This window comes from Euprymna scolopes, chromosome 46 (assembly GCF_053919585.1).
Source record: "Euprymna scolopes isolate OS-2025 chromosome 46, ASM5391958v1, whole genome shotgun sequence".
NCBI classification, from domain to species: domain Eukaryota; kingdom Metazoa; phylum Mollusca; class Cephalopoda; order Sepiida; family Sepiolidae; genus Euprymna; species Euprymna scolopes.
The window spans coordinates 147,134,556-147,278,734 of record NC_136527.1 but is presented as its reverse complement, the minus strand read 5'-3'; the positions used below and the strand labels follow the sequence as shown (position 1 = coordinate 147,278,734).

The 144,179-nt window shown below is 29.8% G+C and overlaps 3 protein-coding genes and 1 long non-coding RNA gene across 4 annotated transcripts in view; all 4 read left to right on the top strand.

Moving 5' to 3' along the window:
- Positions 1-37,095, top strand: part of LOC145271160 (uncharacterized) — a 40,804-nt gene extending 3,709 nt beyond the window's left edge. The window contains exons 2-4 of the long non-coding RNA XR_013865716.1: positions 14,046-14,129; positions 32,179-32,224; positions 36,984-37,095. This is a non-coding gene — a long non-coding RNA (uncharacterized LOC145271160). The remainder of the gene's footprint in view (positions 1-14,045; positions 14,130-32,178; positions 32,225-36,983) is intronic.
- Positions 37,096-40,619: 3,524 nt separating this feature from the next.
- LOC145271158 (transcription termination factor 2-like) lies at positions 40,620-69,499 on the top strand. The gene is made up of 3 exons (XM_080126694.1): positions 40,620-40,728; positions 66,440-66,590; positions 69,120-69,499. Exons 1-3 carry the CDS (start codon positions 40,647-40,649, stop codon positions 69,325-69,327), a joined length of 441 nt encoding a protein of 146 aa, XP_079982820.1. The 5' UTR covers positions 40,620-40,646; the 3' UTR covers positions 69,328-69,499.
- A 28,640-nt stretch (positions 69,500-98,139) lies between these two features.
- On the top strand, positions 98,140-105,699 carry LOC145271159 (transcription termination factor 2-like). The gene is made up of 3 exons (XM_080126695.1): positions 98,140-98,705; positions 102,610-102,668; positions 105,522-105,699. The coding sequence occupies exons 1-3, from the start codon at positions 98,578-98,580 to the stop codon at positions 105,599-105,601; spliced, it is 267 nt and encodes an 88-aa protein (XP_079982821.1). The 5' UTR covers positions 98,140-98,577; the 3' UTR covers positions 105,602-105,699.
- A 26,149-nt stretch (positions 105,700-131,848) lies between these two features.
- Positions 131,849-144,179, top strand: part of LOC145271157 (transcription termination factor 2-like) — a 120,512-nt gene continuing 108,181 nt past the window's right edge. Inside the window, exons 1-2 of the mRNA XM_080126693.1 lie at positions 131,849-132,472; positions 133,237-133,377. Of these exons, the coding sequence (XP_079982819.1) occupies positions 132,374-132,472; positions 133,237-133,377 (240 nt within the window). The 5' untranslated portion in view covers positions 131,849-132,373. The remainder of the gene's footprint in view (positions 132,473-133,236; positions 133,378-144,179) is intronic.

The window sequence follows — 144,179 nt, the reverse complement described above, 5'->3', positions numbered from 1 at the left end:
CATCGTATAGTTCCACAAAAAACATGTGCATTGTACAAGTCCACAAAAAAACATGTGCATTGTACAAGTCCACAGAAAGACATGTGCATTGTACAGGTCCACAAAAAGACATGTGCATTGTGCAGGTCCACAGAAAACATGTGCATTGTACAGGTCCACAAAAAACATGTGCATCGTATAGGTCCACAAAAAACATGTGCATCGTATAGGTCCACAAAAAACATGTGCATTGTACAGGTCCACAAAAAAACATGTGCATCGTATAGTTCCACAAAAAACATGTGCATTGTACAGGTCCACAAAAAAACATGTGCATCGTATAGTTCCACAAAAAACATGTGCATTGTACAGATCCACAAAAAAACATGGGCATTGTACAGGTCCACAAAAAAACATGTGCATCGTATAGGTCCACAAAAAACATGTGCATTGTACAGGTCCACAAAAAACATGTTCATCGTATAGGTCCACAAAAAAACATGTGCATTGTACAGGTCCACAAAAAGACTTGTGCATTGTACTGGTCCACAAAAAACATGTGCATTGTACAGGTCCACAAAAAAACATGTGCATTGTACAGGTCCACAAAAAACATGTGCATTGTACAGGTCCACAAAAACATGTGCATTGTACAGGTCCACAAAAAACATGTGCATTGTACAGGTCCACAAAAAACATGTTCATCGTATAGGTCCACAAAAAGACATGTGCATTGTACAGGTCCACAAAAAACATGTGCATTGTACAGGTCCACAAAAAACATGTGCATTGTTTAGGTCCACAAAAAACATGTGCATTGTACAGGTCCACAAAAAACATGTTCATCGTATAGGTCCACAAAAAACATGTGCATTGTACAGGTCCACAAAAAACATTTGCATTGTACAGGTCCACAAAAAAACATGTGCATTGTACAGGTCCACAAAAAACATGTGCATTGTATAGGTCCACAAAAAACATGTGCATTGTACAGGTCCACAAAAAACATGTGCATTGTACAGGTCCACAAAAAAACATGTGCATTGTACAGGTCCACAAAAAACATGTGCATTGTACAGGTCCACAAAAAAACATGTGCATTGTACAGGTCCACAAAAACATGTGCATTGTACAGGTCCACAAAAAACATGTGCATTGTACAGGTCCACAAAAAACATGTGCATTGTACAGGTCCACAAAAAACATGTGCATTGTACAGGTCCACAAAAAACATGTTCATCGTATAGGTCCACAAAAAGACATGTGCATTGTACAGGTCCACAAAAAACATGTGCATTGTACAGGTCCACAAAAAACATGTGCATTGTACAGGTCCACAAAAAAATGTTCATCGTATAGGTCCACAAAAAGACATGTGCATTGTACAGGTCCACAAAAAACATGTGCATTGTACAGGTCCACAAAAAGACATGTGCATTGTACAGGTCCACAAAAAACATGTGCATTGTACAGGTCCACAAAAAACATGTCCATTGTACAGGTCCACAAAAAACATGTGCATTGTACAGGTCCACAAAAAACATGTGCATCGTATAGGTCCACAAAAAAAACATGTGCATTGTACAGGTCCACAAAAACATGTGCATCGTATAGTTCCACAAAAAAACATTTGCATTGTACAGGTCCACAAAAAGACATGTGCATTGTACAGGTCCACAAAAACATGTGCATTGTACAAGTCCACAAAAAGACATGTGCATTGTACAGGTCCACAAAAAAAAACCCACAACAAACCCAAAACCTGTATCTTTTCATTTCGATAATAATTCGCTGAAAAAATGAGGGGAAAAAATAAGAAAGCTGTTTCGTTTGGTTTCATATTCCCGGTCCGATGTTTAACAAACTATTCTGTTGGATCAAATCATACCTATGGCAAAAAACATTATCAAATGTTTTTGTGAACTACCCGTGAAAACTTACTTATTAAATGAAGTTAAAACTATGTTTTTATTTTATGAAAAGTATTTCTTGTAATTTAAAATGTCCGCCATGCTGTGCACTGCATTTCACCAAGAAACCGCTACTGCACGCTCGTGCCTAGCGTAAACAAAGGCGGTGAATGGCGTAAAATAATCCCAGCGTCCAGGCGTTAATACTATGCAAACGGTAAAGTACCGATGGCTTAGAAAATCAAATTCGTTGTCAGGGACCCTGGTACAGGGTTGCCTGACTATAATAAATGTTCGAAGCCAAATTTCTCAGGAAAAAAGGCCCCAAAAAGCCAAAATCAAAAGAGAATTCACATTAGATAAAAAAAAAGCCCCCCCCCTAAAAAAAAGGCAAAAAAAGGCAAAAAAAAGGCCAAATTGAAAATTAAAGAAAAGTTGATTTTTAACAGTTTTTGTCTGTATTAGTTTTGTCGTGTTTTCTTGGCAAAAACGTGAAATTGAAACTGAAAAATATGCTTTGCCTCCCGCCTTCCAAACATATTTTTCGGTTTTGATTTAATAGGGAACGGTTTTATTTTTAATATTTAGGCAAATAATTTCATTACAATAGATTCTGCAGTTTATATATTTTCAGCATCATACAAGAAAACGTTACGAAATATTTAGTATTATTTTTAATATTAAATAATTTAAGGAAAAGTTGGTAAATTTGTAGATGAGAACTCTAAGGTGCTTCCGTCCCCCAAAAAGTCACAGATAGATCTACCTTTTTAGACAATTACATTTGAATATCTTGAAAAACTTGGGTAAAACACTTATTTTAGAATTTAGAGTGAGAGATCAGTCTCGCATATAAATTTAACATACGGTGATTACCCATTTCTAACAGGATAGCATTTTAAGAGCATATAATCAGAATTTCTTCTGCGAAAGAAGATAAATTGTGCTCTTTACAAGATTATTAACTTAAATTATTTAAATACTAGCAGGACCTGTTAATTGGTGTTGCCCAGTGGAATCATCCCTCCCCTTAAAAAAATTAAAGTATGGTTCTTGCTGCTGTTGTTGTTGTTGTTGGCCAAACCCAATCTCCTCAAGTTAAGAACGGCTTTCGGAATAGACACACCCAACCTCCTCATGTTAAGAACGGCTTTCGGAATAGACTCCCCTAACCTCCCAATGTTAAGAACGGCTTTCGGAATAGACTCCCCTAACCTCCCAATGTTAAGAACGGCTTTCGGAATAGACACTCCAACTTCCCCATGTTAAGAACGGCAATCAGTTGTTGTCAGAATAACCACCCGCAAATACTATAAACCAACAAAATATTGAGGGTGGCAGTGACGATCGGAGAAAATTAAATTTGTTTCTCGCGAGTGCATACAAATCTGGCGGCCACTGATTTAAAATGCATAATATAGGTCTTTATATCTCGAAAACTACTTGTAAACTACTTAAGATTTTCTTAATCAGCATAGTCAAAAACCTATCAAAGTCGACATTTTAAAGAAGGTAACATTTACCAAAAATATATTTTTTAAAAACTTGAAACTTTGCTTTGCGTACTGAAAACGCGTAAAACTTAAAAGGAATTTAAAAAAAAATATTTGTTGTGGTATTAGTGGTTAAATAATTGACAAGAAAGACACAGTAACAATTAAATAAATATCTTTAATATAAAGCTGAATATGTGTGTGTGTATGTGTGTGCGCCCGATCATGAATAGGCTCCTATATGGTTGACTATTTTAAAAATCTGATTACATATACTGATTGATGTATCGAGACACAGGAATGGGTATGTTTGATCTGGCAGAACGGTGGTTCATTAAAATTGTGGCGTCTGCGTTCGCGCCCGGTCCACAAAGTATGGAAATAAAAAATTTAAAAATTTAAAAAAAGTTTACAAGTGTTTTTGATATAGATGTACATAAGAATACTTTGATAAGTATGTTTTAACTTAAATAGAAATAGTATAATAAAATTGTGGGGTCCGCGTTCGCGCCTGGCCTCCATGAAATGGAAATAGACACAAACTTTAATAAAGACTTTTCATATCTATCTGCGTAAGTATACATTGATTCAGTTTGAACAAATATGGTATAATAAAATTATGGGGTGTTCGTTCGCACCTGACCTCCATAGAATGGAAATATGTCACAAAGTTTAACAAGGTCTTTTAATATAGATCCACAGAATATTGTGATAAGTGTTTCAGTGTGAACAGGTATGGTATAATAAATTATGGGGTTTATCTATTTTATTTTTACTTTCATCATATTTTGCTTTGGTTTTTATGCCCCCAAATTCGAAGCTATCTCTTTACAACCCTTCCTTTTCATAACCTATCATACTTTCATAAATCAGAGTCCATTTTCTGTAAGCGATTTTTGAAACCCAGTCAACGACGGGTACATTTGCTAGTATATTAATAAAATACATAAATAAATAAATAATAAAAATGAAATAAATATGTATTAGTAAGATACATAAATAAATAATAACAATTCAATAAATATGTATTAATAAAATACATAAAAATGGTAATCAAACAATATCTTTGCTCATAAGAGGACTAATTGTGAACGACCATCCGTTTCACGTGTTTGTGTCCCACTCTCTCCTAAACCGCTTTTCGTTACCCGAAAGTGACGTCATCGACGGAATGGCCGTCATGGAATACTTCATTGTTTCTGGTAATAGGGGCCCGAACCCAACACTCCCCTCCCAAGCTTTTTGTTCATAAAAGCTGTTAAAACTTCTTACGTTTAGGATCGATCATTAGTGAATCGATGATCTTTCTTTTCTGAACCGACCACCTTAATTCAGAAGATATTTGGGGAGGTTCGAGATCAAATGTATCGAAAATAGTGTTGATCGGTTCTTTCTCAAAACGGTGGTGTATCGCTGGTGTCATCTGCGCGAGATCTTCTTTATTGCTTTTTTGGTGACGTCGGGCATGACGTCACTTCGGGTAACGAGAAGTGGTTTAGGAGAGAGTCGGAGACAGACACGCTCCAATACCATATCTGCTTGTGTCACTTGCTGCTATTATGTTCAACTTTGGATCATAGTTTGTGAGGAAAATATGTTGAAATAACTTTGCTTCTTTTATGACTATCACACTCCTCTCTGATCTCATGATCACATAGAGTGCATTGCAGTGTTGTTCTTTTATCCCGCTCGCTTCATCATCACTTGTTCTGGTTCTGGGTCCGGTTCTAGTTTTGCATCGTCAGACGTCTCTGAGCAGGGTGTTTGCCATTCGCCAATCACTAGATCAGTAATCGCTTTCCTCTGAAGTTGTGTGATGTATCTCGGCAGCCAGGCGATGATCGCACACATCGCGTGGGGTTCCATCAACTAGGACCGACTGCTGGCTAATCATCCCATATATTTCTCTCAGATTTAACTTGGTGGTGCACCGGTTTCCTGGAGGGGGGTCTCGCCAAGACTGGATCCCTTATCCCATATCTGTTGTGTTTCCTCGTCGACTGACTGTGTAGTATCAATTCCTAGCATTGGCACGGGCTGTTTTAGGTGACTTCCCATCCTTTGGTGTAAAGTTATACCAATATGTGGCCTCCGTAATGGTGCATTGCTTCCTGACAGCAATTCTCTTAATACTGCGATGGCTGCTTTTAGTAATGCCATTTCCTGATGGCACATGAGCACGTCGCAATCGTAGTCATGCGCCCCATTCGTCTAACAACTGCCGGACTTGTTGGCTGCAAAAGGCGGCATCGTTGTCCGTCAAGACCTCTTCCGACGCACCTCGCTCAGAAAAGATGGATGATATCTGGCGAACAACATTTGCAGAGTTTTGCCTGGTCATTTGTCGCCAAACGACAAAAACGCATAGGTCCGAGATTAATAAGAGTTAAAAAAATCTCACCACTGTAATGGGTAATATCCATCGCACATGTCCACCCATAACCATATGTCCTTTACTGCCAATCGCCCTTCCAATCAACATTGCTCAGACCGGCATGCCTCACAGTGCTTGAAGATCTACCTTACATCTGCCCTTGTCACAGCTGGGTCCACGCGTTTCGCAAAATACCGGGTTCTTATGATACCTAGATGTCCGCTTTGTGCAGGAATATCCTTTATTTGCCACTAGGCTGGGTGCTCGGCGTTGCCCGGGTGTTTGGAGGTGTGTGTTGAGCAGAAAAAAAGTTGTAGTCGTCAGGCAGGCTTGAACCCGTGACGCGAAGGCGGAAAAAAAAGTGGAGTTGTGTGTAAGGATGTTCGTTGAGTAAAAGAAAAAAAAAAGGAAAATTGCGAGCGCAAAAAAGGAGAAGTAACGCGCGGACAAAATAACACCTTTTATACGACTTCGAAGGTTGAATATCTTGTAAAAAATCAGCGAAAAAAATGCCCATTTGTGGGTGAGAGAATGAAAGTTTTTGGTCAATTTTTCGTTATTTGTCATCCGAAGGATCAAGCTTCAAAATGATACTTATCTCATGGAAATCGGTCGCCTCTGACGAATGCTTTTGCGCGTCATACATACATGATGATTGCAACGTCTTGTCAGACGAGTGCCACTCCCTCAGACATTTAAAATTCATGAGCCCAAATGCCTGAGGGAGTATCTATACAAAGATGATGTTACAGAGTCTTAGCTTTGTACGACAGCTAAGTCTCTCTCTCGGTTCAAAATATTGAGATCCAGCAACAAGCAAGAGCAAGATAGCCAGCAACAAATTAAACTGCAGAGCAACTTAATGCGGGTAATGTTCTCCCGCTTTATGGTTTTTTAAATCAGAGATTTGCTTCTCATAGAAAGGTTGCCTTCACCATGGCTTACGGGAGCCCTCTCCTCCCCAATACACATAAAAAACATACATACATACATACATACATACATACATACATACATACATTCATGCATATATTTAAACAGACAGGTGAGATTTATATTATAGATGGCCTAATCGCGCCAATTCCAACTACACAGGATCGAAAAATGTGATCCACGCCCATTATCATGGCTTCATACCATTTGTGAGGCACACAAGTTATTTAGTCAGCATGATGACAGTGTGATGCTATCTGCATTACACTCACTAGCCCGTACTCAGAGACCAGACTCTTCAGTGTATCGAGTCTTCGCCAGGTCAACATTTTCATCCTGAAAGTGTGTAAGACACCCAGTGGTAGACACAGAGAGAATCTGTGTACATGTGCAATTTTTTCGACTGCTATTGCAGTGCCAGATTTATACCTTTTAAAACTGCCAGATTGGTGTGCTGAGCACCATTTCTGGGTCCAACATGCGTCCTCAAACACATTTCCTCTTTGCTCTAATGAAACTCCCGACGCCAGTGAACTAGCGTCGGCCCACATATTTACGTGGTCCCTCTCATTCACTCTCTCTCTAGAGGTTCCGTTATCATTAGATTAGGGAGGGCATCATCAGGTACATTGCCCCAAACTGTGCTCATCAAATTCGCTCTACGTTTAATAACACCCACAGCTGCATGGGCAAGCCACAGGCTGATAGGTGACCAACAAGTTTCCCACACAAGAAAAAAACGGTCCGCCGTGTAATAACGTCAGGGTTGCCTGGAATCCCACTGCCATACATGTACATCGTACAGATGTGTCGAACTTGGAATAAGAAGAACATCACAGATATCCAACCTCAATACGCATGCTTCTTTTTTCAGACATTCAGTATCGTTGGACTCTAGCCCGAACTAAGCTAATTTTTTTCTGACACGTGATGCAGACTGTACATCCTCATTGACGACCACATCGTCAATAAAGGCTGATGCTGTGTCCAGGGACAGCATTACATTCACAATAGTCTTCATGATCAGCGGTGCACCATTCATACCGAAACCACACTGTCTGGAACGGCCACAACGTTTCATCCACTCGCACCTGCAAATAGGCCTTCTGTAAATCTAATAATGACGCATTGGAGCTACTATCAGGAGCAGCAACTGCTGGGGCACTATGTTGGGATTTGGGCAGCAAGATGTCGATTCATGTTGCACTTGAACTTCTGCATGTCAGTACACTTAGGGAATCAGTCACCTGGAATGGAATTCCAGAGTCTAGTGATTCTGGGGAAGAAACTACTGGAGTAGAAAGATCTTTTACATCTAGGGATCTCTACACTGTGGGGGTGGGGTTTAGCTGCCTGTCGGGTTTGTCCAGGGTGTCTATGTCGTGGGGGCACAAATGTCTGCAGTTCGTCAGAGCATTCACCATTAAAATACTTGCAGAAAAGGCAGAGGGGTGCAACGTTTCGTCGATGGGACAGAGGCTGAAGCTTAGATGCCAGTTCAGGGCTTATCAGATTGGCGACTCTCTGATGAACCTTGTCTAGGAGCGAGAGACTAGCAGCAGATGCACCAGCCCAAATGTGACAACAATACCCCGTACATGGGCGAATGGTAGCCTTGTAGAGGTATAGGATACTTTCAGGTGTCAGCAGTTTTCTAGCACGGCAGAGAGAGCCTACCTTTTTCGCAGCGGCTCTGGAAATGTTTTCAATATAATTGTTCTAACTCATGTTTCCTGTGAACGTTAGGCCAAGCAGTTTGAAAGATGTACTCTCAGACAGGAAGTCACTGGCCATTGCTATTGGTGGCAGAGAAGGTTTCTTGTAATTATTGAAGGAAACCAGTTTAGTCTTGGCAGCATTGAATGTGACCATCCATTTATGTCCCCATTCCACTACAGATTGGAGGTCATCCTCTAGTGTTTTTTGCCATTTCTTTAGTTATGTGTTCATTTGTTTTCCTGTCATTCCTGTTATAGAGTGTGGTGTCATCAGCATATATACCCATCTCAGAGGCAGTTTTGTCGGAGAGGTCATTAATAAATATTAGGAACAATAGAGGTCCAAGGATATACCCCTGAGGCACTCCAACATTTATATCACACTGTTTAGATGTACGACCGTCGAGGACAACCTGGCTTTTTTCCTCTTATCTAAGAGGGATTTAATTATGTTAAGTATTCTACCAGTGATACCGTATGATTTAATTTTCCTGAGGAGGCCCTCATGCCATACCCTGCCCAAAGCCTTAGATATATCTAGAGCTATCGCTCTGCCCTCCCCCGCTTTGTCCAGTGAATGGTATATACGTTCAGAGATTACAGTGAGGATGTCTGCTGTGGAACGGGCTTGTCTAAATCCATATTGTTTGTTAGTCAGAAGTTTAGCTTTTGTAAAGTGCCGGACTAGAGCATGGTTAATTATGGTCTAAAATATTTTGGCGAAAAGTGGGAGGATGCTAATGGGCCGATAATTTGATAGGTCAGTTCTTTCGTCAGAATTCTTGAATACTGGTACCACAGAAGCAGTTTTCCAACAGCCCGCAAAGCATGATTCATTACGGCATTTGTTGTAGAGTTTGGAGAGAACTAGAGCTACTTCGGCTGAGCACTTTTTTAATAGCACAGCTGGGATGAGATCAGGTCCACATGCTTTTGAAGTGCTTTTGAATTTTTATGATAGCGAACAGGAGTGATTTTTAGATCGTTTAGCGTGGCGTCTGTCCGAAAAGGAAAGTCAGGCAGGGGGTGGTTGGAAGAGTCCTGTGTGGACTTAGAGGCAAATCGGCTGGCAAGCATATTAGCCTTGTCGGTTGCTGAGCAAACAACCTCGTGATTGTTGGTTAGTGGGGGAATTGTTGATTGCCCATTATTTACTACACTGTTGTAGATTTTCCAGAAGTCACGATTTCCTAATTTTTGTGCTTCGATGCGTTTTTTAGTGGTTCAGTAAATTCTCTCTTAGCTGTCGCTATTTCTTTCTTAACATTACTTCTAGCTTCTATATACTTCTGTTTGTTTGAACTGGACTTATGTCGGTTAAATCTGCGGTATGCATGCTGCCTTTGAGCAATGGCAGTTGCGCAAATCGAAGTAAACCATTGGGGAGAGTGGGGCTTGCTATAAAATTTCCGCATGGGAACATGTGCTTCAATTGCTGTTTTGAACCATTCAGTGGTCTCATTTGTGCATTGTTCAGCAGGAAGAGAAAAATATTTCCCCATGGGGTATTTCTGATAAGATCTCTGATGGCTACCCATTCAGCCCTTTTATAATATCTCGTTGTTTTGAGCACTGGCTCGTCAGTTTTGGGTCTAGAATTTAGGGCGATTTCTACCATTATCACTGCATGATCAGCGTTCCCGAGTGGGCTGTCAGCATTTGTTATACAATCATCGGGAACTGATGTCAGAAATAGATCTAGAAGTGATGCGTGTTGTTCTTGCTGGTCAGGGAAACGGATTGGAAACGTAACCATCTGTGTGAATAGAGACTCCAAGTCAGTTTTTATGGTGAACATTAAAGTCACCAAATACATATACTTGTGCACTAGTGTCGAGGCAGAGTGCTGTTTCTATGCTGTCAGAGACTTTGTTTATTATGGTGCAATCCTGGGTCGAGGGAGAGCGGTAGAGAAAATAAAAGTAGCTAATGTTATGTTCTATGTTTAGTCTAAAGCACATAAAGGCTTGATCGTCCGTTTCTAGGTTTGTTTCTCTAGTCAGGAGGAGGGTATTACGAATGTAGACTCCAAGTCCGTGCATATGTCTGTCAGAGTCCTTATGGCAGAGTGGGAGATAGCCAGGCATGTTAAAGTAGTTAGAGGGGATGAAGGAGTGTAGGTTAGTCTTGCATAGTGCTAAGATATCCTGGGTATTTGTTAGGAGAAATGCTTCAACATCAGCTAAATTAGTTCTAAGCCCACGGATGTTAGTGAATGCAAGCCTCAAGGGAGGAGGCAAATTGGATTTGTTTGTCCCTAGGCCTGGTTTAAGCATATTTTTTTTATTGTACTGTGATCATGTTTTTAAAGAGTTTCAGTTAGGTGAGGGGGAGCTGAACAAATGTTATGCAGGGTATCAGACATGCAACACAAGTAGACCATTAGCTGACATTTCTTCAACTAGGACTGTGACCTCAGGAAAGCCCATCGGGGATGAGTGCGGGGTTCTTTTCCATGTGCGACATGGCACTACAAAAATCCCGATATTATACAACTGTTGATGGAGCAGCCACTCTAAGTGCTACCAAAGAGTTAGGCCCCCTGTACTACCAGTCAGAAACAGCAGCCAAGAACTGTCAATCCGGTACCCTCACCCATCAGAAGAAGATCACACCAATCTAATTGCACAGGCATGTCCAGCACCGGTCTCACTTTCGACTTATTATATTGGACCACCACCATTAAGGGTATTAGAACATTCGGAGGTCCAAACTTGTCGTCATGGTAGGGGATCAGCCGTCCATCTCGTATCCACGCCTCAAGCTTTTGCTTGTATTCATTACGGGGTACTCTGCGACGCCATTCGTAAGTTCGATTGGCGCCCTTCCCTCAGTTTACTTCCATGGTTTTAGTCCACCTTGAAATCAGGCTGATAAATGTGGACTTGTTCATATCCTAGCAGTAAGTCGAACCCCAGCAAATCACCTTCCATCACCAACATATTGAATTCCGCGTTCACACCGGAGTCAGTATGGATCTCTACGGTTCCGGCTCCACAGCATGCTTGCGCCTCGCTACCTATTGTGGTGACTTTGATGTTCTTTTTATTCCAGGTTCGACACAGTCTGGCACTCCCTATGAGAAGCCTGATTCAAGGAGAGCTGAGTAGGACACTTGGTTTACATATACACTCATTGTTGGTTGCGCCTCAATTACATTTTGTCTGGGGGGCAGAGCATCGCTGACATCCTGCTCCCTAACGATTTTCCCCCACAGTTTTTGGCTAAGTGTCTAATACCGCCCCCCCCTGTCAGTGCAACTTTCCGCGAAATAACCATTGGTCATAGAGCTCAGACTAGGGTTCTCCCCTGTCCTATTCTGTGCTGTCTGTGCTGTCATCACAACTTGTTCCCCTAGGTCCTCCCCATCTCTGATGATGGCTCGAGCGTGTTCCACCAGGTGTTCCATGGGCGTTGCTGAAATGCTGGTGGAGGCTCTCAGCAGTTGCTTTACACGGGTTGGAAGGCCACAAACGCATACGCATATTTTCATTCTGATACTCCACCACCAAACAGGATTGCAGGGGTTTTTCAGCTCTTGTTAAAAGAAAGTCTGATTCAAGGAGAGCTGAGTAGGGTTAGGGTTAGGGTTAGGGCATTTTGTTTACACTCGTTGTTGGTTACGCCTCACTTACATCTTGTCTGGGGAGCAGAGCATCGCTGATATCCTGTCCCCTAACGATTTTCCCGCACAGTTTTTGGCTAAGTGTCTAATACCGCCCCCTGTCCGTGCAACTTTTCGCGGAATGACTTCGCCGGCCTCAGCGGAAACATTTGCCATTGGTCACAGAGCTCAGACTATACTATTCTGGGTTGTCTGAGCTGTCTGTGCTCTCAGTGGTGCCATCGCAACTTGTTCTCCTAGGTCCTCCCTATCTTTGATGATGGCTCGAGCGTGTTCCACCAGGTGTTCCATGGGCGTTGTTGAAATGCTGGTGGAGGCTCTCAGCAGTTGCTTTACACGGGTTGGAAGGCCGGCCACAAACGCATACGCATATGTTCGTTCCGACATTCCAACACCAAACAGGATTGCAGGGGTTTTTCAGCTCTTGTCAAAAAGCATCCACAGTTTCTCCTGGTTTGAGTTCCATCGAAGCAAATTTCTCATAAGCCGTACACGGATCCATGGCAAATGTCTTGTACAGTGCATCGGCAGCACTAAGTTGTTGATATACAGTCAAGGCACCTCCACCCAATCTCAAGGGAATCACCGTGTGTATTGTTTTTACTTCACAGAGGTTGCACGTCAACTAGACCCTTTCAACCCAGTCATCAACAGACGTGGACTCGTCAAATTTGTGTATCAGTTTCAAATAAAACTTCGATTCAGTTATTGTCTTTTATTTTTGTTTGTGTAAACAGGGAGGGGGGGGTGTTTCTAAAATTTACTGCAACACAAATGGCATTCTTGCCTGCTAGCCAAAAATCAATTTTCAACGTTTCAATAAAAATGGTCACTTCCAAGGACAATCAGGAAAAGCAAAGAAAAGTATTCCCAACTCGTGACAAAACAAGAAATGGAATAATTCAATTTTCCCAGTTCATAGGGATAAAATATTTTACAACGAAGTTTAGAATTTAAAAACAAAATCAGCAATTTAAATGGTTCAGAGATACTTAAAAATTACTGAAATAAGTTACTGCTTTTAATAATTATAGTTTCGTTTTTTTTTCTTAATAAAAAGCAACTTTTTTCTTTTCCACCTGAATGGCTCATTTGTATACGTGAACATTCAAATGTTGAATTTAGGTAAAATCTTTCTTGTCTTTAATAGCGTAACAAATCAAGTTATAACAACGTCGTGGGTTATCCTGACGCTCCGCACTTCTTTATTTACATTGGAAGTGACGTCACACAAATCTTATAATACAATTGTAAAAATAATTTGTTTTATTTTTCTTTCATTTTGAGCTCCTTTTTTTCTCCCGTTTGTTTTTGTTTTCTACAATTAATAAACCAGTTTACAAGTAAAAAATAATTTGTTTTAGCGATTTTAATTTTTTTCTCTCCCATGTTATATTGGTATTTGAGCGGAGAATCTAACATTTCTTTTCATTTTGAGAATTTGTTTTAGTTTTTAATTACTAACACAGCGGAGAATTTAACTTGTTTTTTCTCTCCCATTTCTTATTTTGAGCGGAGAATTTATTTTATTTTCATTTTGAGCTCTTTTTCCGATCCGGTGTTACCTTTTATAGGTACTCCTGCATTTTACGACCCGAGCTATTTTTAACGCTATTATTTAGAAACCTATTATTTAACATGCGGAAGGGAGGGTGTATTGTAACTATTCTGTACTTTCACCTAACAATTTTATTAAAAAAAGGTACATATGAAGAATTACTCCACCCTCAAATTCCTTTAAAATTACCACTCTTCACGGTGTTGTAGCCATCCGTATTATAAGATTTGTGTGACGTCACTTCCAATCTAAACAAAGAAGTGCGGAGCGTCAGGATAACCACGTCGTGTGTTTTTTTTACAAAGACAAAAATTACTTTTTTTTCAAGGAATAAAAAACACAGTTTATAATGACGTCGTTTTTTTTTTCTTTTTTCGGACGTGGGTACTTTCGAATTCATCTAAACGTTTTCGTATTTAACGACTTTTATTTTTATTTTTTCTTTCTTTCTGCAGTAACAGAGTTTTTCGTCACCAAAGTGGTTTTTAGGGTTTCCCGTGTAATTCGAATTCCTCGCAGCAGTTTTTGTGAACACTAAGGTATTTTAAAATTCGGTATTCTCTCATGAGTTTTCAAAATCTAGTCTCCAGTTTGTTTTGGTCTTATTGGTTGAAACAATTAAAATAACTATCTATTAAATAAAATACATAAATAAATCAATAAACAGCAACAATTAAAATAACTATCTATTAAACAAAATACATAAATACATCAATAAACAGAAACAATTAAAATAACTATCTATTAAATAAAATACATAAATAAATAAAAAAACAGCAACAATTAAAATAACTATCTATTTAATAAAAACATAAATAAATCAATAAACAGCAACAATTAAAATAACTATCTATTAAACAAAATACATAAATGCATCAATAAACAGCAACAATTAAAATAACTATCTATTAAACCAAATACATAAATACATCAATAAACAGCAACAATTAAAATAACTATCTATTCAACAAAATACATAAATAAATCAATAAACAGCAACAATTAAAATAACTATCTATTAAATAAAATACATAAATACATCAATAAACAGCAACAATTAAAATAACTATCTATTAAACAAAATACATAAATAAATCAATAAACAGAAACAATTAAAATAACTATCTATTAAACAAAATACATAAATACATCAATAAACAGCAACAATTAAAATAACTATCTATTAAACAAAATACATAAATAAATCAATAAACAGAAACAATTAAAATAACTATCTATTAAACAAAATACATAAATAAATCAATAAACAGAAACAATTAAAATAACTATCTATTAAATAAAATACATAAATTAATCAATAAACAGAAACAATTAAAATAACTATCTATTAAATAAAATACATAAATACATCAATAAACAGAAACAATTAAAATAACTATCTATTAAACAAAATACATAAATAAATCAATAAACAGAAACAATTAAAATAACTATCTATTAAATAAAATACATAAATTAATCAATAAACAGAAACAATTAAAATAACTATCTATTAAATAAAATACATAAATACATCAATAAACAGCAACAATTAAAATAACTATCTATTAAACAAAATACATAAATAAATCAATAAACAGAAACAATTAAAATAACTATCTATTAAATAAAATACATAAATACATCAATAAACAGAAACAATTAAAATAACTATCTATTAAACAAAATACATAAATAAATCAATAAACAGAAACAATTAAAATAACTATCTATTAAATAAAATACATAAATTAATCAATAAACAGAAACAATTAAAATAACTATCTATTAAATAAAATACATAAATTAATCAATAAACAGCAACAATTCAAATAACTATCTATCAAAAAAAAAAATAAATCAATAAACAGAAACAATTAAAATAACTATCTATTAAACAAAATACATAAATACATCAATAAACAGAAACAATTAAAATAACTATCTATTAAACAAAATACATAAATAAATCAATAAACAGAAACAATTAAAATAACTATCTATTAAACAAAATACATAAATACATCAATAAACAGAAACAATTAAAATAACTATCTATTAAACAAAATACATAAATAAATCAATAAACAGAAAAAATTAAAATAACTATCTATTAAATAAAATACATAAATTAATCAATAAACAGAAACAATTAAAATAACTATGTATTAAACAAAATACATAAATAAATCAATAAACAGCAACAATTAAAATAACTATCTATTAAATAAAATACATAAATAAATCAATAAACAGCAACAATTCAAATAACTATCTATCAAAAAAATAAATAAATAAATCAATAAACAGAAACAATTAAAATAACTATGTATTAAATAAAATACATAAAAAAATCAATAAACAGCAACAATTAAAATAACTATCTATTAAATAAAATACATAAATAAATCAATAAACAGAAACAATAAAAATAACTATCTATTATATAAAATACATAAAAAAATCAATAAACAGCAACAATTAAAATAACTATCTATTAAATAAAATACATAAATTAATCAATAAACAGCAACAATTAAATAACTATCTATTAAATAAAATACATAAATTAATCAATAAACAGAAACAATAAAAATAACTATCTATTATATAAAATACATAAAAAAATCAATAAACAGCAACAATTAAAATAACTATCTATTAAATAAAATACATAAATTAATCAATAAACAGCAACAATTAAATAACTATCTATTAAATAAAATACATAAATTAATCAATAAACAGAAACAATTAAAATAACTATGTATTAAACAAAATACATAAATAAATCAATAAACAGCAACAATTAAAATAACTATCTATTAAATAAAATACATAAATAAATCAATAAACAGCAACAATTCAAATAACTATCTATCAAAAAAATAAATAAATAAATCAATAAACAGAAACAATTAAAATAACTATGTATTAAATAAAATACATAAAAAAATCAATAAACAGCAACAATTAAAATAACTATCTATTAAATAAAATACATAAATAAATCAATAAACAGAAACAATAAAAATAACTATCTATTATATAAAATACATAAAAAAATCAATAAACAGCAACAATTAAAATAACTATCTATTAAATAAAATACATAAATTAATCAATAAACAGCAACAATTAAATAACTATCTATTAAATAAAATACATAAATTAATCAATAAACAGAAACAATAAAAATAACTATCTATTATATAAAATACATAAAAAAATCAATAAACAGCAACAATTAAAATAACTATCTATTAAATAAAATACATAAATTAATCAATAAACAGCAACAATTAAATAACTATCTATTAAATAAAATACATAAATTAATCAATAAACAGAAACAATTAAAATAACTATGTATTAAACAAAATACATAAATAAATCAATAAACAGCAACAATTAAAATAACTATCTATTAAATAAAATACATAAATAAATCAATAAACAGCAACAATTCAAATAACTATCTATCAAAAAAATAAATAAATAAATCAATAAACAGAAACAATTAAAATAACTATCTATTAAATAAAATACATAAAAAAATCAATAAACAGCAACAATTAAAATAACTATCTATTAAATAAAATACATAAATAAATCAATAAACAGAAACAATAAAAATAACTATCTATTATATAAAATACATAAAAAAATCAATAAACAGCAACAATTAAAATAACTATCTATTAAATAAAATACATAAATTAATCAATAAACAGCAACAATTAAATAACTATCTATTAAATAAAATACATAAATTAATCAATAAACAGAAACAATAAAAATAACTATCTATTATATAAAATACATAAAAAAATCAATAAACAGCAACAATTAAAATAACTATCTATTAAATAAAATACATAAATTAATCAATAAACAGCAACAATTAAATAACTATCTATCAAAAAAAAAAAAATAAATTAATCAATAAACAGAAACAATAAAAATAACTATCTATTATATAAAATACATAAAAAAATCAATAAACAGCAACAATTAAAATAACTATCTATTAAATAAAATACATAAATTAATCAATAAACAGCAACAATTAAATAACTATCTATTAAATAAAATACATAAATTAATCAATAAACAGCAACAATTAAAATAACTATCTATTAAATAAAATACATAAATTAATCAATAAACAGCAACAATTAAATAACTATCTATTAACATTGTGTATCTGTCAACAACATTCTCCTAAACCGTCTCTCGATTTAAAAATTTAAAAAAGAAAACATGAAAATAAAAAAGAAAAGCTTAATAAAAGGAAACCTAAAATAAAAAGAAAACAAAATAAAAATTAAAGAAAAGACAAAAAAATGAAAAAAGAAAACATCAAAATAAAAAAAGGAAAAGCTTAATAAAAGGAAACACAAAATAAAAAGAAAACAAAATAAAAATTAAATAAAAGACAAAAAAAATTAAAAAAGAAAACATCAAAATAAAAAAGAAAAAGCTTAATAAAAGAAAACCTAAACTAAAAAGAAAACAAAATAAAAATTAAATAAAAGACTCCAAAAAAATTAAAAAAGAAAACATCAAAATAAAAAAGGAAAAGCTTAATAAAAGGAAACACAAAATAAAAAGAAAACAAAATAAAAATTAAATAAAAGACAAAAAAAATTAAAAAAAGAAAACATCAAAATAAGAAAGGAAAAGCTTAATAAAAAGAAAACTTAAAATAAAAAGAAAACAAAATAAAAATTTAATAAAAGAAAAGAAAAAAAGAATAAACAAAGAAAACATCAAAGCAATAAAAATTTAAACAATAAAATAAAAAAATAAAAATCGATAAAAGAAAACATAAAAAAAAAGAAAAGTTTTATAAAAGGAAACACAAAATAAAAATTAAATAAAACATAAAAATAAAATTAAAAAAGAAAACATCAAAATAAAAAAGAAAAAACTTAATAAAAGGAAACCTAAAATAAAAGAAAACAAAATAAAAATTAAATAAAAGACAAAAAAAAATTGAAAAAGAAAACATCAAAATTAAAAAGGAAAAGCTTAATAAAAGGAAACCAACAATAAAAAGAAAACAAAATAAAACTTGAATAAAAGACAACAAAAATAAAAAAAACATTAAAATAAAAAAAGAAAAGATAATCTAAAGGAAACCTAAAATAAAAAGAAAACAACATAAAAATTAAATGAAGGACAAATAAAATAAAAAAAAAACATCAAAATAAAAAAAGAAAAGCTTAATAAAAGGAAACACAAAATAAAAAGAAAACAAAATAAAAATTAAATAAAAGACGAAACAAATAAAAAAAACATCAAAATAAAAAAGAAAAAGCTTAATAAAAGAAACCTAAAATAAAAAGAAAACAAAATAAAAATTAAAGAAAAGACAAAAAAAATTAAAAAAGACAACATCAAAATAAAAAAGGAAAAGATTAATAAAAGGAAACCTAAAATAAAAAGAAAACAAAATAAAAATTAAATAAAAGACAAAAAAATAAAAAAGAAAACATCAAAATAAAAAAGGAAAAGCTTAATAAAAGGAAACCTAAAATAAAAAGAAAACAAAATAAAAATTAAATAAAAGACAAAAAAAAAACATCAAAATAAAAAGGAAAAGATTAATAAAAGGAAACCTAAAATAAAAATAAAACAAAACAAAAATTAAATAAAAGACAAAAAAAACCAAAAAAAAACATCACAATAAAAAGGAACAGATTAATAAAAGGAAACCTAAAATAAAAATAAAACAAAATAAAAATTAAATAAAAGACAAAAAAATAAAAAAACATCAAAATAAAAAAGGAAAAGCTTAATAAAAGGAAACCTAAAATAAAAAGAAAACAAAATAAAAATTAAATAAAAGACAAAAAAATAAAAAAACATCAAAATAAAAAAGGAAAAGATTAATAAAAGGAAACCTAAAATAAAAAGAAAACAAAATAAAAATTAAATAAAAGACAACAAATAAAAAAGAAAAAATCAAAATAAAAAAGGAAAATCTTTATGAAAAGAAAACCTAAAATAAAAAGAAAACAAAATAAAAATTAAATAAAAGACAAAAAAAATAAAAAAACATCAAAATAAAAAGGAAAATATTAATAAAAGGAAACCTAAAATAAAAAGAAAACACAAATAACAATTAAATAAAAGACAAAAAAAATAAAAAAAAACATCAAAATAAAAGAGGAAAAGCTTAATAAAAGGAAACCTAAAATAAAAAGTAAACAAAATAAAAATTAAATAAAAGACAAATAAAATTAAAAAAACATCAAAATAAAAAGGAAAAGATTAATAAAAGGAAACCTAAAATAAAAAGAAAACAAAATAAAAATTAAATAAAAGACAAAAAAATAAAAAAACATCAAAATAAAAAAGGAAAAGATTAATAAAAGGAAACCTAAAATAAAAAGAAAACAAAATAAAAATTAAATAAAAGACAAAAAAAATTAAAAAAACATCAAAATAAAAAAGGAAAAGATTAATAAAAGGAAACCTAAAATAAAAAGAAAACAAAATAAAAATTAAATAAAAGACAAAAAAGAAAAAAAAACATCAAAATAAAAAAGGAAAAGATTAATAAAAGGAAACCTAAAATAAAAAGAAAACAAAATAAAAATTAAATAAAAGACAAAAAAATAAAAAAAAACATCAAAATAAAAAAGGAAAAGATTAATAAAAGGAAACCTAAAATAAAAAGAAAACAAAATAAAAATACAATAAAAGACAAAAAAATAAAAAAAAACATCAAAATAAAAAAGGAAAAGATTAATAAAAGGAAACCTAAAATAAAAAGAAAACAAAATAAAAATTAAATAAAAGACAAAAAAAAACAAAAAAAAAACATCAAAATAAAAAAGGAAAAGATTAATAAAAGGAAACCTAAAATAAAAAGAAAACAAAATAAAAATACAATAAAAGACAAAAAAATAAAAAAAAAACATCAAAATAAAAAAGGAAAAGATTAATAAAAGGAAACCTAAAATAAAAAGAAAACAAAATAAAAATTAAAGAAAAGACAAAAAAATAAAAAAAAACATCAAAATAAAAAAGGAAAAGATTAATAAAAGGAAACCTAAAATAAAAAGAAAACAAAATAAAAATACAATAAAAGACAAAAAAATTAAAAAAAACATCAAAATAAAAAAGGAAAAGATTAATAAAAGGAAACCTAAAATAAAAAGAAAACAAAATAAAAATTAAATAAAAGACAAAAAAATAAAAAAGAAAACATCAAAATAAAAAAGGAAAAGATTAATAAAAGGAAACCTAAAATAAAAAGAAAACAAAATAAAAATACAATAAAAGACAAAAAAATAAAAAAAAACATCAAAATAAAAAAGGAAAAGATTAATAAAAGGAAACCTAAAATAAAAAGAAAACAAAATAAAAATTAAATAAAAGACAAAAAAATAAAAAAAAACATCAAAACAAAAAAGGAAAAGATTAATAAAAGGAAACCTAAAATAAAAAGAAAACAAAATAAAAATACAATAAAAGACAAAAAAATAAAAAAAAGCATCAAAATAAAAAAGGAAAAGATTAATAAAAGGAAACCTAAAATAAAAAGAAAACACAAATAAAAATTAAATAAAAGACAAAAAAAATAAAAAAAACATCAAAACCAAAAAGGAAAAGATTAATAAAAGGAAACCTAAAATAAAAAGAAAACAAAATAAAAATTAAATAAAAGACAAAAAAAAAACAAAAAAAACATCACAATAAAAAGGAAAAGATTAATAAAAGGAAACCTAAAATAAAAAGAAAACAAAATAAAAATTAAATAAAAGACAAAAAAATAAAAAAAAACATCAAAATAAAAAAGGAAAAGATTAATAAAAGGAAACCTAAAATAAAAAGAAAATAAATTAAAAATTAAATAAAAGACAAAAAAGAAAAAAAAACATCAAAATAAAAAAGGAAAAGATTAATAAAAGGAAACCTAAAATAAAAAGAAAACAAAATAAAAATTAAATAAAAGACAAAAAAATAAAAAAGAAAACATCAAAATAAAAAAGGAAAAGATTAATAAAAGGAAACACAAAATAAAAAGAAAACAAAATAAAAATACAATAAAAGACAAAAAAATAAAAAAAACATCAAAATAAAAAAGGAAAAGATTAATAAAAGGAAACCTAAAATAAAAAGAAAACAAAATAAAAATTAAATAAAAGACAAAAAAATTGAAAAAGAAAACATCAAAAACTAAACGGAAATGATTAAAAAAAGGAAACCTAAAATAAAAAGAAAACAAAATAAAAATTAAATAAAAGACAAAAAATAAAAAAAAAACATAAAAATAAAAAAGGAAAAGATTAATAAAAGGAAACCTAAAATAAAAAGAAAACAAAATAAAAATTAAATAAAAGACAAAAAAATAAAAAAAATACATCAAAATAAAAAAGGAATAGATTAATAAAAGGAAACCTAAAATAAAAAGAAAACAAAATAAAAATTAAATAAAAGACAAAAAGAAAAAAAAACATCAAAATAAAAAAGGAAAAGATTAATAAAAGGAAACCTAAAATAAAAAGAAAACAAAATAAAAATACAATAAAAGACAAAAAAATAAAAAAAAACATCAAAACAAAAAAGGAAAAGATTAATAAAAGGAAACCTAAAATAAAAAGAAAACAAAATAAAAATACAATAAAAGACAAAAAAATAAAAAAAAACATCAAAACAAAAAAGGAAAAGATTAATAAAAGGAAACCTAAAATAAAAAGTAAACAAAATAAAAATTAAATAAAAGACAAAAAAATGAAAAAAAACATCAAAATAAAAAAGGAAAAGCTTAATAAAAGGAAACCTAAAATAAAAAGAAAACACAAATAAAAATTAAATAAAAGACAAAAAAAATAAAAAAAACATCAAAACAAAAAAGGAAAAGATTAATAAAAGGAAACCTAAAATAAAAAGAAAACAAAATAAAAATTAAATAAAAGACAAAAAAAACAAAAAAAAAACATCACAATAAAAAGGAACAGATTAATAAAAGGAAACCTAAAATAAAAAGAAAACAAAATAAAAATTAAATAAAAGACAAAAAAAACAAAAAAAAACATCACAATAAAAAGGAAAAGATTAATAAAAGGAAACCTAAAATAAAAAGAAAACAAAATAAAAATTAAATAAAAGACAAAAAAATAAAAAAAAACATCAAAATAAAAAAGGACAAGATTAATAAAAGGAAACCTAAAATAAAAAGAAAATAAATTAAAAATTAAATAAAAGACAAAAAAAAAAAACATCAACATAAAAAAGGAAAAGATTAATAAAAGGAAACCTAAAATAAAAAGAAAACAAAATAAAAATTAAATAAAAGACAAAAAAGAAAAAAAAACATCAAAATAAAAAAGGAATAGATTAATAAAAGGAAACCTAAAATAAAAAGAAAACAAAATAAAATTAAATAAAAGACAAAAAAAATTGAAAAAGAAAACATCAAAATAAAAAAGGAAAAGCTTAATAAAAGGAAACACAAAATGAAAAGAAAACAAAATAAACATTTAATAAAAGACGAAAGAAAATGTAAAAAGAAAACATCAAAATAAAAAAGGAAAAGCTTAATCAAAGGTAACCTTAAATAAAAAGAAAAACAAAATAAAAATTAAATAAAAGACAAAAAAAATAAAAAAAACATCAAAATAAAAAAGGAAAAGATTAATAAAAGGAAACACAAAATAAAAAGAAAACAAAATAAAAATTAAATAAAAGACAAAAAAAATTAAAAAAGAAAACATCAAAATAGAAAATGAAAAGCTTAATAAAAGGAAACCTAAAATAAAAAGAAAACGAAACAAAAATTAAATAAAAGACACAAAAAATTGAAAAAGAAAACATCAAAATAAAAAAGGAAAAGCTTAATAAAAGGAAACCTAAAATAAAAATAAAAAAAAATAAAAATTAAATAAAAGACAAAAAAAATTAAAAAAGAAAACATCAAAATAAAAAAGGAAAAGCTTAATAAAAGGAAACCTAAAATAAAAATAAAATAAAATAAAAATTAAATAAAAGACAAAAAAAATTGAAAAAGAAAACATCAAAAACTAAACGGAAATGATTAAAAAAAGGAAACCTAAAATAAAAAGAAAACAAAATAAAAATTAAATAAAAGACAAAAAATAAAAAAAAAACATAAAAATAAAAAAGGAAAAGATTAATAAAAGGAAACCTAAAATAAAAAGAAAACAAATAAAAATTAAATAAAAGACAAAAAAAATAAAATAACATCAAAATAAATAAGGAAAAGCTTCATAAAAGGAAACCTAAAATAAAAAGAAAACAAAAAAATTAAATAAAAAACAAAACAAAATTAAAAAGAAAACATCAAAATAAAAAAGGAAAAGCTTAATGAAAGGTAACATAAAATAAAAAAAAAATTAAATAAAAGAAAAAAAAAGAAAACATCCAAAAGAAAAGGAAACACAAAATAAAAAGAAAACCTAATATAAACAAAAAAAACTTATATAAAAAGAAAACAAAATAAAAATTAAATAAAAGACAAAAAAAAAGAACACATCAAAATAAAAACAAAAAGCGTAATAAAAGGAAACACGAAATAAAAAGAAAAACAAAATAAAAATTGAATAAAAGACAAAAAAAATTATAAAAGAGAACATCAAAATAAAAAAGGAAAAGCCATATAAAAGGAAACACAAAATAAAACGAAAAACAAAATTAAAAAAAAAGTTAAAAAGACAACATCAAAATAAAAAAGGAAAATCTTAATAAAAGGAAACACAAAATAAAAAGAAAAACAAAATAAAAAACAAAAAAAATTTAAAAAGACAACATCAAAAAAAAAAAAAAGGAAAAGCTTAATTAAAGGAAACACAAAATAAAAAGAAAACAAAATAAAAATTAAATAAAAGACAAAAAAAATTAAAAAAAAACAACATCAAAATAAAAAAGGAAAAGCTTAATAAAAGGAAACACAAAATAAAAAGAAAACAAAATAAAAATTAAATAAGAGACAAAAAAAATTAAAAAAGAAAACATCAAAATAAAAAAAGAAAAGCCATATAAAAGGAAACACAAAATAAAAAGAAAAACAAAATAAAAATTAAATAAAAGACAAAAAAAATTAAAAAAGGAAAACATCAAAATAAAAAAGGAAAAGCGTTATAAAAGGAAACACAAAATAAAAAGAAAACAAAATAAAAATTTAATAAAAGACAAAAGAAAATGTAAAAAGAAAACATCAAAATAAAAAAGGAAAAGCTTAATCAAAGGTAACCTTAAATAAAAAGAAAAACAAAATAAAAATTAAATAAAAGACAAAAAAAATTAAAAAAGAAAACATCAAAACAAAAAGGAAAAGCTTAATAAAAGGAAACACAAAATAAAAAGAAAATAAAATAAAAATTAAATAAAAGACAAAAAAATTAAAAAAGAAAACATCAAAATAAAAAAGGAAAAGCTTAATAAAAGGAAACCTAAAAAAAAAGAAAATAAAAATTAAATAAAAGACAAAAAATTAAAAAAGAAAACATCAAAATAAAAAAGGAAAAGCTTTAAAAAAGGTGACCTGAAATAAAAGAAAACAAAATAAAAATTAAATAAAAGACAAAAAATTAAAAAAGAAAACATCAAAATAAAAAAGGAAAAGCTTAATAAAAGGAAACCTAAAATAAAAAGAAAACAAAATAAAAATTAAATAAAAGACAAAAAAAATTAAAAAAGCAAACATTAAAATAAAAAAGGAAAAGCTTAATAAAATGTAACCTAAAATAAAAAGAAAACAAAATAAAAGACAAAAAAAAATTAGGAGGAAACACAAAATAAAAAATGAAAAAAAAAATTAAAAGGAAACACAAAATAAAAAGAAAACAAAATTAAAATTGAAAAAAGACAACAAAAAATGAAAAATGAAAACATCAAAATTAAAAAGGAAAAGCTTAATAAAAGGAAACACAAAATAAAAAGAAAACAACAGTAAAATTAAATAAAAGACAAAAAAATATTACCAAAAGAAAACATCAAAATAAAAAAGGAAAAGCTTAATAAAAGGAAACACAAAATAAAAAGAAAACAAAATAAAACTTAAATAAAAGACAAAAAAAATTAAAAGAGCAAACATCAAAATAAAAAGGAAAAGCTTAATAAAAGGAAACACAAAATAAAAAGAAAACAAAATAAAAATTAAAGAAAAGACAAAAAAATTAAAAAAGAAAACATCAAAATAAAAAAGGAAAAGCTTAATAAAAGGAAACCTAAAATAAAAAGAAAACAAAATAAAAATTAAATAAAAGACAAAAAAAAAATAAAAAAGCAAACATCAAAATAAAAAAAGGAAAAGCTTAATAAAAGGAAACCTAAAATAAAAAGAAAACAAAATAAAAATTAAATAAAAGACAAAAAAATTAAAATAGAAAACATCAAAATAAAAAAGGAAAAGCTTAATAAAAGGAAACTCAAAATAAAAAGAAAACAAAATAAAAATTAAATAAAAGACAAAAAAATGTAAAAAAAAACATCAAAATAAAAAAGGAAAAGCTTAATAAAAGGAAACACAAAATAAAAATAAAATAAAATAAAAATTAAATAAAAGACAAAAAAATTAAAAAAGAAAACATCAAAATAAAAAAGGAAAAGCTTAATAAAAGGAAACCTAAAAAAAAAAGAAAATAAAAATTAAATAAAAGACAAAAAATTAAAAAAGAACACAACAAAATAAAAAAGGAAAAGCTTTAAAAAAGGTAACCTGAAATAAAAGAAAACAAAATAAAAATTAAATAAAAGACAAAAAATTAAAAAAGAAAACATCAAAATAAAAAAAGGAAAAGCTTAATAAAAGGAAACCTAAAATAAAAAGAAAACAAAATAAAAATTAAATAAAAGACAAAAAAAAAATAAAAAAGCAAACATTAAAATAAAAAAGGAAAAGCTTAATAAAATGTAACCTAAAATAAAAAGAAAACAAAATAAAAATGAAAAAAAAAAAATTAGGAGGAAACACAAAATAAAAAATGAAAAAAAAATTAAAAGGAAACACAAAATAAAAAGAAAACAAAATTAAAATTGAAAAAAGACAACAAAAAATGAAAAATGAAAACATCAAAATTAAAAAGGAAAAGCTTAATAAAAGGAAACACAAAATAAAAAGAAAACAACAGTAAAATTAAATAAAAGACAAAAAAATATTACCAAAAGAAAACATCAAAATAAAAAAGGAAAAGCTTAATAAAAGGAAACACAAAATAAAAAGAAAACAAAATAAAACTTAAATAAAAGACAAAAAAAATTAAAAGAGCAAACATCAAAATAAAAAGTAAAAGCTTAATAAAAGGAAACCTAAAATAAAAAGAAAACAAAATAAAACTTAAATAAAAGACAAAATAAATTAAAAAGACAACATCAAAATAAAAAAGGAAAAGCGTAATAAAAGGAAACACAAAATGAAAAGAAATCAAAATAAAAATTAAATAAAAGACAAAAAAATTTAAAAAAGAAAACATCAAAATAAAAAAGGAAAAGCCATATAAAAGGAAACACAAAATAAAAATAAAAACAAAATAAAAAAAAAGACAACATTAAAATAAAAAAGGAAAAGCTTAATAAAAGGAAACACAAAATAAAAAGAAAAACAAAATAAAAATTTAATAAAAGACAAAAAAAATTAAAAAAAGAAAGCATCAAAATAAAAAGGAAAAGCTTAATAAAAGGAAACACAAAATAAAAAGAAAACAAAATAAAAATTAAGTAAAAAACAAAAAAATTAAAAAAGAAAACATCAAAATTAAAAAGGAAAAGCTTAATAAAAGGAAACCTAAAATAAAAAGAAAACAATATAAAAATTAAATAAAAGACAAAAGAAAATGTAAAAAGAAAACATCAAAATAAAAAAGGAAAAGCCTTATAAAAGGAACCACAAAATAAAAATAAAAACAAAATAAAAAAGAAAAAAAGAAAAAAAGAAAACATCTAAATAAAAAGGAAAAGCTTAATAAAAGGAAACACAAAATAAAAAGAAAAACAAAATAAAAATTTAATAAAAGACAAAAAAAATTAAAAAAGAAAACATCAAAATAAAAAAGGAAAAGCTTAATAAAAGGAAACACAAAATAAAAAGAAAACAAAATAAAAATTAAATAAAAGACAAAAGAAAATGTAAAAAGAAAACATCAAAATAAAAAAGGAAAAGCTTAATAAAAGGAACCACAAAATAAAAAGAAAATAAAAAACAAAAAAATTAAAACAGAAATTAAATAAAAGACAAAAAAATTTAAAAAAAACATCAAAATACAAAAGGAAAAGCTTAATAAAAGGAAACACAAAATAAAAAGAAAACAAAATAAAATTAAATAAAAGACAAAAAAAAACGTAAAAAGAAAACATCAAAATAAAAAAGGAAAAGCTTAATAAAAGGAACCACAAAATAAAAAGAAAAACAAAATAAAAAACAAAAAAAATAAAAAAGAAAACATCAAAACAAACAAGTAAAAGCTTAATAAAAGGAAACACAAAATAAAAAAAAAATAAAATAAAAATTAAATAAAAGACAAAAAATTTTAAAAAGACAACATCAAAATAAAATAGGAAAAGCTTATAAAAGGAAACACAAAATGAAAACGAAACACAAAATAAACAACAACAAATTAAAAAAAGAAAACATCCAAATAAAAAAGGGAAAGACAACAAAAATAAAAAAACATCAAAATAAAAAAGGAAAAGATAATTAAAAGGAAACCTAAAATAAAAAGAAAACAAAATAAAAATTAAATAAAAGACAAAAAAATAAAAAAAAACATCAAAATAAAAAAGGAAAAGATTAATAAAAGGAAACACAAAATAAAAAGAAAACAAAATAAAAATTAAATAAAAGACAAAAAAACCATCAAAATAAAAAAGGAAAAGCTTAATAAAAGGAAACCTAAAATAAAAAGAAAACAAAATAAAAATTAAATAAAAGACAAAAAAATTAAAATAGAAAACATCAAAATAAAAAAGGAAAAGCTTAATAAAAGGAAACTCAAAATAAAAAGAAAACAAAATAAAAATTAAATAAAAGATAAAAAAAATTAAAAAAGAAAGCATCAAAATAAAAAAGGAAAAGCTTAATAAAAGGAAACACAAAATAAAAAGAAAACAAAATAAAAATTAAATAAAAGATAAAAAAATAAAAAAGAAAACATCAAAACAAACAAGTAAAAGCTTAATAAAAGGAAACCTAAAATAAAAAGAAAACAAAATAAAAATTAAATAAAATACAAAAAAAATTAAAAAAGAAAACATCAAAATAAAAAAGGAAAAGCTTAATAAAAGGAAACTCAAAATAAAAAGAAAACGAAATAAAAATTAAATAAAAGACAAAAAAATTAAAATAGAAAACATCAAAATAAAAAAGGAAAAGCTAAATAAAAGGAAACCTAAAATAAAAAGAAAACAAAATAAAAATTAAATAAAAGACAAAAAAAAATAAAAAAGAAAACATCAAAATAAAAAAGGAAAAGCTTAATAAAAGGAAACACAAAATAAAAAGAAAACAAAATAAAAATTAAATAAAAAAACATCGATAAAAGAAAACATCAAAATAAATAAGGCAAATGTTACCTTTTATGAAGTTGTGTTCGTCATTTCAGAAGCTTGTAAAAAGGTTCCATACGTATCAATCTAGATGGGCTATCAGCATGGCTAATTTTTTTCGATGACAGGTACTCCAGTGTTAAATTATAATTCAGTAAAATTATACCTCATCTCAGCAGGCTATTAACAGTATATGCCGGTAAGCCTTTTTTGGATCCAAAAGTTTTAAGCGACGGCCTTTGGTCTGTTTGCAATGTAAATTTTCTGCCATGTAAGTATCTATGACAGTTTGTTACGGCGAATATAATACTTTGTGCCTACTTTTCTACCTGCGGGACAGCACCTGTTGGACTAAGGTACGCCGCCTGGGTAATACCTAGGAGGTCTACCCTCCCAGGACTTTCCACCGGGCTTTCCGGTGGGGCAAGTTTATTGCTTGCTGCATGAGGCGCTCCGACCGGGGAGTGCCGACGGGGTTACTCAGGCAATTTTTAAAAAATTGCAGGAGTGTCCTTTCTTTAGTGGAGCCTGCGGGGTTCCCACTTTCCGGCCTTGTGCCACATAATGCTGATGTGGGCAGCATTTAAATAATTACCCCTATTAGGACTCTGATGGGGAAGGTCTCATAGCGGCTTCAGCTGCAGGGAGACAGGGTAGTACACATCAAGGATCGTCACTTGACACTCAGCCCAACTGGTGAGGGGCTGGGAACCGGCCCAGCACCTGTTGGACTGAGGTACGCAACCTGGGTAATACCTAGGAGGTGTCCCCTCCCAGGCCTTGCCACCGGGCTTTCCGGTGGGGCAAGTTTATTGCTTGCTGCCTGAGGCGCCCCGACCGGGGAATGCCGAGGGGGTTACTTTTCTACCTGCGTCTGCTGATAGTAGGGATCTGGATGCATGGGCGATCGTTTTCTTTTTGGTACTGTCGAGCAGTATGAAGTACGCAAGCTCCAACACCATAGGAGCTTGCGTCGCTCGCTACTATAATTTTCAAGTTTGGATCATAGTGTATTATGAAGACTTAGTAGTAGTTAGCTAGTCCCAAAAAACCTTGGAGTGTGTGCGCATTATTGGGAGCAGGCGTGTTCTTGATTGCTTCTGCTTCTCCGGGTCAGGGTGTCTACCATTTTTATCAATTATGTGACCTAAGTATTTTATCTTGTTCATGAGAAAGTCACACTTTGCTTTTTCACTTTAAAACCGAAGCGTTGAATTCTTTTAAAAAACCTCGAGTATGTGTTTGCGATACTCAGCTGTGGATTTACTGGCAATGACGGTGTCATTCAAGGCCGCGCAGCATGGTGTCGATGACCTGTTGAAAAATCGCAGGTACTACCTTGATTCTGAAAGCTATTTATGTGCATTTACTGTAGATTATTTAAAAACTATTAATTTCTTGAGATTTTCGGTAGCATGTTCTGATTCCTGTCATAAAAATACATTGATGACAAATTTCATTGCTTAATCTTGTGTTTTAACAAAGATATAACATTTTTACTGAAAAAGTAGTATAAAAAATGTGACAAAACGTATATGGTCTTAAAGAGGGAAAAATATCCAAACATGTGAGGCACAAAAATAGTCATAACTTTCTTATTTTTAATTTTTAATCAGATCTTTAAAATTTAAAAAGATTTTTTCTTAGCTCATCAAGCTCTTTCTATATATGCCATTAATGAGATATTTTAAGCAATTTAAATTTTTTTCATGTGTCTTGCTAATTTAAGACATTTACTTTAGTTAAGTATATTATCATAGTGCAAATAACATGGTACAACAATAACAAATCAAAATTGGCTAGTGAGAACTGGAGATTGATATGTGAAGTTCCCTATACGTACTGATGCAGAGGATTTTAGAACATTACGGGGATCTGTAAGTACGCGTCACTTAAATCCACCTTAGAAAATATTTAGTTTGTTGAATACCTTCTCTGGTGAAGGTAGGGGATAGTGATACTCTTTAAGAGCAGCATTCAGACCCGTTGAAACATGCGCGCATACACGAATCTGATTTATCTTCTTGGTCACATATACTGTAGGAGCAGCCCAATCACTGTTGCTGGCTTTCGATAGTATTCCGGCCTTTTGTAGGTAACAAGGGTGGAGCGTTTTCCTTCAGTTCGAATCTGGCAATAGCCTAAGTACATCTTCCGAGACCCGTTGAGGAAACTTCTGGAAATTTTTCCTTGAACTCGCCATTTAGTCATTGTTCACCTGTAGATGAGTCTTCTACCTTATGGCAGAATTTGTTTATAGGTTGGTCCCACAATTCAAATCGTTTCACCCAATCTGTTCCGTAGAGGTTTCCGGATATCTTATGTACATAAACTTTTACTTTTTGGTAATGCCATTTAACGTCACAGGGAGTGTCAGTCCTCCCTAGAATTTTACTTTATCACCTCTAACTCCTTCCTCTTACGCATGGTTGGTTTCGTCAACCTTTTTCATGTCTCTAGGTTGATAATGGACAGGTCTGAACCAGAATTCAACTGTAACTCAACTATCTTATTGCGGATGTTGACAGTGATGTATTTCCGCCGGGTTTTCTCGACTTCCTGTCGAATCTTGTTTGTCGGACCCTGTGGTTTTTGTTCCTTTTACAATGCGTTGATTTGCGGCCTTTCCTGCCACACACATTGCATATTTAGTTTCTGTAAAAAACATCTATGGGAACAATGTTATCCGCCGCAACAGTTGCACGGCCTTGCATGCGAATTCGCTTTGGAGATTGGATGGACAACCTTTGGTTGTGCCTGTTCTTTTTCTTCGCGTTTGTTTGTTTATTTCTCATAAGAGTAATCCTTTGGTCTGAAACCCTTACCCTAACCCAAATAGTTGGAGAACTTTGTCCAACTGAATCCGATTAAATCAAATGAAATTCTTGCGAATTACATTTTGACAATTTGAATTAAGAGTTTTCGTTTATTCTTTTTAATGTTTTTGTTTCTTTGGTTATTTTATTTTTAAATTCGATTTACCTAAAATCATCATTTGCTTTTTATCGTCCACTTGAAACCATGTATTATTACGTCAAAAGACATATCAACGATTTTTCTTCTCCTTTGCAGACTATCACCAACAAGTTGTGTGAGAGGCCATGGAGTCATTGCGCAGGTAAGTTTAACAGATTTATAATTTCCACCTCTCAAACCTTGCCGCAGTTCACACAAACCATGAAAGACAACAAACTATTAGTCTCCAGCTTGAGTTTGACCCTCATTTGGGCTCATTAGTTGAACGCATCCGAGCTCAATATTCGAAACCCGAATCGCTTGCATGCGAGACATTACTGATGTTCAAATAATGCAAATAAGTTAAACAACAGAAATAATATTCAACAATGCATTCTAACATCGTTGCCATTTGTTAAAAGGAAGTCAGGTGTTGCCTCCATGGAGATCCACGCCAAACGGCTGATGTGCTGTTATCCTCGGCGAGGGTTTAGAAAGAAAAAGAAAAAAAAACACTGCAAAACAAATAGAAGCACCCATCGTAACAAGAAATACCAAAAGACGTTTACAGATATATTTCAAAACAATATCAAAACCAGTCAGCTATTGACCATTTAATTCCTTCATAAAAAAATACATTTAATTGCAATCATTTTTTAATTTCGAGAAGGCATTTGGTGCTACATGGCAATATGTCATAATGCTAGAACGTAATAAATTTGGAGTCAAAGGTAGACTACCAACAGACATAGAACATTTCATATCCATCTGTTTCTTTTTCAATCATATATGGAAGAACTCTTTCTAAAATATATTAACAGAAAATGGGAATACTACACAGAATTGTATTATCAACCACACTTTTCAATATCAAAATGAACTGCATTGTTAAATTCTGAATCCCATATGACTTTCTCATCTGTTACAAACCAAAACATATCTACACTATTAAACGACAAGTACAACAAGTTTAGCGAATGGAACAACGTAAACGGCTAAATACTCTTTCAGACAAAATCCAAATGTGTACATTTCTCTTAGCAAGAAAAATTACTCCTTGATCCTTCTTTGAAACTTAATAATAAAGAAATATCCAGAGTTAAAGAACATGAATTCCTATGCATAATCTTTGACAAAAAGTTAACATAGAAATCACGTATAAATTACCTCAAAACTAAATGTAATAATACAATTAATGAGAGTAATTACCAATACAGACCAAAAAGAAAAGCTTCCGATCTGCCAGAAAATCTTATGTAGAGAACTAGAAACAATTCACAACCAATGACTCAGAATGGTTCTAGAAGCTTATAGAACTTCAAGAAGCAGTCTGGGTTAGAGTTAGGGTTAGGGTCTGAAACCGTTGAATATTAGACAATCGCAACAACATACTAGAACAATAGCCAAACTAGACATATATATTTATATATATATATATATATATATATATATATATGTATATATATATATATATATATATATATATATATATATATATATATATATATGAAATAAAATGGAGGTGGAAGGACCTGGATACTCAACGTTTCGCCCGATTTATTCAGGCTTCTTCAAGAGGGATAGTCATTGACGAGAGAGTCGGAGGATTGGGGATATATATAATGATGGGGGAGAGCAACGTGTTTTCCTTATGTAAATTAGATATCATATATACATATATATATACATTTTATGAGAGAAAAAAATAAAAAAATAAATTAGAGTAAATTAGTGTAGTGGATTACGTCTAAAAGTTAAAATATCGTAGAGATTAAAAAAAAACTACACTAATTTATTCTAATTTATTTTTTATTTTTTATATACTTCAAAATTATATACTTCAAAATTATATACTTCAAAATTATATACTTAAAAATTGAATACTTCAAAATTGTATACTTCAAAATTATATACTTCAAAATTATATACTTCAAAATTATATACTTCAAAATTATATACTTAAAAATTGAATACTTCAAAATTGTATACTTCAAAATTATATACTTCAAAATTATATACTTCAAAATTATATACTTCAAAACACAAACACCCATTTTTCTGCTGGATTCCCAGCTACCTAGAACTGAAAGCGAATAAAAATTTTTACACAGCTGCTAAAAGATAACTAAAAATGAAAACTAGTAATATAAAAGTTCCCTATACTGAGTTCAGACCCCCGAATCCACAAATATATCATATATAAATGGCAAGATTCATGGAATTCCTGCAAAAACAACTCTATCAAATAAAGCCCCCCCCCCACAAAAAAGACAAGATCTTTAATAGGATGATGACTAGACTCATGCCTACTAAAGGACAAAAAATCCCCATCAAGTACCGACCGGAACCTCTTCCCAACTTCTTTCTCTTTCTCACAAACTGATCAAATTGGATTTGCTTGCATGCCGAAGTGTGTTCACTCGGCTGATCTGGGCCAATCTTTTCTTTAAGGTTGAGGATACCTGATTGACAGTTTGTATGGATGTTGTTTCCGACTGACAGTACAGGTCCTCTAACTCTTTGGTAGCACTTATAGCTGTTGTTCTATCATCAGTTGTATAATACCAGGATAGTTGTTGTACCATGTCGCGCATGGAAAGGGATCCCGCTGCTATTTCCGGTAGGCTTTAACGAGGCCACAACTTTCCTGGACAGACCCAGCTATGGACCTGTTGTGTGTGTATACTTGGCGCCCAAACTGGGCCACTTTGCCCAACCTGAAATTAAACCAAATCTCATGAAAGTCCAACAAATACCAGGATTGAAGCAGACAAACAAAACCAATTCACCTCCTCCGTTAAGGCTCGCTTTCACAAATATCTGCGGGTTTAGAGATAATATAGAAGATGTAAAGTCTTATCTTTTATCATTAAGTGAAACGCACTTACGCTCCTCAATCCCGTCTTAACTTCATCCCCATTCTCTGCCGTAAAGACTCGGATAGATATATGCACGGACTTGGAGTCTATATTTCGAAACACCCTCCCCTTAACTAGAGAGCAACGTCTGAAAATGGATGGACATCCAGGTTACCATTGATGGACGTTCATCCAAGCAGCATAATGCAGGAGTGCTTTAGGGGTCGATCCTTGGACCACTATTATTTCTGATATTCATCAATGACTTCCTCGATAATATTGAGTCCGAGATGGGCATATTTGCTAATGATACAACACTCTATAACATGCACGAGGAAGAATCGACGGACACAAATTTATGACGATGGCTAAATCCTGAGAAAATGACCTGCAGACCCTAGTGGAATGGTGACGTAAATGGAAGGTATCATTTAATGCTAGTAAGACTAAACTACAAGACTCGTCTCCAACTACTGATAACCCTGACAAATAACTCCCTACTCGAGAATTCTTTCGTCAAACGCGTCATATTAACATTCACGGGAACAAATACATTGAAGACATTGTGAATGCTACTTCATGGAATGTGGGCTCTCTCTACCGTGCTAGAAAACTACTCACACCTGAGAGTATCCTGTACCTCTACAAGGCCACCATTCGCCCATGCATGGAGTATTGTTGCCATATCTGGGCTCTTGCATAGAGTCTAGAAAAGAGTTTGTAATCTAATATCTCCCATTTTGTCAACTAGGTGCTAACCTCTGTCCCATCGCCGCAATGTTGCATTTCTGTCACTGTTTTGCAAGTACTTTAATGGAACGTGCTCTAATTAACTCATTGTACCCTGACAAACCCGCTTAGCAACAAAATCACACCCCTTCACTGTTGAGGTACCTTAATGTCAGAAAGTATTCTACTCAAACAGTTTCTTCCCTAGAACGACTTGACTTTGGAATTCCCTTCCTGCTACCTGCTTCCCAAACTGTACTGACATGCAGAAGTTTAAATGCAACGTAAACCAATATGTTAATCGTGGTTCCAATTAGTAGCCCTTTACGGCCAAGTGGCAATATGCCTTGTTTGAGATGAATGTAAGTAAAAAAAAAAAACGTTATACACATCTTTTTTTGAGGGGAGGAATGAAATTGTGATTACTGCGTTTTGTGAAAATGATATATTACTTCCCATGATTTAACTTTTATTTCTATAATTCTGTTTTCTCTTGTTGTTTCCATAAAAGTTGGGTTTGTTGTCGTTGTTCTAATAAGAGTTTTTGAAATCTTTTATTTAATGTCATTATTTTTGCTCTGGATTTGACTAATTCAACCATCTTTGTTGGGTTTTTGCTGTTGCATTTGATCTTTACACATTTATTTAGCCAAAATTAATTTTCAGTGTTTTGTTGTATCTTATTTTTCTTTTTAGAAGTGGAAAGAAAATAAATATGGTTTTGAGCATGTGAAATACAATTGTCCACTTTTTTTAATGATCAATACAATGTAGATCTTGAGACCAAATGAAAAACAACATTTCTCATTCATTTTACGTTCAAATTTTGTCAAAAGAAAGATTGTTGGTATTAACAGAATGGTAAGTTAAACAGTCTGTAGTCTTGCATAGGTTGCGATATTTTCACACAAGAGTATTAGCTTCCTGCTTTCTACCTTTAGAATTATATTTGATTAAATAATCCATAGATGATTGATATGCCATTAAACAAACCAAACCAATCATTTTTGCTTCTCTTTTTGATTATTCGGGCTGAAAACCTATTTAGGTTATAACTATATATAAACCTAGACCAGCTGTCAAACCTATGCCGTCAATGAAGGAAGCTCACCTCTTTTCTTTATTACAAATCCTCTTGTTTTAAATTGTTTTATTTTTTCTCTTGTTTGAAATTGTTTTATTTAATTGAAAGAAACATTAAATAATTCAAAAGTCCATAAGAAACAGGTAAGATCTAAACCAAAGGCAAACGATTGTTTTTCTTAAGCCACTATGTTTCTTAGTTAAACAAAAATGGTTGCGTTATAATAATTTTTGTCTCCTCTTTTTTGTTAGCCAACTTGATACCCGCCCAAAAGAAAGCGATGAATCACCTGAGCCGAAAGGGTTGAAAGTTCCTCTAGAGCAGCATCAAAAACAAGCATTGGCTTGGCTTATTTGGAGAGAGAACAATGTCTCTTCAGGTGGAATTTATGGTAAGTAGTAATAAATCTGTATAAGAAAATAAGGTCAGATGACGTTCACATTTAAGTCAGTTTTAAATCAGTTTTAATGTTCAATCCATAATTCATCCAATCCATAGTTAAAGTTTATTATTATGGTATCGTTTGGCTATTAAATAATATCCAAAATATACCATAATAATTGAATTTAACTTTTTCAAAATCCTAATAAAAAAATGAATATTATTTAATATTCTATATGCAAGTGTCTTATCTGTTTTCAATGGAACTTTTGTGTAATTCAGAATAGGTACAATCAAGACCGTCTTAAAAGACAAGATGGCCGGTGGGCAAAAATAATTTAATCTGCTGACGTCATCACGGATAGTCCCTTAGTTGCTTGACACCGGTAATCACCGGTAGTCACTCGTAACTCGTAACGTCTTGAAGTCAGTGTAATATTTCTTTTTTTTATTAAAGTGCCGAGGAAATTATCGTAAAGGACCAAAAAGTGACAGTATTTTCATTTCCGAAAGATAAAGAATTATAATGCAGTAATGCTGTTTTCAATGGAACTTTTGTGTAATTCAGAATAGGTACAATTCCACGTTTTATACGAGAAAAAAAACCAAATCGCTAGAGCTTTATTTCTCCCTCATTTATTTTCCTTCTTTCTCTCTCTCTCTCTCTCTCTCTCTTTCTCTCTTTCACTTTTCTATTTTTACTTGCTTCACCTCTTTACTCCCTCTCTGCAAAATTGATTTTTCCATATTTCGAATGAGTCATAGGAAGGAAAGATAGAAGAGTTTTGGGCAATCAGTGGACATCTTCCCGCCCCCTTTCAAACATATTAGTCAATTCTTGGCCTGAAGACTTTACTTGTAAACATTCTTTTTAGTAGAATTTTGAAAAAATAACAGACGGACTCATCTACATTGTTTCTCTCTTTTCCACAACTAATTTCTAAATTAAAAATCAAAAATGGGGTCCAGTGTAATCTAGAATCAAAAATATATGAAAAGAAAATTTTTTTTTATTAAAATTCTGTAATTTTTGGTGTAGATACTTCATTTTGCTTGATAGAGTCTTCCGGTTATTTTGAACGTTTATATTTCACTTTAAATCAGCACCTGTGTACCTCACCTCCAACCTCATATTAAAAATTAATCTCGATTTCAAATTATTGGTCACTTATGTCTATATAAAATGTCTTTTTTGTGATATTTTATTTTCAAGATTGAAATAATTATATGTACATTTGTTTTAAACATATTCTTTTCCAGGATTCGAGTTTTATTAATGATGATCGTGTGAAAATGCTGGCCAGTGTTAAAAATGCTAACTTAGGTGGGAGGTGCCAACGAAAACTAGATATTTTTAATGAAAGCATTGCCCCAAATTCAAGCAAACTCTTAAAAATTTCAAATCAAATCGTGTTCCTTCACTTTTTAAAATGTAATTTATAAGTAATTAAAGAACGCATTCTAATCTTTAAAATCTATAATACAACGAAATATTCAATTGCTTATAATATACTTAAACAAATAACTTGTGTTTTTTTTAATTATTTTTTATTATTAATATTAGATGAGTTTCAGTATAAATCATCGTGTTCTTTCTTTATTTCTTTATTTTAATCCAATTTTGAAGTTTTGTAACGCTGTCTGTAAAAATTACTGTTCATTATTGACAGTCTAAGAGTTCCACATATCTTGCTTGTTGGGACCTCGGCGATGACGTCATTTTTTTCAGCTGGCCGGCCATCTTTATAACGAAGGCCACGGTACAATTCCACTTTTTATACGAGAAAAAAAAACCCAAATCGCTAGAGCTTTATTTCTCCCTCATTTCTTTTCCTCCTTTGTCTCTCTCTCTTTCTCTTTTTCTCTCTCTCTCTCTTTCACTTTCCTTTTTTTACTTCACCTCTTCACTCCCTCTCTGCAAAATTGAGATAGAAAAGTTTTGGGCAATCAGTGGACATCTTCCCGCCCCCTTTCAAACATATTAGTCAATTCTTGGCCTGAAGACTTTACTTGTAAACATTCTTTTTAGTAGAATTTTGAAAAAATAACAGACGGACTCATCTACATTGTTTCTCTCTTTTCCACAACTAATTTTTAAATTAAAAATAAAAAATGGGGTCCAGTGTAACCTAGAATCAAAAATATATGAAAAAAATGATTTTTTTAATTAAAATTCTGTAATTTTTGGTGTATATACTTCATGTTGCTTGATAGAGTTTTCCGGTTATTTTAAAGGTTTATATTTCACTTCAAATCAGCACCTGTGTACCTCACCTCCAACCTCATATTAAAAATTAATCTCGATTTCAAATTATTGGTCACTTATGTCTATATAAAATGTCTTTTTTGTGATATTTTATTTTCAAGATTGAAATAATTATATGTACATTTGTTTTAAACATATTCTTTTTCAGAATTCGAGTTTTTATTAATGATGAACTAAATATTTGTGTGAAAATGCTGGCCAGTGTTAAAAATGCTAACTTAGGTGGGAGGTGCCAACGAAAACTAAATATTTTTAATGAAAGCATTGGCCCAAATTCAAGCAAACTCTTAAAAATTAAGAAAACAACTGTCATGAAAAATATTTTTGTTGTTAATTAGTTCAGATAAAAAAAATGCTAAAATCTCAGAACTTCTGCAGAATTCGGACTGTTCTTATCTGCATGTTCTGAAAGGTTAGGTGGAAAATGCCAACGAAAACCACGTCCCTTTTTGTGAAAACATTGGCCAATGTTTAAGACCCTAGCAAACGCTTACAGATTAAGAAAACATAATTATAGAAAACTGTTACTACAAATAAAATACAATGAAAAATTAAGTGAAAAATGCTAAGAAAATAAGTTCAAATTAAAAAATAATAACACTCATATGGTGTTTCATGAATGAATATTTTTGTTACAAGGACAATATAGTGTGACAACTAATATCAAACCATTTTTTATCTATTTCTCTTCAGCTGTATAATTGGTTGATGTTAGATTGTTTTACTCTTAGTCTTAGTATATTTGTTATTTTTACACCTTTTATGTATTTCGTTCGACAACTCATTATCTTCTATTTTTATAACCAAATTCAATAATTGTTTCCAACGAATAAAGTCTCCGTCACAATTTTATTAGATTTATGATGACTTTAATTTACAGAATTTTCTGCGATATTTTTATTTCACTTGCTAAGTATCAGCTACTGCAAATTCATTGACTATGTGTTTCCAGTAATCTGTCAGAATCTCTAAATGAAAATAGTATTGCGATCATAGAGTAAGCCTTTACTACTACTCTTAGATCTACTCTGGCACTACAATGGTAGTATCTTTCAGAGCATCATCTATTGATTGAATAGAAAGTACCATTAAAGACTGTTTATTCACAAAATGCCTGCTGGAAAAATGAATCGTATACAAACCATTTTGTATTCAAATTAACTGTTTATATAAAACCGAACATTCATTTTTTGGGCATTGGTTTTTATCTTTCATGAAAGATATCTTTTTTCCAGCTGATGACCGTGAATTCGAAAGGAACGTAACGATGATATCTTTAATTCTCACTCAAAAACATAAAGCACTTGTTGACTCTGAAGCCAGCAAACCTTCAACATCTTCGGAAATCAGTAAGTATCAACGTGTTGCCTATGACTTTACGATTACCCCATCATGAAACAAAAATTATTATGATTTCTTCAATACCTAGAAGCACTTAGAATCTCAAATCGTCATCATCAGTTTTATTGATAAGAATGCTCTTTGAAGTTGTGTTAGAAAAGATTAATTGAAAGAAATGGAAACCACAATCAGAAAATATAATTTGTGAATAACATATTTTATACTTGCCCATACAATATCTCAAGACTATTTGCTATATTGAACCAATTAATACATCATTCATCTTATCAAATGGAAATCTTCCTAAATTAATGGTTGCCAAATAATCTGCAGTAAACGCACATAAATCTTTTGCAGTTCCTTAAAAATGCCATAAAAAAAAGAAGAATTGTAATGTATTTTATGTGAAAGATACTATTATATCGCATATCCGTCCAGATTTATATAAACAAAGTACAACATCAGTCGGAACAGTGATAGTGACAACAATGGCGGCGTCAACACAAACCAAACGCACACGAAAGCGTCTAAGCTCATTTTATTTCTGGGGCAATAATTTGCAAATCGCCCAGCAAGATAACCACTAGAGGAAACCATTCATCAAAAATCAAATTGGAAATATGAACATCACAGCCGACGACACTCCTGCACTACATCGACACAAATAATTAACCCAGGGAACACTGTGAAAATATACTTCTTGCTCGAAGATATCTACGAGTTTATCAGCATCAATCTGAACATACCCATCCCCAACAGATTACTCCCTGCTGCACGAGATAAGGCTAGATCGTCGAGCAGTGAGGTTGTCCGTCGACGTTGTCATCTCAGCAGCAAACGAAGCCACAACAGCAGCAGCAGCGGCCAGCCACCGTCGACCTCACCTAAGACAACATCAGTAACAGCCTTAGCCACATCAGCAGCAGCAGACAGCCGTCACCGACCTCACTCCATACGACTCACAAGGACTTGCCAACCACCCGCTATGCTTACTCCAAGCAACTGATCGACATTCATCTCGCCGCCCCCACGATCAGGGCACATTCTGAGAATAACAACAGCATCCACTATGATCGTATTGACCTTCAATAAAAGCTAAAACTTCCATGCGCTCATTTTTGTAATACAACAATAACATAATGTAATTCTAAAGGTATTCAAGTAATTTCCATAAATTATAAACCCAGAAAAATGTTTGCACTTTCATAATTATTGGATGATTTTGAAAATGTTAAAGCTTAGATTTTGAACAGCAAATTACTTTTATGTGTGTGGGGTAAATGAGTGTCAGGACTACATTTATTCTTGTACTTTACTAAGATTGATTCTGTTATTAGATTTTCAGGGTTTGTATTACTGTACACATAGATTCGAAAAAGTTGTCAAAAACAAATATATAACAAATAAATGTTATCAAAGGCAAGATAAGTTACTTTTTTACCTAACTGGATATATTTTTCGTGTTTTTATTCAATGTAACATGTTTATTCAGCTCGAAAAGCATACAGTGTTTACTGATGTATTGGAAAATTCAAGATGGCGTCTGACTCTCTCGTTAACACTGTGAAAAATTTCCCCTACTCTATATCTGTGCCTAAATCAAAACGCGGATTCCATGAAAAAAGCTTCTTTCTTAGAACTGCACGCCTGTTGAACTCTGTTCCGTCTGCCTGCTTCCCACCGGACTACAACTTGGATGTCTTCAAGTCAAATGTTAACAAATTCCTAATGAACCGCCCCCTTAAGTAAACACTTCATCAAATCTCCACACTAACGTAATGTCCTTGCAATAACCCTTATCCCTGAGTGGTTTCCGGGCCTTGATAAGTGGTGATCAATATGTAAAAAAAAAAAAAGTTTCGGAAAAGGTGTTATAAATAAAAAAAATTGGATAAAATACTGTTAAAACTCGCTCAATAAATGTTACCGTGACATAGGTTGACATATATTCGGCGGTTTTTAACCGTATTTTGTCTAGTTTTTTTTATTTATTTATAACACCTTTTCCGAAACTTACCGTGTTAAAGAAGAGGGAGTCAGACGCTATCTTGAATTTTCCAATAAATCGGTAAACAGTATGGTTTTCGAGCTGAATAAACATGTTACATTGAATAAAAACATGAAAAATATATCCAGTTTGATAGAAAAGTAACTTATCTTGCCTTTGATAACATTTATTTGTTATATATTTGTTGGTTTGACAACTTTTTCGAATCTATGTGTACAGTAATACAAACCCGATTTTCATTTTTCTGTTCGCTCAATTCAATTAGTTCACTCAGTAACATGAATATAGAATTACAGACAATTTTCATCTATATTACTCCGAGACAATTAACTATAAAAATTAAATCCGAGACAATTAACTATAAAAGTTAAATCCGAGACAATTAACTATAAAAATTAAATCCGAGACAATTAACTATAAAAAACATATGTAATAATAGTTGTAAGTAGACAAAATATAAGAATATTTTTTTGTAAAACAGACATTAGACTGTGTAGAAAATATCACGAGAAAAATCAACTTAATTTTATATTCTTTGTGGGAAAAATCTCGGGTTCATTCAATAGAAAGCTTTTTCGTATTATAGATTAACACTTTCCTCTATCAATGTATGATTTTCTACATTTTTTGTGAACATCCTGAAGGAAGCCGGCGAAAAGGAGAAAAAAACTTATTTAGCAGATCAGTTAAAATAATCCTCAGCCATTTTAACATTTTAGGATAGTTAAAATTAATTGTTTTTGTGAGATAAATCCTGCTTTATTTTGTTTTTAAGGGGGTTGTTTGGGGGATAGTCACTAGTAGTGGAAGAATTATAGGTGTTTATTTGGGAAGTGTGACAATGGGCGCCTTATCCCTTGCATATAGCGTCAGTGATAGATAGGAAATTATAATTTTTATTTTATTAACTTTTCAGCAAACGTCTTCGCACCAAGCAAACTAGGGAGGGAGGTCCCCTTAGTCTTATCGACAACCTTCCTAGAACTATGGACTCGAACAAATTACTTGTTTTCAAACCTAAACTGCTTAAGGAGTAGATAGGGCCTGACCATTGCTCGGCTGTTATAATCCTTCTTTATCTATAAGCCAGGTATAGAAGTGCGATCACAGGGATTCAGGTGGTTATGTTTATTCTCAATTTAAAATTTATTCTGGAAGGAAAATTAACAAAAATCGTTTTGTTTGCAGTAATGCGACCGCTTGCTAAGACTATAACTATTAGCAAAAGAGTCACATTCAGTGAAATACACTGATTTGGATATGGTAATAAAAAATTACTACTACGAAAAAGTAAAACAATATGCAATAATAATTTTAATTGAGAAAAATGATAAAAGGATTGATTTACTCATTAGTTGGCTTGCAAGATATATTTACCTGAAAATAGTGAATACTCATCATATAGAAGTGCTTTCTGAAACATAACCAAAAATTATTGTTTGTATCCAAACCATAATTAAGAGATTCATATTTCCTAATTATTCTCCGGATGTTACGATAACATTTTTAAAGGAGTAGTAACAACCATTTGTCAACATGATTTGTTACCGATGTTAACATTTATGTTATTAATTTGATTAAAATTTTCAAACTCTCCATGTCAAGGTATATTCATTTTCGAACAAATTGTAGCATTGGATTTTAAAAATATTTAATTTGCTTAAAATTCTTACAACTATCCATGTCAACGTATATAAATTTTCGAACAAATTGTAGTATTGGATTTTAAAAATATTTAATTTGCTTAAAATTCTTACAACTATCCATGTCAACGTATATAAATTTTCGAACAAATTGTAGTATTGGATTTTAAAAATATTTAATTTGCTTAAAATTCTTACAACTATCCATGTCAACGTATATAAATTTTCGAACAAATTGTAGTATTGGATTTTAAAAATATTTAATTTGCTAAAAATTCTTACAACTATCCATGTCAACGTATATAAATTTTCGAACAAATTGTAGTATTGGATTTTAAAAATATTTAATTTGCTTAAAATTCTTACAACTATCCATGTCAACGTATATAAATTTTCGAACAAATTGTAGTATTGGATTTTAAAAATATTTCATTTGCTTAAAATTCTTACAACTATCCATGTCAACGTATATAAATTTTCGAACAAATTGTAGTATTGGATTTTAAAAATATTTAATTTGCTAAAAATTCTTACAACTATCCATGTCAACGTATATAAATTTTCGAACAAATTGTAGTATTGGATTTTAAAAATATTTAATTTGCTAAAAATTCTTACAACTATCCATGTCAACGTATATAAATTTTCGAACAAATTGTAGTATTGGATTTTAAAAATATTTAATTTGCTTAAAATTCTTACAACTATCCATGTCAACGTATATAAATTTTCGAACAAATTGTAGTATTGGATTTTAAAAATATTTAATTTGCTAAAAATTCTTACAACTATCCATGTCAACGTATATAAATTTTCGAACAAATTGTAGTATTGGATTTTAAAAATATTTAATTTGCTAAAAATTCTTACAACTATCCATGTCAACGTATATAAATTTTCGAACAAATTGTAGTATTGGATTTTAAAAATATTTAATTTGCTTATAATTCTTACAACTATCCATGTCAACGTATATAAATTTTCGAACAAATTGTAGTATTGGATTTTAAAAATATTTAATTTGCTTAAAATTCTTCAACGTATATAAATATTCGAACAAATTGTAGTATTGGATTTTAAAAATATTAAATTTGCTAAAAATTCTTCAAACGTAAAATTCTTACAACTATCCATGTCAACGTATATTAATTTTCGAACAAATTGTAGTATTAGGTTTCAAAAATATTTAATTTGCTTTAAATTTCTTCAAACTATCGATATCAACTTATATTAATTTTCGAACAAATTGTAGTATTGGGGTTTCAAAAATATTTTATTTGCTTACAATTCCTCAAACTGGTGCCTGGAAAACTCGCCTCGGGAAAACTCGTCTCGGGAAAACACTTCTCCGGAAAACTTGTTTCCGGAAAACTCGTCCCCTTTCGCTAGGTAGGAAAACTAGTCCCTTACTGAATAAATATCGATTGAAAACACATTTTATGATCATTCTTGAACGAGATATTACTTTTTAAAATAGACTATAGCCCCCCCCCAATATTTTTTTAAAATATTTTTACGTGTTTAATGTTTTTTTTTTTTTTTTAAATAAAATCGATTTTCTAAGTGTCCGTTTTCTACCTAACTGGTTAAGTTCTTAGTGGTTTCACTTCTTTTAAAGCGTTTATTATGTTCATACAAAGTTAATACAAATTTTTTTTTGTTCTTATTTTAACGATGTTGGGTTTGTATTACTGTACACATAGATTCGAAAAAGTTGTCAAAAAACAAATATATAACAAATAAATGTTATCAAAGGCAAGATAAATTCCGGCTTGTATTACTGTACACATAGATTCGAAAAAGTTGTCAAAAAACAAGTATATAACAATTAAATGTTATCAAAGGCAAGATAAATTACTTTTCTACCAAACTGGATATAATTTTCGTGTTTTTTATTCAATTTAACATGTTTATTTAGCTCAAAAAGCATGCAGTGTTTATCGATGTATTGGAAAATTCAAAATGGCCGCCGACTCTCTCTTTAACACGGTAAGTTCGGGAAAAGGTGTTATAAATAATAAATTAGACAAAATACTATTAAAAAAAAACACCGAATATATTTCAAGTTATGTCACGTTAACATATATTGAGCAAATTTCTAACAGTATTATGTCTAGTTTATTATTTATAACACCTTTTTCCGAACTTTCCGTGTTAAAGAGAGAGTCGGCCGCCATTTTAAATTTTCCAATACATCGGTAAACACTGTATGCTTTTCGAGCTGAATAAACATGTTAAATTGAATAAAAACACGAAAATTATATCTAGTTTGGTAGAAAAGTAATTTAGGGTTTGTATTACTGTACACATAGATTCGAAAAAGTTGCCAAAAAACAAATATATAACAAATAAATGTTATCAAAGGCAAGATAAATTACTTTTCTACCAAACTGGATATAATTCTCGTGTTTTTATTAAATTTAACATGTTTATTCAGCTCAAAAAGCATACAGTGTTTACCGTTGTATTGGAAAATTTAGAATGGCGGCCGACTCTCCCTTTAACACGGTAAGTTCGGAAAAAGGTGTAATAAATAATAAACTAGACATAGTACTGTTAGAGATTTGCTCAATATATGTTACCGTGACATAACTTAACATATATTCGGTGGTTTTTTAATAGTATTTTGTCTAATTTATTATTTATAACACCTTTTCCCGAACTTACCGTATTAAAGAGAGAGTCAGCCGCCATTTTGAATTTTTCAATACATCGATAAACACTGTATGCTTTTTGAGCTAAATAAACATGTTAAATTGAATAAAAAACACGAAAATTATATCCAGTTTGGTAGAAAAGTAATTTATCTTGCCTTTGATAACATTTATTTGTTATATATTTGTTTTTTGAAAACTTTTTCGAATCTATGTGTACAGTAATACAAACCCGAAAATTGATTAATAAATTTATTTAGTGATTACTTTTTCTCTTAATGATTGATTTTAGAATTTTGAAGTAAAAATTTAAAAAAATTAAAAATTAGTTAACGAGAGATTGTTAGCACCATGGCATCCCTCGCGCCAAAAAAATATTTCGTTTTTAATTTATTAGTTAATTTTTGCAAAATTTGACAGGACGACAATAAATGTTGATAATTGATAAAATTATTATTTTAAATAACGCATGAGTGCATTTGGTATGAGAGAAAACAAAAACATAACAACAAAAACTATCATAATTAAAAAACCAAAACAAAAAAGTAACGAAAAATCGAATAATCGCTCCCTGTTTTTTAATTTGTTGGTTTTGTTTTTAATTATTGTTTTTATGACTCCAAAAAACATCGTGGGTTTGTATTACTGTACACATAGATTCGAAAAAGTTGTCAAAAAACAAGTATATAACAAATAAATGTTATCAAAGGCAAGATAAATTACTTTTCTACCAAACTGGATATAATTTTCGTGTTTTTTATTCAATTTAACATGTTTATTTAGCTCAAAAAGCATACAGTGTTTATTGATGTATTGGAAAATTCAAAATGGCGGCCGACTCTCTCTTTAATACGGTAAGTTCGGGAAAAGGTGTTATAAATAATAAATTAGACAAAATACTATTAAAAAAACCACCGAATATATGTCAAGTTATGTCACGTTAACATATATTGAGCAAATTTCTAACAGTATTATGTCTAGTTTATTATTTAAAACACCTTTTTCCGAACTTACCGTGTTAAAGAGAGAGTCGGCCGCCATTTTAAATTTTCCAATACAACGGTAAACACTGTATGCTTTTCGAGCTGAATAAACATGTTAAATTGAATAAAAACACGAAAATTATATCCAGTTTGGTAGAAAAGTAATTTATCTTGCCTTTGATAACATTTATTTGTTATATATTTGTTTTTTGACAACTTTTTCGAATCTATGTGTACAGTAATACAAACCCATAAATTCTTTTTATATTAATATAAAAAAGCGGTCTCGTTTATGAACATAATAAACGCTTTAAAATACGTGAAACCACTAAGAACTTAACCAGTTAGGTAGAAAACGAACACTTAGAAAATCGATTTTATTAAAAAACAAAACAAAACATTAAACAAGTAAAAATATTTTTTTTAAAATATTATGGGGGCTATAGTCTATTTTAAAAAACAATATCTCCTTCAAGAACGATCATAAAATGTGTTTTCAATCGATATTTATTCAATAAGGGACCAGTTTTCCTACCTAGCGAAAGGGGACGAGTTTTCCCGAGACGAGTTTTCCCGGGACGAGTTTTCCCGGGACGAGTTTTCCCGGGACGAGTTTTCCCGGGACGAGTTTTCCTAAATTCTTTAAGAATATTTAATTTGCTTAAAATTCTTCAAACAATATCAACGTAAATTAATTTTCGAACAAATTGTAGTATTGGGTTTTAAAAATATTTAATTTGTTTAAATTCTTCAAACCATCCAAGTCAACGGATAAAAATTTCGAACAAATTGTAGCATTGGGTTTCAAATATATTTAATTTGCTTAAAATTCTGCAAACTATCCATGTCAACGTATGTTAATTTTCGAACACATTGTAATATATGATTTTAAAAATATTTAATTTGCTTAAAATTCTTTAAACTATATATGTCAACGTATATTAATTTTCGATCAAATTGTAGTATTGGGTTTTAAAAATATTTAATTTGCTTAAAATTTTCAAACTTTCCATGTCAACATATTTTAATTTTCGAACAAATTGTTGCATTGGGTTTCAAAAATATTTACTTTGCTTAAAATTCTTCAATATATATATGTCAACGTATATTAATTTTCGAAAAAATTGTAGTATTGAGTTTCAAAACAAAAATATTTAATGTGCTTAAATTTCCACAAACTATATATGTCTACGTATGTTAATTTTAACACAAATTGTAGTATTGGGTTTAAAAACTATTTAATTTGCGCAAAATTCTTCGAACTATCAATGTCAACGTATATTAATTTTCGAACAAATTGTAGCAGTGGGTTTCAAACATATGTAATTTGCTTGAAATTCTTCAAACTATATATGTCAACCTTTATTAATTTTTAACAAAAATATCAAAATATTTAATTTGCTTAAAATTCTTCAAACTATATATGTCAACGTATATATTATTTTCGAACAAATTGTAGTATTGGATTTAAAAAACTATCTAATTTGCTTAAATTCTTCTAACTATCTATGTCAACGTATATTAATTTTTGACCAAATTGTAGAATTTGATTTTAAAAATATTATATTTGCTTAAAATTCTTCAAACTATATAAGTCAACGTATATTTACTTTCGAACAAATTATAGTATTGCGTTTTAAAAATATTTTTTTTTGCTTCAATTCTTCAAACTATATATGTAAACGTATATTAATTTTCGATCAAATTGTAGTATTGGGTGTTAAAAATATTTAATTTGCTTAAAATTCTTCAAACTATCCATGTCAACTCATATTACTTTTCGAATAAATTGTAGTATTGGGTTTTAAAAATATTTAATTTGCTTTAAATTCTTCACGCTATATATGCCAAAGTATATTAAATTTTGAACAAATTGTATTATTGGGTTTCCAAAATATTTAATTTGCTTAAAATTCTTCAAACTATCAATATCAACGTGTATTAATTTTCGAACAAATTGTTCTATTGGATTTTAAGAATATTTGATTTGCTTACAATTCTTCAAACTATCCATATAAACGTATATTAATTTACGAACAAATTGTGGTATTGGGTTTAAAAAATATTTAATTTGCTTAAAATTCTTCAAATTATCCAAGTGAACAGATATTAAACTGCGAACAAATTGCTTAAAATTCTTAAAACTATATATGTCAAAGTATATTAATTGTCGAACAAATTGTAGTATTGGATTTTTAAAAATATTTAATTTGCTTAAAATTCTCCAAACTATATATGTCAACGTATAATTATTTTCGAATAAATTGTAGTGTTGAGTTTTAAAACTATTATATTTGCTAAAATGCTTCGAACTATATATGTCTACGTATATTAATTTTCAATAAAATTGTAGTATTGGATTTAAAAATATCTAATTTGCTTAAAATTATTCAAACTATCCATATGTCAACGCATATTAATTTTTGAACAAATTGCAGTATTGGAGTTTAAAAATATTTACTTTGCTTTAAATTCTTCAAGCTATATTATGTAATCGTATATTAATTTTCGAACAAATTGTAATATTGGGTTTCCGAAATATTTAATTTGCTTAAAATTCTTCAAACTATTTATGTCAACGTATATTAATTTTCGAACAAATTGTAGAATTAGATTTCAAATATATTTAATTTGCTTAAAATTCTTCAAACTATATATGTCACCGTATATTAATTTTCGAACAAATTGTAGTAGTGGATTTCACAAATGTTAAATTTGTTTAAAATTCTTCAAACTATATATATCAACGTATATTAATTTTCGAACAAATTGTATTATTGGATTTTAAGAATATTTCATTTGCTTACAATTCTTACAAACTATCCATATCAAAGTATATTAATTTTCGAACAAATTGTAGTATTGGGTTTTAAAAATATTTACTTTGCTTAAAATTCTTTAAACTATATAGGTCAACGTACATTAATCTTCGAACAAATTGTAGCACTGGGTTCCAAAAATATTTAATTTTCTTTAAATTCTTCAAACTATATATGTAAGCGTATATTAATCTTTGAACAAATTGTAGTATTGGATTTCAAAAATATGGCATTTGCTTTAAATTTCTTCAAACTATCCATGGTAACTTATATTAATTTTCGAACAAATTGTACCATTCGATCTAAAAATATTTAATTTGCTAAAAATTCTTTAAACTATACATGTCTACATATATTAATTTTCGAAAAAATTGTAGTATTGGGTTTTAAAAATATTTAATTTTCTAAAAATCCTTGAAACTATATATGTCAACGTATATTTATTTTCGAACAAATTGTAGTATTGGGTTTTAAAAATATTTTATTTGCTTTAAATTCTTCAAACTATCCATGTCAACGTATATTAATTTTCGAACAGATTGTAGTGTTGGGTTTTAAAAATACTTTATTTTGTTAAAATTCTTCAAACTATATATGTCACCGTATATTCATTTTTGAACAAATTATAGCACTGTGGTTTCCAAAATATTGTATTTGCTTAAAATTCTTCAAATGATATATGTCAACGTATATTAATTTTCGAACAAATTGTAGGATTGGATTTAAAAAATCTTTAATTTTCTTAAAATTCTTCAAACTATATATGTCAACGCGTATTAATTGTCGAACGAATTATAGTATAGGATTTAAAAAATACTTACTTTGATTAAATTGTAGTATAGGATGTCAAAAATATTTAATTTGCTTAAAATTCTTAAAACTATCCATGTCAACGTATATTAATTTTCGATGAAATTGTAGTATTGTGTTTCAAAAATACGTAATTGGCTTTAAATTTCTTCAAACTATCCAGTTGAACATATATTAATTTTCGAACAAATTGTATCATTGGGTTTAAAAAATATTCAACTCGCAAAAATTCTACAAGCTATACATGTCAACATATATTAATTTTCGAACAAATTGTAGGATTGGATTTCAAAAATATTTAATTTTCTTAAAATTCTTCAAACCTTATACGTCAACCTATATATTATTTTCGAACAAATTGTAGTATTGGATTTAAAAAAATATTTTATTTGTTTAAAATTCTTCAAACTATATAAGTCAACGTATATTAATTTTCGAACCAATTGTAGTATTGGATTTAAAAAATATTTAATTTGCTTAAAATTCTTCAATATATATATGTCAACGTATATTAATTTTCGAACAAATTGTAGTATTGGATTTAAAAAATATTTAATTTGCTTAAAATTCTTCAAACTATATACATCAACGTATATTAATTTTCGAACAAATTGTAGTATTGGAGTTTAAAGAATATTTAATTCGCTTAAAATTATTCAAACTATCCATATCAACGTATATTAATTTTCGAACAAATTTTAGTATTGTTTTTTTTAAATATTTAATTTGCTTAAAATTCTTCAAAGTATATATGTAAACGTATATTAATTGTCGAACAAATTGTAGTATTGGATTTAAAAACATATTTAATTTGCTTAAAATTCTTCAAACTATATAAGTCAACGTATTTTCGAACAATTTGTAGTATTGGGTTTTAAAATATTTAATTGTCTTAAAATTCTTCAAACTATCCATATCAACGTATATTAATTTTCGAACAAATTGTAGTATTGGGTTTTGAAAATATTTAATTTGCTTTAAATTCTTCAAATATATATGTCAACGTATATTAATTGTCGAACAAATTGTAGTATTAAGCTTTAAAAATATGTCTATTTTAGTAGAATTCCCTTGAATTTTGCTGAATCTTAATATTTTTCATGATCACTGGATATTCGTATTCGTACAGTTGTAATTGTCGTTTATTGCCAGTTTTTCAAACTAGACACTGCAGTTTGGTTGGATCCATAATCTGCATAGAAGGTTTGGGACGATTAATCGGAATCGGGAATCAGAGAAATCGGAGCTTTCTTGGGTATTAGAATCGGTATCGGAATAAAAAAAAAAATAGCCTATTTCCCGATGCCAAAACAGATCCCTTAAGTTATGTTTTTTTATTTAATTTTGGTTAAGAAACATCTTACATTGTATGTAGTAATAATAAAATTAATTTTGGTTAAGAAACATCTCACATTGTATGTAGTAATAATAAAATAAATTTTGGTTAAGGAACATCTCACATTGTATGTAGTAATAATAAAATAAATTTTGGTTAAGAAACATCTTACATTGTATGTAGTAATAATAAAATAAATTTTGGTTAAGAAACATCTCACATTGTATGTAGTAATAATAAAATAAATTTTGGTTAAGAAACATCTTACATTGTATGTAGTAATAATAAAATAAATTTTGGTTAAGAAACATCTTACATTGTATGTAGTAATAATAAAATAAATTTTGGTTAAGAAACATCTCACATTGTATGTAGTAATAATAAAATAAATTTTGGTTAAGAAACATCTCACATTGTATGTAGTAATAATAATATAAATTTTGGTTAAGAAACATCTTACATTGTATGTAGTAATAATAAAATAAATTTTGGTTAAGAAACATCTCACATTGTATGTAGTAATAATAAAATAAATTTTGGTTAAGAAACATCTCACATTGTATGTAGTAATAATAAAATAAATTTTGGTTAAGAAACATCTTACATTGTATGTAGTAATAATAAAATAAATTCTGGTTAAGAAACATCTTACATTGTATGTAGTAATAATAAAATAAATTTTGGTTAAGAAACATCTTACATTGTATGTAGTAATAATAAAATAAATTTTGGTTAAGAAACATCTTACATTGTATGTAGTAATAATAAAATAAATTTTGGTTAAGAAACATCTTACATTGTATGTAGTAATAATAATATAAATTTTGGTTAAGAAACATCTTACATTGTATGTAGTAATAATATAATAAATTTTGGTTAAGAAACATCTTTCATTGTATGTAGTAATAATAATATAAATTTTGGTTAAGAAACATCTTACATTGTATGTAGTAATAATAAAATAAATTTTGGTTAAGAAACATCTTACATTGTATGTAGTAATAATAAAATAAATTTTGGTTAAGAAACATCTTACATTTTATGTAGTAATAATAAAATAAATTTTGGTTAAGAAACATCTTACATTGTATGTAGTAATAATAAAACAAATTTTGGTTAAGAAACATCTTACATTTTATGTAGTAATAATAAAATAAATTTTGGTTAAGAAACATCTTACATTGTATGTAGTAATAATAAAATAAATTTTGGTTAAGAAACATCTTACATTGTATGTAGTAATAATAAAACAAATTTTGGTTAAGAAACATCTCACATTGTATGTAGTAATAATAAAATAAATTTTGGTTAAGAAACATCTTACATTGTATGTAGTAATAATAAAATAAATTTTGGTTAAGAAACATCTTACATTGTATGTAGTAATAATAAAATAAATTTTGGTTAAGAAACATCTTTCATTGTATGTAGTAATAATAAAATAAATTTTGGTTAAGAAACATCTTTCATTGTATGTAGTAATAATAAAATAAATTTTGGTTAAGAAACATCTCACATTGTATGTAGTAATAATAAAATAAATTTTGGTTAAGAAACATCTTACATTGTATGTAGTAATAATAAAATAAATTTTGGTTAAGGAACATCTTACATTGTATGTAGTAATAATAAAATAAATTTTGGTTAAGAAACATCTCACATTGTATGTAGTAATAATAAAATTAATTTTGGTTAAGAAACATCTTACATTGTATGTAGTAATAATAAAATAAATTTTGGTTAAGAAACATCTTACATTGTATGTAGTAATAATAAAATAAATTTTGGTTCAGAAACATCTTACATTGTATGTAGTAATAATAAAATAAATTTTGGTTCAGAAACATCTTACATTGTATGTAGTAATAATAAAATAAATTTTGGTTAAGAAACATCTTACATTGTATGTAGTAATAATAAAATAAATTTTGGTTAAGAAACATCTCACATTGTATGTAGTAATAATAAAATAAATTTTGGTTAAGAAACATCTTACATTGTATGTAGTAATAATAAAATTAATTTTGGTTAAGAAACATCTTACATTGTATGTAGTAATAATAAAATAAATTTTGGTTAAGGAATATCTTACATTGTATGTAGTAATAATAAAATAAATTTTGGTTAAGAAACATCTTACATTGTATGTAGTAATAATAAAATAAATTTTGGTTAAGAAACATCTTTCATTGTATGTAGTAATAATAAAATAAATTTAAGTTAAGGAACATCTGACATTGTATGTAGTAATAATAAAATAAATTTTGGTTAAGAAACATCTTTCATTGTATGTAGTAATAATAAAATAAATTTAAGTTAAGGAACATCTGACATTGTATGCAGTAATAATAAAATAAATTTTGGTTAAGGAACATCTTATATTGTATGTAGTAATAATAAAACAAATTTTGGTTAAGAAACATCTTACATTGTATGTAGTAATAATAAAATAAATTTTAGTTAAGGAACATCTGACATTGTATGCAGTAATAATAAAATAAATTTTGGTTAAGAAACATCTCACATTGTATGTAGTAATAATAAAACAAATTTTGGTTAAGAAACATCTTACATTGTATGTAGTAATAATAAAATAAATTTTAGTTAAGGAACATCTGACATTGTATGTAGTAATAATAAAATAAATTTTGGTTAATAAACATCTTACATTGTATGTAGTAATAATAAAATAAATTTTGGTTAAGAAACATCTTTCATTGTATGTAGTAATAATAAAATAAATTTAAGTTAAGGAACATCTGACATTGTATGTAGTAATAATAAAATAAATTTTGGTTAAGAAACATCTTTCATTGTATGTAGTAATAATAAAATAAATTTAAGTTAAGGAACATCTGACATTGTATGCAGTAATAATAAAATAAATTTTGGTTAAGGAACATCTTATATTGTATGTAGTAATAATAAAACAAATTTTGGTTCAGAAACATCTTACATTGTATGTAGTAATAATAAAATAAATTTTGGTTAAGAAACATCTTACATTGTATGTAGTAATAATAAAATAAATTTTGGTTAAGAAACATCTTATATTGTATGTAGTAATAATAAAATAAATTTAAGTTAAGGAACATCTGACATTGTATGCAGTAATAATAAAATAAATTTTGGTTAAGGAACATCTTATATTGTATGTAGTAATAATAAAATAAATTTTGGTTAAGAAACATCTTTCATTGTATGTAGTAATAATAAAATAAATTTAAGTTAAGGAACATCTGACATTGTATGTAGTAATAATAAAATAAATTTTGGTTAAGAAACATCTTTCATTGTATGTAGTAATAATAAAATAAATTTAAGTTAAGGAACATCTGACATTGTATGTAGTAATAATAAAATAAATTTAAGTTAAGGACCATCTGACATTGTATGTAGTAATAATAAAATAAATTTTGGTTAAGAAACATCTTTCATTGTATGTAGTAATAATCAAATAAATTTTGGTTAAGAAACATCTTACATTGTATGTAGTAATAATAAAATAAATTTTGGTTAAGAAACATCTTACATTGTATGTAGTAATAATAAAATAAATTTTGGTTAAGGAACATCTTACATTGTATGTAGTAATAATAAAATAAATTTTGGTTAAGAAACATCTTACATTGTATGTAGTAATAATAAAATAAATTTTGGTTAAGAAACATCTTACATTGTATGTAGTAATAATAAAATAAATTTTGGTTAAGAAACATCTCACATTGTATGTAGTAATAATAAAACAAATTTTGGTTAAGAAACATCTTACATTGTATGTAGTAATAATAAAATAAATTTTGGTTAAGAAACATCTTAAAATGTATGTAGTAATAATAAAATAAATTTTGGTTAAGAAACATCTTAAAATGTATGTAGTAATAATAAAATAAATTTTGGTTAAGGAACATCTTACATTGTATGTAGTAATAATAAAATAAATTTTGGTTAAGAAACATCTTACATTGTATGTAGTAATAATAAAATAAATTTTGGTTAAGGAACATCTTACATTGTATGTAGTAATAATAAAATAAATTTTGGTTAAGAAACATCTTAAAATGTATGTAGTAATAATAAAATAAATTTTGGTTAAGGAACATCTTACATTGTATGTAGTAATAATAAAATAAATTTTGGTTAAGAAACATCTTACATTGTATGTAGTAATAATAAAATAAATTTTGGTTAAGGAACATCTTACATTGTATGTAGTAATAATAAAATAAATTTTGGTTAAGAAACATCTCACATTGTATGTAGTAATAATAAAACAAATTTTGGTTAAGAAACATCTTACATTGTATGTAGTAATAATAAAATAAATTTTGGTTAAGAAACATCTTACATTGTATGTAGTAATAATAAAATAAATTTTGGTTAAGAAACATCTTAAAATGTATGTAGTAATAATAAAATAAATTTTGGTTAAGGAACATCTTACATTGTATGTAGTAATAATAAAATAAATTTTGGTTAAGAAACATCTTACATTGTATGTAGTAATAATAAAATAAATTTTGGTTAAGGAACATCTTACATTGTATGTAGTAATAATAAAATAAATTTTGGTTAAGGAACATCTTACATTGTATGTAGTAATAATAAAATAAATTTTGGTTAAGAAACATCTCACATTGTATGTAGTAATAATAAAACAAATTTTGGTTAAGAAACATCTTACATTGTATGTAGTAATAATAAAATAAATTTTGGTTAAGAAACATCTTACATTGTATGTAGTAATAATAAAATAAATTTTGGTTAAGGAACATCTTACATTGTATGTAGTAATAATAAAATAAATTTTGGTTAACGAACATCTTACATTGTATGTAGTAATAATAAAATAAATTTTGGTTAAGAAACATCTTTCATTGTATGTAGTAATAATAAAATAAATTTTGGTTAAGGAACATCTTACATTGTATGTAGTAATAATAAAATAAATTTTGGTTAAGAAACATCTTTCATTGTATGTAGTAATAATAAAATATATTTTGGTTAAGGAACATCTTACATTGTATGTAGTAATAATAAAATAAATTTTGGTTAAGAAACATCTTACATTGTATGTAGTAATAATAAAATAAATTTTGGTTAAGAAACATCTTTCATTGTATGTAGTAATAATAAAATAAATTTTGGTTAAGAAACATCTTTCATTGTATGTAGTAATAATAAAATAAATTTTGGTTAAGAAACATCTTACATTGTATGTAGTAATAATAAAATAAATTTTAGTTAAGAAACATCTTACATAGTATGTAGTAATAATAACACAAATTTTGGTTAAGGAACATCTTACATTGTATGTAGTAATAATAAAATAAATTTTGGTTAAGAAACATCTTACATTGTATGTAGTAATAATAAAATAAATTCTGGTTAAGGAACATCTTTCATTGTATGTAGTAATAATAAAATGAATTTAAGTTAAGGACCATCTGACATTGTATGTAGTAATAATAAAATAAATTTTGGTTAAGAAACATCTTTCATTGTATGTAGTAATAATCAAATAAATTTTGGTTAAGAAACATCTTACATTGTATGTAGTAATAATAAAATAAATTTTGGTTAAGAAACATCTTACATTGTATGTAATAATAATAAAACAAATTTTCGTTAAAAAACATCTGACATTGTATGTAGTAATAATAAAATAAATTTTGGTTAAGAAACATCTTACATTGTATGTAGTAATAATAAAACAAATTTTCGTTAAGAAACATCTTACATTGTATGTAGTAATAATAAAATAAATTTTGGTTAAGAAACATCTTACATTGTATGCAGTAATAATAAAATAAATTTTGGTTAAGAAACATCTTACATTGTATGTAGTAATAATAAAATAAATTTTGGTTAAGAAACATCTTACATTGTATGTAGTAATAATAAAACAAATTTTGGTTAAGAAACATCTCACATTGTATGTAGTAATAATAAAACAAATTTTGGTTAAGAAACATCTTACATTGTATGTAGTAATAATAAAATAAATTTTTGTTGAGGAACATCTGACATTGTATGTAGTAATAATAAAATAAATTTTGGTTAAGAAACATCTTACATTGTATGCAGTAATAATAAAATAAATGTTGGTTAAGAAACATCTCACATTGTATGCAGTAATAATAAAATAAATTTTGGTTAAGAAACATCTGACATTGTATGTAGTAATAATAAAATAAATTTTGGTTAAGAAACATCTTACATTGTATGCAGTAATAATAAAATAAATTTTGGTTAAGAAACATCTTACATTGTATGTAGTAATAATAAAATAAATTTTGGTTAAGAAACATCTCACATTGTATGTAGTAATAATAAAATAAATTTTGGTTAAGAAACATCTTACATTGTATGTAGTAATAATAAAAAAAATTTTGGTTAAGGAAAATCTTACATTGTATGTAGTAATAATAAAATAAATTTTGGTTAAGAAACATCTTACATTGTATGTAGTAATAATAAAATAAATTTTGGTTAAGAAACATCTTACATTGTATGCAGTAATAATAAAATAAATTTTGGTTAAGAAACATCTTACATTGTATGTAGTAAAAATAAAATAAATTTTGGTTAAGGAACATCTTACATTGTATGTAGTAATAATAAAATAAATTTTGGTTAAGGAACATCTTACATTGTATGTAGTAATAATAAAATAAATTTTGGTTAAGAAACATCTTACATTGTATGTAGTAATAATAAAATAAATTTTGGTTAAGAAACATCTTACATTGTATGCAGTAATAATAAAATAAATTTTGGTTAAGAAACATCTTACATTGTATGTAGTAATAATAAAATAAATTTTGGTTAAGAAACATCTTACATTGTATGCAGTAATAATAAAATAAATTTTGGTTAAGGAACATCTCACATTGTATGTAGTAATAATAAAATAAATTTTGGTTAAGGAACATCTTACATTGTATGTAGTAATAATAAAATAAATTTTGGTTAAGGAAAATCTTACATTGTATGTAGTAATAATAAAATAAATTTTGGTTAAGGAAAATCTTACATTGTATGTAGTAATAATAAAATAAATTTTGGTTAAGAAACATCTTACATTGTATGTAGTAATAATAAAATAAATTTTGGTTAAGAAACATCTTACATTGTATGCAGTAATAATAAAATAAATTTTGGTTAAGAAACATCTTACATTGTATGTAGTAATAATAAAATAAATTTTGGTTAAGGAACATCTTACATTGTATGTAGTAATAATAAAATAAATTTTGGTTAAGAAACATCTTTCATTGTATGTAGTAATAATAAAATAAATTTTGGTTAAGAAACATCTTACATTGTATGTAGTAATAATAAAATAAATTTTGGTTAAGAAACATCTCACATTGTATGTAGTAATAATAAAATAAATTTTGGTTAAGGAACATCTTACATTGTATGTAGTAATAATAAAATAAATTTTGGTTAAGGAACATCTTACATTGTATGTAGTAATAATAAAACAAATTTTCGTTAAGAAACATCTGACATTGTATGTAGTAATAATAAAATAAATTTTGGTTAAGAAACATCTCACATTGTATGTAGTAATAATAAAATAAATTTTGGTTAAGAAACATCTCACATTGTATGTAGTAATAATAAAATAAATTTTGGTTAAGGAACATCTTACATTGTATGTAGTAATAATAAAATAAATTTTGGTTAACGAACATCTTACATTGTATGTAGTAATAATAAAACAAATTTTCGTTAAGAAACATCTGACATTGTATGTAGTAATAATAAAATAAATTTTGGTTAAGGAACATCTTACATTGTATGTAGTAATAATAAAATAAATTTTGGTTAAGAAACATCTCACATTGTATGTAGTAATAATAAAATAAATTTTGGTTAAGGAACATCTTACATTGTATGTAGTAATAATAAAATAAATTTTGGTTAAGAAACATCTTACATTGTATGTAGTAATAATAAAATAAATTTTGGTTAAGAAACATCTTACATTGTATGTAGTAATAATAAAATAAATTTTGGTTAAGAAACATCTTACATTGTATGTAGTAATAATAAAATAAATTTTGGTTAAGAAACATCTCACATTGTATGCAGTAATAATAAAATAAATTTTGGTTCAGAAACATCTTACATTGTATGTAGTAATAATAAAATAAATTTTGGTTAAGAAACATCTTACATTGTATGCAGTAATAATAAAATAAATTTTGGTTAAGAAACATCTTACATTGTATGTAGTAATAATAAAATAAATTTTGGTTCAGAAACATCTTACATTGTATGTAGTAATAATAAAATAAATTTTGGTTAAGAAACATCTTACATTGTATGTAGTAATAATAAAATAAATTTTGGTTAAGGAAAATCTTACATTGTATGTAGTAATACCAAAATAAATTTTGGTTAAGAAACATCTTACATTGTATGTAGTAATAATAAAATAAATTTTGGTTCAGAAACATCTTACATTGTATGTAGTAATAATAAAATAAATTTTGGTTCAGAAACATCTTACATTGTATGTAGTAATAATAAAATAAATTTTGGTTAAGAAACATCTTACATTGTATGTAGTAATAATAAAATAAATTTTGGTTAAGAAACATCTTACATTGTATGTAGTAATAATAAAATAAATTTTGGTTCAGAAACATCTTACATTGTATGTAGTAATAATAAAATAAATTTTGGTTAAGAAACATCTTACATTGTATGTAGTAATAATAAAATAAATTTTGGTTAAGGAAAATCTTACATTGTATGTAGTAATACCAAAATAAATTTTGGTTAAGAAACATCTTACATTGTATGTAGTAATAATAAAATAAATTTTGGTTAAGAAACATCTTACATTGTATGTAGTAATAATAAAATAAATTTTAGTTAAGGAACATCTTACATTGTATGTAGTAATAATAAAATAAATGTTGGTTAAGAAACATCTTACATTGTATGTAGTAATAATAAAATAAATTTTAGTTAAGAAACATCTTACATTGTATGTAGTAATAATAAAATAAATTTTAGTTAAGGAACATCTTACATTGTATGTAGTAATAATAAAATAAATGTTGGTTAAGAAACATCTTTCATTGTATGTAGTAATAATAAAATAAATTTTGGTTAAGAAACATCTCACATTGTATGTAGTAATAATAAAATAAATTTTGGTTAAGGAACATCTTACATTGTATGTAGTAATAATAAAATAAATTTTGGTTAAGAAACATCTTACATTGTATGTAGTAATAATAAAATAAATTTTGGTTAAGAAACATCTTACATTGTATGCAGTAATAATAAAATAAATTTTGGTTAAGAAACATCTCACATTTTATGTAGTAATAATAAAATAAATTTTTGTTAAGAAACATCTTACATTGTATGTAGTAATAATAAAATAAATTTTGGTTAAGAAACATCTTACATTGTATGTAGTAATAATAAAATAAATTTTGGTTAAGAAACATCTTACATTGTATGTAGTAATAATAAAATAAATTTTGGTTAAGAAACATCTTACACTGTATGTAGTAATAATAAAATAAATTTTGGTTAAGAAACATCTTACATTGTATGTAGTAATAATAAAATAAATTTTGGTTAAGAAACATCTTACATTGTATGTAGTAATAATAAAATAAATTTTGGTTAAGAAACATCTTACATTGTATGTAGTAATAATAAAATAAATTTTGGTTCAGAAACATCTTACATTGTATGTAGTAATAATAAAATAAATTTTGGTTAAGAAACATCTTACATTGTATGTAGTAATAATAAAATAAATTTTGGTTAAGAAACATCTTACATTGTATGTAGTAATAATAAAATAAATTTTGGTTAAGAAACATCTCACATTGTATGCAGTAATAATAAAATAAATTTTGGTTCAGAAACATCTTACATTGTATGTAGTAATAATAAAATAAATTTTGGTTAAGAAACATCTTACATTGTATGCAGTAATAATAAAATAAATTTTGGTTAAGAAACATCTTACATTGTATGTAGTAATAATAAAATAAATTTTGGTTCAGAAACATCTTACATTGTATGTAGTAATAATAAAATAAATTTTGGTTAAGAAACATCTTACATTGTATGCAGTAATAATAACATAAATTTTAGTTAAGAAACATCTCACATTGTATGTAGTAATAATAAAATAAATTTTGGTTAAGAAACATCTCACATTGTATGTAGTAATAATAAAATAAATTTTGGTTAAGAAACATCTTACATTGTATGTAGTAATAATAAAATAAATTTTGGTTAAGAAACATCTTACATTGTATGTAGTAATAATAAAATAAATTTTGGTTAAGAAACATCTCACATTGTATGTAGTAATAATAAAATAAATTTTAGTTAAGGAACATCTTACATTGTATGTAGTAATAATAAAATAAATTTTAGTTAAGAAACATCTCACATTGTATGTAGTAATAATAAAATAAATTTTAGTTAAGGAACATCTTACATTGTATGTAGTAATAATAAAATAAATTTTGGTTAAGAAACATCTTACATTGTATGTAGTAATAATAAAATAAATTTTAGTTAAGAAACATCTTACATTGTATGTAGTAATAATAAAATAAATTTTAGTTAAGAAACATCTTACATTGTATGTAGTAATAATAAAATAAATTTTGGTTAAGAAACATCTTACATTGTATGTAGTAATAATAAAATAAATTTTGGTTAAGAAACATCTTACATTGTATGTAGTAATAATAAATTCAATTTTGGTTAAGAAACATCTTACATTGTATATAGTAATAATAAAATAAATTTTGGTTAAGAAACATCTTACATTGTATGCAGTAATAATAACATAAATTTTAGTTAAGAAACATCTCACATTGTATGTAGTAATAATAAAATAAATTTTGGTTAAGAAACATCTCACATTGTATGTAGTAATAATAAAATAAATTTTGGTTAAGAAACATCTTACATTGTATGTAGTAATAATAAAATAAATTTTGGTTAAGAAACATCTTACATTGTATGTAGTAATAATAAAATAAATTTTGGTTAAGAAACATCTCACATTGTATGTAGTAATAATAAAATAAATTTTAGTTAAGGAACATCTTACATTGTATGTAGTAATAATAAAATAAATTTTAGTTAAGAAACATCTCACATTGTATGTAGTAATAATAAAATAAATTTTAGTTAAGGAACATCTTACATTGTATGTAGTAATAATAAAATAAATTTTGGTTAAGAAACATCTTACATTGTATGTAGTAATAATAAAATAAATTTTAGTTAAGAAACATCTTACATTGTATGTAGTAATAATAAAATAAATTTTAGTTAAGAAACATCTTACATTGTATGTAGTAATAATAAAATAAATTTTGGTTAAGAAACATCTTACATTGTATGTAGTAATAATAAAATAAATTTTGGTTAAGAAACATCTTACATTGTATGTAGTAATAATAAAATAAATTTTGGTTAAGAAACATCTTACATTGTATGTAGTAATAATAAAATAAATTTTGGTTAAGAAACATCTTACATTGTATGTAGTAATAATAAAATAAATTTTGGTTAAGAAACATCTTACATTGTATGTAGTAATAATAAAATAAATTTTGGTTAAGAAACATCTTACATTGTATGTAGTAATAATAAAATAAATTTTGGTTAAGAAACATCTTACATTGTATGTAGTAATAATAAAATAAATTTTGGTTAAGAAACATCTTACATTGTATGTAGTAATAATAAAATAAATTTTGGTTAAGAAACATCTTACATTGTATGTAGTAATAATAAAATAAATTTTGGTTAAGAAACATCTTACATTGTATGTAGTAATAATAAAATAAATTTTGGTTAAGAAACATCTTACATTGTATGTAGTAATAATAAAATAAATTTTGGTTAAGAAACATCTTACATTGTATATAGTAATAATAAAATAAATTTTGGTTAAGAAACATCTGACATTGTATGCAGTAATAATAAAATAAATTTTGGTTAAGAAACATCTTACATTGTATGTAGTAATAATAAATTCAATTTTGGTTAAGAAACATCTTACATTGTATGTAGTAATAATAAAATAAATTATTGTTAAGGAACATCTTACATTGTATGTAGTAATAATAAAATAAATTTTGGTTAAGAAACATCTTACATTGTATGTAGTAATAATAAAATAAATTTTGGTTAAGAAACATCTTACATTGTATGTAGTAATAATAAAATAAATTTTGGTTAAGAAACATCTTACATTGTATGTAGTAATAATAAAATTAATTTTGGTTAAGAAACATCTTACATTGTATGTAGTAATAATAAAATAAATGTTGGTTAAGAAACATCTTACATTGTATATAGTAATAATAAAATAAATTTTTATTGATTTAAACTTCCAGTAAGACTAAAATCTCTAGATCATCCCTTCACAATTGTGTGTGTACGTTTGAGAAAATATAGGCACGTTTAGGATGTGTTTTACAGTAATTGTGGACGAAATACCACTTTTATAGTTAAATATTTAGAGATATACGAAGAATCGGAATCGGTAATTGTATCGGAATCGGGGGTTAAGTATGGAATCGGTAATTCTATCGAAAAAATATTGGAGTCGCCCCATCACTAATGCATAGACTACATGATATGGCATTAGCCCCAATAGTAGGTCTTATTTTAATTAGACAACAGCAGCACAAAACGTGCACTATTTTATATATGTGAGAAAAGTAGGCTAAGTCTTTATTTATTTTAAATCCATTCTGGTTCATTTCTTCCTATGTTTTCCTTGACCTCATTTTCCTACCTGAACTATATCTAAGATCCATTATTTCAATATGACAAAGTTTTTTTACGCTTCGCTTATATTGTCCCATAGTTACAATCTTCCTCTGAGGTCATCACATCTAAGCCTTACACATCCATCATACCATTCGCACGTCATTTCTCTTTATACAACACTGGCCAGTTTTCATTTCTGTAATTCATAACACTTACTTGTTTAGTTTATAAAAGGTTTCTTTCATTTCAACAATAGACGTTGAAGGGACATGCCATCACATTGCATCAGTAGTCCGACGCATTTTTGTTGAAATTTCGCCAGCTAAGAGAGAAGGGGGAGGGGCTTCTGTCCAGAAATCACATGGGTTACACATATCCACTTCAAAACTTGACCTCTAAATTTAAAACTTGTAACATTGTGTGCATACGTGCCTAGCCGATCTTTTCTTTTGTTGAATAAAAAATCAATTTAGGTAAATTGCTTATGTAGTAGAACTGACATTTATTCAATGTAGCCGCCTGCAGCCTCAATAATCGCCTCTATAATGTCTGGTCCAGCAGGAGCTTAGACATGATAGAAGGCTTCCGTCGCTCTTAGGATTTGGACATGACTTGCCAACTAGTAAATGCAATAAATTTTTAAAAAATGATGTAATCGTTTTCAATCTTTGCAGCCAAACATGAGATCACATCTTCACCCACTCTCATCATCACGTCTAAAGCATTTATCGATCGGTGGAAGAATTTAATTAAAGACGTTTGTAAAGAAAAGATGCTTCGTAGTTATACCTACCATGGACAAAAGCGAGTGAAAGATGCTAACAAGTGAGTATCGTTAGTTTATTTTTATTTTGTTCTTTTAGATTTTTTTTACAAAATACTTTTAAAACGTTGGTTTCATTTCTATGCAAACGTTCAATTTTTATCCACATTAAAAAATGGAATAGTTCTTGACAGGAATAAACACATGAAGTATGGCTGTTACACATAAATAACTAGGATAAATTAGAAATTAAGAAATTCAAAACGCCAAAGCTAAACATTCCAAACAAATATTATCTCTGAAAAACATTTGCTTTATTCTGTCTTTTTTCTAATGTTTATACAGGTAATATAACTAAACAAATGATTTATATAGACTATGGGGCTGGGAATATCACCAGGTGAGTCTTACACTGTCTAAATGAAGTCTTACAATGTACTGTTGAAAGTGATGTTTCTTTCATTGGGAGTTTTAAAATATATATCCATCTAGCTATTTTATACCGGAATCGTTCCAGAAAAGACTAGAGCATTATTGAAGTTGCTTGTTTTCTGGTAGAGGTATGGTTTTGTGCATTTCTATGGAGGCCACCCTTTCGAGCTTTATTTTCTCACCCTTTGAGGTGTTAGATTATTGCTAATTTCTTGGTGCACCCCTACCGGGGAATGCCAACGAAACTCTCTTTTCTTGGCCAGGCTTCTATTTCTGTAGGACATTGGCTTTTCAAATCTCATTTTCCTGTTATGGGAAGGAGATAAATAAATTTAATAATATATTAAAACTGAGGGTTATTATTTGATGTGCTGTTTTTTTTACATGGCAGTCACCACATCAAGGCCCGGATGCCACTCAGGAACAAGGGTTAATGCGTGTACAGTAATCAATGGGATAGCATCGTAGTGATCGTTAGTATTGGAGATTGGATAAATGGTCTTACTTAAGGGGGCGGCTCATCAGGAATTTGTTTATGTTGGACTTGAAAACATCCAAGTTGTAGTCAGGCGGGAAACAGGAAAACGGAAGTGAGTTCCACAGGCGTGCACTTCTAAGAAAGAAGCTTTGTTCATGGAATCTACATTTTGATTTAGGCATAGATAAAAAGTGGGGAAAATTATTGACAGTGGTTTCAGCTAGACGGGTGTTTATCGTGAAAGATTGGCGAGGGGGACCAGAGATTGGAGCTCAGACGAGCACTAGCCATGGAAGTAATAATAAAAAGACAGGCTCACAACGTCTCTTCTGTGGGAGAGAGGTTGCAGGGAAGAGAAAAGGGCACCCCCCACTAAACCACGAAGTCTATTTTGTACTCTGTCAAGGCAGGATAGGCTGTTTTTAGCAGCTCCTGCCCAGATGTGGAAGCAGTACTCCATCGTTGAACGTACTTGGGTTTTATATAAATCGAGAATTGAATTAGTAGTGAGATATCTTCTGGAGCGGTAGAATGATCCCACCATTTTTCCAGCGACCTTGGCAACTGACTTTATGTCCGTATTCCATTTCAGATCAGGAGTAAAGGTCAAACCCAGAAGCTTGTCAAGACATGAAGCCTCCCCAAGACGAGAGCCATCCATTTCAATTGATGCCAGATGGGGATCAGAGCGTTGATGATGTAAAGATATGAGCTTGATTTTAGATGCATTAAAAGTGACTAGCCACCTCTTTCCCCACTGTACCATGCGCTAAAGATCAGAGGAGAGAGAATCAGAGAGAACTTTGTCATTTACGGCCTTTGATGTGTTGCCATAGATGGTCGTGTCATCAGCATAGATTTCAACGAATGATTTAAGTATGTGTTTTGGGAGATCCTTGATGTTGATCAAGAAAAGAGTTGGTCCCAGTATGGACCCCTAGGAGACTCCAGCTTTAATACTGTGAGACTCTAATTTCTGCCCATCTACCACTACTCTTATGAGCCTTTCAGAGAGAAATGATTTAATAATTGAGAAAAGATTTCCAGTTATACCATAGCTGGAAATCTTGCGAAGTAGGCCTTTATGCCATACCTTATCGAAGGCCTTTTATATGTCAATAGCAATTGCCCTAGAAAGGAAGCCTTTGTCAAGAGATTCACTAATCCTATGAGATATAACCGTTGGCACATTTGCGGTAGATCTTGCAGAACGAAAACCATATTGCGTGTCACTAAGAAGGTTATTTCTGCTGAGGTGGTTGACTACTTCTTTATTTAATATGGATTCCAACAACTTACTCATGACACACAGGAGACATATTGGTCTGTACCGAGAGGGAGATGACTTATCACCTGAATTCTTAAATACAGGGCATACTGATGAGGTTTTCCAGGGTGTTGGGAAGCACTTCTCCTTAAGACAACGCTTAAATAGTTTTCTACGTATGAAGGCAAGTTCTGGTTGAAGCTTTTTCGACACTATAATTGGAATGCGTTCAGGGCCAGTTGATTTGTTGAGCAGATTGGAAATCCAACAAACATCTTTTCACTCAATTTGATTTCAGGTAGAACATAAAGACATAATTGAACTGATGATTAGAATAAACATTCCCCCAAACTGCCAGTTTCTTTTTTATTTAATAAGTGCATTTTATCGCAAACGTTTTTCATATTTTTCTAGGCTGTCGTCGTATGATGTTATTATAACCACATACAGGATCATCACCTCTGAACTTAGAAGGCCGGAAGATATCAAGAAACAACAAAATGACGTGAGCGAAGACGAGGAGGAGGAGGAGGAGGATGAGGAGGTGGAGGAGGAGGTATTTACATTTCCACCTTTTCTTTTTAGGATGGCCAAATTCAAGGGAATCTTTAGGAGGTCTTGAAATAAATCGGTAGGATGTATATATCTGTGACATATTAAAATATTGTACATCAAAAATCACTTGAAGTGATGACGTAGTTTTAGTTTTCTCAAAAGATCATTGTTAAACCTAATGAGAATTTGTACGAAGATGTACAATTTAGAGTCTCTGCAACTGTTTACAAGATCGCATCACAATAGCCATAAAATTTGATTTTTTTTTTATTTAAAAAAAACAAACTAATTTGTAAATTTAGATGATTTTGGTGTATAATATTTTCTGTCTATCAAACAGAGTTCTCTTTTGAGTGGGGAAGGGTAACTTTTATCTTCATACCTCATTTCTGCCAAGGCTGTTGATTTTATGTTGATAATGAGAGTTACAAAACATTTTAAAATTACAAAAAACAAATGGTGAAATTGTACTAAAACAAAAACTTATGACTCATTGTTGTCATGTTATAAGTTACTTATCAAACATGACTGTTATAGTTAACCGTTCAACTCTGTAAACAAAGGTATAATCTATATATGGAAAAGGTGGCGCTTTTGTGGTATATCAACAGCTTAGTCCTGAGGAAAAGCAGAATTATGAGAGGATCAAGGTAGCACTATACAAAGTATTTGCTATCGACCACGCTTTGAGCAATTTGAAACGAGAACCTTTCTTCCCGGCGAAAATGTTGACATGTATGCATACGTGACCTTGACCTATGGCCGTGAGAGGGGAGGCGGGGGGAAGCCATTAATGTTTGTCAGCATTCAGTTCTTGACTTTTTGGTCAAAATCAGACGCTTTTTGACAGTTTCCGGCTTGACCTTTGACCTTGACCTTTGTTTTTGACTGCGACCTTTATTCATACGTGACCTTGACCTATGGCCGAAGCTCACAGTGTTTTACGGTGGGCTGTATGTATGGGCCTTGGCATGCAAATTTCTGGCAGGACTCCCAATAAGAGCAAAGCAACTCCTGCGAGCTCAAACATTCTCTATTAATGACCCGGTAGACCGGGACAAGTTCGTGATGAAGAATACGTCTGAGACAGGAGAATCGGTTGCACAGTCCACACTGAGTGATGATACAGTTGATAGAGACGTTGAATTTCTACGGTTCCAAGTGATGATTGTTTGAAGATATCGGTTTCAATCCTACCCGAAGCCGGCCAGAGGTTTAATTGGTCAAAAAGGAAGGCAGTAATTGCAGGGGATGCAGTCAGGAGATTCAGAGTTCCTATCCGTCGCGGTTACCACCTGACGAAGGTCAGAGGAATAGTTAGCCGCAATAAATAAAATTAATAAATAATACTCATCTCAACGAATTCCAATTAAAAAAAAAAAAATCCTTTTTTAATGTTTAAATGTCCTTATGTTAATTATTTTTCTTATGCGAACAGATCACATCATTATAATCTATCACATTCGCCCGGCTTCTCTGCAACAAAAAAAGAAAATCGAGTGTCATCAAACGGAAATGGAATCATGTCATCTTTTCTAGGATGATAATTTTATCGTTCTACCCTAAATATACATTTCTCTCTCTCTTAAACGATAAGTGTTTACCATTGTAAATAGCCTGATCATAATCTGATTTAGCTTTACTTTGTTTCTTGAGGGGGGGAAAAAATGGTTTCCTGAGCAGAAGTTAAGTTTCGTAATGCTACGCTGGTTTTTACTGATGCATCGAGCAGACGTGGATAAAGACAAAATAAAACAATCTTCTTTCAGAATTGGTAAGAACTCCGGTGTATTTAAATGATGAAAATAGAAAGGATTATTTCGAAAGCGTTTGTTGCAAAAAGCAAAAGAAGAGGATATGGCAGATAAATAGATATTCTATATCGGAAATACTGTCGCATACAGGTAAGATTCTTCTGGGGTAGAGATGATAGTGATGGTCTGAAGTTCTTCAAAAGATAAAAAAAACTTATTTGGTTACGTTTAAGATTTTGTTCTGGTGAAACTAGTTGTGGTTCTTAAAGGATCGTTTGTCTATCAGGATCATAGTTGCTGTTTAGTTCTCTCCTATTACAAAAACTTAGACGCCAGGGGCAGAAAGTAGGATTGAGCAGTGATCACCCCCGAGGAGGGACACTCTAATCTGCGAAAAGTGTCTGGGAAGCAACGTCAGCATTCCTCGGTATGGGCGCCTCGGGCGATTAGCAATAAACTAACTCAAAGAGAGAAAGTAAGGCCTGGGAGGGTGGACCTCCTAGAACTGCACAGAACTAAACTCCCACTGCAAAATCAACAGGGACTGGATCATTACAGGAATGGTCTAATCTCTGTTGATTTGAGAGGGGGGGCGAGGATAAAAAAATCCCTTGCCAAGTTTTGTAGTTTAACATAAAAAAAATTTTAAAAAGTGTAAAAAAAAACCCAAAAAAAACAGGAAATAACGCTTTTGGGGTTTGTACAACGACATTTATTTCTTTGTCACAGTTGTGACGTCACCCACAGGATGTAGAACGTTCTCCACGTCTCTCCTGGAATTTCAAACACTATCTCGGCTCTGTTGAAATCTTTGTCTTTCTTTTTATATAGTCCCCCCCACCACCACCACCACTCCCCACCGGTGACATCACTTCTCATGCATTTACATATGCGCATCCATACCATGTTATAAAACATCCAGGTTGCAATTAATAACCCGATCTGAAGGAAAAATTCAAAGGGCTCCAAAATTGAATATTAATACTCACATCCTGATATCAATATAAGTCAATTAAAAATTTCTGAAAAGGGAGATAACAGAGTCAAGTTAATTACAGTTAACTTGTATTGAGACAAGGGAGATAATTTTATTTTTATGTTTGGTGACTTTGTGACTGAGTTCAACTCTCCCAAACGGCAGTAACGATCACTTTCTACACGATTGCGTAAGCATTAAACATTGGTGTCTGTGGGTATAAAAATAATTGTTAATATTTAATTAAAACATATTATAATTATATAAACACACAAACACACACTCGTATGTATCATGACGGTTGCGGTTCCTTTCAGAAGACATTTGCATCTCACCAACATAAGCAGACCATTTATTTTTTATGAATCTACAAATTTTGTGACAATATGCTCTACATATTAAGAAACAAAGATCCAACAGAATTTAAACCTTTCTGTACATATGATTCTATAGTCTGTGCCGGTATCCATTAAGCCAATCACCCCTTCCCTCAATTATAAATAAAAAGAAAAGATGATACATTACATAGCAATGCAGCATCAACATAGAAATTTGATTACATTATGAAAATTCTTCTGCCGACGAAATTGCATTATTTCTTGATAACATAATTTCATCTTGCAATTAGCCACCGATACAATATTTCTGCAGTTTGGCCAGACTTTTAAACTTAATTATTTTTCTTGCTGCAATGAAGCAATAAACTTCGTTGTTTGCACTTCTTTATGTATTGGCCCGTTTAAGAAAAATGGTGTGAAGTGGCCTATTTCTCCGTACCGAGTGGTTCATTCAAGCGTGTAGAAAGGCCCAATTGAAAATGATCTACAGAAAGGTTTCCCAAAGTGGGCTCCAAGGAGTCCTGGGGCTCTGTGAGTGAAACAGGGGGGGGGGGCTCCGGAAGCCCTTTCTTAAAATACTTAATATGAAAAAATTAAATGGCTGCAGACATTTGATTATTGATCTTTTTTTACTGGAAAGATATCTGATCCATAGCTACAGGTATAAAGAGTTTCAGGATGGTCCATGAAAAAGAAAAAGAAAAGAAAAAATAAATTTATAAAAAATGCAACAATTTTTGATTCATCAAAAACAAAAAATGGTTGTAAGCACGAAAATACATCAAAATCACGAACAGGAACAGGTAATAAATAAGTATAAGTTAAAATTTGAAAGTAATGTTTTTCATATTTATTTTAGAAATTATCTTGCTAGTGCTCCGTGAAAAACCTCTACCCCTGCACAGGGGCTTCATGGTGTCCTGAAGTTTAGGAAACCCTGATCTACAGAGTGGCCCATGTAAAAAAACAAAAAAAAAAAAAAAAAAGTTAGACAGCATGGCCCATTTAAGTGCACAAAGCAGTCTATTTATAAAATAATTTATGTAGATTAGCCCATTTAAAAATGGTGTGTAGAGTAGTATACTTGATAAATGGTGTACAAGGTAATCTGTTTAAGTATACAAAAGGGCCCATTTAAAAACAGAGTACAGAGCGACCCATTTGAAAAACGGTCTATAGAGTGACCCATTTCAGTGTGCTGAGAGGCTCATTTAAGTATATCCTGATCCGTACCAGATAGGTGACTATTTGGGAATACCAGCCACTGTATGTGGAAGGATATTGACATCTCCTTGCAATAACTGTAAAAACCTAATGCCGTCATCTCCCCTGACCAGGATATACATGCTCATGGGGGGACCGCTTGTGAATTTAACATTCTCATGAAACAGTGTGAGATATTTTCTCACCTCGGTTTTGCCCTTGGCAGAATGAAAGAAAACAATCAGAAAGTACAACAAAACTTCAACGTAAATTTTATTAAAGTAAAAAGATCCAAATTGCAAAAGAAGTGTCATCTTTAGCTATTTGCCTATCAGGGCTGGTAACACCCAGAAAGGGTAATAGTTCATAGTTTATGTTCGCGTAATGTTGCAGCTTTTCTTCGACAGCTGAGTATTGCCTATCAGGGCTGGTAACACCCAGAAAGGGTAACAGTTCATAGTTTATGTTCGCGTAATGTTGCAGCTTTTCTTCGACAGCTGAGTATTGCCTATCAGGGCTGGTAACACCCAGAAAGGGTAATAGTTCATAGTTTATGTTCGCGTAATGCTCCAGCATTACGCGAACATAAACTATGAACTATTACCCTTTCTGGGTGTTACCAGCCCTGATAGGCAATACTCAGCTGTCGAAGAAAAGCTGCAACAAGTCGATGAGTTAAGTGATGAATGCTGCTAATCCGGTAGTCCTCATGGAGTTCACTGTGCATAACCGTCCGAATGGCGGACAAAGGACAGGTCAAACTCAATTTCGTCTCTGGGAGACATAATGAGTAATAATGAAAATCAAAGTTCTCAGAGCACAACAGTGTGCGATGAATATAATATTCCACCCAACATAAGGGCATTGTTGTTTGCAAATGATAATAACATTTTACTCCACATTAGGGAATTAATGCGTCTCAATGAGACAAGCCTCGAGTGAGTTTTCGTACGTCCATTCCGACCTGTTGTCTCTGGGAAAACTGCCAGGCTGAAAAAATAAATTTAACAGCAAGAATAGCCTCAGCAGTTAGTAAGAACAAACAATCTGATAGGTTCAAACAAAATCATGGGCGGACGAACCGACCAATGAGGAGCCTGCTTATTTCTGCAGAATTTCTTACACCAGTTCAGCCCGTTTAGAGTGACTGACACTCACACATGCACACACACTACGATCTCCTTGTGTATGAGAAAACACTCCAACCATTATATCAAAGGGACCAGCGTTATTCAATAAAAATTAATTTAATGAAATCGTTTTTTTAAGCAATTTTTGGTAATTCTTTATAGAACTGAGGCTCTGGTTTTAGATAATTTTCAATGGGGATGGTAAGAGTTACTTTTAGTCTTTTTTATGAGCTTCAATATGATTGGCATTAGTTTAATGGAAATACTTTGCTTTTTCTTTCGATGCGAGATTCGTATTGAATATCGACTGTAACTGCTTTCAAAGATGTATTGTTTGTTTTACATTATGTAAAAAGTTGCTGAACAATTGTTAAGCTGATTCACATTAAGTTCGATTTTTTTTTTTTTTTCAATTGATTTAGATTAAAAATGATCAGGGTGATTTCAAAATTTTTCTTTTTTTGGCATATCAAGTCCTCAACAAAAGCAAGCATAATTGTAATGTGAACCTCTCTAAAATCTTTTTCTTTTCTTTTTTTTTTTTTGATAAAGAGTTATCAATTATCACGGCTAAAAGCCACTCAAGTATAAGGGTTAATGAGATGTATCGATCGTCAGTTGAATTATGATGAATATTACGAGAGGATTTTAAATATTAAATGGAAATTTACTTACTTATGGAGATGGTTTATAAGTATTTGTTGACATTGGATTTGAAGACGTTGTAGCACTAAGGAAAACAATCCAGTGATAACGAGTTCCACAGATGAGAAGCAATTGCTGCCATTACTGAGACTTCTATAGCATAAAAGAGTTATAGAGAGAAGAACAGTGGAGAGTAAAACGTCTCAAACAAGCAGCAGATATGTTGGGAAACACTGGTTTTCTAAGCAGACCTAGTATGTAATTTAACACAATATGGAAACTATTAATTAATTATCATTAATAATCTACTAATAGATTAAAACATCCTTAATATACATTAGTGATGAGATGATTCCAATATTTTTCCCGATTCCGATACAATTAGCGATTCTGTATTAAATCTCTAGATTTTTAACTATAAAGCAGTTATTTATTCCTGATCACGGTTTAAAAGTAACATGTAAAAATACACTTGTGGGGAATGATTTATAGATTTTAAATTTGTTGATAGTTTAAAATCAATAAATATTTATTATTTCATCATTACTACCAGCAGTGGAAGATTTTTTTTTTTTTTGCAAAATCAAATAAAAAAGGATCGTTTTTGGCATCTAAAAATAAGCACAAATTTTTCTGATTCTGATACCTCGAGAAGACCAATTTTTTGATTCTGATTAATCATCTCAACACTAATATATATATATATATATATATATATATATATATATATATATATATATATATATATAACTACTTAATTTACTCATGTAAAATTAATATACGAAAGTATAGATTTATGCATAAACTTTAAGTATTTACTTCAAAAGTGCTCAATACGTAGGTAGAGCTAGTTAGTAATTTATAAAATATATATATATATGTCGATTAAGCTACACTGAATATTCCGCGTTTCATCCACTCTAGGACTCTTCAGGCTTATGCGCATAAGCCTGAAGAGTCCTAGAGTGGATGAAACGTGGAATATTCAGTGTAGCTTAATCGCCATATATATTTTATAAATTACTATATTATATATATATTTTAGGAGTCTTAAATCTATTCTTGTTTTAAATGTGTGCAGTTACTAATATATATATATATATATATATATATATTAGGAGTCTTAAATCTATTCTTGCTTTAAATGTGTGCTGTTACTAATATATATATATATATTTTAGGAGTCTTAAATCTATTCTTGCTTTAAATGTGTGCTGTTACTAATATATATATACCAATCGTCAGATGTTGTTTCCATTTGATGTTACCAACAAAAACTTGATTTTTTACATGATAAACCTGGTGTTTGGGGAAAAGAAATTCCATCGCCACGTTGCTACATGTCAGCCATCTTGGTTGTTATGCTAAAATAAGTTTCTGTTTTAAACCATAATTTCGCATTTTTTATTTTTGTTTTTCTGACGAGTTGGTGACGACTGGATATTTTTATGGACACATAAAATCATAAAATTACCATCTCATTGACGAAACGGCTGTAATAAAGAAATCCCTGATGAAATAAGCAAAAGTTATAAAAAAGAAAAAATGAAAGTCTTTGAATTTCAACAAACTTTTTGCACTATATATGCTCTGCACCTATTAAATAGATACATTGAGCTTAACTCGAAATTAACAGTGATTGTGTTTTTAACATAACGATCTAAACCCGTTAAATGAAAACGGTATACATTGAAATTAACCATATTTCAAAAATGAACATTTAAAAAATATATCTATAGTAGTAACAGCACACATTTAAAACAAAAATAGATTCAAGACTCCTAATATTTATACTAGATTTTAATAGAAAAAACGGCGCTTCTACACTACTGGGACGAGATTTTCTAGTCGATAAATGGAGTTTTCAGATAAAAAATAATGGTTTCAACTGATTTTTTTTGTCAATTCTAATAAGTTACAATGGTAGTTTCCAAATTATGCAATCAGAATTACCTGATTATGACTGAATTGTATATTAAAAAAAAAAAAAACTTTAATCGTGGTAGCAGGTGAAAAATTGCTGCCATCTTGTTTAAATCGAAACGGAAAATTACCTCCCTTTTGAACTCTCCTGTTTCTTACGATCGTTTTCATCAAATTTTATTTATTTATTTTTTTTTTAATAAATACTTTTCTACCTCATCGATTTTCGTAATTTTTGGATATAGTCATCTTAAAAATACAAGGAATACGTAGATACAACTATTTTCATGTGGAATTCAGTATTACTCTTGAGTTGGAAGCCATGTTTAGTTTTAGAACAGTTTCCAATGGTTAGTTGTTCTATACAAGTCCTGGAGATGACTGGTCCTCAGTAGAGAGTTGTGGGTACAGATCCCTGACTTTATAATTTTGAAAAGAGCAAAAGATTCTTCTCGTGTTGACACGAACAAAGCATATGCAAGGTTGCTAAAAAAAAAAAAAAGGTTTAATTTTTATCAAGCATTTTTAGTTTTTGATTAGCTGGTAGCAGAACGTGAATTACTTTGATTCGTCCGTTCCAAGCAGCATTGTTTATAAATAGAATCTCCCAACTGTGAAGTACCATGCCCCCATTTTGAATTTTAAAAATTGCAACAATTATAATTTCCAAAATTTCGTCCCAATAGTGTAGAAGCATCGATAAAACTACTAATAACCAGTTTTAGGTGACAGTCGTCAGGCGTTTGAAGGTTTAATCTTCAGTATGATGAATATTAATAATACTATTAAGAATTACTTAAGACTTCTACCTAATCATGACTGATGAAATGAAAGTAAGCTACTCTCATAAATTAAATAAAGGATTCTATTGGAAATTCCGGACAGATTCTCGATTTTGACAAGACAAACCTAAAGAAGGTCAGAGATCACATAAATCAAAGAGTAATGTTCAAGATGAGAACAGTTGTCCAAACGATACTAATTATCAATCGTCATCACAAACATTTTAAAGTATAAAAGGACTGATATACCGTTAAAAAAAAAAAAAAAGCAAAGCAACCATTTTATGTTGCTTATTTATCTGTGATGGCGGCTCTCAGCGACAGATCTCATAAACATTTACAGCTTAAACAATAAATTGGATTTCACGCGTTATAAAATACTGACGGAAGCTCTCTGAAATATTCTTTAATTATTAATAATTCGTAATGCAATAATACGCAATGTTGCTACTCACTTTTATTGCATTTCTGCAGATGCAGTGCATGTAAATCAGTTGCAGTGTGTTGAATTGCATTGTTCTGTTTTACTAGCATTGTTTTCTGCGATAAATCATGTAGATGCTTGTCTGTTAAAATGACGAGGACGATCTGATCATCCTGAAGAGATGATGGATGACACATGCTGAATTGTGAAGCAAAGGTTGATCATTCCCTAACCTCTTCTCTCCAGAGTCGGCACTGCTTGAATCTAATGGCAAGTAAAAGTCCGGAACAACTGGAAATAGTGAAATAAGTAGAAAGCATATATAACACCTGGTATTCTCAAATGGTCACCTATTTAAGTGTTGACCAGGCTCAACGATGCTTAAATTCGGTCATTTAATCAAGTACTCACGGGAGGAAGAACATGAAGATTGTCGATGAAAATCATGCCATGTACCAGACACGCTACCAGATTTTCCATGACTACCACCACCTTTTTTATGACGGTGGATGAAAATCTTCTTATTGTCTCTCAAAAAAAAATAATAATAAATAATAATAATAATCAGTTATTCTATTTGCAAAAAGCAGGGGGGGGGCGAATACGACAATTGGTTCTTGCTGTTTTAGTAAACATGGGTGTCAGGTATTTGTTTTTATTTTTTCTTCTTTGGATCCACTCTCTCTGTGATATGTTTGATCCCTCGGGTCTTTACAAGGGTCCACATGAGAAATTCTAATGTTCCTCAACTAATTATGCGTGACATTGCTTCTTATGATAATGTGTCTCTGTATCAGCAGATGGACGTTATGCTTCCGATCAATTGGGTGTTACTGAGTTAATCAGCTGGATGTTATTTCTTCTGGCCAGGTGTTATGTCTCAGGCCTGATATTCAACACTGTTATTTTCATCTTCTGGACTATCATTTTTAGCTTGTTTGCTGCTACTTTTGTCACAATGTTTCAGTTATTGTAATCTCCATTCTTTTTTAAGTAACTTTTGTCATACTTAGTGACATTCAAGAAATTTCGGACAGATTAATTGTTTAGCATATTGTTGTAAGTCATAATCAAAAAAATTGAATAAAGTTATCCATTTAAAAAAAAAAAAATTTTAAGTCTTGCTTGTCTTCCAACACTGATTATCAATTTAAAAAAAAATTCTGTAATAAATTAAATATTTTGATGGAGTAAATAAATTTTTACTTTTAGCTTTTATAGACTTAAAAAGAATCCATTGAATCTCCTTTGTTGATTTTTTTTTTTATTTTTATTCACTTCAAAACACAGTGCCACTAGGATGTAAAGGGGCTACTATTTGGGACCATATCTACAGGGACACTATGTAGGGAGTTGAGCAGCGAGATGTCTGTTCACATTACATTTAAACTTCTGCATGTCAGTATAGTCAGGAAAGCAGGAAACAGCGAGGAAATTCCAAAGTCTAGCAGTTTAAGAGAAGAAACTATTAGCGTAGAAGGCTTTCCAGTATCTAGGGACCTCTACAGTGCAAGGGTGGGATTTTGCTGTTTGTCAGGTTAGTCAGGGGGTATTTACATTAAGCAGGCACAAGTGCTCTGAGTTCATCAAAGCACATTCCATTAAAATACTTGTAAAACAGGCAATATTTCTGCGATGGGACAGAGATTGGCGTTTGATTGATAGTGCAGGACATGTTAGGTTGGAGATTCTTTTCTGGGACACTATCTAAGAGGGAGAAATTAGTGGTAGATGTACCAGCCCAGATGTGGCAACACTATTCCATGCATGAGTGAATGGTGGCTTTGTAGAGATACAGAATATTGACATGTGTGAGCAATTTTCTAGTATGGTATAGAGAGCCCACCTTCTTTGCAGCAGTCTTGAAAATGTCTTCAATGTATTTGTTCCAATTAGAAATAAGCATCAAAGATTTAAAGATGAAAATTTTTATTTTAGTTGAAAAAAAAAATATATTAGAGAGAAGAGAAATAGAGATACGTAATAAAGCAGATACGGTGTCGAAAAGGTAGATTACTGACTGGAAAGAAAGAGGGAGCAGATTGGAGTGCAGATTAACAAGGCGAGAGATAGGAATAGAAGAATCGGAAGGTTTGTTATAGTCATGGTTTGTCAGCCGTTGCATTTATTTTTTTTTTTTTAGTCTTTTTCCTCTTGCATTTGGTAAATTTCCAGAAACCTAAAGTTGCACCATTTATTCAGTTCAAGAGAATTAGTGCTAAGTGAAAGCAAATAGTCTTGGATAGAATTTCAGCTTTCCGCTTCCATCGTCTGTGCCAATAACCATTATACTATGTGCACTTCTACGTGTATATATCTCTAGTATGGATAAAGCAGGGGACGGGTGGAAAGAAAATGAACATCCCAAACCAATCTTGTCCAAGTATGGGCAATCGGTTTTTCAGAAGCTGACCAAATTTTTTTTTTTTTGTTTGTTTGTTTTTGACTTATATGCATCCCCAAACAAGGCACATTATCACTGAGAACATAAGGGCCTACTGGGAATTCGGGGTCAGATTTATAGGAGCGTCTTAAATGGGGAGTTGTGCACTCAGATGCCTGTTCATATTACATTTAAATTTTTTAATTGTTGGTACAGTCTGGGAAGCTGGGAGGGAATTCTAAAGGCAAGCAGTTTAAGGAGAGAAGCTTTTCAGCATCTGGGAAGCTCTTAAGTAAAGAGGTGGAATTTTGTTGATTGTTGGTCTGCGTTATTTACATTGAGGGAGAAGGCACAGGTGCAACAAGTTTGTTAGAGTACATTCCATTGAAGTTTTTTTTTTTTTTTTACAAAGGAGTCAGCACTTATCAAGGTCCAGAGGCCATTCGAGGATATGAACTAATTAGTGTACACTAGTCAATGGGAAAATGTCGTAGTAATCATTAGTAGTAGAAATTTGGTAAATTGGATTACTTAAAGGGAACGGCTCATCAAGAACTTGTTTACATTGGACTTGAAGACGACCATATTGTAGTCAGTTGGAAAGCAGGGAAACGGGAGAGAGTTCCACAGGCATGCAGTTCTAAGAAAGAAACTTTTTTCATGGAATCTATGTTTAGGTTTAGGCCTAGATAAAGAGTGGGGAAAATTATTGATAGTGTTTCCAGCTAGACATAAAACAAGCACAGAAATATAAAATTGTAGCGATGGGGCAGAGGCTGAAGCTTGTTAGACAGCGTGGGATTTATTTGATTAGAGACTCTTTTTTCGACCTTGTCTAAGAGGAAGTGATTAGTAGTTGGTGCATCAAATTTGGCAACAATCTATGCATGGCCTTGTAGAGACATAGGATACTGGCAGCTATGTGAGTTTTTCTAGCCTGATAGAGGAAGCTTACCTTTTTTACAGCAGATTTGACAGTATCTTCTATGACAAACGGCTCATCAGGGCAGTCTCTGCATTACTAAAATGATCGTTTTTTTTATGAAAGCACCCAAAATATTTCCATAACAGAATACCAAACATATAAGAATCAGGTTGAGAAATAAATAAAATTGATACTTTTTCTCTTCCATAAAAAAAAAAAAAAATTATCCCTCCCCATATAAAATTATGTGTGTGTTTATCTATCCATAAACTATTTTAAAAAATGATGGTGATTTGGAGTTTGTCTACTTGTACAAGAAATAAAAACGTCACTGGTTGACAAGAAAAGAATGGGCAGAGTACACATTAAGCAGTAATATCCCAGTTTAGAACTCGTCTATACCTAAAGGATTTTTGTTAACTGGATTCATGTTTTTACTTTTATAATTATGTAAAAAAAATTTACATAGCATGATATAAAATAATATTAAAAAATAATTAAAAATATATATATATAACAGCCCTTCGCTGTTGAGTTCCTTAAATGCCAGAAAACTTTCTACTCTTATAGTTTCTTCCCTCGAACAGCTAGACTTTGGAATTCCCTTCCTGCTACATGCTTCCCTAAATGTACTGATATGCAGAAGTTTAAATGTAACGTAAACCAACATCTTGTTCATCTTCAATAGTAGCCCCTTACATCCAAATGGTGATATGCCTTGTGTGGAGTGAACGTGAGAAAAAAAAATTAATGAATACATACATACATACATACATACATACATACATACATACATACATACATATTATAAACTAACTGACCAAACATTTTTTTTTTTTTAGAATCTGCAAAAAAGTACACATATAATAGTTTCTTCCCTCGAACAGCTAGACTTTGGAATTCCCTTCCTGCTACCTACTTCCCTGACTGTACTGATATGCAGAAGTTTAAATGTAACGTAAAGGGTATTTTAAAGCAAATTATTTTTGCTTAGCATATTTTGTTGTTTTTTGTCAATAAAAACAATACATTCATCATAGTTAATAAATCTCACATGCAAATATAAAGTAGCATTTTTTTTTTACACAAAATTTCACAGATATTTTCCTTCGTAATAGCTATAAAAGAGCAGAAGTTAGGTAAAGATAGACATTGATATATCTGGTACTATATTAAAACCGCTGAAGGAGCAGGTATAAACTAGTGTTTATATGTACTTCTATGTATAGGATTCATTCCTAAACTAATGAACCTATAATCATGACACTTCTGAATTTTTTGAGATGGGGAATAGTTTATTGGGTTCTTTAGACTACTGCTCTCATTTCTTTAGTGTCCGGATGGACTTGAAATAATACAAAAATGGAAATATACCTAAACGTTGTGAAAATGACACTCGAGATGAGAACAGTAGCTCGAAGAATCCAAATAATACGATCATCATGAATTATGGAATATATATTCTAGGTAACACGGGAAGTAATTAGTGCATATTATTATTCTGTAAATGTTCCAAGAAAAATCTTTTAAAATCAACAAGATACAAATTATTTTATAGAGATAAGAATTTCTCTACATCAAATTTTGATTTACATTAAATAATTATTTTTTTTACCAGGCTGGCGTGTGCATACGTATGAGTGTCCATTATATGTATGTGTAGGATAAACTCTTAAACAAATGTACAAATTATGAGATATATATTCTAGGCAAAATAGTGAGTAATATGGGCAGGTTTCTCATAGTTACATTAAAGAGATAGGTTACTTTCGTTTGCATGAGAGAGAAAGAGAGAAAAGAACAGGTAGACGGATAGCTCGTCCTGTTACACCTAGTTGTCGATGTATGCTGGACATATCTTTTCTGTCTGAAGTTTTCTTCTTTGCGTGTCTAAAGTCTGTTGTCATACAACAGTTTCCTACTATTTACACAGTCCTTGGAAGCCGTTATTATGCAAAGGACTGTAAGAAGTGAGAAACTGTTATATGACCGTACACTTTAAAAACATGAAATGTTGTATTCTACAAAACCTTTTAATCTGTTGTATCTGTTGGGCAATAGGCGTCAGACAAGACAGTGTTACATCATATGATCTTACTCTTCACATTCGCAGATTGTTGGGTCAGTTTTGTAGCCCATCCAGTCATAGAAACTTTTGATCACCCCATTCCTGGTTTCAGAGTGTTTGGGACTGCAGCCAGAACACTTCTGAACTGAGACTCACCAGTGGAGTTTTTCATGTTAGTAGGAAAGGGGCATTCTATAGCCACCTGGCCCACAGTTGTAGACTGGTCTCTCCTTGAAATATAGTAATGTTCTGCCTGAAATCCCATCAGTCAAAGGACAGAAAATCTCTGTTCAGAAGTCACATGATTCCAGTGATTTCCATTCTGGGATCACCTTTGACCCTTTTTTTTTTTTTTACATGGGGGTCACCACTTATCAAGGCCTGAAGGCCACTCAGGGATAAGGGTTATGGCGTGTACAGTAATCAATGAGATAGTATTGTAGTAATCATTTGTATTGGGGGTTTTGATAGAGTGTCTTACTTAAGGGGGCGGTTTGTCAGGAGTTTGTTTATGTTGGACTTGGAGACGTCCAAGTTGTAGTCAGGTGGGAAACAGGTAAACGGTCATTCAAACTTTTCAAACAAAAGTCTTCATTATGTACCATTTCTAGTAATAAATGTGCATTCTTGGTTTCTATTTTCCTGCAGAAGGAAGGTAATTTTCTAGAATTTAGCCATTGCCTTACTACTCTCATAGCAACCAAATTATTATAGTTGAACTGTTACCTAGCCGAGGTGGGTAATTCAACTGGTATTTATAACTTTTTCTTACTTTGTTAAAGTGCAGCATTCCTTGTCATTTTGCTTCCAGTTTGAATTTCAGTTTTTATTAATGCTTTATTTTTACTTTGAACGGCTGGCTTTCATTTTTGCTTGCTGAAACTGAAAACTGCCATTTTGCATAGCGACCATTCTTTTTTTTTTTTTTCCAACTGTAATGCACTCCAAATAAGACACAGTGCCACTTGGACGTAAGGGGTTACTATTTGGGATCAAATCTATAGAAGTATAATGTGAACAAACATCTTGCTGCTCAATTTATCTACATAGATAAATTGAGCAGCAAGATGTTTGTTCACATTATACTTGAACTTCTGCATGTCAGTACAGTAAAGAAAGCAGGGAACAGGGATGGAATTTCCAAGTTTAGCAGTTCAAGAGAAGAAACTATTAGTGTAACATGATAGTTACATATTAACACAGACCCGGCGCTGTCTCGAAAAGAAACAAAGGAAAGAAATAAAAGGCATTTATTCTCATACTTCTCATAATTTGTTCCCTATTTTTACTGGTTTTGCAATCATCTTGTTTATTTTTTCATTCATATGATTTTTATTCTGTCGTTCTTGTTTTTATTTTTCATTTTTATTTTTTTCATTGTCATATTTTTTCTTGTTTTCTCTGTTTTTACGGATCTTTTCTTCTTTTTGGTTTCTTTCTTTTTTCATTCATATGACTTTCTTTTTTTTTTTTCATAATTTATTTCATCCTTTTTTTTTACCGTTATTTTTTTATTTCTTTATTTTTTCATTCGTATAATTTTCATTCATTTTTTCATTCTCCCAAAAAACAAGTATATAACAAATAAATGTTATCAAAGGCAAGATAAATTACTTTTCTACCAAACTGGATATAATTTTCGTGTTTTTTATTCAATTTAACATGTTTATTTAGATCAAAAAGCATACAGTGTTTATTGATGTATTGGAAAATTCAAAATGGCGGCCGACTCTCTCTTTAATACGGTAAGTTCGGGAAAAGGTGTTATAAATAATAAATTAGACAAAATACTATTAAAAAAAACACCGAATATATGTCAAGTTATGTCACGTTAACATATATTGAGCAAATTTCTAACAGTATTATGTCTAGTTTATTATTTAAAACACCTTTTTCCGAACTTACCGTGTTAAAGAGAGAGTCGGCCGCCATTTTAAATTTTCCAATACAACGGTAAACACTGTATGCTTTTCGAGCTGAATAAACATGTTAAATTGAATAAAAACACGAAAATTATATCCAGTTTGGTAGAAAAGTAATTTATCTTGCCTTTGATAACATTTATTTGTTATATATTTGTTTTTTGACAACTTTTTCGAATCTATGTGTACAGTAATACAAACCCATAAATTCTTTTTATATTAATATAAAAAAGCGGTCTCGTTTATGAACATAATAAACGCTTTAAAATACGTGAAACCACTAAGAACTTAACCAGTTAGGTAGAAAACGAACACTTAGAAAATCGATTTTATTAAAAAACAAAACAAAACATTAAACAAGTAAAAATATTTTTTTTAAAATATTATGGGGGCTATAGTCTATTTTAAAAAACAATATCTCCTTCAAGAACGATCATAAAATGTGTTTTCAATCGATATTTATTCAATAAGGGACCAGTTTTCCTACCTAGCGAAAGGGGACGAGTTTTCCCGAGACGAGTTTTCCCGGGACGAGTTTTCCCGGGACGAGTTTTCCCGGGACGAGTTTTCCCGGGACGAGTTTTCCTAAATTCTTTAAGAATATTTAATTTGCTTAAAATTCTTCAAACAATATCAACGTAAATTAATTTTCGAACAAATTGTAGTATTGGGTTTTAAAAATATTTAATTTGTTTAAATTCTTCAAACCATCCAAGTCAACGGATAAAAATTTCGAACAAATTGTAGCATTGGGTTTCAAATATATTTAATTTGCTTAAAATTCTGCAAACTATCCATGTCAACGTATGTTAATTTTCGAACACATTGTAATATATGATTTTAAAAATATTTAATTTGCTTAAAATTCTTTAAACTATATATGTCAACGTATATTAATTTTCGATCAAATTGTAGTATTGGGTTTTAAAAATATTTAATTTGCTTAAAATTTTCAAACTTTCCATGTCAACATATTTTAATTTTCGAACAAATTGTTGCATTGGGTTTCAAAAATATTTACTTTGCTTAAAATTCTTCAATATATATATGTCAACGTATATTAATTTTCGAAAAAATTGTAGTATTGAGTTTCAAAACAAAAATATTTAATGTGCTTAAATTTCCACAAACTATATATGTCTACGTATGTTAATTTTAACACAAATTGTAGTATTGGGTTTAAAAACTATTTAATTTGCGCAAAATTCTTCGAACTATCAATGTCAACGTATATTAATTTTCGAACAAATTGTAGCAGTGGGTTTCAAACATATGTAATTTGCTTGAAATTCTTCAAACTATATATGTCAACCTTTATTAATTTTTAACAAAAATATCAAAATATTTAATTTGCTTAAAATTCTTCAAACTATATATGTCAACGTATATATTATTTTCGAACAAATTGTAGTATTGGATTTAAAAAACTATCTAATTTGCTTAAATTCTTCTAACTATCTATGTCAACGTATATTAATTTTTGACCAAATTGTAGAATTTGATTTTAAAAATATTATATTTGCTTAAAATTCTTCAAACTATATAAGTCAACGTATATTTACTTTCGAACAAATTATAGTATTGCGTTTTAAAAATATTTTTTTTTGCTTCAATTCTTCAAACTATATATGTAAACGTATATTAATTTTCGATCAAATTGTAGTATTGGGTGTTAAAAATATTTAATTTGCTTAAAATTCTTCAAACTATCCATGTCAACTCATATTACTTTTCGAATAAATTGTAGTATTGGGTTTTAAAAATATTTAATTTGCTTTAAATTCTTCACGCTATATATGCCAAAGTATATTAAATTTTGAACAAATTGTATTATTGGGTTTCCAAAATATTTAATTTGCTTAAAATTCTTCAAACTATCAATATCAACGTGTATTAATTTTCGAACAAATTGTTCTATTGGATTTTAAGAATATTTGATTTGCTTACAATTCTTCAAACTATCCATATAAACGTATATTAATTTACGAACAAATTGTGGTATTGGGTTTAAAAAATATTTAATTTGCTTAAAATTCTTCAAATTATCCAAGTGAACAGATATTAAACTGCGAACAAATTGCTTAAAATTCTTAAAACTATATATGTCAAAGTATATTAATTGTCGAACAAATTGTAGTATTGGATTTTTAAAAATATTTAATTTGCTTAAAATTCTCCAAACTATATATGTCAACGTATAATTATTTTCGAATAAATTGTAGTGTTGAGTTTTAAAACTATTATATTTGCTAAAATGCTTCGAACTATATATGTCTACGTATATTAATTTTCAATAAAATTGTAGTATTGGATTTAAAAATATCTAATTTGCTTAAAATTATTCAAACTATCCATATGTCAACGCATATTAATTTTTGAACAAATTGCAGTATTGGAGTTTAAAAATATTTACTTTGCTTTAAATTCTTCAAGCTATATTATGTAATCGTATATTAATTTTCGAACAAATTGTAATATTGGGTTTCCGAAATATTTAATTTGCTTAAAATTCTTCAAACTATTTATGTCAACGTATATTAATTTTCGAACAAATTGTAGAATTAGATTTCAAATATATTTAATTTGCTTAAAATTCTTCAAACTATATATGTCACCGTATATTAATTTTCGAACAAATTGTAGTAGTGGATTTCACAAATGTTAAATTTGTTTAAAATTCTTCAAACTATATATATCAACGTATATTAATTTTCGAACAAATTGTATTATTGGATTTTAAGAATATTTCATTTGCTTACAATTCTTACAAACTATCCATATCAAAGTATATTAATTTTCGAACAAATTGTAGTATTGGGTTTTAAAAATATTTACTTTGCTTAAAATTCTTTAAACTATATAGGTCAACGTACATTAATCTTCGAACAAATTGTAGCACTGGGTTCCAAAAATATTTAATTTTCTTTAAATTCTTCAAACTATATATGTAAGCGTATATTAATCTTTGAACAAATTGTAGTATTGGATTTCAAAAATATGGCATTTGCTTTAAATTTCTTCAAACTATCCATGGTAACTTATATTAATTTTCGAACAAATTGTACCATTCGATCTAAAAATATTTAATTTGCTAAAAATTCTTTAAACTATACATGTCTACATATATTAATTTTCGAAAAAATTGTAGTATTGGGTTTTAAAAATATTTAATTTTCTAAAAATCCTTGAAACTATATATGTCAACGTATATTTATTTTCGAACAAATTGTAGTATTGGGTTTTAAAAATATTTTATTTGCTTTAAATTCTTCAAACTATCCATGTCAACGTATATTAATTTTCGAACAGATTGTAGTGTTGGGTTTTAAAAATACTTTATTTTGTTAAAATTCTTCAAACTATATATGTCACCGTATATTCATTTTCGAACAAATTATAGCACTGTGGTTTCCAAAATATTGTATTTGCTTAAAATTCTTCAAATGATATATGTCAACGTATATTAATTTTCGAACAAATTGTAGGATTGGATTTAAAAAATCTTTAATTTTCTTAAAATTCTTCAAACTATATATGTCAACGCGTATTAATTGTCGAACGAATTATAGTATAGGATTTAAAAAATACTTACTTTGATTAAATTGTAGTATAGGATGTCAAAAATATTTAATTTGCTTAAAATTCTTAAAACTATCCATGTCAACGTATATTAATTTTCGATGAAATTGTAGTATTGTGTTTCAAAAATACGTAATTGGCTTTAAATTTCTTCAAACTATCCAGTTGAACATATATTAATTTTCGAACAAATTGTATCATTGGGTTTAAAAAATATTCAACTCGCAAAAATTCTACAAGCTATACATGTCAACATATATTAATTTTCGAACAAATTGTAGGATTGGATTTCAAAAATATTTAATTTTCTTAAAATTCTTCAAACCTTATACGTCAACCTATATATTATTTTCGAACAAATTGTAGTATTGGATTTAAAAAAATATTTTATTTGTTTAAAATTCTTCAAACTATATAAGTCAACGTATATTAATTTTCGAACCAATTGTAGTATTGGATTTAAAAAATATTTAATTTGCTTAAAATTCTTCAATATATATATGTCAACGTATATTAATTTTCGAACAAATTGTAGTATTGGATTTAAAAAATATTTAATTTGCTTAAAATTCTTCAAACTATATACATCAACGTATATTAATTTTCGAACAAATTGTAGTATTGGAGTTTAAAGAATATTTAATTCGCTTAAAATTATTCAAACTATCCATATCAACGTATATTAATTTTCGAACAAATTTTAGTATTGTTTTTTTTAAATATTTAATTTGCTTAAAATTCTTCAAAGTATATATGTAAACGTATATTAATTGTCGAACAAATTGTAGTATTGGATTTAAAAACATATTTAATTTGCTTAAAATTCTTCAAACTATATAAGTCAACGTATTTTCGAACAATTTGTAGTATTGCGTTTTAAAAATATTTAATTGTCTTAAAATTCTTCAAACTATCCATATCAACGTATATTAATTTTCGAACAAATTGTAGTATTGGGTTTTGAAAATATTTAATTTGCTTTAAATTCTTCAAATATATATGTCAACGTATATTAATTGTCGAACAAATTGTAGTATTAAGCTTTAAAAATATGTCTATTTTAGTAGAATTCCCTTGAATTTTGCTGAATCTTAATATTTTTCATGATCACTGGATATTCGTATTCGTACAGTTGTAATTGTCGTTTATTGCCAGTTTTTCAAACTAGACACTGCAGTTTGGTTGGATCCATAATCTGCATAGAAGGTTTGGGACGATTAATCGGAATCGGGAATCAGAGAAATCGGAGCTTTCTTGGGTATTAGAATCGGTATCGGAATAAAAAAAAAAATAGCCTATTTCCCGATGCCAAAACAGATCCCTTAAGTTATGTTTTTTTATTTAATTTTGGTTAAGAAACATCTTACATTGTATGTAGTAATAATAAAATTAATTTTGGTTAAGAAACATCTCACATTGTATGTAGTAATAATAAAACAAATTTTGGTTAAGAAACATCTTACATTGTATGTAGTAATAATAAAATAAATTTTAGTTAAGGAACATCTGACATTGTATGTAGTAATAATAAAATAAATTTTGGTTAAGAAACATCTTTCATTGTATGTAGTAATAATAAAATAAATTTTGGTTAAGAAACATCTTACATTGTATGTAGTAATAATAAAATAAATTTTGGTTAAGAAACATCTTACATTGTATGTAGTAATAATAAAATAAATTTTGGTTAAGAAACATCTTACATTGTATGTAGTAATAATAAAATAAATTTTGGTTAAGAAACATCTTACATTGTATGTAGTAATAATAAAATAAATTTTGGTTAAGAAACATCTCACATTGTATGTAGTAATAATAAAATAAATTTTGGTTAAGAAACATCTTACATTGTATGTAGTAATAATAAAACAAATTTTGGTTCAGAAACATCTTACATTGTATGTAGTAATAATAAAATAAATTTTGGTTAAGAAACATCTTACATTGTATGTAGTAATAATAAAATAAATTTTGGTTAACGAACATCTTACATTGTATGTAGTAATAATAAAATAAATTTTGGTTAAGAAACATCTTACATTGTATGTAGTAATAATAAAATAAATTTTGGTTAAGAAACATCTTACATTGTATGTAGTAATAATAAAATAAATTTTAGTTAAGGAACATCTGACATTGTATGTAGTAATAATAAAACAAATTTTGGTTAAGAAACATCTTACATTGTATGTAGTAATAATAAAATAAATTTTGGTTAAGAAACATCTTACATTGTATGTAGTAATAATAAAATAAATTTTGGTTAAGAAACATCTTACATTGTATGTAGTAATAATAAAATAAATTTTGGTTAAGAAACATCTCACATTGTATGTAGTAATAATAAAATAAATTTTGGTTAAGAAACATCTTACATTGTATGTAGTAATAATAAAATAAATTTTGGTTAAGAAACATCTTACATTGTATGTAGTAATAATAAAATAAATTTTGGTTAAGAAACATCTTACATTGTATGTAGTAATAATAAAATAAATTTTGGTTAAGAAACATCTTACATTGTATGTAGTAATAATAAAATAAATTTTGGTTAAGAAACATCTTACATTGTATGTAGTAATAATAAAATTAATTTTGGTTAAGAAACATCTCACATTGTATGTAGTAATAATAAAATAAATTTTGGTTAAGAAACATCTTACATTTTATGTAGTAATAATAAAATAAATTTTGGTTAAGAAACATCTTACATTGTATGTAGTAATAATAAAACAAATTTTGGTTAAGAAACATCTTACATTGTATGTAGTAATAATAAAATAAATTTTAGTTAAGGAACATCTGACATTGTATGTAGTAATAATAAAATAAATTTTGGTTAAGAAACATCTTACATTGTATGTAGTAATAATAAAATAAATTTTGGTTAAGAAACATCTTACATTGTATGTAGTAATAATAAAATAAATTTTGGTTAAGAAACATCTCACATTGTATGTAGTAATAATAAAATAAATTTTGGTTAAGAAACATCTTACATTGTATGTAGTAATAATAAAATAAATTTTGGTTAAGAAACATCTTACATTGTATGTAATAATAATAAAATAAATTTTGGTTAAGAAACATCTTACATTGTATGTAGTAATAATAAAATAAATTTTGGTTAAGAAACATCTTACATTGTATGTAGTAATAATAAAATAAATTTTAGTTAAGGAACATCTGACATTGTATGTAGTAATAATAAAATAAATTTTGGTTAAGAAACATCTTACATTGTATGTAGTAATAATAAAATAAATTTTGGTTAAGAAACATCTTACATTGTATGTAGTAATAATAAAATAAATTTTAGTTAAGAAACATCTTACATTGTATGTAGTAATAATAAAACAAATTTTGGTTAAGAAACATCTTACATTGTATGTAATAATAATAAAATAAATTTTGGTTAAGAAACATCTTACATTGTATGTAGTAATAATAAAATAAATTTTAGTTAAGAAACATCTTACATTGTATGTAGTAATAATAACATAAATTTTGGTTAAGAAACATCTTACATTGTATGTAGTAATAATAAAATAAATGTTGGTTAAGAAACATCTTACATTGTATATAGTAATAATAAAATAAATTTTTATTGATTTAAACTTCCAGTAAGACTAAAATCTCTAGATCATCCCTTCACAATTGTGTGTGTACGTTTGAGAAAATATAGGCACGTTTAGGATGTGTTTTACAGTAATTGTGGACGAAATACCACTTTTATAGTTAAATATTTAGAGATATACGAAGAATCGGAATCGGTAATTGTATCGGAATCGGGGGTTAAGTATGGAATCGGTAATTCTATCGAAAAAATATTGGAGTCGCCCCATCACTAATGCATAGACTACATGATATGGCATTAGCCCCAATAGTAGGTCTTATTTTAATTAGACAACAGCAGCACAAAACGTGCACTATTTTATATATGTGAGAAAAGTAGGCTAAGTCTTTATTTATTTTAAATCCATTCTGGTTCATTTCTTCCTATGTTTTCCTTGACCTCATTTTCCTACCTGAACTATATCTAAGATCCATTATTTCAATATGACAAAGTTTTTTTACGCTTCGCTTATATTGTCCCATAGTTACAATCTTCCTCTGAGGTCATCACATCTAAGCCTTACACATCCATCATACCATTCGCACGTCATTTCTCTTTATACAACACTGGCCAGTTTTCATTTCTGTAATTCATAACACTTACTTGTTTAGTTTATAAAAGGTTTCTTTCATTTCAACAATAGACGTTGAAGGGACATGCCATCACATTGCATCAGTAGTCCGACGCATTTTTGTTGAAATTTCGCCAGCTAAGAGAGAAGGGGGAGGGGCTTCTGTCCAGAAATCACATGGGTTACACATATCCACTTCAAAACTTGACCTCTAAATTTAAAACTTGTAACATTGTGTGCATACGTGCCTAGCCGATCTTTTCTTTTGTTGAATAAAAAATCAATTTAGGTAAATTGCTTATGTAGTAGAACTGACATTTATTCAATGTAGCCGCCTGCAGCCTCAATAATCGCCTCTATAATGTCTGGTCCAGCAGGAGCTTAGACATGATAGAAGGCTTCCGTCGCTCTTAGGATTTGGACATGACTTGCCAACTAGTAAATGCAATAAATTTTTAAAAAATGATGTAATCGTTTTCAATCTTTGCAGCCAAACATGAGATCACATCTTCACCCACTCTCATCATCACGTCTAAAGCATTTATCGATCGGTGGAAGAATTTAATTAAAGACGTTTGTAAAGAAAAGATGCTTCGTAGTTATACCTACCATGGACAAAAGCGAGTGAAAGATGCTAACAAGTGAGTATCGTTAGTTTATTTTTATTTTGTTCTTTTAGATTTTTTTTACAAAATACTTTTAAAACGTTGGTTTCATTTCTATGCAAACGTTCAATTTTTATCCACATTAAAAAATGGAATAGTTCTTGACAGGAATAAACACATGAAGTATGGCTGTTACACATAAATAACTAGGATAAATTAGAAATTAAGAAATTCAAAACGCCAAAGCTAAACATTCCAAACAAATATTATCTCTGAAAAACATTTGCTTTATTCTGTCTTTTTTCTAATGTTTATACAGGTAATATAACTAAACAAATGATTTATATAGACTATGGGGCTGGGAATATCACCAGGTGAGTCTTACACTGTCTAAATGAAGTCTTACAATGTACTGTTGAAAGTGATGTTTCTTTCATTGGGAGTTTTAAAATATATATCCATCTAGCTATTTTATACCGGAATCGTTCCAGAAAAGACTAGAGCATTATTGAAGTTGCTTGTTTTCTGGTAGAGGTATGGTTTTGTGCATTTCTATGGAGGCCACCCTTTCGAGCTTTATTTTCTCACCCTTTGAGGTGTTAGATTATTGCTAATTTCTTGGTGCACCCCTACCGGGGAATGCCAACGAAACTCTCTTTTCTTGGCCAGGCTTCTATTTCTGTAGGACATTGGCTTTTCAAATCTCATTTTCCTGTTATGGGAAGGAGATAAATAAATTTAATAATATATTAAAACTGAGGGTTATTATTTGATGTGCTGTTTTTTTTACATGGCAGTCACCACATCAAGGCCCGGATGCCACTCAGGAACAAGGGTTAATGCGTGTACAGTAATCAATGGGATAGCATCGTAGTGATCGTTAGTATTGGAGATTGGATAAATGGTCTTACTTAAGGGGGCGGCTCATCAGGAATTTGTTTATGTTGGACTTGAAAACATCCAAGTTGTAGTCAGGCGGGAAACAGGAAAACGGAAGTGAGTTTCACAGGCGTGCACTTCTAAGAAAGAAGCTTTGTTCATGGAATCTACATTTTGATTTAGGCATAGATAAAAAGTGGGGAAAATTATTGACAGTGGTTTCAGCTAGACGGGTGTTTATCGTGAAAGATTGGCGAGGGGGACCAGAGATTGGAGCTCAGACGAGCACTAGCCATGGAAGTAATAATAAAAAGACAGGCTCACAACGTCTCTTCTGTGGGAGAGAGGTTGCAGGGAAGAGAAAAGGGCACCCCCCACTAAACCACGAAGTCTATTTTGTACTCTGTCAAGGCAGGATAGGCTGTTTTTAGCAGCTCCTGCCCAGATGTGGAAGCAGTACTCCATCGTTGAACGTACTTGGGTTTTATATAAATCGAGAATTGAATTAGTAGTGAGATATCTTCTGGAGCGGTAGAATGATCCCACCATTTTTCCAGCGACCTTGGCAACTGACTTTATGTCCGTATTCCATTTCAGATCAGGAGTAAAGGTCAAACCCAGAAGCTTGTCAAGACATGAAGCCTCCCCAAGACGAGAGCCATCCATTTCAATTGATGCCAGATGGGGATCAGAGCGTTGATGATGTAAAGATATGAGCTTGATTTTAGATGCATTAAAAGTGACTAGCCACCTCTTTCCCCACTGTACCATGCGCTAAAGATCAGAGGAGAGAGAATCAGAGAGAACTTTGTCATTTACGGCCTTTGATGTGTTGCCATAGATGGTCGTGTCATCAGCATAGATTTCAACGAATGATTTAAGTATGTGTTTTGGGAGATCCTTGATGTTGATCAAGAAAAGAGTTGGTCCCAGTATGGACCCCTAGGAGACTCCAGCTTTAATACTGTGAGACTCTAATTTCTGCCCATCTACCACTACTCTTATGAGCCTTTCAGAGAGAAATGATTTAATAATTGAGAAAAGATTTCCAGTTATACCATAGCTGGAAATCTTGCGAAGTAGGCCTTTATGCCATACCTTATCGAAGGCCTTTTATATGTCAATAGCAATTGCCCTAGAAAGGAAGCCTTTGTCAAGAGATTCACTAATCCTATGAGATATAACCGTTGGCACATTTGCGGTAGATCTTGCAGAACGAAAACCATATTGCGTGTCACTAAGAAGGTTATTTCTGCTGAGGTGGTTGACTACTTCTTTATTTAATATGGATTCCAACAACTTACTCATGACACACAGGAGACATATTGGTCTGTACCGAGAGGGAGATGACTTATCACCTGAATTCTTAAATACAGGGCATACTGATGAGGTTTTCCAGGGTGTTGGGAAGCACTTCTCCTTAAGGCAACGCTTAAACAGTTTTCTACGTATGAAGGCAAGTTCTGGTTGAAGCTTTTTCAACACTATTATTGGAATGCGTTCAGGGCCAGTTGATTTGTTGAGCAGATTGGAAATCCAACAAACATCTTTTCACTCAATTTGATTTCAGGTAGAACATAAAGACATAATTGAACTGATGATTAGAATAAACATTCCCCCAAACTGCCAGTTTCTTTTTTATTTAATAAAATTTAATAATCGCAAACGTTTTTCATATTTTTCTAGGCTGTCGTCGTATGATGTTATTATAACCACATACAGGATCATCACCTCTGAACTTAGAAGGCCGGAAGATATCAAGAAACAACAAAATGACGTGAGCGAAGACGAGGAGGAGGAGGAGGAGGATGAGGAGGTGGAGGAGGAGGTATTTACATTTCCACCTTTTCTTTTTAGGATGGCCAAATTCAAGGGAATCTTTAGGAGGTCTTGAAATAAATCGGTAGGATGTATATATCTGTGACATATTAAAATATTGTACATCAAAAATCACTTGAAGTGATGACGTAGTTTTAGTTTTCTCAAAAGATCATTGTTAAACCTAATGAGAATTTGTACGAAGATGTACAATTTAGAGTCTCTGCAACTGTTTACAAGATCGCATCACAATAGCCATAAAATTTGATTTTTTTTTTATTTAAAAAAAACAAACTAATTTGTAAATTTAGATGATTTTGGTGTATAATATTTTCTGTCTATCAAACAGAGTTCTCTTTTGAGTGGGGAAGGGTAACTTTTATCTTCATACCTCATTTCTGCCAAGGCTGTTGATTTTATGTTGACAATGAGAGTTACAAAACATTTTAAAATTACAAAAAACAAATGGTGAAATTGTACTAAAAAAAACTTATGACTCATTGTTGTCATGTTATAAGTTACTTATCAAACATGACTGTTATAGTTAACCGTTCAACTCTGTAAACAAAGGTATAATCTATATATGGAAAAGGTGGCGCTTTTGTGGTATATCAACAGCTTAGTCCTGAGGAAAAGCAGAATTATGAGAGGATCAAGGTAGCACTATACAAAGTATTTGCTATCGACCACGCTTTGAGCAATTTGAAACGAGAACCTTTCTTCCAGGCGAAAATGTTGACATGTATGCATACGTGACCTTGACCTATGGCCGTGAGAGGGGAGGCGGGGGGAAGCCATTAATGTTTGTCAGCATTCAGTTCTTGACTTTTTGGTCAAAATCAGACGCTTTTTGACAGTTTCCGGCTTGACCTTTGACCTTGACCTTTGTTTTTGACTGCGACCTTTATTCATACGTGACCTTGACCTATGGCCGAAGCTCACAGTGTTTTACGGTGGGCTGTATGTATGGGCCTTGGCATGCAAATTTCTGGCAGGACTCCCAATAAGAGCAAAGCAACTCCTGCGAGCTCAAACATTCTCTATTAATGACCCGGTAGACCGGGACAAGTTCGTGATGAAGAATACGTCTGAGACAGGAGAATCGGTTGCACAGTCCACACTGAGTGATGATACAGTTGATAGAGACGTTGAATTTCTACGGTTCCAAGTGATGATTGTTTGAAGATATCGGTTTCAATCCTACCCGAAGCCGGCCAGAGGTTTAATTGGTCAAAAAGGAAGGCAGTAATTGCAGGGGATGCAGTCAGGAGATTCAGAGTTCCTATCCGTCGCGGTTACCACCTGACGAAGGTCAGAGGAATAGTTAGCCGCAATAAATAAAATTAATAAATAATACTCATCTCAACGAATTCCAATTAAAAAAAAAAAAATCCTTTTTTAATGTTTAAATGTCCTTATGTTAATTATTTTTCTTATGCGAACAGATCACATCATTATAATCTATCACATTCGCCCGGCTACAAGACTTCCTGTCGCAGGTGTAATTTTGTTGGAGATGTCTTGTATTCTCACCAAATTATCAGTTTAACTAAATTAACGCAGCAATAGATTTTCCAAAACAAAAAAAAGTTTCTTCTGGCATAAAATTATTTTGCAATGTTTGACAATGAACCATGTTTTTTCTTTATAAAATATTTTTAATTGTTTTTAAAAATTTTTAAATCAAAATAAATTTTCTCTTTGATTATTTTTAAGGATGTGAACCAACGTTCAGTGCTTTTGGAGATTATTTGGAATCGTATAATTCTTCATGAAATGAAGTGTATTTATAACCACAACAATCTCAGTTCCAAATATGTGTGTCATCTGCAAGCCAAAACAAGATGGGCATTAACAGAAAAATCTGTTCAAAATTTATCACGCAAATTTTTTCCATTAAAAAGGTCAGTTTTGGATGTGTGTTTTGTTTTTGTCCGCAAAATTAAAAGGTTAAATATTAAATTATAATGAAAGTTGGTTAAAAAAAAGCAATCACAATTTTAGTAAGATCATTATTATTTGGTAGGTAACACCAGGCAGTGTATATACAAGTTTATTCTGAAAAATTATACACACACACACACACACACACACACACACACACACACACACACACACACACACACACACATATATATATATATATATTATATGGGGGTCACTATTTATCAAGGCCCGAAGGCCACTCAGGGATAAGGGTTATTGCGTGTACAGTAATCAAAAGGATAGTATTGTAGTAATCATTAGTATTGGGGGGTTTGATAGAGTGTCTTACTAAAGGGAGCGGTTTGTCAGGAGTTTGTTTATGTTGGACTTGAAGACGTCCAAGTTGTAGTCAGGTAGGAAACAGGCAAGCGGCAGAGAGTTCCACTGGCGTGCAGTTCTAAGAAAGAAGCTTTGCTCATGGAATCTACGTTTGGATTTATGCACAGATAAAGAGTGGGGAAAATTATTGAAAGTAGTTTCAGCCAGACAGGTGTTTCTCGTGAAAGATTGGCGAGGGGAATGAGCGATTGGAGCTCAGACGAGCACCTGCCATGGAAATGCCGATAAAACAAAGACAGGCTCGCAACGTCTCTTCTGTGGGAGAGAGGTTGCATGAAGAGAAAAGGGGACCCCCACTAAAGTCTACGAAGTCTATTTTGTACTCTGTCAAGGCAGGATAGGTTGTTTTTAGCAGCTCCTGCCCAGATGTGGGATCAGTACTCCATCCTTGGACATACTTGGCTTTTATATAAATAGAAAATTGAATTAGTAGTGAGATATCTTCTGGAGCGGTAGAAGGATCTCACCATTTTCCCATCGTCCCTGGCAACAGATTTGATGTACGTGTTACATTTCAGATCAGGAGTAAAGGTCAAACCCAGAAGCTTATCAAAACATGGAGCCTCCCCAAGATGAGAGCCATCCATTTCAATTGATGCCAGATGGGGATTAGAGCGTTGATGATGTAAAGCTAGAAGCTTGGTTTTGGATGAATTAAAAGTGACTAGCCACCTCTTCCCCGATTGTACCACGCGCTCAAGATCAGAGGAGAGAGAATTAGAGAGAACTTTGTCATTTACGGCCTTTGATGTGTTGCTATAGATGGTCGTGTCATCAGCATAGATGTCAACGAATGATTTAAGTATGTGTTTTGGGAGATCATTGATGTAGATCAGGAAAACAGTTGGGCCCAGGATAATTTGGGAAATGTTCAATTTCATGGGAGACTTTTTTTTCATTTTAAATATAAGAAAAAGTATATATATATATATATATATATATATATATATATATATATATATATATACATATATAAGTGCTAAGTACGTCCAATGACAGAGCACTGTTGCCACATCTGGGAAGGAGCTGTCAGAAGAGTTCAAAATAGACTATGTAGCCTAGTGCCCTTTTCTCTTCACTGGAACCTCTTTCTCACAAAAGAGACGTTTTCATGGCAAGTGCTCGTCTGAGCTCCAATCTATAGCTTCCCACAAAAAACACTCGTATAACTTAAAACACTATCAATATTTTCCCCACTTTATCTGTGCCTAAACCTAAACGTAGATTCCATGAACAAAGTTTCTTTCTTAGTTCCCCTTGCCCATTGTACACTCGTTTACCCTTATCCTCGAGTGGCTTTGCTAAGTGGTGACACCTTTGTAAAAAAAATGATTATATTCTTAGTATCACCCACTTGAGGACTGAAACTTCAACCTCAACGAGAACCGATTATTGTTTAGCACTTTCTCTGTTACACTGCAGGTCAGAGACCAACAGAAACATCAACAGAAACATGAGAAAAATAATTCAAATAATACAAATTATTAAAAAAAAAAACCCCTAAAATAAATAGATAAAATGAAAAAAATAAAAAAAAATATATAAATAAATAAATAAGAAACAAAAAAGGTGAGATGGACTTATTAATATTTATTTAGTTACCGTTACCGGCTTAGGATAGTACTTGAAGATAGTTTCCCCTCCCATGTTAATGCATGGATACTTATTGCCTTTATTTAGGTCGAGCTGGGATGTTAAACCGTTCCAGCTCCACCCCATAATAAATATGCTATAATGGAACTTTTATCAAATTGAAAAAGTCTGGTTATTTTTAACTCGTTTAAAAAGCTGGTTAAGGAGTAATACGGTTATGTATTAACTTTAGCTAGAAGTAATGCATACTTTAGGAAAAAAAGCCGCGTGTTTTTGAGTTCAGATAATATGAAAATATAATTTGGTAAATGTTCAATTTGATGGGAGACTTTTTTTTCGTTTTAAATATAAGAAAAAGTATATATATATATATATATATATATATATGTAATTGCAAATACATATATATATATATATATATATATATATATATAAGTGCTAAGTACATATATATATATATATATATATATATATATATATATATATATATATAAGTGCTAAGTACGTCCAATGACAGAGCACTGTTACCACATCTGGGCAGGATTTGTCAGAAGCAGCTGACCCTACCTTGACAGAGTTCAAAATAGACTATGTAGCCTAGTGCCCTTTTCTCTTCACTGGAACCTCTTTCTCACAAAAGAGACGTTTTCATGGCAAGTGCTCGTCTGAGCTTCCCACAAAAAACACTCGTATAACTTAAAACACTATCAATAATTTCCCCCACTTTATCTGTGCCTAAACCTAAACATAAATTCCATGAACAAACTTAGTTCCCCTTGCCCATTGTACGCTCGTTAACCCTTATCCTCGAGTGGCTTTGCTAAGTGGTGACACTTTTGTAAAAAAAAATGATTATATTCTTAGTATCACCCACTTGATGACTGAAACTTCAACCTCAACAAGAATCGATTATTGATTAGCACTTTCTCTGTTACACTGCAGGTCAGAGAGTACATCAACAGAAACATGAGAAAAATAATTCAAATAATACAAATTATTAAAAGATTTTAAATTTTAAAACCACTAAAATATATTGTTATTCAAAAAGTGTTGAATATCTTCTATATATATGCAATGAAGAGAAGAAGCAATAAAAATGGGTCTGAGAAAAAGATGACTAAATAAAAGCCTGGATGGGTTATTTTGGAAGTTAATTTCTTAAAGGCAGCCGACGTATGCCAATCATTAAAAATGAACATTAAATTAAATGTAACAACTTTTAATAGAACCATGATTTTTTTCACAGTTCATGTATTGCATAGGATTTTGCAAGTTAATTTAACATATATTCAGAAATTAAAGGGTGGCTCCACACTCCCCAAAGCCCGCAGCTGAGGCCTCACCATCGAATATAGTTTAGTTGGCCAAAACGTGGTGAGAACTATGGAATTAATGAAAACTATGAAATTAATGAGAACTATGTAATTAATGAAAATACAGTTAAAAGATTCAGCATTCCTATCGCGTGGCAGTTACCAACATGACGAAGGCCAGAGGAATAGTTGGCCGAAACGTCGTTAAACAACAACTATGAAAGTAACGATAATAGTCGGCAAATAAATAAAAAAAAATATACAAATTACTCATCTTAAAAGAATTTTAATAAATAAATAATATATGGTTATATTTTTTATAACGAAAATCATTTAAAAACTATTTTAAGCGATTAATGGAGAATCATAGGCATTACAAGGCTAATCTCGAAAGTTTTGATTATTGTTGAGCTTTGCCCTTTGTTTTTTTTTTCCTACTATAAAATTTGATTTTCTTTTTTAAAAATAAAACTACTTACACTTACACTTTTTCCTTTTAAGTTTGTTCATTTTTTTTTCTGTCGAAAACCTCTTTCTGAAAAATTTCTAAGAAATTTGCAATTTTTTTTTTCTGTAGGTTTCTGCAACTTTGTCCCGTTGATGGCTATAAGGCTTGGAAAAGAGAAATCAAAACCAGTAAGTTTTATGCCCACAGAATGGTTGTCTTGGCAAGAAATATACCCCCACCCCTAAAAAGTTAATGTCAGCTGACACAAAAGAGTTTTATGGCAAACTGCATTATTTTGACGAGATTTATTCAGACAGGTTTCTGGAAAAATAAAGTATTTATACATACTAATATAGGTTATAGATGAGAAAATTCAGAAAGAAGTTAGAATGTATCTGGGAATTGGAGGTAGGAATATATGTGACAGTGTCATAGCAGGAGTTATAAAAGAGTAGGAGGTAAGCATAGTAAATAAATTTTGCTTTATATATATACTAGCAGTTCAGCTCGGCTTTGCTCGGGCCATAACTTTATGTGCATATATATATATATATATATATATATATATATATATATATATATATATATATATATATATATAGTAAGTTATGAAATATATATGGCGATTAAGCTACACTGAATATCCCGCGTTTCATCCACTCTAGGATCACTTTTGAAGTAAATACTTAATGTTTACGCATAAATTTATACTTTCGTATATTAATTTTATGTGAGTAAATTAAGTAGTTATATATATATATATATATATATATATATATATATATATATATATATATATATATATATATATATATGAAAGATTTTGACTCATGTCCAGGTAACCTACATCTAAAATTAAAGGTGCTTGGATCTAAAAATGGCGGAGGGATTTGCTAGACTCCTGGCAGCCAAATTTTCGCCCAAAACCTGATTAAAATCTTGCTGCATGCCTGAATGCTCTTAATATAAAATTTGCAATGTTGAGACCGAAAATTGTTCGGAAGAGTCTGCAAAGGTCAACTACTTACACTTTGACCTCTTGGAAGCTATCGCCCCAAAACTGATTAAAAATCTTGCGGCATGTATGAATACCCTTTATGTAAAATGTCAAATGTTTAGACACGAAATTGGCTGAATAGTTTGATAGAGACCGGAAATGTTAAATATTTTAAACTTTGACCCCTTGGCAGCAAGATTGTCGACCACAAACCGATTAAAAATCTTGACCTATGTCTGAATACAGTTTATGTTTAATTTAAAATGTTTAGACCAACAATTGGCTGAGTAATTTGGTAGAGACCGCAGAGGTCAATTTTTTAAAAACTTTGACCTCAATTTTAACCCCTTAACATTTACTGAATATAAAAAAGTTTGATCAATGTCAAAACAACCTACATAAAAAATTTCAAGTGTTTAGCTCCAAAATCGGCGGAGGAGTTTGGTAGAATTCTCAAAGGTCAAATCGTTGAACTTTGATTTCTAGACAGATTTCTGTCCGAAAACCGATTATAAAGATTTTTTCAAATCTCAATACCATTTATGTCAAATCTCGAGTCTGTAGACATAAAATTGACAAAGTAGTTTGGTAGGGAAATGTACACACACACACACACACACACACACACACACACACACACACACACACACACACACAGACGGACAGACAATTTCACTTGAATGGATATGCTAGCAGTTCTGCCCGGCTTTGCTCGGGCCCTATGTACTGTTCATAACTTTATGTGCATATGTATATATTAAAAAATGTGCATATGTACGGTAATGCCTTTCTGTTAAACAGGCTTTCTTAACTACAATAGAGAAAAGTTGGAAGAGACCGCAGACGTCATTTTTTTTAAAATTTGACACCAATTTTGACCCCTTAACATTTATTGTTTTGGGCTCCAATTCAATTAAAATGTTTGACCCATATCCAAGTAAGCTACGTCTAAAATCTTAGGTGTTTACATCCAAAATTGGCAGAGGAGTATGTTAGAGTCTGCAAAAGACAACTCTTTTAACCTTGACCGCTTGGCAGCAAAACATTCGCCCAAAACTGATTAAAAAGCTTCCTACATATCTGAATACCTTTACGTAAAATTTCAAATGTTGAGACCCAAAATTGGCCTAATAGGTTTCTAGAGACCGCAAAGGTAAAATCTTTTGAACCCATTGGCAGCCAAATTGTCTGCCGAAAACCGATGAAAAAGCTTGCCCGATGTCTGAATACACTTTCTGTAAAAATTCAAATATTTAGACCAAGAATTGGCTGAGAAATTTGGTAGAAACCGCAAAGGTCATTTTTTTTTAAAACTTTGACCCCAATTTTTACCTCTTAAAATTTATTGGTTTGAGCTCAAATCAAATTATAAAGTTAAATCCATGTCCAAAGCACTTACATCTAAAATCTCAAGTATTTAGACTCCAAATTTGCGGAGAAGTTTGTTCTCAAAGATCAAATCATTGAACTTTGAACCCTTTAACAGCCAAATCTCTGATCAAATATTTGATCTCGCTATGTTAAAGAGGGATCAGCTAATTTTTGATAATCAGGAAATTAAATCGCGGATCAGTTAAAGTGTTGTGAATGGAAAGAGAATGAACATAAGGTGAAACCCATAACATTAGAAGGAATTACGTCACCCTAATCTATAAACAGCCATATTTAGTTACGATGTAACGCACATCCTCGCACGGTTGATATCCTTCACCGAAAGACAATAAGATATAAAACAAAGTAAAAAAGAAAGATTACAAAAAGCAAACAGTCGGTTTTGCTTCTAGCTGCAACACCATCAAAGATCTCTGGGATCGGGAAAACTAGTTTGGTTGAAGGCACGTTGAAGACAGCAACCCGCAAGGTGCGAAATTGTCCAAACTGTATATACGTTAGGACTGTTGTGCGAGTGGATCACATCTCTATAAATTCAACAAATCGTATTTTAAACGCTTACGGGTGTTTTTTTTTTTTTTGCTTTTTGATTTTTAAACCGCATTTTTTTTATATATGCGTTTTTCTATTCCTTGTTAATTTGTTTTTTCAGCTGCTGGTAAAAAAGCGCTAGATGAAATACTTGAAATTTTGATGTTGAAGCGGCCTCTGGTGAGTTTTTACTGTATTTAATTACAAGAAGGAAAACTAAAAATTTTGATGTTGAAGCGGCCTCCGGTGAGTTTTTACTGTATTTAATTACAAGAAGGAAAACTAAAAATTTTGATGTTGAAGCGGCCTCTGGTGAGTTTTTACTGTATTTAATTACAAGAAGGAAAACTAAAAATTTTGATGTTGAAGCGGCCTCTGGTGAGTTTTTACTGTATTTAATTACAAGAAGGAAAACTAAAAATTTTGATGTTGAAGCGGCCTCTGGTAAGTTTTTACTGTATTTAATTACAAGAAGGAAAACTAAAAATTTTGATGTTGAAGCGGCCTCTGGTGAGTTTTTACTGTATTTAATTACAAGAAGGAAAACTAAAAATTTTGATGTTGAAGCGGCCTCCGGTGAGTTTTTACTGTATTTAATTACAAGAAGGAAAACTAAAAATTTTGATGTTGAAGCGGCCTCTGGTGAGTTTTTACTGTATTTAATTACAAGAAGGAAAACGAAAAATTTTGATGTTGAAGCGGCCTCCGGTGAGTTTTTACTGTATTTAATTACAAGAAGGAAAACTAAAAATTTTGATGTTGAAGCGGCCTCTGGTGAGTTTTTACTGTATTTAATTACAAGAAAGAAAACTAAAAATTTTGATGTTGAAGCGGCCTCTGGTGAGTTTTTACTGTATTTAATTACAAGAAGGAAAACTAAAAATTTTGATGTTGAAGCGGCCTCTGGTGAGTTTTTACTGTATTTAATTACAAGAAGGAAAACTAAAAATTTTGATGTTGAAGCGGCCTCCGGTGAGTTTTTACTGTATTTAATTATAAGAAGGAAAACTAAAAATTTTGATGTTGAAGCGGCCTCTGGTGAGTTTTTACTGTATTTAATTACAAGAAGGAAAACGAAAAATTTTGATGTTGAAGCGGCCTCCGGTGAGTTTTTACTGTATTTAATTACAAGAAGGAAAACTAAAAATTTTGATGTTGAAGCGGCCTCTGGTGAGTTTTTACTGTATTTAATTACAAGAAAGAAAACTAAAAATTTTGATGTTGAAGCGGCCTCTGGTGAGTTTTTACTGTATTTAATTACAAGAAGGAAAACTAAAAATTTTGATGTTGAAGCGGCCTCTGGTGAGTTTTTACTGTATTTAATTACAAGAAGGAAAACTAAAAATTTTGAAGGAAAAAGAAAAATAACGACATTGACAGTACTGATATTTCAAACTGTTAAATAACACAATGAAAGATATCTGAGGAACCTGGAGAGAAAAAAGGTCGATATGCTATAAAAAATCATAGGAACATAATCTCATAGAACTGCTTTCCTCCAGAGTAAAACATAATCATCAAATCCAATGGCAACAAAAACTTGCTGCTTGTCCTCTTAACTAATCAAATTTTATCCTTTTCAAGTAAGGATCTCAGTAGATTTTATCCTTGAGTGATTTTTGGCTTTGTGGTGATTCATCAATATTTTTTTAATATGTTGTCTTAAAGTATGATTTCTTTCTTATGTTCATATGTATATATCTAGCAATACATATGAAAAAATTGAAATCGCAATATAGCTGAAGAAGCTTATACTATATTAATTTATTTTTAGTTCGGACTATTATTCTCATCTTTATTAGTTGTTGTTTTTCATCTTTTATTGGTTTGTTTTATTCACAACGTTTCGGCCAACTATTAATAAAGATGAGAATAATAGTCCGAAATAAAAATAAATTAATATATATAATGCTCATCTCAAAAATGAATTCCAATTAAGGAATAATATATAAGCTTATAATAGAAAAAAAGCTTAGTCTTGACGGCACTGAATGTTTACATCTTTATTCCACTACTGACCGCGGCGATCGCCTTAAATAGGCGTCCATGCATTTTCTCAGTGTGTCTATTATAGAGTCTTGAAGACAGTTTTCTCCGGATTTCATTCCATGGCTCTTTCTTGATTACCCGGCTTCAGTCTTCTTCACATATGTATCTCCAACCTTGGTAGGATATTAGATGCGGGGTTTGTTGGTAGTCTCAGTTCTGTACCAGATTGATCAGGACTGGTGGCATTATCAAAAACCACGGTAGCGTTCCCCACTTCATGCTCATCCCTATTCATTTCAAACATCGAATGGATTTTTCCTTTTAAGCGCTCTAATTGAGGGTTACCCTCATCCTCATCATTAGCATCTTTTCTAGCCCTTAGGATGCTATTGGTGTGGCTTACTCTCCTTTTCCCATACACTAGAAAAGCTATTATCATCATCACGACCAAGATGATTATTGTAGGATCTAACCATTTAATTCTTCCCATCGCCATTTTTCTTGTTCGTTATTACTCTTCACTGTTTGTAACTCATCTACTAACTCGCTCATAGCGGACAGAGGGAATTTATAAATATGAGTAATTCTGAAGGTCCATTGATCGCGGAATACCTGAATTTTCTTTTGCCTATGGAGAATTTGATTCTATTAAGTATTCGTTCAGTAATATCAGAATTTTTTTCACCAAAATTATTTAAACTGGTACATCAGAATCAATTTCCCAGCAGTAAAGAGAGCAAGATTCGGGAAGGCATTTGTTGAACAGTTTGAAGAGACCTGTGGGCATTTTTAATAGTATAGCGGCGATGAGATCGCGCTGACATACCTTTGAAGCATGTAGACGTTTTATGAGATCACGAACATAAGAAGGGGTTATTTTTGCGTCATTAAGTGTGGCTTCTGCCGCAAAAAATGTGCTGTTTACAGTTAGCCTTCTCAGTTGGCGTGCAAACAACCTCATGGTTGTTGGATAGAGGTGCAATTATTGATTGACTATTATTTATTATATTGTCATAAATTTTCCAGAAATCGCGAATCCCTAATTACTACAAGCTGATATGTTTTCTGGTGCTTTCTCTTGGCTGCGGCTATTTCTCTTATTTCACTCTTACAATTTTTTTTTTACGTCATATAAGTCTAAATATAATCAGATAATATACGTAATTCAAAGAAGTCGACTTTTCCTATAGCAAAAAACATTATAACACTACAAACACAGATGCAACATATGCATTCAACATGGTTGTATACCTGCCGATACCTTTTGCATGTTTTCTAGCTATTATCAGTCGATTTTATTCATTTGTAAATTTATATAACAGTTCTAATGAGTCATATTGACAGTTTAACAACCAAGCCGACTTATTCTGCACATTTTACATTCGTCTTTCAACTAGCCGACGTAAAAACAAATTCCTCACGAGTTCCAGTCGCTTTGATTACCCATATATCTTTATCAGATTAAGGGAATATAAGATTAAGCGAATTTCGAACAGTTACAAAAACACTTCGAGAAATAAATAACATGGCGTCCTGAAATACCCTGTCACAGGAAATACAATCGGTTAAAATAACACATGCTAATATTCTTTGTTTACATAATTACATTCTACATGTACTCAAAGTTTATCAGTAGTTTATCAATAACCGTCATTGGTTAGAGTGACATAATTATGATAGAATATAAGGTAAACATCTGCATACATCCAAAAAGTGAAACAAAGCAACACACCTTAAGTATACTCTGTTTTGTCCGAAATTAATTTTATTAAAAAAGCAGCGACAACAATTAACGTCATTACATTACGGAGGGGTGGAGAGTCAAGGACTTCTATTTATTTTATTCCAAGTTTAAAACATTACAAATAATAAACATATGAGTCCGGTCATCAACATTAGTTCATGTTATATATTATATATGTTTCTTTATTTTTATGTGTTCCTGCTCCAATCAGTTAACATGTGGTTACTTATGTAAAATACAGACCACACTGAAATAAGTTGATGAGCCCTTCCTCAAAACGACAAGGTACTACAATAAGGCTGACTGGGATGCCATCAGCGATCACATCAGAGATGTCACATGGGAAAATATATTTCTCTTCCTGAGGAACACTGCGCAAATGAAACCACTGATTGGTTCAAAGCAGCAATGCTCCCACACAGAAGTTCTATAGTAACCTACACTCCTCCAATGGTTTACGCAGCTGACATTACTCAGATTTATCCGACATAAATGCATACAAGCAGAAAAAAGTTTATAGAAGCAGGGAGTAATTCTAAGAAAGAAGTAGCGACAGCTAAGAGAGAATAACCAAACCCACCAGAAATTAGGAGCTCGGTATTTCTGGAAAATCTATAAACAGACTGTAGTAAATAATTGGCAACAATTTCCCCTATTATCCAAAAAAAGCTAACCTCGTTTTACCTCAAACTCTACTTTGAACCCAGCAAACTACTCCATCCCTGATTTTCCTTTGCAGACAAAAACCACACTAGATGATCTAAAAATAATCTGTTCTCAAGTACCATAAAAAAACTAGACACCTGAAAAGCATGCAGGCTGATCCCATCCCGGCTGTACTATTAAAAAATGTTCTTTCCAAACTCTTTAACAAATGTCTTAACGAATCATACTTTACTGGAAACTGCTTTTGTGATGCCAGTTTATCAGAATTCTAACGAATGAACTGACCTATTAAATTACTAATGAATGAACTGACCTATTAAATTACTAATGAATGAACTGACCTATTAAATTACTAACGAATGAACTGACCTATTAAATTACTAATGAATGAACTGACCTATTAAATTACTAACGAATGAACTGACCTATTAAATTACTAATGAATGAACTGACCTATTAAATTACTACTGAATGAACTGATCTATTAAATTACTAATGAATGAACTGATCTATTAAATTACTAATGAATGAACTGATCTATTAAATTACTAACGAATGAACTGATCTATTAAATTACTAATGAATGAACTGATCTATTAAATTACTAATGAATGAACTGACCTAAAAAATTACTAATGAATGAACTGACCTATTAAATTACTAACGAATGAACTGACCTATTAAATTACTAATGAATGAACTGATCTATTAAATTACTAATGAATGAACTGATCTATTAAATTACTAATGAATGAACTGATCTATTAAATTACTAACGAATGAACTGACCTATTAAATTACTAATGAATGAACTGACCTATTAAATTACTAACGAATGAACTGATCTATTAAATTACTAACGAATGAACTGACCTATTAAATTACTAACGAATGAACTAACCTATTAAATTACTAACGAATGAACTGAACTATTAAATTACTACTGAATGAACTGACCTATTAAATTACTAACGAATGAACTGACCTATTAAATTACTAACGAATGAACTGACCTATTAAATTACTAACGAATGAACTGACCTATTAAATTACTACTGAATGAACTGACCTATTAAATTACTAACAAATGAACTGACCTATTAAATTACTAACGAAGGAACTGGCCTATATAATTACTAATGAATGAACTGACCTATTAAATTACTAATGAATGAACTGACCTATTAAATTACTAACGAATGAACTGACATATTAAATTACTAACGAATGAACTGACCTATTAAATTACTAACGAATTAACTGACCTATTAAATTACTAACGAATGAACTGACCTATTAAATTACTAACGAATGAACTGACCTATTAAATTACTAATGAATGAACTGACCTATTAAATTACTAACGAATGAACTGACCTATTAAATTACTAACGAATGAACTGGCCTATTAAATTACTAATGAATAAACTGACATATTAAATTACTAATGAATGAACTGACCTATTAAATTACTAACGAATGAACTGACCTATTAAATTACTAACGAATGAACTGACCTATTAAATTACTAATGAATGAACTGACCTATTAAATTACTAACGAATGAACTGGCCTATTAAATTACTAACGAATGAACTGGCCTATTAAATTACTAATGAATGAACTGACCTATTAAATTACTAACGAATGAACTGACCTATTAAATTACTAACGAATGAACTGACCTATTAAATTACTAACGAATGAACTGACCTATTAAATTACTAATGAATGAACTGACCTATTAAATTACTAATGAATGAACTGACCTATTAAATTACTAATGAATGAACTGACCTATTAAATTACTAATGAATGAACTGACCTATTAAATTACTAACGAATGAACTGACCTAGTAAATTACTAACGAATGAACTGACCTATTAAATTACTAACGAATGAACTGACCTATTAAATTACTAACGAATGAACTGACCTATTAAATTACTAACGAATGAACTGACCTATTAAATTACTAACGAATGAACTGACCTATTGAATTACTAACGAATGAACTGACCTAGTAAATTACTAACGAATGAACTGACCTATTAAATTACTAACGAATGAACTGACCTATTAAATTACTAATGAATGAACTGACCTATAAAATTACTAATGAATGAACTGACCTATTAAATTACTAACGAATGAACTGACCTATTAAATTACTAACGAATGAACTGACCTATTAAATTACTAACGAATGAACTGACCTATTAAATTACTAACGAATGAACTTACCTATTAAAGTACTAATGAATGAACTGACCTATTAAATTACTAACGAATGAACTGATCTATTAAATTACTACTGAATGAACTGACCTATTAAATTACTAACGAATGAACTGACCTATTAAATTACTAACGAATGAACTGATCTATTAAATTACTAACGAATGAACTGACCTATTAAATTACTAACGAATGAACTTACCTATTAAATTACTAACGAATGAACTGACCTATTAAATTACTACTGAATGAACTGACCTATTAAATTACTAACGAATGAACTGACCTATTAAATTACTAACGAAGGAACTGGCCTATTAAATTACTAATGAATGAACTGACCTATTAAATTACTAATGAATGAACTGCCATATTAAATTACTAACGAATGAACTGACCTATTAAATTACTAACGAATGAACTGACCTATTAAATTACTAACGAATGAACTGACCTATTAAATTACTAATGAATGAACTGACCTATTAAATTACTAACGAATGAACTGACCTATTAAATTACTAACGAATGAACTGATCTATTAAATTACTAACGAATGAACTGACCTATTAAATTACTAACGAATGAACTTACCTATTAAATTACTAACGAATGAACTGACCTATTAAATTACTACTGAATGAACTGACCTATTAAATTACTAACGAATGAACTGACCTATTAAATTACTAACGAAGGAACTGGCCTATTAAATTACTAATGAATGAACTGACCTATTAAATTACTAATGAATGAACTGACCTATTAAATTACTAACGAATGAACTGACCTATTAAATTACTAACGAATGAACTGACCTATTAAATTACTAACGAATGAACTGACCTATTAAATTACTAATGAATGAACTGACCTATTAAATTACTAATGAATGAACTGACCTATTAAATTACTAATGAATGAACTGACCTATTAAATTACTAACGAATGAACTGACCTATTAAATTACTAACGAATGAACTGACCTATTAAATTACTAACGAATGAACTGACCTATTAAATTACTAACGAATGAACTGACCTAGTAAATTACTAACGAATGAACTGACCTATTAAATTACTAACGAATGAACTGACCTATTAAATTACTAACGAATGAACTGACCTATCAAATTACTAACGAATTAACTGACCTATTAAATTACTAACGAATGAACTGACCTACTAAATTACTAATGAATGAACTGACCTATTAAATTACTAACGAATGAACTGACCTATTAAATTACTAACGAATGAACTGACCTATTAAATTACTAACGAATGAACTGACCTATTAAATTACTAACGAATGAACTTACCTATTAAATTACTAATGAATGAACTGACCTATTAAATTACTAACGAATTAACTGACCTATTAAATTACTAATGAATGAACTGACCTATTAAATTACTAACGAATGAACTGACCTATTAAATTACTAACGAATGAACTGACCTATTAAATTACTAACGAATGAACTGACCTATTAAATTACTAACGAATGAACTGACCTATTAAATTACTAACGAATGAACTGACCTATTAAATTACTAACGAATGAACTAACCTATTAAATTACTAATGAATGAACTGACCTATTAAATTACTAACGAATGAACTGACCTATTAAATTACTAATGAATGAACTGATCTATTAAATTACTAATGAATGAACTGATCTATTAAATTACTAACGAATGAACTTACCTATTAAATTACTAATGAATGAACTGACCTATTAAATTACTAATGAATGAACTGACCTATCAAATTACTAACGAATTAACTGACCTATGAAATTACTAACGAATGAACTGACCTATTAAATTACTAACGAATGAACTGACCTATTAAATTACTAACGAATGAACTGACCTATTAAATTACTAATGAATGAACTGATCTATTAAATTACTAACGAATGAACTGACCTATTAAATTACTAACGAATAAACTGACCTATTAAATTACTAACGAATGAACTGACCTATTAAATTACTAATGAATGAACTGACCTATTAAATTACTAATGAATGAACTGACCTATTAAATTACTAATGAATGAACTGATCTATTAAATTACTAACGAATGAACTGACCTAGTAAATTACTAATGAATGAACTGACCTATTAAATTACTAACGAATGAACCGACCTATTAAATTATCGCCCCATTAGCTTTCTCCGCTTTTCGCTAAAGCGTTGGAATCCATAATTAATCAAGCTCTAGTCCGCTCCCTAACACTTGCGAAACTTCTGTCCAACCATTAATATGGACTAACCAAGCCCTTTACTAGATAAGGCAGGGGAGGGGAGAGCAGTAGCCCTAGATATATCTATGGCTTTTGACTCCGTATAACACGATGGTCTTCTCATGAAAATCAGATCCTATAGTACTACTGGACGAATACTTTACATAATTAAATCCTTCTAAAATAAGAGAGGAATCCAGGTTGTCTCCGATGGTCGTGTGTCTAAACAATATGATATAAAATACAGGTGTACCTCAGGGGGGGGGCTTGGACTTTATTATTTTTCTGATATTCATAAATTACCTCCCTGATAAAATAGTCGCTGAGATGGGTATATTTGTTGACAACACCACGCTCTTTTGGCCGAATCACCTCAGGTCTTCTTTTGTGAAACTATTCTGACAAACGTGGTGCATTAAGGAAAGTTTTAATGGCCTAAACTCTATGCGACAAGAGAATCCAAAGTTTGGTTGGTTTTGTTTTACGGCATATCAACCCTTTTCAGGTTATTTAATGCCGAATCCAGCGATTTTGAAGAAAAACTTTTTAATAGAATGTTTTTTTTTTCAAGTTGGTTTCTATTTAACCCATAGTTGGGATCCTAACAGGTACTATCACACCGGTTCAGAGTGGACCTGGGAAAAATGGTAAATAAGGGGTGGCTTTATACTCCCCAAAGCCCACAAGCTGTGGCCTCACCATCGGATATAGTTTAAGGTTATATCCAGGACCAGAGTCAAAAGTGACGCGAGACTGTTCTGTTCAAGGAATTCATTTTAGCCGTACTGAGATGGGTATTTTGTGAGGAGAGATAACCTATAATGACGGTCTAATTTTAGATCGTATGATAATTAAACATAAATAATAAACCTATAACAGGCACGAGAGGAAAGCGAATGAACAAAGAAAGTCAATGGAATGGGGTCAGAAATAGATGGTAACGTTCAATGCTGCGAAGACTAAGCACGTTATCTTTAATACTTTAACTACTAATAGATATGACTAAAGATGTGTGTTCGTTACAACTCTACTTTCAACCGTCGTTGTTTGTTTCGTTCACCACACTCTTTTCTTCTACCTCTTCTTTTACACACGTCCGTTCGCTTTAGTGACTAATAATCGTCTCTCCTCCCGCTTTCCTTTCCTCGTTATTTATGGAATCAGGGTATGAGATTCTCCGAGATTCCCCGAGACTTTTTTCCACATAAACGCATGCGGGCACCATCTTGATACTCAATTTGTGCTCTGCAGGCACAAACGCGCAGCAGCTTTAACGGTAACCCACTTCTTTCTCCACACTCCCTCCCCCTGATTTCATGATCACAAAGACGGCAGGGGGGGGGTGATCGCCGCCGTCGGGTGCTTCTACGAAGAGGTACAGTGCTGCTCTCGTCTTCTCGTGCGCTCTCATCGACCGCCTGATGGTCGGGGAAGGCTTCATCTCCGTGGAGGTTACTGATATCAGAGTCACTGCTGGATAGGGATGGTGCAAACCAAAGCGATGGCCCACTTGTCCCAGAGTCAGAGTCACTCTCATCGTCCACTGGAGGTGGTACATGTGTCACCGGCCGTAAGTCCCTAACGTGAGGGGTACGCAATCAACCTGGACACATTGCTGACTCACCACATCGGTAACTGTGCCCCGTTTATACTTGTCAGTACATCGGTTTCCTGGCGGCTTAACTCAGACAGCATCCCCTTTGGCATATCGATTCCGTTCTATCTCAGTGGCCACAGTTGTATCGGGCTGGATTCCTTTTTCTCGGACACGGTACTGATAGATTGCGTTTGCAGGCGACGTTCCTTGAGAGACGCCAACCTTTGGCATGAGATTATACCAGTACACAGCTTCTGCGATGGTGCACTGCTTCCTGGCTGCAATTGTTTTGATGCTGCGATGGCTTATCTCAGCTATACCATTGCCAGAAGGAACCTAAGCGTATCTAAGCCGCAGCCGCACACCCTAATCTTCTAAGAACTGCCTCATCTGATGGGTGCAAAAGGCTGGGTCGTTGTCCATCAGCACTTCATCGCGCGCACCTCTTTCACAGAACACGGATGACAGCTGGCAAATAATGTTGCTAGAGTCCTGGCGCCCCAGGAGTCTCCAGACTGCGTACAGAAACATAGTGCAATATAATATATTTCTTAATAAAAACAATTAGTACAGAAACATATTGCAATATAATATATTTCTTAATAAAAACAATTAGTACAGAAACATATTGCAATATAATATATTTCTTAATAAAACAATTAGTACAGAAACATATTGCAACATAATATATTTCTTAATAAAAAAAATTAGTACAGAAACATATTGCAATATAATATATTTCTTAATAAAAACAATAAGTACAGAAACATATTGCAATATAATATATTTCTTAATAAAAACAATTAGTACAGAAACATATTGCAATATAATATATTTCTTAATAAAAACAATAAGTACACAAACATAGTGCAATATAATATATTTCTTATTAAAAACAATTAGTACAGAAATATATTGCAATATAGTAAAGTTCTTAATAAAAACAATTAATACAGAAACATATTGCAATATAATATATTTCTTAATAAAAACAATAAATACAATAACATATTGCAATATAATATATTTCTTAATAAAAACAATTAGTACAGAAACATATTGCAATATAATATATTTCTTAATAAAAACAATAAGTACAGAAACATAGTGCAATATAATATATTTCTTAATAAAAACAATTAGTACAGAAACATATTGCAATATAATATATTTCTTAATAAAAACTATTAGTATAGAAACATATTGCAATACAATATATTTCTTAATAAAAAAAATTAGTACAGAAACATATTGCAATATAATATATTTCTTAATAAAAAAATTAATACAGAAACATATTGCAATATAATATATTTCTTAATAAATACAATAAATACAATAACATATTGCAATATAATATATTTCTTAATAAAAACAATTAGTACAGAAACATATTGCAATATAATATATTTCTTAATAAAAACAATTAGTACAGAAATATATTGCAATATAATATATTTCTTAATAAAAACAATAAATACAATAACATATTGCAATATAATATATTTCTTAATAAAAACAATTAGTACAGAAACATATTGCAATATAATATATTTCTTAATAAAAACAATTAGTACAGAAATATATTGCAATATAATATATTTCTTAATAAAAACAATTAGTACAGAAACATATTGCAATATAATATATTTCTTAATAAAAACAATTAGTACAGAAATATATTGCAATATAATATATTTCTTAATAAAAACAATTAGTACAGAAATATATTGCAATATAATATATTTCTTAATAAAAACAATAAATACAATAACATATTGCAATATAATATATTTCTTAATAAAAACAATAAATACAATAACATATTGCAATATAATATATTTCTTAATAAAAACAATAAATACAATAACATATTGCAATATAATATATTTCTTAATAAAAACAATTAGTACAGAAACATATTGCAATATAATATATTTCTTAATAAAAACAATTAGTACAGAAATATATTGCAATATAATATATTTCTTAATAAAAACAATTAGTACAGAAACATATTGCAATATAATATATTTCTTAATAAAAACAATTAGTACAGAAATATATTGCAATATAATATATTTCTTAATAAAAACAATTAGTACAGAAACATATTGCAATATAATATATTTCTTAATAAAAACAATTAGTACAGAAATATATTGCAATATAATATATTTCTTAATAAAAACAATTAGTACAGAAACATATTGCAATATAATATATTTCTTAATAAAAACATTAGTACAGAAATATATTGCAATATAATATATTTCTTAATAAAAACAATTAGTACAGAAATATATTGCAATATAATAAAGTTCTTAATAAAAACAATAAGTACAGAAACATAGTGCAATATAATATATTTCTTAATAAATACAATAAGTACAGAAACATATTGCAATATAATATATTTCTTAATAAAAACAATTAGTACAGAAACATATTGCAATATAATATATTTCTTAATAAAAACAATTAGTACAGAAACATATTGCAATATAATATATTTCTTAATAAAAACAATTAGTACAGAAACATAGTGCAATATAATATATTTCTTAATAAAAACAATTAGTACAGAAACATATTGCAATATAATATATTTCTTAATAAAAACAATTAGTACAGAAATATATTGCAATATAATATATTTCTAATAAAAACCAATTAGTACAGAAACATATTGCAATATAATATATTTCTAATAAAAACCAATTAGTACAGAAACATATTGCAATATAATATATTTCTTAATAAAAACAAGTACTACAGAAACATATTGCAATATAATATATTTCTTAATAAAAACAATTAGTACAGAAACATATTGCAATATAATATATTTCTTAATAAAAACAATAAGTACAGAAACATATTGCAATATAATATATTTCTTAATAAAAACAATTAGTACAGAAACATATTGCCACATAATATATTTCTAATAAAAACCAATTAGTACAGAAACATATTGCAACATAATATATTTCTTAATAAAAACAATTAGTACAGAAACATAGTGCAATATAATATATTTCTTAATAAAAACAATTAGTACAGAAACATATTGCAATATAATATATTTCTTAATAAAAACAATTAGTACAGAAACATAGTGCAATATAATATATTTCTTAATAAAAACAATTAGTACAGAAACATATTGCAATATAATATATTTCTTAATAAAAACAATAAGTACAGATACATATTGCAATAGAATATATTTCTTAATAAAAACAATTAGTACAGAAACATAGTGCAATATAATATATTTCTTAATAAAAACAATTAGTACAGAAACATATTGCAATATATTATATTTCTTAATAAAAACAATTAGTACAGAAACATATTGCAATAGAATATATTTCTTAATAAAAACAATTAGTACAGAAACATATTGCCATATAATATATTTCTTAATAAAAAAATTAATACAGAAACATATTGCAATATAATATATTTCTTTATAAAAACAAGTAGTACAGAAACATACTGCAATATAATATATTTCTTAATAAAAACAATAAGTACAGAAACATAGTGCAATATAATATATTTCTTAATAAAAACAATTAGTACAGAAACATATTGCAATATAATATATTTCTTAATAAAAACTATTAGTATAGAAACATATTGCAATACAATATATTTCTTAATAAAAAAAATTAGTACAGAAACATATTGCAATATAATATATTTCTTAATAAAAAAATTAATACAGAAACATATTGCAATATAATATATTTCTTAATAAATACAATAAATACAATAACATATTTCAATATAATATATTTCTTAATAAAAACAATTAGTACAGAAACATATTGCAATATAATATATTTCTTAATAAAAACAATTAGTACAGAAATATATTGCAATATAATATATTTCTTAATAAAAACAATTAGTACAGAAATATATTGCAATATAATATATTTCTTAATAAAAACAATTAGTACAGAAATATATTGCAATATAATATATTTCTTAATAAAAACAATTAGTACAGAAACATATTGCAATATAATATATTTCTAATAAAAACAATTAGTACAGAAATATATTGCAATATAATATATTTCTTAATAAAAACAATTAGTACAGAAACATATTGCAATATAATATATTTCTTAATAAAAACAATTAGTACAGAAATATATTGCAATATAATATATTTCTTAATAAAAACAATTAGTACAGAAATATATTGCAATATAATATATTTCTTAATAAAAACAATTAGTACAGAAACATATTGCAATATAATATATTTCTTTATAAAAACATTAGTACAGAAATATATTGCAATATAATATATTTCTTAATAAAAACAATTAGTACAGAAATATATTGCAATATAATAAAGTTCTTAATAAAAACAATAAGTACAGAAACATAGTGCAATATAATATATTTCTTAATAAATACAATAAGTACAGAAACATATTGCAATATAATATATTTCTTAATAAAAACAATTAGTACAGAAACATAGTGCAATATAATATATTTCTTAATAAAAACAATTAGTACAGAAACATATTGCAATATAATATATTTCTTAATAAAAACAATTAGTACAGAAATATATTGCAATATAATATATTTCTAATAAAAACCAATTAGTACAGAAACATATTGCAATATAATATATTTCTTAATAAAAACAAGTACTACAGAAACATATTGCAATATAATATATTTCTTAATAAAAACAATTAGTACAGAAACATATTGCAATATAATATATTCCTTAATAAAAACAATTAGTACAGAAACATATTGCAATATAATATATTTCTTAATAAAAACAATTAGTACAGAAACATATTGCAATATAATGTATTTCTTAATAAAAACAATTAGAAAAGAAATATTTTGCAATATACTATATTTCTTAGTAAAAACAATTAGTACAGAAACATATTGCAATATAATATATTTCTTAATAAAACAATTAGTACAGAAACATAGTGCAATATAATATATTTCTTAATAAAAACAATTAGTACAGAAACATATTGCAATATAATATATTTCTTAATAAAAACAATTAGTACAGAAATATATTGCAATATGATATATTTCTTAATAAAAACAATAAGTACAGATACATAGTGCAATATATTATATTTCTTAATAAAAACAATTAGTACAGAAACATATTGCAATAGAATATATTTCTTAATAAAAACAATTAGTACAGAAACATATTGCCATATAATATATTTCTTAATAAAAAAATTAATACAGAAACATATTACAATATAATATATTTCTTTATAAAAACAAGTAGTACAGAAACATACTGCAATATAATATATTTCTTAATAAAAACAATTAGTACAGAAACATATTGCAATATAATATATTTCTTAATAAAAACAATTAGTACAGAAACATATTGCCATATAATATATTTCTTAATAAAAACAATTAGTACAGAAATATATTGCAATATAATATATTTCTTAATAAAAACAATTAGTACAGAAATATATTGCAATATAATATATTTCTTAATAAAAACAATTAGAACAGAAACATATTGCAATATAATGTATTTCTTAATAAAAACAATTAGAAAAGAAATATTTTGCAATATACTATATTTCTTAGTAAAAACAATTAGTACAGAAACATATTGCAATATAATATATTTCTTAATAAAACAATTAGTACAGAAACATAGTGCAATATAATATATTTCTTAATAAAAACAATTAGTACAGAAACATATTGCAATATAATATATTTCTTAATAAAAACAATTAGTACAGAAATATATTGCAATATGATATATTTCTTAATAAAAACAATTAGTACAGAAACATATTGCAATATAATATATTTCTTAATAAAAACAATTAGTACAGAAATATATTGCAATATAATAAAGTTCTTAATAAAAACAATAAGTACAGAAACATAGTGCAATATAATAAATTTCTTAATAAATACAATAAGTACAGAAACATATTGCAATATAATATATTTCTTAATAAAAACAATTAGTACAGAAACATAGTGCCATATAATATATTTCTTAATAAAAACAATTAGTACAGAAACATATTGCAATATAATATATTTCTTAATAAAAACAATTAGTACAGAAATATATTGCAATATAATATATTTCTAATAAAAACCAATTAGTACAGAAACATATTGCAATATAATATATTTCTTAATAAAAACAATTAGTACAGAAATATATTGCAATATAATATATTTCTAATAAAAACCAATTAGTACAGAAACATATTGCAATATAATATATTTCTTAATAAAAACAATAAGTACAGAAACATATTGCAATATAATATATTTCTTAATAAAAACAATTAGTACAGAAACATATTGCAATATAATATATTCCTTAATAAAAACAATTAGTACAGAAACATATTGCAATATAATATATTTCTTAATAAAAACAATTAGTACCGAAACATATTGCAATATAATATATTTCTTAATAAAAACAATTAGTACAGAAATATATTGCAATATAATATATTTCTTATTAAAACAATTAGTACAGAAACATATTGCAATATAATATATTTCTTTAAAAAAACAATTAGAACAGAAATATATTGCAATATAATATATTTCTTAGTAAAAACAATAAATACAGAAACATATTGCAATATAATATATTTCTTAATAAAAGCAATAAATACAGAAACATATTGCAATATAATATATTTCTTAATAAAAACAATTAGTACAGAAACATATTGCAATATAATATATTTCTTAATAAAAACAATTAGTACAGAAATGTATTGCAATATAATATATTTCTTAATAAAAACAATTAGTACAGAAACATATTGCAATATAATATATTTCTTAATAAAAACAATTAGTACAGAAACATATTGCAATATAATATATTTCTTAATAAAAACAATTAGTACAGAAACATATTGCAACATAATATATTTCTTACTAAAAACAATTAGTAGAGAAACATATTGCAATATGGTAAAGTTCTTAATAAAAACAATAAATACAGAAACATGTTGCAATATAATATATTTCTTAATAAAAACAAGTAGTACAGAAACATATTGCAATATAATATATTTCTTAATAAAAACAATAAATACAGAAACATATTGCAATATAATATATTTCTTAATAAAACAATTAGTACAGAAACATATTGCAATATAATAAATTTCTTAATAAAAACAATTAGTACAGAAACATATTGCAATATAATAAATTTCTTAATAAAACAATAAGTACAGAAAAATATTGCAATATAATATATTTCTTAATAAAAACAATTAGTAGAGAAACATATTGCAATATAATATATGTCTTAATAAAAACCATAAGTACAGACGCATTTTACAACATAATATATGTCTTAATAAAAACAATAAATACTGAAACATATTGCAATATAATATATTTCTTAATAAAAACAATTAGTACAGAAACATATTGCAATATAATATATTTCTTAATAAAAACAATAAATACAGAAACATATTGCAATATAATATATTTCTTAATAAAAACAATTAGTACAGAAACATATTGCAATATAATATATTTCTTAACAAAAACAATAAATACAGAAATATATTGCAATATAATATATTTCTTAATAAAAACAATAAATACTGAAACATATTGCAATATAATATATTTCTTAATAAAACAATTAGTACAGAAACATATTGCAATATAATATATTTCTTTATAAAAACGATTAGTACAGAAACATATTGCAATATTATATATTTCTTAATAAAAACAATTAGCACAGAAACATATTGTAATATTATATATTTCTTAATAAAAACAATTAGTACAGAAACATATTGCAATATAATATATTTCTTAATAAAAACAATTAGTAAAGAAACATATTACAATATAATATATTTCTTAATAAAAACAATAGGTACAGACACATATTACAATATAATATATTTCTTAATAAAAACAACAAATACAGAAACATATTACAATATAATATATTTCTTAAAAAACAATAAGTACAGAAACATATTGCAATATAATATATTTCGTAATAAAGACAATAAGTACAGAAAAATATTGCAATATAATATATTTTTTAATAAAAACAATAAATAAAGAAATATATTGCAATATAATATATTTCTTAATAAAAACAATAAGTACTACAACATATTGCAATATAATATATTTCTTAATAAAAACAATTAGTACAGAAACATATAGCCATATAATATATTTCTTAATAAAAACAATTAGTACAGAAACATATTGCAATATAATATATTTCTTAATAAAAACAATTAGTACAGAAACATATTGCAACATAATATATTTCTAATAAAACCAATTAGTACAGAAACAGATTGCAATATAATATATTCCTTAATAAAAACAATTAGTAGAGAAACATATTACAATATAATAAATTTCTTAATAAAAACAATTAGTACAGAAACCTATTGCAATATAATATATTTCTTAATAAAAACAATTAGTACAGAAACATATTGCAACATAATATATTTCTAATAAAAACCAATTAGTACAGAAACATATTGCAATATAATATATTTCTTAATAAAAACAAGTAGTACAGAAACATATTGCAATATAATATATTGCTTAATAAAAACAATTAGTACAGAAATATATTGCAATATAATATATTTCTTAATAAAAACAATTAGTACAGAAATATATTGCAATATAATATATTTCTTAATAAAAACAATTAGTACAGAAATATATTGCAATATAATATATTTCTAATAAAAACAATTAGTACAGAAACATATTGCAATATAATATATTTCTAATAAAAACCAATTAGTACAGAAACATATTGCAATATAATATATTTCTAATAAAAACCAATTAGTACAGAAACATATTGCAACATAATATATTTCTTAATAAAACAATTAGTACAGAAACATATTGCAACATAATATATTTCTAATAAAAACCAATTAGTACAGAAACATATTGCAACATAATATATTTCTCAATAAAAACAATAAGTACAGAAACATATTGCAACATAATATATTTCTAATAAAAACAATTAGTACAGAAACATATTGCAATATAATATATTTCTTAATAAAAACAATTAGTACAGAAACATATTGCAACATAATATATTTCTAATAAAAACCAATTAGTACAGAAACATATTGCAACATAATATATTTCTTTATAAAACAATTAGTACAGAAACATATTGCAATATAATATATTTCTTAATAAAAACAATTAGTACAGAAACATATTGCAATATAATATATTTCTTAATAAAAACAATTAGTACAGAAACATATTGCAATATAATATATTTCTTTATAAAAACAATTAGTAGAGAAACATATTGCAATATAATATATTTCTTAATAAAACAATTAGTACGGATACATATTGCAATATAATATATTTCTTATTAAAAACAATTAGTACAGAAATGTATTGCAATATAATATATTTCTTAATAAAACAATTAGTACGGATACATATTGCAATATAATATATTTCTCATTAAAAACAATAAGTACAGAAACATATTGCAATATAATATATTTCGTAATAAAAATAATTAGTACAGACACATATTACAATACAATATATTTCTTATTAAAACTAATTAGTACAGAAACCTATTGCAATATAATATATTATATAATATAAGACATATTGCAATATAATATATTTCTTAATAAAAACAATTAGTACAGAAATATATTGCAATATAATATATTTCTAATATAAACAATTAGTACAGAAACATATTGCAATATAATATATTTCTAATAAAAACCAATTAGTACAGAAACATATTGCAACATAATATATTTCTTAATAAAACAATTAGTACAGAAACATATTGCAACATAATATATTTCTAATAAAAACCAATTAGTACAGAAACATATTGCAACATAATATATTTCTCAATAAAAAAAATAGTACAGAAACATATTGCAATATAATATATTTCTTAATAAAAACAATAAGTACAGAAACATATTGCAATATAATATATTTCTTAATAAAAACAATTAGTACAGAAACATATTGCCACATAATATATTTCTAATAAAAACCAATTAGTACAGAAACATATTGCAACATAATATATTTCTTAATAAAACAATTAGTACAGAAACATATTGCAATATAATATATTTCTTAATAAAACAATTAGTACAGAAACATATTGCAATATAATATATTTCTTAATAAAAACAATTAGTACAGAAACATATTGCAATATAATATATTTCTTAATAAAAACAATTAGTAGAGAAACATATTGCAATATAATATATTTCTTAATAAAACAATTAGTACGGATACATATGGAAATATAATATATTTCTTATTAAAAACAATTAGTACAGAAACATATTGCAATATAATATATTTCTTAATAAAAACAATTAGTACAGAAATGTATTGCAATATAATATATTTCTTAATAAAGCAATTAGTACGGATACATATTGCAATATAATATATTTCTTAATAAAGCAATTAGTACGGATACATATTGCAATATAATATATTTCTTATTAAAAAAATTAGTACAGACACATATTGCAATATAATATATTTCTCATTAAAAACAATAAGTACAGAAACATATTGCAATATAATATATTTCTTAATAAAAACAATTAGTACAGAAACATATTTCAATATAATAAATTTCTTAATAAAACAATAAGTACAGAAAAATATTGCAATATAATATATTTCTTAATAAAAACAATTAGTAGAGAAACATATTGCAATATAATATATGTCTTAATAAAAACCATAAGTACAGACGCATTTTACAACATAATATATGTCTTAATAAAAACAATAAATACTGAAACATATTGCAATATAATATATTTCTTAATAAAAACAATTAGTACAGAAACATATTGCAATATAATATATTTCTTAATAAAAACAATAAATACAGAAACATATTGCAATATAATATATTTCTTAATAAAAACAATTAGTACAGAAACATATTGCAATATAATATATTTCTTAACAAAAACAATAAATACAGAAATATATTGCAATATAATATATTTCTTAATAAAAACAATAAATACTGAAACATATTGCAATATAATATATTTCTTAATAAAACAATTAGTACAGAAACATATTGCAATATAATATATTTCTTTATAAAAACGATTAGTACAGAAACATATTGCAATATTATATATTTCTTAATAAAAACAATTAGCACAGAAACATATTGTAATATTATATATTTCTTAATAAAAACAATTAGTACAGAAACATATTGCAATATAATATATTTCTTAATAAAAACAATTAGTAAAGAAACATATTACAATATAATATATTTCTTAATAAAAACAATAGGTACAGACACATATTACAATATAATATATTTCTTAATAAAAACAACAAATACAGAAACATATTACAATATAATATATTTCTTAAAAAACAATAAGTACAGAAACATATTGCAATATAATATATTTCGTAATAAAGACAATAAGTACAGAAAAATATTGCAATATAATATATTTTTTAATAAAAACAATAAATAAAGAAATATATTGCAATATAATATATTTCTTAATAAAAACAATAAGTACTACAACATATTGCAATATAATATATTTCTTAATAAAAACAATTAGTACAGAAACATATAGCCATATAATATATTTCTTAATAAAAACAATTAGTACAGAAACATATTGCAATATAATATATTTCTTAATAAAAACAATTAGTACAGAAACATATTGCAACATAATATATTTCTAATAAAACCAATTAGTACAGAAACAGATTGCAATATAATATATTCCTTAATAAAAACAATTAGTAGAGAAACATATTACAATATAATAAATTTCTTAATAAAAACAATTAGTACAGAAACCTATTGCAATATAATATATTTCTTAATAAAAACAATTAGTACAGAAACATATTGCAACATAATATATTTCTAATAAAAACCAATTAGTACAGAAACATATTGCAATATAATATATTTCTTAATAAAAACAAGTAGTACAGAAACATATTGCAATATAATATATTGCTTAATAAAAACAATTAGTACAGAAATATATTGCAATATAATATATTTCTTAATAAAAACAATTAGTACAGAAATATATTGCAATATAATATATTTCTTAATAAAAACAATTAGTACAGAAATATATTGCAATATAATATATTTCTTAATAAAAACAATTAGTACAGAAATATATTGCAATATAATATATTTCTAATAAAAACAATTAGTACAGAAACATATTGCAACATAATATATTTCTAATAAAAACCAATTAGTACAGAAACATATTGCAACATAATATATTTCTAATAAAAACAATTAGTACAGAAACATATTGCAATATAATATATTTCTTAATAAAAACAATTAGTACAGAAACATATTGCAACATAATATATTTCTAATAAAAACCAATTAGTACAGAAACATATTGCAACATAATATATTTCTTTATAAAACAATTAGTACAGAAACATATTGCAATATAATATATTTCTTAATAAAAACAATTAGTACAGAAACATATTGCAATATAATATATTTCTTAATAAAAACAATTAGTACAGAAACATATTGCAATATAATATATTTCTTTATAAAAACAATTAGTAGAGAAACATATTGCAATATAATATATTTCTTAATAAAACAATTAGTACGGATACATATTGCAATATAATATATTTCTTATTAAAAACAATTAGTACAGAAATGTATTGCAATATAATATATTTCTTAATAAAACAATTAGTACGGATACATATTGCAATATAATATATTTCTCATTAAAAACAATAAGTACAGAAACATATTGCAATATAATATATTTCTTAATAAAAATAATTAGTACAGACACATATTACAATACAATATATTTCTTATTAAAACTAATTAGTACAGAAACCTATTGCAATATAATATATTATATAATATAAGACATATTGCAATATAATATATTTCTTAATAAAAACAATTAGTACAGAAATATATTGCAATATAATATATTTCTAATATAAACAATTAGTACAGAAACATATTGCAATATAATATATTTCTAATAAAAACCAATTAGTACAGAAACATATTGCAACATAATATATTTCTTAATAAAACAATTAGTACAGAAACATATTGCAACATAATATATTTCTAATAAAAACCAATTAGTACAGAAACATATTGCAACATAATATATTTCTCAATAAAAAAAATAGTACAGAAACATATTGCAATATAATATATTTCTTAATAAAAACAATAAGTACAGAAACATATTGCAATATAATATATTTCTTAATAAAAACAATTAGTACAGAAACATATTGCCACATAATATATTTCTAATAAAAACCAATTAGTACAGAAACATATTGCAACATAATATATTTCTTAATAAAACAATTAGTACAGAAACATATTGCAATATAATATATTTCTTAATAAAACAATTAGTAGAGAAACATATTGCAATATAATATATTTCTTAATAAAAACAATTAGTACAGAAACATATTGCAATATAATATATTTCTTAATAAAAACAATTAGTAGAGAAACATATTGCAATATAATATATTTCTTAATAAAACAATTAGTACGGATACATATGGAAATATAATATATTTCTTATTAAAAACAATTAGTACAGAAACATATTGCAATATAATATATTTCTTAATAAAAACAATTAGTACAGAAATGTATTGCAATATAATATATTTCTTAATAAAGCAATTAGTACGGATACATATTGCAATATAATATATTTCTTAATAAAGCAATTAGTACGGATACATATTGCAATATAATATATTTCTTATTAAAAAAATTAGTACAGACACATATTGCAATATAATATATTTCTCATTAAAAACAATAAGTACAGAAACATATTGCAATATAATATATTTCTTAATAAAAATAATTAGTACAGACACATATTACAATACAATATATTTCTTATTAAAACCAATTAGTACAGAAACCTTTTGCAATATAATATATTATATAATATAAGACGTAGTTATCGGTAAACAAATATTTTCCTTTTTAAATCAGCAATATATATGTGTATCTGTGTAATTCTTGGTTCGTTTCTTATTAGTAGGCTAAATAATCACTGGACGGATGGCTTCGACATTTTGGTATAATATGTTTACTGTACCCATGCGTGTTTTTATATATCTGTTTTTAATTATAACATTATACTTAACTTTTCTTTAATAAATAGGTGGTTTTCTTTGTACCGATTTGCCATTTTTTTTATTTGGGGACAATTATTTTCCACCGCCTACCGTCACGTGACATCACTAAAAAGATCTTTTGGCCTCATCATTAAGGGTCTTGCTGAATGTAAAGAGAATGTGCATATTTTTGCTTTTAATATATATAAATAGAGCAGCGCAATTTGTAACAATATAAAAAAAATTATAATTTTTACAGGAACATTAAGAAATAGCTCCTAAAGTCTATATTAATTAATTCGATATTACTCGAATCAAAATTGATTTCTCGCACTACCGATGCTATTTTTAGCACAAACGAGGTGTTTTCTTCTTTTATTTATTTAATTCAATATCTTAGGACTTTACTTTACTAATTATCTTTGAAATAGACCCAGAAAACTAATATTTAACTCTAAAAGGAGTTTTAAAGCTCGCCGTGAAAACATTTTTCCTAACTTTTTTTTTCACATGTACAAATATTTTTTTCCTTCGGGAAATTAAGTTTAGTCCTTAATCTTTCAAATACAATCAAAAAGTTGTCGGAAACCTACAAAAAATTCGTTTATTTTTGCCTTTTATGGATATTAGCAACAAATGGACCATTGTGGGTTATTTTTTTACTATTCAGGAAATTAAAGATTCAATTAGATTCCTATTTCAATCACCTAAATTATTTAGTGTGAAAGGAGTTTAGGAATTTATATCGAAACCTAAATATTATTTTTACTTAAAAAAAATAACATTAATACACTAAGTTAGATAAAATTTGCTTTTCGGTTGTTGTAAAAATGCAACGGAAATTTAAATTTTGTTCCTTTTTAAATTCGGTACATTTTACAATATGTCCAACTCATCGTTCACATTCGACATGTCAACTTATATAGGTTTTCGGGTATGCTGACAAGGTTGGATGTCTATTCCGAGACCGGTTCTTAACATGGGTAGATTGGAGTGTTTATTCGTTGTAAACGTACCCGACAACCTATAAATGTGGACATTTCCAATATGAACGGTAAGTTGGACTTATGTAAAAAATAATATAAAGGTATACCAAACTGACTTTTTACGCTTAAAAATGGAATTATTTTCCTTTCGTTAATAACTTTTTTTTTATATTTTGTGTTTTATATATATAAAGTACATTTGTTGAATTTTTTTCGTTTGATTATATTCGTTTGGATGGAGGGCCTAATTAAAAAAAAAAAGATTAAAACGGAGCAAAATTTACGGTTCCGTTCCATTTTTACAACAACCGTACCAATAAGGGGGATTGATTTACTATGATTTTTATTAGAAGCTTAGTACTTATTTAAATTATTTAATTTTTAGCATTTTGGTTAAATTTGTTAGTTAGCAATCGCTGATAGACCACTCCAAAAATTGAACACAAGACGAAATTAAAAAGAATGGTACTCATGCAGAATTTGATGATTCCATTTGTGGTTAGGATTCGACCGGCAATCATAGGGTTCACCCGAGCGTTATTCAAATGTTGAAACACTAAATCAACATTTTATTTATTTTTTACATAATTAATTAATTATTGATGGGAGTATTTTTTCTGTTTATTTTCTTAACATCTGTTGACAAAAAAGTACATTCTCTTAAAAAATACTTTTCTCTACTTTCACTTAACTATTTAAAAGCATTCATCTTTTCTTTTTATAATAAAAATTCCGTTTTCAAAAAGAAACGTTTACTGCTAAATTTCTTTTAAAACAAGTGGAACAAATGTCCTAAAAAGGTTTTTTCATTTCCTCACACTGTCGTCTCTATTGACCTAATCTATATATCTATAAAAGTGAATATATCTGTGTGTTTGTCTGTGTGCGTATGTGTGTACATCCCCCTGCGCAATAACTCTGTCAATTTTTAGTCTATGTTCCTGTGTTGCAGCTAAAGATTGATTCATATTAGTGTAAAGACGGCGGGATTTTATTTCAAACTGTGATGATCCATCTTTTTATTCAATCAAGCCAGATACAGCCACCTCATCCAACTTATTTCTAATCTTGACGCTTTCAAACCAGCTCTTCAATTTTCATATGTAAAAGAGATTGTATTTTTGATTAAAATAAATAAAACCTTTTTTATTTCATCTGGGCAAATTCGGCTTAACATGAATTTTGTATCCTTCCAACTTGCAGACAAGCAATAATGAAACGAGCAAGATTGCCATATACACTACAGGCGGAAAGGTGGTTACACTTATTGCAATTGCGACAATGTTGCAGTCATCCATATTTACTGGACAAGGTAAATGTCAATTTTCTCTTTGTAGGAAACGGATTTGCACGACTTTGTACTTTTACAATGATTTCATTCCCACAATTACAAAATTCAAGTTGCAAAAAATGTGTTTACTTTATTAGAATAGCTATAAATAAAAAACTACACATGAACATAGGAGAGGACATAATCCGATTCTAATAACAATAAACAAAAACATACACATATATCTGGGGTGGGCAAAATCCTATTCTAATAACTATAAATAAAAACACATACACAAACACATATGGTGGGGCATAATTCGACTCTAACAATAATAAATAAAAAAAAAAACATACTCATACATATTGAGATGGAATGATTCGATTCTAATCACTATAGACAAACAACATACAAATACACATGGGGAGGGTATAATTCGATTCTAATCAATATAAACATACAAAAACATACACATGCACATGCACATGCACAGGGGGAGGGTATAATCCGATTCTAATCACTATAAACAAAAAAATACACATGCACATGGGGAGGATATAATTCGATTCTAATCACTATAAACAAAAAAAAAATACACATGCACATGGGGAGGGTATAATTCGATTCTAATCACTATAAACAAAAAAATATACACATGCACATAGGGAGGGTATAATTCGATTCTAATCACTATAAACAAAAAAAAATACACATGCACATAGGTGGCCGTGTATGTTTAGGAACTGACTTATTTATATTTAAAAATAATTTCTAACATCCTGTTTTTGTTTTTATTAATCCTCCAGGAAGCATATGATGAAACCGGATTGATTTTCGGATCTAAAGAGGTACTAAATAATTTGCTGCCGATAAAAAATGCTGACGTGAATGAATTTGAGAGCCTTAGTAAAAAAAGTATTTTCGATCTCAATACGAAAAGTGCTAAGGTAAAAGTTTGAACATTTTATCATATCAATCAAGACCATCTCCTCCCCTTCTCTGCTTGCATATGTTTTTGTTAACATTTTTTTTGCTTTTGTTGCTACAAAATTAAATAAACTCATTAAATCATTTCACTTTAATAAGAATTCCATTCTTCCTCTTCTTTTCCCATATAATTCAGTATTAGTTTGATTTTTAATAACACAGGACAACTTATTATTTCGTAATAATGCTTAAACTATGTAGTAGAAATTTTTATTTAAACACTTTGTTTGTGTAACTCATCTCGCGTTTTATATTGTTACACTTCATGCTAATCTTGTCCTTTTCTTCTCTGCTTAACTTTTTCTCCCTACTCTGTGCTTATCCCATCCCCTCATCTGCACATATCCCGTCCCCCTGCTCTGCACTCATTCTCCCGCTCCTCCGCATTTATCCAGTCCTCTGTCCTTTCTCCTAGTGCTGTCTTCTCCTCTGCTCTTATCCTCTCCTCCTCATTTGCGATCCCGTTCCGCTCCTCTGCGTTTATCCCGTCATCAACTCTGAGCTAATCCAGTCCCCACTCCTCGGTTCTTATCACGTCTTCTCCTCTGCGCTTGGCTCGCCCCTTCTCTGCCATTATCCCGTTCGCCTTCTCTGCACTTCTCCCGTAACCCTCCTTTGCGCTAATTCTTTCCTCTTCATTCGTTCCCATTCATGGGCTTATACTGTTTTCTCCTCTGTGCTCATTCTGTCGATCTCCTCTGCGCTTATCTCGTCGTCCTCCTCTGCACTTATCCCATCTTCTCCTCTGCATTTATCCCGTCCTCTCCCTTGCGCTTATTCTGTCTCCCTCTTTTGTGCTAATACAGCCCCCTCCTCTGCACTTATGTCGTCTTCTCCTGAGAGCTTCTTTTAATCTCCTTTTATGCGCTTATCGTGTCTCCATTCTCTGCACTTATCCCATAATCTGCTGAGCGCTTTTCTCTTCTTTTCTGCACTCATCCCGTTCCCCTCCTTTGCGCTTATCTAAGCTTCCTACCTCTTCACCTAGCCTATCCACCTTATCTGCGCTTATCCTGTCACCCTCCTCTGTGTTTATCCCGTTTCCCTCCTCTACACTTATCTTGTCCTCTTACTTTGTGTTTATCCTGTCCTCCTACTTTGTGTTTATCCTGTCCTCCTACTTTGTGTTTATCATGTCCTCCTACTTTGTGTTTATCCTGTCCTCCTACTTTGTGCTAATCATGTCCTCCTACTTTGTGTCTATCCTGTCCTCCTACTTTGTGTTTATCCTGTCCTCCTATTTTGTGTTTATCCTGTCCTCCTCCTTTGAGCTTAACCTGTCCTCCTCCTTTGTGCTTATCATGTCCTCCTCCTTTGAGCTTAACCTGTCCTCCTCCTTAGTCGCTTATCATGTCCTCCTTCTTTGCGCTTATCATGTCCTCGTCCTTTGTGCTTATCATGTCCTCCTCCTTTGTCGCTTACCATGTCCTCCCCCTTTGTCGCTTATCATGTCCTCCTCCTTTGTCGTTTATCATGTCCTCCTCCTTTGTCGCTTTTCATGTTCTCCTCCTTAGTAGCTTATAATGTCTTCCTCCTTTGTCGCTTACCATGTCCTCCCCCTTTGTCGCTTATCATGTCCTCCTCCTTTGTCGTTTATCATGTCCTCCTCCTTTGTCGCTTATCATGTTCTCCTCCTTAGTAGCTTATAATGTCTTCCTCCTTTGTCGCTTATCATGTCCTCCTCCTTTGTCGCTTATCATGTCCTCCTCATTTGTCGCTTATCATGTCCTCCTCCTTTGTCGCTTATCATGTCCTTCTCCTTCGTCGCTTATCATGTCCTCCTCCTTTGTGCTTATCATGTCCTCCTCCTTTGTCGCTTATCATGTCCTCCTCCTTTGTGCTTATCATGTCCTCCTCCTTTGTCGCTTATCATGTCCTCCTCCTTTGTGCTTATCATGTCCTCCTTCTTTGTCGCTTATCATGTCCTCCTCCTTTGTGCTAATCATGTCCTCCTCCTTTGTGCTTATCATATCCTCCTCCTTTGTCGCTTATCATGTCCTCCTCCTTGGTCGCTTATCATGTCCTCCTCTTTTGTGCTTATCATGTCCTCCTCCTTTGTGCTTATCATGTCTTCCTCCTTTGTCGCTTATCATGTCCTCCTCCTGTGTCGCTTATCATGTCTTCCTCCTTTGTCGCTTATCATGTCCTCCTCCTTTGTCGCTTATCATGTCTTCCTCCTTTGTCGCTTATCATGTCCTCGTCCTTGTCGCTTATCATGTCCTCCTCCTTTGTCGCTTATCATGTCTTCCTCCTTTGTCGCTTATCATGTCCTCCTTCTTTTTCGCTTATCATGTCCTCCTTCTTTTTCGCTTATCATGTCCTCCTTCTTTGTCGCTTATCATGTCCTCCTCCTTTGTGCTTATCATGTCCTCCTCCTTTGTCGCTTATCATGTCCTCCTCCTTTGTGCTAATGATGTCCTCCTCCTTTGTCGCTTATCATGTCCTCCTCCTTTGTGCTTATCATGTCCTCCTCCTTTGTGCTTATCATGTCTTCCTCCTTTGTCGCTTATCATGTCCTCGTCCTTTGTCGCTTATCATGTCCTCCTCCTGTGTCGCTTATCATGTCCTCCTCCTTGGTCGCTTATCATGTCTTCCTTCTTTGTAGCTTATCATGTCCTCGTCCTGTGTCGTTTATCATGTTTTCCTCCTTTGTCGCTTATCATGTCTTCCTCCTTTGTCGCTTATCATGTCCTCCTCCTTTGTCGCTTATCATGTCCTCCTCATTTGTCGCTTATCATGTCCTCCTCCTTTGTCGCTTATCATGTCCTCCTCCTTTGTCGCTTATCATGTTTTCCTCCTTTGTCGCTTATCATGTCTTCCTCCTTTGTCGCTTATCATGTTTTCCTCCTTTGTCGCTTATCATGTCCTCCTCCTTTGTCGCTTATTATGTCCTCCTCCTTTGTCGCTTATTATGTCCTCCTCCTTTGTCGCTTATCATGTCTTCCTCCTTTGTCGCTTATCATGTTTTCCTCCTTTGTCGCTTATCATGTCCTCCTCCTGTGTCGCTTATCATGTCCTCCTCCTTTGTGCTTATCATGTCCTCCTCCTTTGTCGCTTATCATGTCCTCCTCCTTTGTGCTTATCATGTCCTCCTCTTTTGTCGCTTATCATGTCCTCCTCCTTTGTGCTTTTCATGTCCTCCTTCTTTATCGCATATCATGTCGTCCTCCTTTCTGCTTATCATGTCCTCCTCCTTTGTCGCTTATCATGTCCTCCTCCTTTGTGCTTATCATGTCCTCCTCCTTTGTGCTTATCATGTCCTCCTCCTTTGTCGCTTATCATGTCCTCCTCCTTTGTCGCTTATCATGACCTCCTCCTTTGTCGCTTATCATGTTTTCCTACTTTGCGCTTATCATGTCCTCCTCCTTTGTCGCTTATCATGTCCTCCTCCTTTGTCGCTTATCATGTCCTCCTCCTTTGTGCTTATCATGGCCTCCTCCTTCGTGCTTATCATGTCCTCCTCCTTTGCGCTTATCATGTCCTCCTCCTTTGTCTCTTATCATGTCCTCCTCCTTTGTCTCTTATCATGTCCTCCTCCTTTATCGCATATCATGTCCTCCTCCTTTGTGCTTCTCATGTCCTCCTTCTTTGCGCTTATCATGTCCTCGTCCTTTGTGCTTATCATGTCCTCCTCCTTTGTCGCTTATCATGTCCTCCTCATTTGTCGCTTATCATGTCCTCCTCCTTTGACGCTTATCATGTCCTCCTCCTTTGTCGCTTATCATGTCCTCCTCCTTTGTGCTTATCATGTCCTCCTCCTTTGTCGCTTATCATGTCCTCCTCCTTTGTGCTTATCATGTCCTCCTCCTTTGTGCTTATCATGTCCTCCTCCTTTATCGCATATCATGTCCTCCTCCTTTGTGCTTATCATGTCCTCCTCCTTTGTCGCTTATCATGTCCTCCTCCTTTGTGCTTATCATGTCCTCCTCCTTTGTCGCTTATCATGTCCTCCTCATTTGTCGCTTATCATGTCCTCCTCCTTTGTCGTTTATCATGTCCTCCTCCTTTGTGCTTATGACGTCCTCCTCCTTTGTCGCTTATAATGTTTTCCTCCTTTGTCGCTTATCATGTCCTCCTTATTTGTCGCTTATCATGTCCTCCTCCTTTGTGCTTATCATGTCCTCCTCCTTTGTCGCTTATCATGTCCTCCTCATTTGTCGCTTATCATGTCCTCCTCCTTTGTCGCTTATCATGTCCTCCTCCTTTGTGCTTATGATGTCCTCCTCCTTTGTCGCTTATCATGTTTTCCTCCTTTGTCGCTTATCATGTCCTCCTTATTTGTCGCTTATCATGTCCTCCTCCTTTGTCGCTTATCATGTCCTCCTCCTTTGTGCTTATCATGTCCTCCTCCTTTGTCGCTTATCATGTTTTCCTCCTTTGTCGCTTATCATGTCCTCCTTATTTGTCGCTTATCATGTCCTCCTCCTTTGTCGCTTATCATGTCCTCCTCCTTTGTGCTTATCATGTCCTCCTCCTTTGTCGCTTATCATGTTTTCCTCCTTTGTCGCTTATCATGTCCTCCTTATTTGTCGCTTATCATGTCCTCCTTCTTTTGTCGCTTATCATGTCCTCCTCCTTTGTGCTTATCATGTCCTCCTCCTTTGTCGCTTATCATGTCCTCCTCCTTTGTGCTTATCATGTCCTCCTCCTTTATCGCATATCATGTCGTCCTCCTTTCTGCTTATCATGTCCTCCTCCTTTGTGCTTATCATGTCCTCCTCCTTTGTCGCTTATCATGTCCTCCTCCTTTGTGCTTATGATGTCCTCCTCCTTTGTCGCTTATCATGTCCTCCTCCTTTGTGCTTATCATGTCCTCCTCCTTTGTGCTTATCATGTCTTCCTCCTTTGTCGCTTATCATGTCCTCGTCCTTTGTCGCTTATCATGTCCTCCTCCTGTGTCGCTTATCATGTCCTCCTCCTTGGTCGCTTATCATGTCTTCCTTCTTTGTAGCTTATCATGTCCTCGTCCTGTGTCGTTTATCATGTTTTCCTCCTTTGCCGCTTATCATGTCTTCCTCCTTTGTCGCTTATCATGTCCTCCTCCTTTGTCGCTTATCATGTCCTCCTCATTTGTCGCTTATCATGTCCTCCTCCTTTGTCGCTTATCATGTCCTCCTCCTTTGTCGCTTATCATGTTTTCCTCCTTTGTCGCTTATCATGTCTTCCTCCTTTGTCGCTTATCATGTTTTCCTCCTTTGTCGCTTATCATGTCCTCCTCCTTTGTCGCTTATTATGTCCTCCTCCTTTGTCGCTTATTATGTCCTCCTCCTTTGTCGCTTATCATGTCTTCCTCCTTTGTCGCTTATCATGTTTTCCTCCTTTGTCGCTTATCATGTCCTCCTCCTGTGTCGCTTATCATGTCCTCCTCCTTTGTGCTTATCATGTCCTCCTCCTTTGTCGCTTATCATGTCCTCCTCCTTTGTGCTTATCATGTCCTCCTCTTTTGTCGCTTATCATGTCCTCCTCCTTTGTGCTTTTCATGTCCTCCTTCTTTATCGCATATCATGTCGTCCTCCTTTCTGCTTATCATGTCCTCCTCCTTTGTCGCTTATCATGTCCTCCTCCTTTGTGCTTATCATGTCCTCCTCCTTTGTGCTTATCATGTCCTCCTCCTTTGTCGCTTATCATGTCCTCCTCCTTTGTCGCTTATCATGACCTCCTCCTTTGTCGCTTATCATGTTTTCCTACTTTGCGCTTATCATGTCCTCCTCCTTTGTCGCTTATCATGTCCTCCTCCTTTGTCGCTTATCATGTCCTCCTCCTTTGTGCTTATCATGGCCTCCTCCTTCGTGCTTATCATGTCCTCCTCCTTTGCGCTTATCATGTCCTCCTCCTTTGTCTCTTATCATGTCCTCCTCCTTTGTCTCTTATCATGTCCTCCTCCTTTATCGCATATCATGTCCTCCTCCTTTGTGCTTCTCATGTCCTCCTTCTTTGCGCTTATCATGTCCTCGTCCTTTGTGCTTATCATGTCCTCCTCCTTTGTCGCTTATCATGTCCTCCTCATTTGTCGCTTATCATGTCCTCCTCCTTTGACGCTTATCATGTCCTCCTCCTTTGTCGCTTATCATGTCCTCCTCCTTTGTGCTTATCATGTCCTCCTCCTTTGTCGCTTATCATGTCCTCCTCCTTTGTCGCTTATCATGACCTCCTCCTTTGTCGCTTATCATGTTTTCCTACTTTGCGCTTATCATGTCCTCCTCCTTTGTCGCTTATCATGTCCTCCTCCTTTGTCGCTTATCATGTCCTCCTCCTTTGTGCTTATCATGGCCTCCTCCTTCGTGCTTATCATGTCCTCCTCCTTTGCGCTTATCATGTCCTCCTCCTTTGTCTCTTATCATGTCCTCCTCCTTTGTCTCTTATCATGTCCTCCTCCTTTATCGCATATCATGTCCTCCTCCTTTGTGCTTCTCATGTCCTCCTCCTTTGCGCTTATCATGTCCTCGTCCTTTGTGCTTATCATGTCCTCCTCCTTTGTCGCTTATCATGTCCTCCTCATTTGTCGCTTATCATGTCCTCCTCCTTTGACGCTTATCATGTCCTCCTCCTTTGTCGCTTATCATGTCCTCCTCCTTTGTGCTTATCATGTCCTCCTCCTTTGTCGCTTATCATGTCCTCCTCCTTTGTGCTTATCATGTCCTCCTCCTTTGTGCTTATCATGTCCTCCTCCTTTATCGCATATCATGTCCTCCTCCTTTGTGCTTATCATGTCCTCCTCCTTTGTCGCTTATCATGTCCTCCTCCTTTGTGCTTATCATGTCCTCCTCCTTTGTCGCTTATCATGTCCTCCTCATTTGTCGCTTATCATGTCCTCCTCCTTTGTCGTTTATCATGTCCTCCTCCTTTGTGCTTATGACGTCCTCCTCCTTTGTCGCTTATAATGTTTTCCTCCTTTGTCGCTTATCATGTCCTCCTTATTTGTCGCTTATCATGTCCTCCTCCTTTGTGCTTATCATGTCCTCCTCCTTTGTCGCTTATCATGTCCTCCTCATTTGTCGCTTATCATGTCCTCCTCCTTTGTCGCTTATCATGTCCTCCTCCTTTGTGCTTATGATGTCCTCCTCCTTTGTCGCTTATCATGTTTTCCTCCTTTGTCGCTTATCATGTCCTCCTTATTTGTCGCTTATCATGTCCTCCTCCTTTGTCGCTTATCATGTCCTCCTCCTTTGTGCTTATCATGTCCTCCTCCTTTGTCGCTTATCATGTTTTCCTCCTTTGTCGCTTATCATGTCCTCCTTATTTGTCGCTTATCATGTCCTCCTCCTTTGTCGCTTATCATGTCCTCCTCCTTTGTGCTTATCATGTCCTCCTCCTTTGTCGCTTATCATGTTTTCCTCCTTTGTCGCTTATCATGTCCTCCTTATTTGTCGCTTATCATGTCCTCCTTCTTTTGTCGCTTATCATGTCCTCCTCCTTTGTGCTTATCATGTCCTCCTCCTTTGTCGCTTATCATGTCCTCCTCCTTTGTGCTTATCATGTCCTCCTCCTTTATCGCATATCATGTCGTCCTCCTTTCTGCTTATCATGTCCTCCTCCTTTGTGCTTATCATGTCCTCCTCCTTTGTCGCTTATCATGTCCTCCTCCTTTGTGCTTATGATGTCCTCCTCCTTTGTCGCTTATCATGTCCTCCTCCTTTGTGCTTATCATGTCCTCGTCCTTTGTGCTTATCATGTCTTCCTCCTTTGTCGCTTATCATGTCCTCGTCCTTTGTCGCTTATCATGTCCTCCTCCTGTGTCGCTTATCATGTCCTCCTCCTTGGTCGCTTATCATGTCTTCCTTCTTTGTAGCTTATCATGTCCTCGTCCTGTGTCGTTTATCATGTTTTCCTCCTTTGCCGCTTATCATGTCTTCCTCCTTTGTCGCTTATCATGTCCTCCTCCTTTTTCGCTTATCATGTCCTCCTCATTTGTCGTTTATCATGTCCTCCTCCTTTGTCGCTTATCATGTTTTCCTCCTTTGTCGCTTATCATGTCTTCCTCCTTTGTCGCTTATCATGTCCTCCTTATTTGTCGCTTATCATGTCCTCCTCCTTTGTCGCTTATTATGTCCTCCTCCTTTGTCGCTTATTATGTCCTCCTCCTTTGTCGCTTATCATGTCTTCCTCCTTTGTCGCTTATCATGTTTTCCTCCTTTGTCGCTTATCATGTCCTCCTCCTGTGTCGCTTATCATGTCCTCCTCCTTTGTGCTTATCATGTCCTCCTCCTTTGTCGCTTATCATGTCCTCCTCCTTTGTGCTTATCATGTCCTCCTCTTTTGTCGCTTATCATGTCCTCCTCCTTTGTGCTTTTCATGTCCTCCTTCTTTATCGCATATCATGTCGTCCTCCTTTCTGCTTATCATGTCCTCCTCCTTTGTGCTTATCATGTCCTCCTCCTTTGTGCTTATCATGTCCTCCTCCTTTGTCGCTTATCATGTCCTCCTCCTTTGTCGCTTATCATGACCTCCTCCTTTGTCGCTTATCATGTTTTCCTACTTTGCGCTTATCATGTCCTCCTCCTTTGTCGCTTATCATGTCCTCCTCCTTTGTCGCTTATCATGTCCTCCTCCTTTGTGCTTATCATGGCCTCCTCCTTCGTGCTTATCATGTCCTCCTCCTTTGCGCTTATCATGTCCTCCTCCTTTGTCTCTTATCATGTCCTCCTCCTTTGTCTCTTATCATGTCCTCCTCCTTTATCGCATATCATGTCCTCCTCCTTTGTGCTTCTCATGTCCTCCTTCTTTGCGCTTATCATGTCCTCGTCCTTTGTGCTTATCATGTCCTCCTCCTTTGTCGCTTATCATGTCCTCCTCATTTGTCGCTTATCATGTCCTCCTCCTTTGACGCTTATCATGTCCTCCTCCTTTGTCGCTTATCATGTCCTCCTCCTTTGTGCTTATCATGTCCTCCTCCTTTGTCGCTTATCATGTCCTCCTCCTTTGTGCTTATCATGTCCTCCTCCTTTGTGCTTATCATGTCCTCCTCCTTTATCGCATATCATGTCCTCCTCCTTTGTGCTTATCATGTCCTCCTCCTTTGTCGCTTATCATGTCCTCCTCCTTTGTGCTTATCATGTCCTCCTCCTTTGTCGCTTATCATGTCCTCCTCATTTGTCGCTTATCATGTCCTCCTCCTTTGTCGTTTATCATGTCCTCCTCCTTTGTGCTTATGACGTCCTCCTCCTTTGTCGCTTATAATGTTTTCCTCCTTTGTCGCTTATCATGTCCTCCTTATTTGTCGCTTATCATGTCCTCCTCCTTTGTGCTTATCATGTCCTCCTCCTTTGTCGCTTATCATGTCCTCCTCATTTGTCGCTTATCATGTCCTCCTCCTTTGTCGCTTATCATGTCCTCCTCCTTTGTGCTTATGATGTCCTCCTCCTTTGTCGCTTATCATGTTTTCCTCCTTTGTCGCTTATCATGTCCTCCTTATTTGTCGCTTATCATGTCCTCCTCCTTTGTCGCTTATCATGTCCTCCTCCTTTGTGCTTATCATGTCCTCCTCCTTTGTCGCTTATCATGTTTTCCTCCTTTGTCGCTTATCATGTCCTCCTTATTTGTCGCTTATCATGTCCTCCTCCTTTGTCGCTTATCATGTCCTCCTCCTTTGTGCTTATCATGTCCTCCTCCTTTGTCGCTTATCATGTTTTCCTCCTTTGTCGCTTATCATGTCCTCCTTATTTGTCGCTTATCATGTCCTCCTTCTTTTGTCGCTTATCATGTCCTCCTCCTTTGTGCTTATCATGTCCTCCTCCTTTGTCGCTTATCATGTCCTCCTCCTTTGTGCTTATCATGTCCTCCTCCTTTATCGCATATCATGTCGTCCTCCTTTCTGCTTATCATGTCCTCCTCCTTTGTGCTTATCATGTCCTCCTCCTTTGTCGCTTATCATGTCCTCCTCATTTGTCGCTTTTCATGTCCTCCTCCTTTGTCGCTTATCATGTCCTCCTCCTTTGTCGCTTATCATGTCCTCCTCCTTTGTGCTTATGATGTCCTCCTCCTTTGTCGCTTATCATGTTTTCCTCCTTTGTCGCTTATCATGTCCTCCTTATTTGTCGCTTATCATGTCCTCCTCCTTTGTCGCTTATGATGTCCTCCCCTTTGTGCTTATGATGTCCTCCTCCTTTGTCGCTTATCATGTTTTCCTCCTTTGTCGCTTATCATGTCCTCCTTATTTGTCGCTTATCATGTCCTCCTCCTTTGTGCTTATCATGTCCTCCTCCTTTGTCGCTTATCATGTCCTCCTCATTTGTCGCTTATCATGTCCTCCTCCTTTGTCGCTTATCATGTCCTCCTCCTTTGTCGCTTATCATGTCCTCCTCCTTTGTGCTTATCATGTCCTCCTCCTTTGTCGCTTATCATGTCCTCCTAATTTGTCGCTTATCATGTTTTCCTCCTTTGTCGCTTATCATGTCCTCCTCCTTTGTCGCTTATCATGTTTTCCTCCTTTGTCGCTTATCATGTCCTCCTTATTTGTCGCTTATCATGTCCTCCTCCTTTGTCGCTTATCATGTCCTCCTCCTTTGTGCTTATCATGTCCTCCTCCTTTGTCGCTTATCATGTTTTTCTCCTTTGTCGCTTATCAAGTCCTCCTTATTTGTCGCTTATCATGTCCTCCTTATTTGTCGCTTATCATGTCCTCCTCCTTTGTCGCTTATCATGTCCTCCTCCTTTGTGCTTATCATGTCCTCCTCCTTTGTCGCTTATCATGTCCTCCTCCTTTGTGCTTATCATGTCCTCCTCCTTTATTGCATATCATGTCGTCCTCCTTTCTGCTTATCAT

Excerpts from the sequence above, each read along its gene's own strand:
- LOC145271159 (XM_080126695.1), top strand. The coding sequence starts at position 98,578 with ATGAAGTGTATTTATAACCACAACAATCTCAGTTCCAAATATGTGTGT. Across the intron at positions 98,706-102,609 it reads AAATTTTTTCCATTAAAAAG|GTTTCTGCAACTTTGTCCCG; the intron begins GTCAGTTTTGGA and ends TTTTTTCTGTAG. Across the intron at positions 102,669-105,521 it reads GAAAAGAGAAATCAAAACCA|CTGCTGGTAAAAAAGCGCTA; the intron begins GTAAGTTTTATG and ends TTGTTTTTTCAG.
- LOC145271158 (XM_080126694.1), top strand. The coding sequence starts at position 40,647 with ATGATATCTTTAATTCTCACTCAAAAACATAAAGCACTTGTTGACTCT. Across the intron at positions 40,729-66,439 it reads TTCAACATCTTCGGAAATCA|CCAAACATGAGATCACATCT; the intron begins GTAAGTATCAAC and ends CAATCTTTGCAG. Across the intron at positions 66,591-69,119 it reads CGAGTGAAAGATGCTAACAA|GCTGTCGTCGTATGATGTTA; the intron begins GTGAGTATCGTT and ends ATATTTTTCTAG.